Below are 131,119 nucleotides of genomic sequence, written 5' to 3' on the forward strand. Positions count from 1 at the left end.
TATAAGACGCACCAGCCAAAAATTGCCAAATGAAGAAAAAAACATCAGGCTGAATAGGCGCGTAACACATTGATGGTTAGCTACATGAGGCTTAAACAACAATCTAAACAGGTGTCTGGTACAGTGCCTCTCGAAAGTACTACTAATACACCTTGAACTTTTGCACATTTTGTCATGGTTACAACCATAAACATAAAGATTTTATTTTTTATTTTTTACTGAAAGTTCACACACAAGTAACAGACAGCTGTGAAGGGAAAGAAAAATGATACATGATTCTGTTATTTAAAAAAAACAAGAACAAAGTGGGGCGTGCATAAGTATTCATACAGCATGAATGAATACTTTGTGGAACCCCCTTTTGCTGTAATAACAGCACAAGTCTTTTGGGGTTTGACGCTACAAGATTTGCAAATGTAGAGACTGACATTTTAGCCCATTCATCTTTACAAAACAACTCAAGCTCTGTCAGATTAGAAGGAGAGGCAATTTAATGCACTCAGAAAAATGCTGTATGAATACTTATACACGCCCCACGTTTCACTTTTCTATATTTTGAAAAATAACAATCATGTATCATTTTTCTTTCACTTCAGTTGTCTGTTACTTGTGTGTGGACTTTGAGGAAAAAAATCTAAATAAAATCTTTATGTTTATGGTTGTAAACATGACAAAATGCGCAAAAGTTCAAGGTGTATTAGTACTTTCGAGAGGCACTGTATGTTAACGTCACATAAACAGTTCAGATAACTATAGAACATACCGAACTCTCGATCTCACTCCAAATCACGAAATCCATTGAAATCTTCACTTCTGAAAAATCGCCTTGGCAGCGACCTGGGCATGGAGGCGTTACTGCCCTGTTGACAAACCTCTCCCAACAGCATGTTTTTCAAGCTCTCATTTGCGAACTCGTTCCTCCAGCTGTGGCCATTGAGCTTTTCGCCCATGATAGGCTTTTTTTTTTTTTTTTAGCTCACAAGTCCGGAAAATACGGCAGTTTTCATACTTGGCAGATGCTTTAGTATGCATCATTATTGTTGTTCATATTGCTTGTGCAATGGCAAGGATTCTCTAAAACAGCCTGATCCGGCCCGCAAGATGATTTAATCCGGCCCCTGCCCTGTAGAGCATAAATTCCAGAGTATGTCAAAAAAAAAAGTAAGTCTCTAGCCCATTCCTTTGCGGACAGTCAAGTTGGGGCTTTGATCAAATCACAGCTTATTATTATTCATTTATTGGAAACATTTTCTCTATTATATGTGACCCGCGACCCGCCGTGGGAGCTGAATTTTGGCCCGCGACCCAAAATGAGTTTGACACCCCTGCTCTAAAAGGAAAAAAAAGTTCAAAATGTTTTAAAAGCTTTTAAAATTTTCGAAAATTAAAAAAAAAGGTTCATTAAAGTTTTTCAGAAAAATATTTTTTGTCATTTGTATAATTGTGTACAGTACATCTAATATGCAAGCTAACACTTGAAACTGATATTTCATTGAATATATAAATGTAGATGTGTGTAGATTTAGTAAAGAAAAAATATATATATCACAGTACTGTAGAGTCGGAATAGGAAAAGTCCAAACTGTTTCATAGCTACATATTAGAAATGGTTTTAATTTACATAATCTAAATACTTAACCATTACAATGAAATGATCATGTTGCTGATCAAATTACTTTTCAATAAGTGAAACGTTCATGTTGCGTCAAAGTGATCAAATTACGACACAATGAGATGTAGCAATTACTTTATTAAAACTGGAATAATTCACTTTGCTTTTACATGCGCAAACTGATTCAGAGGAAAAACAACGGAATCGTCTTCAGACTAGACAATATTGCATAATTTGCGACCACTGTACATTATCAAATCATGTAAATTGGACCAGTTTTTTTTTTCAGTGATATTGAACTCGTGCATGACGGCACCGAATGACCTTTTTGAGTGACAGTGCAGGATTTTAGAGGCAGTTGTGGTGAACAGGTCTCGGCTCATTCTACACATTAGGACATGGCTGGAACATGTAGGGGGAGGAAAATACTTAGTTTTAATATTTTTAAACTGTGTATAGTCCCTTTAAACCTAGTTTATTCAAGACCAGATAAGATGTATATGTTTGCGTAAGCTCTACGCTGTTTTTTTTAGAAAAAATGTGCACCAACAAATACCAAAGAAGTTTGCCTGACTATCTGATTGTGATGTTTATAGGGCCCTGAAGTTTGTCGCTTTTTGCTGCTGTCAGGAGAGCCGAGCAGAGCACCAATCACACACTCTGGTACAATGATTCATAAACTATCTCTTCATTGTGTAATGAGTCGTCAGTTTGTGATGTCGACAGAGGAGGAAATCACCCTGGCCTTTGAGGATCACCAGAACTGCACCAGCGGATTTGAAAAAGTCTTGAACTGGAAATCAGAAATGTGTGAACTGGCCAGAAAACACTGACAAACACTGACATTATTATATAGACTTTGATTATTACTTTTACTGGACACTGTTTCTTACATGAGTTGCTACAAATTGCCTTTTTTTCTTTTTTAAGGCTGTTCACTTTTAGTAAAATACATGAACCTAAAACCCCATATTCTCTGGGTCAGTATTTGAGTTATTATTCTTGCTGTTTGATCCAGCACACTGGCTCAGAACCTACAAACTGTTGGTATTTGAGTTAATCACTGGATCAATGCTTTAATTAAATAGTGGTATCAGTAACCAGGATGCTATTTTTTCCTGAATCCTGTGCATTATGTAACTGACCAGTGTTTCTCAACCAGGGTAAGGTGCCGCAAGAAATCATCAGGGGTGCCAAGGAGATTTCACCAGAAAAAAAAGCCTAGTGGTATTAAAAACTGTCCCCACCACACGATAAGACAATGAGTCGAGGCAATTGGCAGTTTATAATGCCACAGCCACTTCGGGTCTTGAGGGCTCTCCGCTGCGCGCTGCCACTGCCTCCCCTACACCCCCGCCCTCTCCGCCGGTGCCCGTCTCGGACTCCACGCAGCCTCAAACTACTACCTCACCGAGGCCCGCGACTACGCGTCTGCCAAAGTCACTATCGCCTCTGTCTACCGTGGTAATAGGTGACTCGATAATCAGAGATGTCAGGCTCCCCAATGCAACTACGCACTGTTTCCCTGGCGCCACAGTCTCGGACATTATAAATAAACTCCCGGACTTTCTACAGTCACTTGAAGAATCTATCTTCAGAGTCATCATCCATATAGGAATAAATGATACGTCACTAGAGAAATCGGAACTTACAAAAGAACATTTCAGGGAGCTTTTCAATATCCTCAGACCGTGGATCACCAATGGTATGTCTTTCTTCATTTCTGGCCCCATTCCCACTTTAAACAGAGGTGACTGCCGTTTTAGCCGCATCCTTGCCCAAAGCACCTGGCTCCAATCTGTATGCAGAAGTCTGGATTTAAATTATATTGACAATTTAACTTGTTTTGGAATCGTTCCTCCTTCTTTAAGCCGGATGGCCTCCACCCAAATAGTCTGGGTAGTCAGATCTTAGCAAGTAATATGCTGCACACATTTCACCACTTCGAAATACCAGCAAAATGACTATTTACCTCATGTAACCGAAGCACCAACTCTGTAACTGCTTCTCAGCCACAGTGTGTTTCTCACATAACAACTCAGATTACTCAGGTTAGAAAGCATCGTAGACCTAATGGTGGCAATTGTAAAAGGGTGACATGTTTAACTGACATTAGGCCTACTGTTGTGCCTGTAACAAATGGTATACAGTCTAATGTTGATAACTCTATTTTGGATTTTAATATGGCAAGTTTTAAATCACAAAAAGGCCTTGGCGTGATTCACATGAATGTCCGAAGTATTTTATCAAAAATGGATTTTATTCAATTATGGGCCAAACAAGCTACTCCTGATATATTTGTATGCTCAGAAACATGGTTGTCTTGTAAAGTCTCAGATGCTGATATCTCCTTAAGTGGATATAATGTATTTCGCTGTGATAGGCCTTCCAAAGGAGGAGGAATTGCAATTTTTGTGAAAAACTGTTTTTCGGTATCCGTCATTTCAAATGTCTCTAAGTCTAAATGTTTTGAATTCTTAGCTCTTGATGTGAGTCTGGGTTCAAATAATTCAGGAAAAATAACTGTTATAGGTTTTTACCGCACCCCTTCAGCACCTATTAGCGCTCTAGATGATTTTTTCAACCTAGTATCCACTTATAATAACACTGAACTCATTATACTAGGTGACATCAACATTGACTGGTTATCTAAAGCATCTGGCAGCTTAAAAAATTATTGTAGTAACTTAAACCTTACACAGCTTATTACAAATCCCACTCGCCCTGACCCCAAAGATCCACTTAAGGCAACACTTTTGGATATTATTTTAACCAACAAACCTCAGAACTATAAATGCAGTGGTGTTTTCCCCCTCGATTTTAGTGACCACTACCCGGTTGGGTGTGTTAGGAACACAACGTTACCCAAATCAAAACCAATAATAACACTTAAAAGATCTTTTAAGCATTTTAATGAGCAAGAATTTCTGAATGACTTGTACTATAGTGATATTGGTAGAACTACAGCTTTCCCTGAACCAAATTCAGCTTTGGAATTTTTTATAAAAACATTTAATAATGTCACTGATAAACATGCTCCTTTGAAGAGATTGCGTCTGAAGAATAGGTTTAATGCCTGGTTTACTCCAGAGATTGCTGGTTTACTCCATGATCGTGATGAGGCCTGGGTAAAAGCCAGAACCAACAATTTGCCAGCAGATTGGCAACAGTTTTGCCAAATACGTAATAGGTGCATTTCGGCAATTCGCAAAGCCAAATCCACTTATTATGTTTCTACTCTCACTGATACTAATCGTAATTCTGCACAATTCTGGAGAACGGTAAAGTCACTATCATTGAACACTGCATCTCTTTTACCAAATGAAATTATAAATGACTCTGTTTGCTATATTAGCAAAAAGGACATTTGTGATGTGTTCAATCAGCACTTTGTTTCTTCAAAAAATGTATCTGCTGCCACTTCTGTTGCTAGCTAATGGTCAGTCAGCTGAAACATTTTCCTTGACACCCTTCACTCAACATGATGTTTTACAAATGTTGCTCTCTATTGACCCTAAAAAGTCCACCAGTGCTGATACCCTTGAGCCACGGTTACTGCTGTTAGCTGCACCCTTCATTGTAAACAGTTTGACACATATTTTTAATCTTACAATCCAAACAGAAAGCATCCCTGTGGTGTGGAAAACTGCTTTTGTGCTCCCCCTACATAAAGGAGGACAGATGAATGACCTAAATAATTTTCGGCCCATTTCTAAGCTGTCTTGTCTTGCAAAAATACTGGAAAAACTGATTAGTACTCAAGTTGGCGCTTATCTCACTAAATATTCATTTTTAAGTCCCCATCAGTCTGGCTTCAGACCAGGGCATAGCACCATAACAGCAGCAACTAAGGTTATAAATGATATCGCTCTTGCTTTAGATAAGAATGAGGAATGTATTGCTCTTTTTATTGACTTGTCAAAGGCTTTTGATTCTGTAGATCACTGTATTTTGTTAGAATGTCTTGATCTCTTTGGTTTTGATTTAAATGCAAGAAATTGGTTTAGAAATTATCTCACAGATCGAACCCAGGCAGTTGTTGCTGAAGGCTACCGGTCTGAATTTTTATGTCTTAAGAAGGGTGTGCCTCAAGGGTCAGTTTTAGGACCACTTTTATTTACAATGTATATTAATGCTATTGGTGATAACCTAAAACAAAGCTCCATTCATTTATATGCAGATGACGCAATTCTGTACTCTATGTCGCCCTCTGCTGCACAAGCAATTCAAAATATACAAAAACATTCGGTTCTGTCACAGATCGTGTCAGTCTCTGCTTTAGACGGTTCCATTATTGAGAAAGTGCCATATTATAAATATCTTGGCATCTGGATCGATGAGAGGCTCTCATTTAGTAAACATGTCCAGGAGCTAACGAACAAACTTAAAGCAAAGCTGTCTTTTTTCTATAGAAACAAAAACTGTATCCCTCTTAATAAGAGACAACTGTTAATCCAGGCTACGTTACTTTCAATTTTAGATTACGGTGATGTCATATATATGCATTCCACTGCATCTGTGTTGAAGCCTCTGAATGCAGTTTTCCATTCAGCCATTAGATTCATCACTGGAGATGGTTACAGGACTCACCACTGTGATCTTTATGCTAAAGTGGGTTGGCAATCTCTAGAAGCAAGGAGGGAGCAGCACTGTCTGCTGTTCATTTATAAAGCTCTTCTTGGTGTCCTTCCTGATTATTTGTTTAGTCTTATAAATGTCAGGTCAAATGCTTACCAACTGAGGTCTCAGGACAGTTTGACTCTCGAGTCTCACCGTGTAAAGACAGAATGGGGGAAGAAGGCCTTTTGCTACTTCGCACCAAATGTCTGGAATGAGGCGCAGAAAACCTTTTATGTGGATAATCTCATGACCTTCCATCAGTTTAAATCCCTTGTAAAGGAGTATCCTCCATGTGTCTGCTCTTGTTTTTAAGTTTTACACATTTTCTTAGTATTGTGTTATAGTATAATTGTTCCACTGTTGTCTTATTGTTGACTGTTATTTACCTTGTATGTTTTAACAGGTCTCTCTTGCAAATGAGACATTGAGTCTCAAGAGACCACCTGTATAAATAAAGAATAATAATAATAATAATATAGCAATGGCACCATAATGGCAGGATCTGCAGGGCCCCACGTTTGTTGTGCTTAACTAAGCAGGCAGAGTGTGGGGCCACTAAGCTAGTTTCTCTTGTATAACTTGTGTCTTTTCAGTGAGGAAAAAACCTCTACAGGACTCCAATGTAAAAGGTACTAACTAAAGTATGTAACAGTTTGTTCAAATGTCGGCTTAAAACTCTCTGCTCTAGCACAGTGTGCACATTTGCATAAAACCACAATGTGGAGTTTTTGAACTACAAGCTCTAAAAATAAACTTATTCACACCATTAATTTGACAAACCCAAATGCAATACAGTCATTTTAGCTTAATTCTACATTATGAATTCAGCAGTTAAATCACTTATGAACAAATACTAATAGATACAATACTGCATATATACTATGAATTAAACTGAACTTGTCGCCCACACAGATTTCACACTAAGTTAACAGACTTTGATGAGATGTTCACTATATTTTAATAAATATACTTTTTATGACATTTTTTGTTTGTTGGGGTGCCTTGTGATGTTTCTATTGTAAACAGTGGCATAGACACATGTCATTATTGTAGCTGCACATTTTAGACCTATTTTCCATCTTTGGCAGAGGAAAGTGTTGAGGGAAATAACAACAAACATGCTGAACCATTTAAACTCTGGCATTATGTTTAGAAATCCATTTTATTGTCAGCTCAAACAATACATTCATGATTGCATTTGATCACTCACTGGACAAAATAATGCTTTGGAACATCCGGATAACAAAAAGTAAAAAGGATTGACAAATACAACTTCATGTATTGTCTGAAATGAAGAGGTGTTAAACCGTTACAGAAACAGAGTAAAAATGGCAGAGGAGAGCAGGAGCAGGACCAAAGCGGGGCCAGTCGTGACAGCGCTGTTGCACAGGGCCAAAGCGGGGCCAGCGGAGCCAGCGGGGCCAGTCGTGACAGCGCTGTTGCACAGGGCCAAAGCGGGGCCAGCGGGGCCAGTCGTGACAGCGCTGTTGCACAGGGCCAAAGCGGGGCCAGCGGAGCCAGCGGGGCCAGTCGTGACAGCGCTGTTGCACAGGGCCAAAGCGGGGCCAGCGGAGCCAGCGGGGCCAGTCGTGACAGCGCTGTTGCACAGGTCTGTAGAACAGCAGACTATGGGAGCAATACACAAAGCCTGAGTCATGCAGCTCTTTACTACAGTTCCTGAGAAATGTAAAAACACAAGTTATAATATTTCAATCTCAGGAGCAGAATGATCAGAGCAGATAAAATGACTTACCGCCTTGTTCAACAGTAACACATCGATCAAGAACTGGAGCGCCCGGTACATTTGGGCAAACCAAAGTGTCTTTGCAGTCTTTGCCTATGCAATTATAGCACTTCAATGTGTAGGCTGCGGAAAAACATTAACACAGTTGCAGTGAAAAGTTAGCTTTCAAAATACTCCATACAAATATAATCATTCAGTCAGTCACTTGATCAATTTCCAATGAAATAATAATAATAATAATAACTAGAAATGCAATGGCTGCGCCATTGCGATTGACTGCGGAATTGCGGGAAGCGAATGCAGAAATTGCATAAACCGTTCAAATTGCATAAATTGCTTAATTTGCATAATCAAATTTGCATAAAGTGGTAAAATGCATGAATGGGTTAATTTGCATAAATTATGTAAATTGCATAAGCTCTTTAAAATTCATAAATCCTAAATGGCATAAACTCTTAAGTTGCATAAACGCTTTAAAATGCATAAACTGGTTAAATCCCATAAAGTGGTTACTTTGCATAAATTATTAATATTGCATAAACTTTTATATTCCATAAACTGGTCAAACTGTTGAAATGGCCTAAGTGCTTGATTGGCAGAAAATGGCTGAAAGGCCTGGAGTCTCCCCATTGGCTGGATTCCCCCATACACACCAATGCAAAAATTTCAAACTCTCGTATAAAAAAACTGGAAAACTGCAGAAGGCCAATTTTTTCTCAAAACCCACCAGTTGCAGAAGCTGAACATGCACAGTGCAGAAATTGCAGAAAATGCAGAAAAAAGTGCAGAAAAGCATGGATTTGCGGCAGCCCCATTATAAGTCAATGGGAAAAATCTCCAACATTTTGGCCGATTGCGGAAAAACCGTAAGTTGCAGAAGTCCCAAAAGTAATAGCACCCTTCTCCTCAACATGCGGAACATTTTGATGCATAACTTGCATAAATTGCACAAAGCATGAAGGTGCTGAAAGCTCTAGAAAATCGGGAAAAAGATGGAAGAGGAATAATAACTAGAAATGCAATGGCTGCGCCATTGCGATTGACTGCGGAATTGCGGGAAGCGAATGCAGAAATTGCATAAACTCTTCAAATTGCATAATCAAATTTGCATAAACTGGTAAAATGCATAAAATGTCATGTTGCATAAACTGTATAAACTGCATAAAGTGGAAAAATGCATGAATGGGTTAATTTGCATAAATTATGTAAATTGCATAAACTCTTTAAAATTCATAAATCCTAAATGGCATAAACTCTTAAGTTGCATAAACGGTTTAAAATGCATAAACTGGTTAAATCCCATAAAGTGGTTACTTTGCATAAATTATTAATATTGCATAAACTTTTATATTCCATAAACTGGTCAAACTGTTGAAATGGCCTCAGTGCTTGATTGGCAGAAGCTGCACAAATGGCTGAAAGGCCTGGAGTCTCCCCATTGGCTGGATTCCCCCCATACACACCAATGCAAAAATTTCAAACTCTCGTATAAAAAAACTGGAAAACTGCAGAAGGCCATTTTTTTCTCAAAACCCACAAGTTGCATAAGCTGAACATGCACCAAGTGCAGAAATTGCATAAAATGCGGAAAAAAGTGCAGAAAAGCATGGATTTGCGGCAGCCCCATTATAAGTCAATGGGAAAAATCTCCGACATTTCGGCCGATTGCGGAAAAACCGTAAGTTGCAGAAGTCCCAAAAGTAATAGCACCCTTCTCCTCAACATGCGGAACGTTTTGATGCATAACTTGCATAAATTGCACAAAGCATGAAGGTGCTGAAAGCTCTAGAAAATCGGGAAAAAGATGGAAGAGGAATAATAATAAAGAACATGAAAACCAATAATTGACTGCGGAAGAATTCCGCAGTCAATCAATAAAGAACATGAAAACCAATAATTGACTGCGGAAGAATTCCGCAGTCAATCAACTAGAAAATTTTGCAATTGCTACGCAATTGCGATTGACTGCGGAATTGTAGGCTACTAATGCAGAAATTGCAAAAAATGCATAAAAGTTGTGAAAAAATTCATAATTGCATAAGAGTGCTTTTATTGCGAAAATCCCTATTAAGTTGCATTATACTGCTTTACAAGTGAAAATCCCTATTAAGTTGCAATATAGTGCTTTATATGTGAAAATCCCTTTTAAGTTGCATTATAGTGCTTTACATGTGAAAATCCCTATTAAGTTGCATTATACTGCTTTATATGTGAAAATCCCTATTAAGTTGCATTATACTGCTTTATATGCGAAAATCCCTATTAAGTTGCAATATAGTGCTTTATATGTGAAAATCCCTATTAAGTTGCATTATAGTGCTTTATATGCGAAAATCCCTATTAAGTTGCATTATACTGCTTTATATGCGAAAATCCCTATTAAGTTGCAATATAGTGCTTTATATGTGAAAATCCCTATTAAGTTGCATTATAGTGCTTTATATGTGAAAATCCCTATTAAGTTGCATTATACTGCTTTATATGTGAAAATCCCTATTAAGGCGAGACACTGCAGGTGAATAGGGAAAAAATGTATATTTACAGATATCAATTTGAAACTTTTGCTGTAGATTAGTGGCATAAATGTGAGAAAAACATACATTGCAAGTTTTCTGTCATTTTATCTTTTCATATAAGAACAAGGTGTTTTATGCCTAAAATGCCCCAAATGTCCCATCTTTTTGGCGACGAAATCTGAATAATGGATAGAGCTACATTCAAATTTATGGTTTCATTTTATTGATAAATGAGTTACCAAGACGTTTTCAGAGTGGATTTAGGATTTCTTGTTTAGTTTTAAAATAAGCAGTTTTTTAGTGGAAAAATTTGTAAAAAATAATAATTTTCGCCTTATTTTTTGACATTCAAAACTCAATAAATGGGGCTTAGGGATTAAATAATAAAAAATCCCTCTGAAAAAATCTTCCAAATATTGTTCAGTCCAAGCCTGGAAAATTCGAAGTCTTTAGGTCCGACTGACGTGGACATAGTGTCGCCACAATGACAGAAAAATGTGTTTTGAGAAAAAGGCCCTTGAAATTGTGTTCTCCCATATAAGTCTATGGGGGAACATTGAATCAGCGCAATATTTAAACATGTTGTTGTGAAGATTAGGCATATTTTCTGTTTCCGGGTGAAAGCTTATATGTTCAGAGACCAATTTGGCCCAAAACCTGAAAACTGAAAAAATTGAGTTTTGCCTGCAGCGTCTCCCCTTAAGTTGCAATATAGTGCCTTATATGCGAAAATCCCTATTAAGTTGCATTATAGTGCTTTATATGCAAAAATCCCTATTAAGTTGCATTATAGTGCTTTATATGCAAAAATCCCTATTAAGTTGCATTATAGTGCTTTATATGCGAAAATGCCTATTAAGTTGTATTATAATGCTTTATATGCGAAAATCCCTATTAAGTTGCATTATAGTGCCTATATGTGAAAATCCTTTTTAAGTTGCATTATAGTGCTTTATATGCGAAAATCCCTATTAAGTTGCATTATAGTGCTTTATATGTGAAAATCCCTATTAAGTTGCATTATAGTGCAATTATTGTGAAAATCCCTATTAAGTTGCAATATACTGCTTTATATGCGAAAATCCCTATTAAGTTGCATTATACTGCTTTACATGCAAAAATCCCTATTAAGTTGCATTATACTGCTTTATATGTGAAAATCCCTATTAAGTTGCATTATACTGCTTTATATGTGAAAATCCCTTTTAAGTTGCATTATACTGCTTTACATGCAAAAATCCCTATTAAGTTGCATTATAGTGCTTTATATGTGAAAATCCCTATTAAGTTGCATTATAGTGCTTTATATGTGAAAATCCCTTTTAAGTTGCATTATAGTGCTTTATATGCGAAAATCCCTATTAAGTTGCATTATACTGCTTTATATGTGAAAATCCCTATTTAGTTGCATTATACTGCTTTATATGTGAAAATCCCTATTTAGTTGCATAATTTTGTTGTAATTGCAAAAATCCCTATTTTGTTGCAGAATCTGTAAAAACTGTTGAAATTGCAGAAACTCTTGACATTGTATAAAGTCTTAACATTGTATAAACTGTTTAAATCACTGACAGACTTCAATGTATCAGAAATCCTATTAAAATCAATGGGGAGCCTTCCCCATACAAATCAATGGCAGAATTCCCAAGCCTGTAGAAAAAAACTGGAAAACTTTAGAACTCTAATTTTTTCTGAAAACTGACAAGCTGCGGAAGCTGAACAAGCACAAACTGTAGAAATTGCTGAAACTGTGGAAAAAACTGCAGAATCTGTGAATTTGCGGAAGCCCCATTATATGTAATGGGAAAAATCGGCCGAATTCCCAAAAGTAATAGCAGGATTCTCTCCAACATGCGGAGCGTTTTAATGTATAACTTGTGGAAATCGCTGAAATTGTGAAAGCTGTGAAAGCTGCAGAAAAACAGGAAAAAAACAGAAGTTTAATAATATTAAAGAACATGAAAACCAATTATTGACTGCGGAAGGATTCCGCAGTCAATCAATGAATAAATAGAAGACAATTAATCGATTTGATATTACTCTCATGGCTTGAAATTTAGACTGAAATTGGGAACAAAAAAGTGTAATCTCACCTGTGGACAAGCCCACGAGCAGAATGAACGCTTTGACAAACATCTTCAGCAGGTGGTGTGGTTTCAGTCTCGAGTGGACAAAGAAATGCCATCCAAGTGCATCCTCTTCTTTAAATACTCGCAAACTATCTGACCACGCCCACATCAGGCGGTGCTTTGTGGAAATTCCGTCCTTTGTTGAGATTTTCAGTTGATACTTCTGTAAAATACAATATATACAATATAATTCAACATCTGCAGCTAAATGTTTGATATTAAATTAATGTTATCATGTCGTCAAAGATTGTTTTTATGTTATAAATGTAGTCATATTTGATGTTTGATGATATTTGATATTTGTTGAAGTCCAAATGTTACTTTACATATACATTTCTACATGGTCTATGTATACTTTGTAATCATTTAGACTCTCATTTATTATGCGAATGTAGCAGAGAGAGGTTTTTAACCTTAGCTTTAAGACACACAGATAAGTTCCATTGAAAAAGGCACAAGTGTTCCATTAGTTTAACAGAATTTATGGTAACACTTTAGATTACAGACCTCTACATACAGTGTACATACAGTGTACATATAGTGTAATAAAGATATAAATCCAATGTAATTACGATGTAATTACGATGTAATTACATGTAAGAAACACTCGATTTTAATACAGTGTAATTACAGAATACTTACACAGTACTTACAGGGTAACTATATTGTAATTACAGAGTAAAATAATGTTAAAAAGATGTAATAAACATGTAAATGACATGTAATAAATCCTTCAAATACTGTAGATATAATGTAGTACATAGTACTAGCAACGTAATTACATTGTACTTACAGTTTAATTACATAGCATTAAGCCCGTCTGAATTGTAATAACGTATTTACACTGTATCTACATAGTAGGTACAGTATAATTATACTATATTTACCCAATATTAATACTGTAACTACACTGTACTTACATCTTTATTAAAATAATACATGTGTAAAAAAAGCTTTAAAGTGGTTTTGTTGTGATGTAGTTACAGAACATCAGCAATGTAATTCAGGTGAACACTGTCTGGAACCACAAAAGTTCATTAAATGTGTGGCTTTATCACTATCTGGTTCATATTGGAATGAAACAAAACACATTTTGAGCATTTTTTTATTCTTTAATTCATATCACACAATAACACACATTCTTGGTACATATATTTTGTATTTCTGTAAACACTGTTTTACATACACACAATGTTATATACACATTCAATTCAGATTGTGAAGAAACGACCCGTTCACAGTTACAAGGTATATACTTTGGCTATATTACCCTATAGTAACATGCAACTACACTGTAAGAAGACTGTAATTACACTGTAATTAGCATAGAAATGGGCTTTAAAATAAAGCAAGACAAAATACATTGTAATAACACTGTAATTACAGTGTAATTGACATAGAAATGTGCGTTAATTTAAAGCAGGACAATAGTGGGTAAATACACTTTAAGAACGACTAACGACACTGTAAGAAGACTGTAATTACAGTGTAATTTACATAGATAATTTGTCTTGCTTTATTTCAAATACGTTAAATACGTTATTACAATTCAGACGGGCTTAATGCTATGTAAATAAACTGTAAGTACAATGTAATTACGTTGCTAGTACTATGTACTACATTATATCTACAGTATTTGAAGGATTTATTACATGTCATTTACATGTTTATTACATCTTTTTAACATTATTTTACACTGTAATTACAATATAGTTACCCTGTAAGTACTGTGTAAGTATTCTGTAATTACACTGTATTAAAATCGAGTGTTTATTACATGTAATTACATCGTAATTACATCGGATTTATATCTTTATTACACTATATGTACACTGTATGTACACTGTATGTAGAGGTCTGTAATCTAAAGTGTTACCGAATTTATTTGTTACAAAATGTTTTTCGTTCAATGCCTTTCATAAGTATGCTTTATTCACAACCTTTAGCACAGATGTATGTTTAGTCCATGAGATACATATTTCAGATTTGGGGCAAGAGTCCTCCAACCAGGCCCCGCCGACCACTGAACAGACCCATATACATATATAGATCTACGATGACACCACATGTGCCTATTATTGCTTTGCAGGTCGCCTCCAAAGTTGGTTCAGTCCATGTTCACACAAGTACGTACCAAACATGGCCACCTAACAACAATCAGCTGTTCAACAAACTTATTCCCATGACAACGGGCGTCGACCTGTAAATGTGCCACAGTCACTCCTCCCCCCCTGGTTAAATGCAGTGAGGGTGAAAGAAAGATGTACCATGATGATTTAAAGTTGATTCAATTATCCCCGTAAGACCAGTAATTCAAACGCCCTCATGCAGCGCGGATTCATTCTGTCTTCGCGCAAAAAAGAGGCATCAGAGCAAGAGAAGTTTGGCCCGAGGTCGGCCGCATTCACACCACACCCGCTCCGACGCAGAGCGAGACGCGCCGCTCCGAGACCTCCTGTTTCAGCCACACTCGAGGCGGCTGTTTAGACCGACGTAAAGGACTGTACTTCTGTTTGTTAATTGCAAACAATGAAAGAGGAAGTCATTAAATTAAAATGTTAGTTTTTGTTCAAACTCATTCCTAATTTTCCTAACACAGTTTATAGACATTTCACAACTTTCAGGGTCACTTTCACAGAAACGCTAGAATGATATTTGTACAAATGCTTTATATTCAGATGCACAGTTTTCTAGCGACAAAAGTCTGAGTTTACAAAGGAGGGCAAAATGAATTTTGTTTCACTACTAGAAAAAACTAGAAATGCAATGGCTGCGCCATTGCGATTGACTGCGGAATTGCGGGAAGCGAATGCAGAAACTGCATAAACTGTTCAAATTCCATAAATTGCTTAATTTGCATAATCTAATTAGCATAAACTGGTAAAATGCATAAAATGTCATGTTGCATAAACTGTATAAACTGATAAACTGCATAAAGTGGTAAAATGCATGAATGGGTTAATTTGCATAAATCCTAAATGGCATAAACTCTTAAGTTGCATAAACGATTTAAAATGCATTAAGTGGTTAATTTGCATAAATTGTTAATATTGCATAAACGTTTTTATTCCATAAACTGGTCAAACTGTTGAAATGGCCTCAGTGCTTGATTGGCAGAAGCTGCACAAATGGCTGAAAGTCCTGGACTCTCCTGATTGGCTGGATTCCCCCATACACACCAATGCAAAAATTTCAAACTCACATATAAAAAAACTGGAAATCTGCAGAAGGCCAATTTTTTCTCAAAACCCACAAGTTGCAGAAGCTGAACATGCACAAAGTGCAGAAATTGCATAAAATGCAGAAAAAAGTGCAGAAAAGCATGGATTTGCGGCAGCCCCATTATAAGTCAATGGAAAAAATCTCCGACATTTTGGCCGATTGCGGAAAAAACGTAAATTGCAGAAGTCCCAAAAGTAATAGCACCCTTCTCCTCAACATGCGGAACGTTTTGATGCATAACTTGCATAAATTGCACAAAGCATGAAGGTGCTGAAAGCTCTAGAAAATCGGGAAAAAGATGGAAGAGGAATAATAACTAGAAATGCAATGGCTGCGCCATTGCGATTGACTGCGGAAATGCGGGAAGCAAATGCAGAAATTGCATAAACTCTTCAAATTGCATAATCAAATTTGCATAAACTGGTAAAATGCATAAAATGTCATGTTGCATAAACTGTATAAACTGCATAACGTGGTAAAATGCATGAATGGGTTAATTTGCAAAAATTGTGTAAATTGCATAAACTCTTTAAAATTCATAAATCCTAAATGGCATAAACTCGTCAGTTGCATAAACGCTTTAAAATGCATTAACTGGTTAAATCCCATAAAGTGGTTATTTTGCATAAATTATTAATATTGCATAAACTTTTTAAATTCCATAAACTGGTCAAACTGTTGAAATGGCCTCAGTGCTTGATTGGCAGAAGCTGCACAAATGGCTGAAAGTCCTGGACTCTCCCCATTGGCTGGATTCCCACATACACACCAATGCAAAAATTTCAAACTCTCGTATAAAAAAACTGGAAAACTGCAGAAGGCCAATTTTTTCTCAAAACTCACAAGTTGCAGAAGCTGAACATGCACAAAGTGCAGAAATTGCATAAAATGCAGAAAAAAGTGCAGAAAAGCATGGATTTGCGGCAGCCCCATTATAAGTCAATGGGAAAAATCTCCGACATTTTGGCCGATTGCGGAAAAACCGTAAATTGCAGAAGTCCCAAAAGTAATAGCACCCTTCTCCTCAACATGCGGAACATTTTGATGCATAACTTGCATAAATTGCACAAAGCATGAAGGTGCTGAAAGCTCTAGAAAATCGGGAAAAAGATGGAAGAGGAATAATAATAAAGAACATGAAAACCAATAATTGACTGCGGAAGAATTCCGCAGTCAATCAATAATAATAAAGAACATGAAAACCAATAATTGACTGCGGAAGAATTCCGCAGTCAATCAATAAAGAACATGAAAACCAATAATTGACTGCGGAAGAATTCCGCAGTCAATCAAATAAAGAAATCATGTACCAAAGGCACAGTGCAGTAACAAATGGCCCTCAGTAACCACTTCTCCTTCACCTCTATGTAGAACCTGATCAGGACTTGAATACTTCTCTTATTCTGTTCTGTCTTTTGTATGAATATGTTAGTTGTTTAAGTTAATTAATTGACTGCGGAATTTTTCCGCAGTCAATTATTGGTTTTCATGTTCTTTATTGATTGACTGCGGAATTTTTCCGCAGTCAATAAATGGTTTTCATGTTCTTTATCCATTATTATTATTGATTGACTGCGGAATCCTTCCGCAGTCAACCATTGGTTCTCATGTTCTTTATTGATTGTCTGCGGAATCCTTCCGCAGACAATAAATGGTTTTGGTGTTCTTTATTATTGATTGACTGCGGAATCCTTCCGCAGTCAACCATTGGTTTTCATGTTCTTTATTATTATATTTTTTTCCAGATTTTCGGGAGTTTTCACAGCTTGCACGGTTTCAGCAATTTCAGCAACTTATACCTCAAAACGTTCAGCATGTTGGAGAGAATCCTGCTATTACTTTTGGGAATTCAGCGATTTCCGGTTTTTCCGCAATCGGCCGATATTCGGCCGATTTTTCCCATTACTTATAATGGGGCTTCCTCAAATTCACAGATTCTGCAGTTTTTTCCGCAGTTTCAGCAATTTCTGCAGTTTGTGCTTGTTCAGCTTCCGCAGCTTGTCAGTTTTCAGAAAAAATCCGCCTTCTACAGTTTTCCAGTTTTTTTCTACGGGCTTGGGAATTCTGCCATTGATTTGTATGGGGAATTCTGCCCATTCATTTTAATAGGGCCATGCATTTTAATGGGACTTCAGGTACATTCAGGTCTTTCAGCCATTTCTGCAGTTCAAATACTTCTGCAGTTTCAAATACTTCTGCAGTTTCAAATACTTCTGCAGTTTAAATACTTCTGCAGTTTCAAATACTTCTGCAGTTTCAAATACTTCTGCAGTTTCAAATACTTCTGCAGTTCAAATACTTCTGCAGTTCAAATACTTCTGCAGTTTCAAATACTTCTGCAGTTTCAAATACTTCTGCAGTTTCAAATACTTCTGCTGTTTCAAATACTTCTGCAGTTCAAATACTTCTGCAGTTCTAATACTTCTGCAGTTCAAATACTTCTGCAGTTCAAATACTTCTGCAGTTTCAAATACTTCTGCAGTTTCAAATACTTCTGCAGTTCAAATACTTCTGCAGTTCAAATACTTCTGCAGTTTCAAATACTTCTGCAGTTTCAAATACTTCTGCAGTTTCAAATACTTCTGCAGTTCAAATACTTCTGCAGTTTCAAATACTTCTGCAGTTCAAATACTTCTGCAGTTCAAATACTTCTGCAGTTTCAAATACTTCTGCAGTTCAAATACTTCCGCAGTTCAAATACTTCTGCAGTTTCAAGGATTGGGACAAAGACCCAGACCCGAACCAAGACCTGAACCAAGACCCGAACCAAGACCTGAACCAAGACCCGAACCAAGACCTGAACCAAGACCCGAACAAAGACCCGAACCAAGACCCGAACCAAGACCTGAACCAAGACCTGAACCAAGACCCGAACCAAGACCCGAACCAAGACCCGAACCAAGACCCAGACCGAGACCCGAACCAAGACCCAGACCCAGACCAAGACCCGAACCAAGATCCGAACGAAAACCCAAACCAAGACCCGAACCAAGACCCGAACCAAGACCCGAACCAAGACCTGAACCAAGACCCGAACCAAGACCTGAACCAAGACCCGAATCAAGACCCGAACCAAGACACAGACCAAGACCCGAACCAAGACCCGAACCAAGACCCGAACCAAGACCCAGACCAATACCCGAACCAAGACCCGAACAAAGACCCGAACCAAGACCCGAACCAAGACCCAGACCAAGACCCGAACCAAGACCCAGACCAAGACCCGAACCAAGACCTGAACCAAGACCCAGACCAAGACCCGAACCAAGACCCGAACCAAGACCCAGACCGAGACCCAGACCGAGACCCGAACCAAGACCCAGACCCAGACCAAGACCCGAACCAAGATCCGAACGAAAACCCAAACCAAGACCCAGACCAAGACCAGAAACAAGACCCAGACTAAGATTCGAACCAAGACCAAGACCGGAGCCAAAAGCCAGACCCAGAACAAGACCCGAACCAAGACCCGGACCAAGACCCGAACCAAGACCCGAACCAAAACCCAGACCAAGACCCAGACCAAGATCCGACCCAAGACCTGGACCAAGACCAAGTCCAGACCAGGTTGCCATAGCTACCGGAATTAAAACCATAACCAGGTAAACCACAGGAACCAGGCCAAGTCCAGACCAAGTCCCCATAGTTACCAGAATTCAATCCATAACCAGGAAAACCACAGAAGCCAGGCAAAGTCCAGACCAAGTTACCATAGTAACCTGAATTCAATCCATAACCAGGTAAACCACAGAAGCAAGGCCAAGTCCAGACCAAGTTACCATAGTAACCTGAATTCAATCCATAACCAGGTAAACCACAGAAGCAAGGCCAAGTCCAGACCAAGTTACCATAGTTACCGGAATTAAAACCATAACCAGGAAAACCACAGGAACCAGGCCAAGTCCAGACCAAGTCCCCATAGCTACCGGAATTAAAACCATAACCAGGTAAACCACAGGAACCAGGCCAAGTCCAGACCAAGTCCCCATAGTTACCGGAATTAAAACCATAACCAGGAAAACCACAGAAGCCAGGCCAGGTCCAGACCAAGTTACCATAGTAACCTGAATTCAATCCATAACCAGGAAAACCACAGAAGCCAGGGCAAGTCCAGACCAAGTTACCATAGTTACCAGAATTCGATCCATAACCAGGAAAACCACAAAAGCCAGGCCAAGTCCAGACCAAGTTACCATAGTAACCTGAATTCAATCCATAACCAGGTAAACCACAGAAGCCAGGGCAAGTCCAGACCAAGTTACCATAGTAACCTGATTTAAAACCATAACCAGGTAAACCACAGAAGCAAGGCCAAGTCCAGACCAAGTTACCATAGTAACCTGATTTAAAACCATAACCAGGTAAACCACAGAAGCAAGGCCAAGTCCAGACCAAGTTACCATAGTTACCAGAATTACAACCATAACCAGGAAAACCACAGAAGCCAGGGCAAGTCCAGACCAGGTTGCCATAGTTACCAGAATTCAATCCATAACCAGTTAAACCACAGAAGCAAGGCCAAGTCCAGACCAAGTTACCATAGTTACCGGAATTACAACCATAACCAGGAAAACCACAGAAGCCAGGCCAAGTCCAGACCAAGTTACCATAGTTACCGGAATTACAACCATAACCAGGAAAACCACAGAAACCAGGCCAAGTCCAGACCAAGTTACCATAGTTACCGGAACCAAAACCAGATCCAGGAAAACTACAGAAGCCAGGCAAAGTCCAGACCACATTTCCATAGTTACCGGATAATTTCAGGAGTTTCAAGTATTTCAGTGTTCAGGAATTCAACAGTGTTAAGGATTATAGGAATTTCAAGGTTTTAACAGTTTCATGGTTTCAACAGTTTCAAGGTTTCAACAGTTTCAAAGTTTTAACAGTTTCAAGGTTTCAACAGTTTCAAAGTTTCAACAGTTTCAAGGTTTCAACAGTTTCCAGGATTTCAGGAGGTTCAATGTGTCAACAGTTTTGAAGATTTCAGGAGTTTCAATGTTTCAAATCTTTCAAGGACTTCAGGAGTTTCAAAGAAAGTATTTTAACAGTTTCAAGGCATTTTCAAGGATTTTTCAGGTGACTTCTGCATTAGATCTATTCCGCAGTCAATCGCAATTGCGCAGCAATTGCAAAAATTTCTAGTTATTATTATAGTATTTTTTTCCAAATTTTCTGCAGCTTTCACAACTTTCACAATTTCAGCGATTTCCACAAGTTATACATCAAAACGTTCAGCATGTTGGAGAGAATCCTGCTATTACTTTTGGGAATTCTGCAACTTCCGGTTTTTCCGCAATCGGCCGATATTCGGCCGATTTTTCCTATTAGTTATAATGGGGCTCCCGCAAATTCACAGATTCTGCAGTTTTTTCCACAGTTTCAGCAATTTCTGCAGTTTGTGCTTGTTCAGCTTCCACAACTTGTCAGTTTTCTGAAAAAATTAGAGTTCTACAGTTTTCCAGTTTTTTTCTACGGGCTTGGGAATTCTGCCATTGATTTGTATGGGGAATTCTGCCCATTCATTTTAATAGGATTTCTGATACAGTGAAGTCTGTGAGTGATTTAAACAGTTTATACAAAGTTAAGACTTTATACAATGTCAAGTTTCTGCAATTTCAACAGTTTTTACAGTTTCTGCAACAAAATAGGGATTTTTGCAATTACAACACAATTATGCAACTAAATAGGGATTTTCACAATAAAAGCACTATAATGCAACTTAATAGGGATTTTCACAATAAAAGCACTATAATGCAACTTAATTGGGATTTTCACTATAAAAGCACTATAATGCAACTTAATAGGGATTTTCACAATAAAAGCACTATAATGCAACTTAATTGGGATTTTCGCATATAAAGCACTATAATGCAACTTAATAGGGATTTTCACAATAAAAGCACTATAATGCAACTTAATTGGGATTTTCGCATATAAAGCACTATAATGCAACTTAATAGGGATTTTCACATGTAAAGCACTATAATGCAACTTAATAGGGATTTTCACAATAAAAGCACTACAATGCAACTAAATAGGGATTTTCACATATAAAGCACTATAATGCAACTAAATAGGGATTTTCACATACAAAGCACTATAATGCAACTTAATAGGGATTTTCACATATAAAGCACTATAATGCAACTTAATAGGGATTTTCGCATGTAAAGCAGTATAATGCAACTTAATAGGGATTTTCACATATAAAGCACTATAATGCAACTTAATAGGGATTTTCGCATGTAAAGCACTATAATGCAACTTAATAGGGATTTTCACATGTAAAGCACTATAATGCAACTTAATAGGGATTTTCGCATATAAAGCACTATAATGCAACTTAATAGGGATTTTCGCATATAAAGCACTATTATGCAACTTAATAGGGATTTTCGCATGTAAAGCACTATTATGCAACTTAATAGGGATTTTCGCATATAAAGCACTATTATGCAACTTGATAGGGATTTTCGCATATAAAGCACTATAATGCAACTTAATAGGGATTTTCACAAATAAAGCACTATAATGCAACTTAATAGGGATTTTCGCATGTAAAGCAGTATAATGCAACTTAATAGGGATTTTCACATATAAAGCACTATAATGCAACTTAATAGGGATTTTCGCATGTAAAGCAGTATAATGCAACTTAATAGGGATTTTCACATATAAAGCACTATAATGCAACTTAATAGGGATTTTCGCATATAAAGCACTATAATGCAACTTAATAGGGATTTTCGCATGTAAAGCACTATTATGCAACTTAATAGGGATTTTCGCATATAAAGCACTATTATGCAACTTGATAGGGATTTTCGCATATAAAGCACTATAATGCAACTTAATAGGGATTTTCACATATAAAGCACTATAATGCAACTAAATAGGGATTTTCACATATAAAGCACTATAATGCAACTTAATAGGGATTTTCGCATATAAAGCACTATAATGCAACTTAATAGGGATTTTCACATATAAAGCACTATAATGCAACTTAATAGGGATTTTCACATATAAAGCATTATAATGCAACTAAATGAGGATTTTCACGATAAAAGCACTCTTATGCAATTATGAATTTTTTCACATTTTTTATGCAATTTTTGCAATTTCTGCATTAGTAGCCTAGGATTCCGCAGTCAATCGCAATTGCGCAGCAATTGCAAAATTTTCTAGTTATTATTATTATTAAACTTCCGTTTTTTTCCCGTTTTTCTGCAGCTTTCACAGCTTTCACAATTTCAGCGATTTCCACAAGTTATACATCAAAACGTTCCGCATGTTGGAGAGAATCCTGCTATTACTTTTGGGAATTCTGCAACTTCCGTTTTTTCCGCAATCGGCCGATATTCGGCCGATTTTTCCCATTACTTATAATGGGGCTTCCGCAAATTCACAGATTCTGCAGTTTTTTCCACAGTTTCAGCAATTTCTGCAGTTTGTGCTTGTTCAGCTTCCACAACTTGTCAGTTTTCAGAAAAAAATAGAGTTCTGCAGTTTTCCAGTTTTTTTCTACGGGCTTGGGAATTCTGCCATTGATTTGTATGGGGAAGGCTCCCCATTCATTTTAATAGGATTTCTGATACAGTGAAGTCTGTGAGTGATTTAAACAGTTTATACAATGTTAAGACTTTATACAATGTTAAGAGTTTATGCAATTTCAACAGTTTTTACAGTTTCTGCAACAAAATAGGGATTTTCACAATAATTGCACTATAATGCAACTTAATAGGGATTTTCACAATAATTGCACTATAATGCAACTTAATAGGGATTTTCACATGTAAAGCAGTATAATGCAACTTAATAGGGATTTTCACATGTAAAGCAGTATAATGCAACTTAATAGGGATTTTCACATATAAAGCACTATAATGCAACTTAATAGGGATTTTCACATATAAAGCACTATAATGCAACTTAATAGGGATTTTCACATGTAAAGCAGTATAATGCAACTTAATAGGGATTTTCACATATAAAGCACTATAATGCAACTTAATAGGGATTTTCACATATAAAGCACTATAATGCAACTTAATAGGGATTTTCGCATATAAAGCACTATAATGCAACTTAATAGGGATTTTCACATGTAAAGCAGTATAATGCAACTTAATAGGGATTTTCACATGTAAAGCAGTATAATGCAACTTAATAGGGATTTTCACATATAAAGCACTATAATGCAACTTAATAGGGATTTTCACATATAAAGCACTATAATGCAACTTAATAGGGATTTTCACATGTAAAGCAGTATAATGCAATTTAATAGGGATTTTCACATATAAAGCACTATAATGCAACTTAATAGGGATTTTCACATATAAAGCACTATAATGCAACTTAATAGGGATTTTCGCATATAAAGCACTATAATGCAACTTAATAGGGATTTTCACATGTAAAGCAGTATAATGCAACTTAATAGGGATTTTCACATGTAAAGCAGTATAATGCAACTTAATAGGGATTTTCACATATAAAGCACTATAATGCAACTTAATAGGGATTTTCACATATAAAGCACTATAATGCAACTTAATAGGGATTTTCGCATATAAAGCACTATAATGCAACTTAATAGGGATTTTCACATGTAAAGCAGTATAATGCAACTTAATAGGGATTTTCACATGTAAAGCAGTATAATGCAACTTAATAGGGATTTTCACATATAAAGCACTATAATGCAACTTAATAGGGATTTTCACATATAAAGCACTATAATGCAACTTAATAGGGATTTTCACATGTAAAGCAGTATAATGCAATTTAATAGGGATTTTCACATATAAAGCTGTATAATGCAACTTATTAGGGATTTTCACATATAAAGCACTATAATGCAACTTAATAGGGATTTTCACATATAAAGCACTATAATGCAACTTAATAGGGATTTTCACATATAAAGCAGTATAATGCAACTTAATAGGGATTTTCACATATAAAGCAGTATAATGCAACTTAATAGGGATTTTCACATGTAAAGCAGTATTATGCAACTAAATGAGGATTTTCACGATAAAAGCACTCTTATGCAATTATGATTTTTTTCACAATTGTTATGCAATTGTTGCAATTTCTGCATTAGTAGCCTAGGATTCCGCAGTCAATCGCAATTGCGCAGCAATTGCAAAATTTTCTAGTTGATTGACTGCGGAATCCTTCCGCAGTCAATAAATGGTTTTCACGTTCTTTATTATTGATTGACTGCGGAATCCTTCCGCAGTCAATAAATGGTTTTCACGTTCTTTATTATTATTATTATTGATTGACTGCGGAATCCTTCCGCAGTCAATAAATGGTTTTCACGTTCTTTATTATTATTATTATAGTATTTTTTTCCAAATTTTCTGCAGCTTTCACAACTTTCACAATTTCAGCGATTTCCACAAGTTATACATCAAAACGTTCAGCATGTTGGAGAGAATCCTGCTATTACTTTTGGGAATTCTGCAACTTCCGGTTTTTCCGCAATCGGCCGATATTCGGCCGATTTTTCCTATTCGTTATAATGGGGCTCCCGCAAATTCACAGATTCTGCAGTTTTTTCCACAGTTTCAGCAATTTCTGCAGTTTGTGCTTGTTCAGCTTCCGCAGCTTGTCAGTTTTCTGAAAAAATTAGAGTTCTACAGTTTTCCAGTTTTTTTCTACGGGCTTGGGAATTCTGCCATTGATTTGTATGGGGAATTCTGCCCATTCATTTTAATAGGATTTCTGATACAGTGAAGTCTGTGAGTGATTTAAACAGTTTATACAATGTTAAGACTTTATACAATGTCAAGTTTCTGCAATTTCAACAGTTTTTACAGTTTCTGCAACAAAATAGGGATTTTTGCAATTACAACACAATTATGCAACTAAATAGGGATTTTCACAATAAAAGCACTATAATGCAACTTAATAGGGATTTTCACAATAAAAGCACTATAATGCAACTTAATTGGGATTTTCGCATATAAAGCACTATAATGCAACTTAATAGGGATTTTCACAATAAAAGCACTATAATGCAACTTAATAGGGATTTTCACAATAAAAGCACTATAATGCAACTTAATAGGGATTTTCACAATAAAAGCACTATAATGCAACTAAATAGGGATTTTCACATATAAAGCACTATAATGCAACTAAATAGGGATTTTCACATATAAAGCACTATAATGCAACTTAATAGGGATTTTCACATATAAAGCACTATAATGCAACTTAATAGGGATTTTCACAATAAAAGCACTATAATGCAACTAAATAGGGATTTTCACATATAAAGCACTATAATGCAACTTAATAGGGATTTTCACAATAAAAGCACTATAATGCAACTTAATAGGGATTTTCACATATAAAGCAGTATAATGCAACTTAATAGGGATTTTCACATATAAAGCAGTATAATGCAACTTAATAGGGATTTTCACAATAAAAGCACTATAATGCAACTTAATAGGGATTTTCACATGTAAAGCACTATAATGCAACTTAATAGGGATTTTCACATGTAAAGCACTATAATGCAACTTAATAGGGATTTTCACATGTAAAGCACTATAATGCAACTTAATAGGGATTTTCACAATAAAAGCACTATAATGCAACTTAATAGGGATTTTCACAATAAAAGCACTATAATGCAACTTAATAGGGATTTTCACATGTAAAGCACTATAATGCAACTTAATAGGGATTTTCACAATAAAAGCACTATAATGCAACTTAATAGGGATTTTCACAATAAAAGCACTATAATGCAACTTAATAGGGATTTTCACATGTAAAGCACTATAATGCAACTTAATAGGGATTTTCACAATAAAAGCACTATAATGCAACTAAATGAGGATTTTCACGATAAAAGCACTCTTATGCAATTATGAATTTTTTCACAATTTTTATGCATTTTTTGCCATTTCTGCATTAGTAGCCTAGGATTCCGCAGTCAATCGCAATTGCGCAGCAATTGCAAAATTTTCTAGTTATTGATTGACTGCGGAATCCTTCCGCAGTCAATAAATGGTTTTGGTGTTCTTTATCTATTATTATTATTATTCCGTCTTTTTCCCGTTTTTCTGCAGCTTTCACAACTTTCACAATTTCAGCGATTTCCACAAGTTATACATCAAAACGTTCCGCATGTTGGAGAGAATCCTGCTATTACTTTTGGGAATTCTACAACTTCCGGTTTTTCCGCAATCGGCCGATATTCGGCCGATTTTTCCCATTACTTATAATGGGGCTTCCGCAAATTGATGTTTTTCTGCAACTTTTTCCAATTTTTTTGCAATTTCTGCAGTTTGTGCTTGTTCAGGTTCCACAACTAGTCAGTTTTCAGAAAAAATTTGAGTTCTGCAGTTTTCCAGTTTTTTTCTACGGGCTTGGGAATTCTGCCATTGATTTGTATGGGGAATTCTGTCCATTCATTTTAATAGGATTTCTGATACAGTGAAGTCTGTGAGTGATTTAAACAGTTTATACAAAGTTAAGACTTTATACAATGTCAAGAGTTTCTGCAATTTCAACAGTTTTTACAGTTTAAGCAACAAAATAGGGATTTTTGCAATTACGACACAATTATGCAACTAAATAGGGATTTTCACAATAATAGCTCTATAATGCAACTTAATAGGGATTTTCGCATATAAAGCAGTATAATGCAACTTAATAGGGATTTTCGCATATAAAGCACTATAATGCAACTTAATAGGGATTTTCACATATAAAGCAGTATAATGCAATTTAATAGGGATTTTCGCATGTAAAGCACTATAATGCAACTTAATAGGGATTTTCGCATATAAAGCACTATAATGAAAATTAATAGGGATTTTCACATATAAAGCACTATAATGCAATTTAATAGGGATTTTCACATATAAAGCAGTATAATCAAACTTAATAGGGATTTTCGCATGTAAAGCCCTATAATGCAACTTAATAGGGATTTTCACATATAAAGCACTATAATGCAACTTAATAGGGATTTTCGCATGTAAAGCACTATAATGCAACTTAATAGGGATTTTCGCATGTAAAGCAGTATTTTGCAACTTAATAGGGATTTTCGCATGTAAAGCAATATAATGCAACTTAATAGGGATTTTCGCATGTAAAGCACTATAATGCAACTTAATAGGGATTTTTGCATATAAAGCAGTATAATGCAACTTAATAGGGATTTTCGCATGTAAAGCACTATAATGCAACTTAATAGGGATTTTCGCATATAAAGCACTATAATGCAACTTAATAGGGATTTTCGCATATAAAGCACTATAATGCAACTTAATAGGGATTTTCGCATATAAAGCACTATAATGCAACTTAATAGGGATTTTCGCATATAAAGCAGTATAATGCAACTTAATAGGGATTTTCGCATGTAAAGCAGTATAATGCAACTTAATAGGGATTTTCACATGTAAAGCAGTATAATGCAACTTAATAGGGATTTTCACATGTAAAGCAGTATAATGCAACTTAATAGGGATTTTCACATGTAAAGCAGTATAATGCAACTTAATAGGGATTTTCACATGTAAAGCAGTATAATGCAACTTAATAGGGATTTTCACATGTAAAGCAGTATACTGCAACTTAATAGGGATTTTCACATGTAAAGCAGTATTATGCAACTAAATGAGAATTTTTTTACGATAAAAGCACTCTTATGCAATTATGATTTTTTCACAATTTTTATGCATTTTTTGCAATTTCTGCATTAGTAGCCTAGGATTCCGCAGTCAATCGCAATTGCGCAGCAATTGCAAAATTTTCTAGTTATTATTATTATAGTATTTTTTTCCAAATTTTCTGCAGCTTTCACAACTTTCACAATTTCAGCGATTTCCACAAGTTATACATCAAAACGTTCCGCATGTTGGAGAGAATCCTGCTATTACTTTTGGGAATTCTGCAACTTCCGGTTTTTCCGCAATCGGCCGATATTCGGCCGATTTTTCCTATTAGTTATAATGGGGCTCCCGCAAATTCACAGATTCTGCAGTTTTTTCCACAGTTTCAGCAATTTCTGCAGTTTGTGCTTGTTCAGGTTCCACAACTTGTCAGTTTTCAGAAAAAATTAGAGTTCTGCAGTTTTCCAGTTTTTTTCTACGGGCTTGGGAATTCTTCCATTGATTTGTATGGGGAATTCTGCCCATTCATTTTAATAGGATTTCTGATACAGTGAAGTCTGTGAGTGATTTAAACAGTTTATACAATGTTAAGACTTTATACAATGTCAAGAGTTTCTGCAATTTCAACAGTTTTTACAGATTCTGCAACAAAATAGGGATTTTTGCAATTACAACACAATTATGCAACTAAATAGGGATTTTCACAATAAAAGCACTATAATGCAACTTAATAGGGATTTTCACATGTAAAGCACTATAATGCAACTTAATAGGGATTTTCACATGTAAAGCACTATAATGCAACTTAATAGGGATTTTCACAATAAAAGCACTATAATGCAACTTAATAGGGATTTTCGCATGTAAAGCACTATAATGCAACTTAATAGGGATTTTCACAATAAAAGCACTATAATGCAACTTAATAGGGATTTTCACATGTAAAGCACTATAATGCAACTTAATAGGGATTTTCACATATAAAGCAGTATAATGCAACTTAATAGGGATTTTCACATGTAAAGCACTATAATGCAACTTAATAGGGATTTTCGCATGTAAAGCAGTATAATGCAACTTAATAGGGATTTTCGCATGTACAGCAGTATAATGCAACTTAATAGGGATTTTCGCATGTAAAGCACTATAATGCAACTTAATAGGGATTTTCACATATAAAGCACTATAATGCAACTTAATAGGGATTTTCACATGTAAAGCACTATAATGCAACTTAATAGGGATTTTCACAATAAAAGCACTATAATGCAACTTAATAGGGATTTTCGCATATAAAGCACTATAATGCAACTTAATAGGGATTTTCACATATAAAGCACTATAATGCAACTTAATAGGGATTTTCACATGTAAAGCACTATAATGCAACTTAATAGGGATTTTCACATGTAAAGCACTATAATGCAACTTAATAGGGATTTTCACAATAAAAGCACTATAGTGCAACTTAATAGGGATTTTCGCATATAAAGCACTATAATGCAACTTAATAGGGATTTTCACATGTAAAGCAGTATAATGCAACTTAATAGGGATTTTCACATGTAAAGCACTATAATGCAACTTAATAGGGATTTTCACAATAAAAGCACTATAATGCAACTTAATTGGGATTTTCGCATGTAAAGCAATATAATGCAACTTAATCGGGATTTTCACATATAAAGCACTATAATGCAACTTAATAGGGATTTTCACATGTAAAGCACTATAGTGCAACTTAATAGGGATTTTCGCATATAAAGCACTATAATGCAACTTAATAGGGATTTTCACATGTAAAGCAGTATAATGCAACTTAATAGGGATTTTCACAATAAAAGCACTATAATGAAACTTAATAGGGATTTTCACATGTAAAGCACTATAATGCAACTTAATAGGGATTTTCACAATAAAAGCACTATAATGCAACTTAATAGGGATTTTCGCATATAAAGCACTATAATGCAACTTATTAGGGATTTTCACATGTAAAGCAGTATTATGCAACTTAATAGGGATTTTCACATGTAAAGCACTATAATGCAACTTAATAGGGATTTTCACAATAAAAGCACTATAATGCAGCTTAATAGGGATTTTCACATGTAAAGCACTATAATGCAACTTAATAGGGATTTTCACATGTAAAGCACTATATTGCAACTTAATAGGGATTTTCACAATAAAAGCACTATAATGCAACTTAATAGGGATTTTCGAATATAAAGCACTATAATGCAACTTATTAGGGATTTTCACATGTAAAGCACTATAATGCAACTTAATAGGGATTTTCACATGTAAAGCAGTATTATGCAACTTAATAGGGATTTTCACATGTAAAGCAGTATTATGCAACTAAATGAGGATTTTCATGATAAACACACTCTCTTAAACTCTTATGCAATTATGAATTTTTTCACAATTTTTATGCATTTTTTGCCATTTCTGCATTAGTAGCCTAGGATTCCGCAGTCAATCGCAATTGCGCAGCAATTGCAACATTTTCTAGTTATTATTATTATAGTATTTTTTTCCAAATTTTCTGCAGCTTTCACAACTTTCACAATTTCAGCGATTTCCACAAGTTATACATCAAAACGTTCCGCATGTTGGAGAGAATCCTGCTATTACTTTTGGGAATTCTGCAACTTCCGGTTTTTCCGCAATCGGCCGATATTCGGCCGATTTTTCCTATTAGTTATAATGGGGCTCCCGCAAATTCACAGATTCTGCAGTTTTTTCCACAGTTTCTGCAATTTCTGCAGTTTGTGCTTGTTCAGCTTCCACAACTTGTCAGTTTTCAGAAAAAATTAGAGTTCTGCAGTTTTCCAGTTTTTTTCTACGGGCTTGGGAATTCTGCCATTGATTTGTATGGGGAATTCTGCCCATGCATTTGAATAGGATTTCTGATACAGTGAAGTCTGTGAGTGATTTAAACAGTTTCTAAAATGTTAAGAGTTTATACAATGTCAAGAGTTTCTGCAATTTCAACAGTTTTTTACAGATTCTGCAACAAAATAGGGATTTTTGCAATTACAACACAATTATGCAACTAAATAGGGATTTTCACAATAAAAGCACTATAATGCAACTTAATAGGGATTTTCGCATGTAAAGCACTATAATGCAACTTAATAGGGATTTTCACATATAAAGCACTATAATACAACTTAATAGGGATTTTCACAATAAAAGCACTATAATGCAACTTAATAGGGATTTTCGCATATAAAGCACTATAATGCAACTTAATAGGGATTTTCACATGAAAAGCACTATAATGCAACTTAATAGGGATTTTCACATGTAAAGCACTATAATACAACTTAATAGGGATTTTCACATGTAAAGCAGTATAATGCAACTTAATAGGGATTTTCACATGTAAAGCACTATAATACAACTTAATAGGGATTTTCACAATAAAAGCACTATAATGCAACTTAATAGGGATTTTCGCATATAAAGCACTATAATGCAACTTAATAGGGATTTTCACATATAAAGCACTATAATGCAACTTAATAGGGATTTTCACATGTAAAGCAGTATAATGCAACTTAATAGGGATTTTCACATGTAAAGCACTATAATGCAACTTAATAGGGATTTTCACAATAAAAGCACTATAATGCAACTTAATAGGGATTTTCACATGTAAAGCACTATAATGCAACTTAATAGGGATTTTCACAATAAAAGCACTATAATGCAACTTAATAGGGATTTTCACAATAAAAGCACTATAATGCAACTTAATAGGGATTTTCACATATAAAGCAGTAGTATGCAACTTAATAGGGATTTTCACATGTAAAGCAGTATTATGCAACTAAATGAGGATTTTCACGAGAAACGCACTCTCTTACACTCTTATGCAATTAAGTAATTTTTTCACAATTTTTATGCATTTTTTGCCATTTCTGCATTAGTAGCCTAGGATTCCGCAGTCAATCGCAATTGCGCAGCAATTGCAACATTTTCTAGTTATTATTAAACTTCCGTTTTTTTCCCGTTTTTCTGCAGCTTTCACAGCTTTCACAATTTCAGCGATTTCCACAAGTTATACCTCAAAACGTTCCGCATGTTGGAGAGAATCCTGCTATTACTTTTGGGAATTCTGCAACTTCCGGTTTTTCCGTAATCGGCCGATATTCGGCCGATTTTTCCCATTACTTATAATGGGGCTTCCGCAAATTCACAGATTCTGCAGTTTTTTCCACAGTTTCAGCAATTTCTGCAGTTTGTGCTTGTTCAGCTTCCACAACTTGTCAGTTTTCAGAAAAAAATAGAGTTCTGCAGTTTTCCAGTTTTTTTCTACGGGCTTGGGAATTCTGCCATTGATTTGTATGGGGAAGGCTCCCCATTCATTTTAATAGGATTTCTGATACAGTGAAGTCTGTGAGTGATTTAAACAGTTTATACAATGTTAAGACTTTATACAATGTTAAGAGTTTATGCAATTTCAACAGTTTTTACAGTTTCTGCAACAAAATAGGGATTTTCACAATAATTGCACTATAATGCAACTTAATAGGGATTTTCACATATAAAGCACTATAATGCAACTTAATAGGGATTTTCACATATAAAGCACTATAATGCAGCTTAATAGGGATTTTCACAATAATTGCACTATAATGCAACTTAATAGGGATTTTCACATGTAAAGCACTATAATGCAACTTAATAGGGATTTTCACAATAAAAGCACTATAATACAACTTAATAGGGATTTTCACATGTAAAGCAGTATAATGCAACTTCATAGGGATTTTCACATGTAAAGCAGTATAATGCAACTTAATAGGGATTTTCACAATAAAAGCACTATAATGCAACTTAATAGGGATTTTCACAATAAAAGCACTATAATGCAACTTAATAGGGATTTTCACAATAAAAGCACTATAATGCAACTTAATAGGGATTTTCACAATAAAAGCACTATAATGCAACTTAATAGGGATTTTCACATGTAAAGCAGTATAATGCAACTTAATAGGGATTTTCACAATAAAAGCACTATAATGCAACTTAATAGGGATTTTCACATGTAAAGCACTATAATGCAACTTAATAGGGATTTTCACATGTAAAGCACTATAATGCAACTTAATAGGGATTTTCACATGTAAAGCACTATAATGCAACTTAATAGGGATTTTCACATGTAAAGCACTATAATGCAACTTAATAGGGATTTTCACAATAAAAGCACTATAATGCAACTTAATAGGGATTTTCACATATAAAGCAGTATAATGCAACTTAATAGGGATTTTCACATGTAAAGCACTATAATGCAACTTAATAGGGATTTTCACAATAAAAGCACTATAATGCAACTTAATAGGGATTTTCACATGTAAAGCACTATAATGCAACTTAATAGGGATTTTCACATGTAAAGCACTATAATACAACTTAATAGGGATTTTCACAATAAAAGCACTATAATGCAACTTAATAGGGATTTTCACAATAAAAGCACTATAATGCAACTTAATAGGGATTTTCACATGTAAAGCACTATAATGCAACTTAATAGGGATTTTCACATGTAAAGCACTATAATGCAACTTAATAGGGATTTTCACATATAAAGCAGTATAATGCAACTTAATAGGGATTTTCACATGTAAAGCAGTATTGTGCAACTTAATAGGGATTTTCGCATATAAAGCACTATAATACAACTTAATAGGGATTTTCACATATAAAGCACTATAATGCAACTTAATAGGGATTTTCACATGTAAAGCAGTATTATGCAACTTAATAGGGATTTTCACATGTAAAGCAGTATAATGCAACTTAATAGGGATTTTCACATGTAAAGCAGTATAATGCAACTTAATAGGGATTTTCGCATATAAAGCAGTATTATGCAACTAAATGAGGATTTTCACAATAAAAGCACTCTTGTGCAATTATGAATTTTTTCACAACTTTTATGCAATTTTTGCAATTTCTGCATTAGTAGCCTACGATTCCGCAGTCAATCGCAATTGCGCAGCAATTGCAAAATTTTCTAGTTATTATTATTATATTTTTTTCCAGATTTTCGGGAGCTTTCACAGCTTTCACAGCTTCAGCAATTTCAGCAAGTTATACATTTAAACGTTCGGCATGTTACACAGAATCCTGCTATTACTTTTGGGAATTCAGCGATTTCTGTTTTTTCCGCAATCGGACGATATTCGGCCGATTTTTCCCATTACTTATAATGGGGCTTCCTCAAATTCACAGATTCTGCAGTTTTTTCCACAGTTTCAGCAATTTCTGCAGTTTGTGCTTGTTCAGCTTCCGCAGCTTGTCAGTTTTCAGAAAAAATTAGAGTTCTGCAGTTTTCCAGTTTTTTTCTACGGGATCGGGAATTCTGCCATTGATTTGTATGGGGAATTCTGCCCATTCATTTTAATAGGCCCATTCATTTTAATGAGACTTCAGGAACATTCAGGTCTTTCAGCCATTTCTGCAGTTCAAATACTTCTGCAGTTCAAATACTTCTGCAGTTCAAATACCTCTGCAGTTTCAAATACTTCTGCAGTTCAAATACTTCTGCAGTTCAAATACTTCTGCAGTTCAAATACTTCTGCAGTTCAAATACTTCTGCAGTTTCAAATACTTCTGCAGTTCAAATACTTCTGCAGTTTCAAATACTTCTGCAGTTCAAATACTTCTGCAGTTTCAAATACTTCTGCAGTTTCACATACTTCTGCAGTTCAAATACTTCTGCAGTTCAAATACTTCTGCAGTTCAAATACTTCTGCAGTTTCAAATACTTCTGCAGTTCAAATACTTCTGCAGTTCAAATACTTCTGCAGTTCAAATACTTCTGCAGTTCAAATACTTCTGCAGTTTAAAGGATTGGAACCAAGACCCAGACCAAGACCCGAACCAAGACCCGAACCAAGACCCGAACCAAGACCCAGACCAAGACCCGAACCAAGACCCAGACCAAGACCCAGACCAAGACCCGAACCAAGACCCAGACCAAGACCCAGACCAAGACCCGAACCAAAACCCAGACCAAGACCCAGACCAAGACCCGGACCAAGACCCGAACCAAAACCCAGACCAAGACCCAGACCAAGACCAAGACTGGAGCCAAAAGCCAGACCCAGACCAAGACCCGAGCCAAGACCCAGACCAAGACCCGAACCAAGACCCAGACCAAGATTCAAACCAAGACCCAGAATAAGACCCGAACCAAGACCAAGACTGAACCAAGACCCAAACCAAGACCCAGACATAGATCCGACCCAAGAACTGGACCAAGACCAAGTCCAGACCAGGTTGCCATAGTAACCTGAATTCAATCCATAACCAGGTAAACCACAGAAGCCAGGCCAAGTCCAGACCAAGTTACCCTAGTAACCTGAATTCAATCCATAACCAGGTAAACCACAGAAGCCAGGCCAAGTCCAGACCAAGTTACCATAGTAACCTGAATTCAATCCATAACCAGGTAAACCACAGAAGCCAGGCCAAGTCCAGACCAAGTTACCCTAGTAACCTGAATTCAATCCATAACCAGGTAAACCACAGAAGCCAGGCCAAGTCCAGACCAAGTTACCATAGTAACCTGAATTCAATCCATAACCAGGTAAACCACAGAAGCCAGGCCAAGTCCAGACCAAGTTACCATAGTAACCTGAAATCAATCCATAACCAGGTAAACCACAGAAGCCAGGCCAAGTCCAGACCAAGTTACCATAGTAACCTGAATTCAGTCCATAACCAGGTAAACCACAGAAGCAAGGCCAAGTCCAGACCAAGTTACCATAGTAACCTGATTCAAAACCATAACCAGGTAAAACACAGGAACCAGGCCAAGTCCAGACCAAGTCCCCATAGCTACCGGAATTAAAACCATAACCAGGTAAACCACAGGAACCAGACCTAGTCCAGACCAAGTTACCATAGTTACCAAAATTCAATCCATAACCAGGAAAACCACAGAAGCCAGGCCAAGTCCAGACCAAGTTACCATAGTAACCTGAATTCAATTCATAACCAGGAAAACCACAGAAGCCAGGCCAGGTCCAGACCAAGTTACCATAGTAACCTGAATTCAATCCATAACCAGGAAAACCACAGAAGCCAGGGCAAGTCCAGACCAAGTTACCATAGTTACCAGAATTCAGTCCATAACCAGGTAAACCACAGAAGCCAGGCCAAGTCCAGACCAAGTTACCATAGTAACCTGAAATTAATCCATAACCAGGAAAACCACAGAAGCAAGGCCAAGTCCAGACCAAGTTACCATAGTTACCGGAATTCAATCCATAACCAGGTAAACCACAGAAGCCAGGCCAAGTCCAGACCAAGTTACCATAGTTACCAGAATTCAATCCATAACCAGGTAAACCACAGAAGCAAGGCCAAGTCCAGACCAAGTTACCATAGTAACCTGATTCAAAACCATAACCAGGTAAAACACAGGAACCAGGCCAAGTCCAGACCAAGTCCCCATAGTTACCGGAACTAAAACCATAACCAGGAAAACTGCAGAAGCCAGGCAAAGTCCAGACCACATTTCCATAGTTACCGGATAATTTCAGGAGTTTCAAGTATTTTAGGAGTGTTCAGGAATTCAACAGTGTTAAGGATTATAGGAATTTCAAGGTTTTAACAGTTTCATGGTTTCAACAGTTTCAAGGTTTCAACAGTTTCAACGTTTCAACAGTTTCAAAGTTTCAACAGTTTCAAGGTTTCAACAGTTTTGAAGATTTCAGGAGTTTCAATGTTTTAAAATCTTTCAAGGACTTCAGGAGTTTCAAAGAAAGTATTTTAACAGTTTCAAGGCATTTTCAAGGATTTTTCAGGTGACTTCTGCATTAGATCTATTCCGCAGTCAATCGCAATTGCGCAGCAATTGCAAACATTTCTAGTTATTGATTGTCTGCGGAATCCTTCCGCAGACAATATATGGTTTTGGTGTTCTTTATTGATTGTCTGCGGAATCCTTCCGCAGACAATAAATGGTTTTGGTGTTCTTTATTATTGATTGACTGCGGAATCCTTCCGCAGTCAATAAATGGTTTTCACGTTCTTTATTATTATTATTGATTGACTGCGGAATCCTTCCGCAGTCAACCATTGGTTCTCATGTTCTTTAATATTATTATTATTATTAATCTATGTTTTTCCTGTTTTTCGGGAGTTTTCACAGCTTCCACAGTTTCAGCAATTTCAGCAAGTTATACATTTAAACGTTCGGCATGTTACACAGAATCCTGCTATTACTTTTGGGAATTCTGCAACTTCCGGTTTTTCCGCAATCGGCCGATATTCGGCCGATTTTTCCCATTACTTATAATGGGGCTTCCGCAAATTCACAGATTCTGCAGTTTTTTCCACAGTTTCAGCAATTTCTGCAGTTTGTGCTTGTTCAGGTTCCACAACTTGTCAGTTTTCAGAAAAAAATAGAGTTCTGCAGTTTTCCAGTTTTTTTCTACGGGCTTGGGAATTCTGCCATTGATTTGTATGGGGAATTCTGCCCATTCATTTTAATGGGACTTCAGGAACATTCAGGTCTTTCAGCCATTTCTGCAGTTTGAAATACTTCTGCAGTTCAAATACTTCTGCAGTTCAAATACTTCTGCAGTTTGAAATACTTCTGCAGTTCAAATACTTCTGCAGTTTCAAATACTTCTGCAGTTTGAAATACTTCTGCAGTTCAAATACTTCTGCAGTTTCAAATACTTCTGCAGTTCAAATACTTCTGCAGTTTCAAATACTTCTGCAGTTCAAATACTTCTGCAGTTCAAATACTTCTGCAGTTTCAAATACTTCTGCAGTTCAAATACTTCTACAGTTCAAATACTTCTGCAGTTTCAAATACTTCTGCAGTTTCATATACTTCTGCAGTTTCAAATACTTCTGCAGTTCAAATACTTCTGCAGTTTCATATACTTCTGCAGTTTCATATACTTCTGCAGTTTCAAATACTTCTGCAGTTCAAATACTTCTGCAGTTCAAATACTTCTGCAGTTTCAAATACTTCTGCAGTTTCATATACTTCTGCAGTTTCAAATACTTCTGCAGTTCAAATACTTCTGCAGTTCAAATACTTCTGCAGTTCAAATACTTCTGCAGTTTCACATACTTCTGCAGTTCAAATACTTCTGCAGCTTCAAATACTTCTGCAGTTTCATATACTTCTGCAGTTCAAATACTTCTGCAGTTCAAACACTTCTGCAGTTTCAAATACTTCTGCAGTTTCATATACTTCTGCAGTTTCAAATACTTCTGCAGTTCAAATACTTCTGCAGTTTCATATACTTCTGCAGTTCAAATACTTCTGCAGTTCAAATACTTCTGCAGTTTCATATACTTCTGCAGTTCAAATACTTCTGCAGTTCAAACACTTCTGCAGTTTCATATACTTCTGCAGTTTCAAATACTTCTGCAGTTCAAATACTTCTGCAGTTTCATATACTTCTGCAGTTCAAATACTTCTGCAGTTCAAATACTTCTGCAGTTTCAAATACTTCTGCAGTTTCATATACTTCTGCAGTTTCATATACTTCTGCAGTTCAAATACTTCTGCAGTTCAAATACTTCTGCAGTTTCAAATACTTCTGCAGTTCAAATACTTCTGCAGTTCAAATACTTCTGCAGTTTCAAATACTTCTGCAGTTCATATACTTCTGCAGTTCAAATACTTCTGCAGTTTCATATACTTCTGCAGTTTCAAATACTTCTGCAGTTCAAATACTTCTGCAGTTTCATATACTTCTGCAGTTCAAATACTTCTGCAGTTCAAATACTTCTGCAGTTTCAAATACTTTTGCAGTTCAAATACTTCTGCAGTTCAAATACTTCTGCAGTTCAAATACTTCTGCAGTTTCAAATACTTCTGCAGTTCAAATACTTCTGCAGTTCAAATACTTCTGCAGTTTCAAATACTTCTGCAGTTCAAATACTTCTGCAGTTCAAATACTTCTGCAGTTTCAAATACTTCTGCAGTTCAAATACTTCTGCAGTTTCAAATACTTCTGCAGTTCAAATACTTCTGCAGTTTCAAATACTTCTGCAGTTCAAATACTTCTGCAGTTCAAATACTTCTGCAGTTCAAATACTTCTGCAGTTTCAAATACTGCTGCAGTTCAAATACTTCTGCAGTTTCATATACTTCTGCAGTTCAAATACTTCTGCAGTTTCATATACTTCTGCAGTTCAAATACTTCTGCAGTTCAAATACTTCTGCAGTTCAAATACTTCTGCAGTTTCAAATACTTCTGCAGTTTCATATAAAGCCTCGGGATTTTTTCAATGAAACAAATGTGCCTTGGCTCAAAAAAGGTTGAAAAACACTGATATAGGTGGCGGGTTCAAAAATTGAAGCGCAATATGGCGCCCCCTCCAGCAGGTGGCGCCCTAGACGGCTGCATCGGTCGCCTATACCTAGGGCCGGCCTAGGTATAGGCAGAGGAGAGAGGCTTTTTGTCATGCTGAGTCCATTAATGAGAATCCATTTAGGTCCTCTTGTTTATGCCTGTTCAAAAATACAGGAAAATTATTTCGGGGTTTTTTTTCATGATAAATGTTTTTATTCTTATCATATGAAAGAGACAGCCTCTTGTATTTGCTGAAGCCTCCTGCACTTTGGTATTAATTTCACGCTGACATGAAAAAAGTGTTTTGCTCCAGTCAGTGAGAGGTCCTGATTAGCACGCGCAGGCCACAGCTGTGCCTCGTTAGCGCACGCGCTGCCAGTTAACGTCACTCAGACTCTCGACGCCGAAAGGTAAGCAGCTGCCTCTTTCTCTGTGTTTAATACTGTCATTTTAAAGGCATTACTAAGGTTTAAACTCGGAGAATATTTGATAGTGTTATTCTTCCACTAATGGATGATAAAGTCAGTCCAGTTATAATCGTTTTGAGCACAATTTAGCATAAAAATGTCACAGTTTTCCTGGTCTGTTCACTGCAGTTAGAAAAACGTTAGCAATGTGTAAGTCTTAAAAAACGTCTTAAAGTGCTAATGTTTGAGTCTCATATACTAGAGGGTAAACTACATATTATTCAACTTAAATTTTGTTGGACAATACATCCTAGTTGCTAGGGTTAGTTTTAGCTATTTGGGAAAAATGTAGAGATTTACATCTGTTCAATTGACTAACCACTGCCTTTGTTCTTTTTTTTTTTTTTTTTTCATATGGACCTGCCGACCTGCTCTGGTTTGATTCTACTATGTCCTAATGGTGAGTTAAAAGCTACAGTTGTATGGTACTTGGGTTTAAGGGAGCAAAGTTCATTTTCTTCTTCTCCCATATTAGTTTGCTGTTAACATACAACTTTCCCCTCAAAATAAATATATATTCCGTATGTTTGTAACTTAAAGAGATTCATTTTGTCACATTATTGTGACAGTGCTTTCAAACACCAAATTTCCATGTACTTTTCCAATATTCAATTACTGCTCGATTTGAGTTTTGAGTAAAAGGTTAAAAAAAGGTAGATGTTTGAGCAGTAACTGGCTTATTCAATAACCTAAATTCCCTCTGGGCAAAATCTTTGCATCCAGCCTGTCACAATTAAAACCCATACATTTAAATCTGACCACCTATTATTCAGATATTTTTGAAAATATTGGCCATTTTTATACATAGACTGCCCTATTATTATTATCCATCCATCCATTTTCTTCCACTTGTCTGTTGCCTCGTTGTGCCAGTGACGTTAATGAAACTCAAAGTTTTGAGCTTTCAAATTAGGCTTGTACATGTTGTAGGTCCTCAATAGACACCTTAAAGCAACTGATTGTGTAACTAACTGTATTTTTTCCATTTGATTTGGTCACAAAATAATGCATATTGGGCAATTTTGACACTGAAAATTGGTCCTAAAATAAATGTGTTTAATCTGTGTTTTGAGCACATTTACTAGATGTTGGGCAAGAAACCGAATTCCACATGGCAACACTGGCCAAAAAACAAATACCACTTTATTTTTAAACTTCTATGTTGTAACAGATGGATGTAATGGGTTGTGTTCATATTGCTAATCAAACACTTTTTTGTGTGTTTTTTCCATGTACCTGTGGGGATGCCTGGCTGCATTGTCCTTCATCTGATTGTGGTGAGTCGTGGTATTGTGTTTGGTGAATACATGTTAAACAAGTGCACACGGGTTATCACATGCTGGGCTGGGCAATTAATTGAATTTTAATCTAATCGAGATTTTAATGAAAGCCTATCACGATAATAGCGTAGTGTTTTAATGGAGGAGAATTGGCCAGACCTGTTTGGAAAAAAATATGACATTCTTCAAACATTCACATTTTTTGCATGTCCTTTGCAGATGTTTGTGTGTTGTTGGCCAGTTGAATGGGGTGTCATGGGGATGCTGTACTGTGACACTAGAAGTGTGGAGTTTGTTTTTGCTGATGAGTTGGCTTAGCAGCATCTGTTTACATGCTCGTCCACCGCATTTATTTTTTTACTTTTAAACAAAAAAAATCGAACAAACAATATGGGGAATATATTTGTGATTTTTTTTTTTGTGGAAGTGTTTGATCACATAGATGCGCGTCATAATGTAGTGTGATCAGCTCTTTAGCAGATTGTCCGACCCGTGAGTGAAACTTATAAAATGACTTGGCATAAAATCATACATGCAAATCTGTCGCCTTTTGGCAAAATTTGCCGTTTTGACCTTGGAAAATGCCATTCATGTGAATCGTGTAGATCTGCAATAAAAAAAATTAAGGGTGAGGGGGGGGTAGGGGGTAGGTGGCGTGTAAAGTGTAAATAAACTATGCACTGGCTGAGGCATGTGTAATGTTCACTGGTGCTGTTACGCCAAATATGCCTATGGCTACAGCCATGAGCCTCCAGCTCCAGGCTGAGTGAGCCCCGCTGCCCGCGCACGCGCGCTCACTTTACCTGGTCAGCGCAACAGCTGGGCTGGGTTCTGTGCCCGTGGTTCTGTGCGCACTCTGCGCTCGTTTGATTTGCGGTCAGTGAGGAGAGGAGAGGAGAGGGCTGACCTCTCCAGGTGGACCGTGGGGGTCAGTGGGCGCTCACAGATATGAGCGGTTGTGACATGGTTTCTACTGATCAGAGACGTTATGACAAGTTTACTAAAACTGAACGTGTCCAAAGAGACTTGCAACTATTCAATAAAGCCAAACCATTTGAAAGCTTTTAGTAGCCCACTGACGCCAGAAAAAAAACGGATACCATTTTATTTAGCATGGTATAGGGTGGCATATTCTGCAGTGTATGCTATATTTCTATAAAGAGTCAAGAAAAGTTTAAAATCTATATTTAAAAATCCAAAATGTCACAATAGTTTGTCCTTTTTAAATATAATTCAAATAGAAAACAGTATCTTCTGATGTACAGAACCTGATTTGGAATTCCAAATTATGTACACATCCTTTACTCTGTTCACTCTGTGATGAAACTACCATTAGTAGAACTACAGTTCTAAAACAAAATGAAAGTTTAATGTTGAATTAATAGTTGTCCATCATATGCACTACAAACAAGTGGATTGTTTGAGTTCATTAATCATAGAATCTACGTGTTCTGTTAAACAGCCGCAAACCGCGCGTACCGCCGCGGCCCCGTGAACTGTCACCTTTTTCACTATATACGTGTTTGCATGTCTGTAAAATGACTTTGCATCAGACGCAGAAGTTAAAACTAGTTATACACATTTTACAACAAACCATCTTCATGACGCTTATTAGAGTTGAAGTGCAGGATTTGAGGGTTAGACATGGTATATACCATTTCATAGTGTAGCCCTCTATGAACCCCCCCTTTTTTTTAATTTTACTTTGTGTCCGGGTGGGAGCAGAGTTTCTTTTGGCCTCTCTTCCAAATAAATGGTGGTGATAAAGATGACATTTGAATGAACTCATGGACTCTTAATAACTTGTGCAGTTCTTCAAGCAGGATTGAAGAGCTTGCAGGAGTATCTCAGTCATCGTCCTGACAGTGTGTTGAGACAAGTTTGACATATCTTTTTTTTTAAAAAACAATCAAACTGCATAAACCCTTTCCAAGATTAAAATAATGTGTATTCAAATAATTGGCGTCATAAATAACTGCACTACTCATCCTTATCATTTATTTGTCTGACAGTATTTGTAGAACTCTTTAAATCATTATTTACTGCTTTCTGTCCTCCAATTTATCAGGGTGCCCATATTTTTAAGGGTATATGTGAAGGAGCTCATGTTTCTTCTCAGTGTCCAATATAAAAACACAGCTGACAGTTCTTTGTTTTCCAGGCTCCTGTTCACTGTTTTGGACAAAGGTTGCATGTGGCCTGACCATAAAAGTCTCTTGGTTGTTTCAAGTAAGTAAATGGGTTATAGTCTTCCATGGGTTTATTTCTGAATCTAAAATAAATACAAGTTTGTAATCTATTGAAACAAAACAAATTTGTTGGGATTTGTTTCAGTCTGTGTTCAGATGATGTTTTACAGACACATTATTTTTATGTGGATTGAAATGAAATTATTATCCTCACGTGATTTGTCATTGTTAAATCTGGCTTCAAATATTAAACATAAAAAATACAGTATTTTCCGGACTACAAGTCGCTCCAGAGTATAAGACGCACCGGCCATAAAACGTCTAATGGGATAAAAACAACAGGCTGGATAGGTGTACGGTTTGCTAACATGACACATTACACAACAAATTAAATAGGTGTCTGATATGTTAACGTCACATAAACAGTTCAGATAACTAAAGCATAAGGAACATACCACTGCACCGTTGACAAACCTCTCCCACCAGCAGGTTTTTCAAGCTCTCATTTGCAAAGGTGTTCCTCTAAATGTTGCCATCGAGCCATTAGCTTGTCATTAGCTTTGTTTTGTTTTGTTCTAAAAGTAACCTCCGCTTCTCGCTCACTCCTAACTTTCTTTCTGCTGCTCGATTGCAGTACCCTCTAGTGGCAAATTATTTAACTGAATTAAAAAAAAAAAAATTTAATCCACATATTAATCACTCCGGAGTATAAGACGCACCCCCTGCGAAACTATGAAAAAAGTGCGACTCACAGTCCGGAAAATACGGTGCATCCAACTGTATAACAATACATTATAAAATGTTCTCAATTAGAATAGTTTACATTAAGTTAAAATGAATGATGTATCTTAAATAGAATAAGGCTTAATTAACAAGTTTACTCATCACAATTTTTCTCTTTTGGCTCTTTGCAAATATCTCAATGTTGGCTCTCCCATCCTAATCCTCTGCTTAACAACACATGTTTATGCTTCTAATCAAGTCCTAATTAGTGCTAGTGCAGTGAGTTAAAACGCTCACAATCTGAAGTTTTCAAATTGGGGTTGTCCATATGTTTTTGGAAGAAGTGTTGAATATTAAACATTTTAAAGTCAAGGCTGTACTAAGAAGCTTTAAATGTTGTACATCCGTGTGAATGAAGACTGAGCAGAGAAATTATTTGAATCATTTTAATCCAAGTACTAGTTACATTATATTATAGTCTGAGGAAGAGGAGGAGGAGTCACAGCTGTAGGAGCAGCTATTTTGAATGTAATAAACATAGACAGCAAAATGATATATGGACTGTCACTTTCCAGCTTTCCATTTATTACAACTGCAGTACACATTGTTTTTTAGTTGTATCTGACTAATCACAAAATTTTTGTTACAAGAAATGATCTTTTAGCGAGTGAATGTGTACAAAATAAATACTGGGAAATTTTGAACTGAAATGTAGCTATAAGATGGCACATTGTATTCAGATGGAATGGGAGGATGTAGTGCATTGTCTTGTTTATTTCACATCACTAATCAAACTCTGATTCCTTTTTATGCACCACTCCTGGCTGTGCTCCTGCTGGGCTGTCCTCCTCCATCTGATCATGGTGAGTCATTATGTTTAGTTTAGTGAAGATATGTAAAAAAAAAAAAAAAAAAGTGCACAGCTCATCCCTCTGACTCTAACGTCAAAGCCATCTTTGAGGAGAGACTCAAGCCTCGATCCTAGAATGTCCTGTATCACTAAGATGGCTCACTTTCCAGTATGGTTTAATCACTATAGTATTAGTATTAGCACAGTAGAGGGAACCTGGTCTAGGGCATGTATAGCAATAGAAGAGTGTCATTGTTCAAACCAAATAACTGTCAAGCAAATAATCCGACCTATTGATTCTGACCCATCCTGCTCTTAAAGCGTGGTTATACAAAATGGAACTTCAAATGGCTGAACAAATCAAAGAGCATGAGTTAGATCCTGAAATTGAAGCACAATTCAAAGAATACCAAAAGAGCAACATTGCAGACATAGCCACTCAATTTTCTTTAGCTATGTTATGACATCATACGCATAAGCTCTATTACAGTGTTTTTCAACCTTTTTTGAGCCAAGGCACATTTGTTTCATTGAAAAAATCCCGAGGCACACCACCAGCAGAAAATATTTAAAAATGTAACCCTGTAGCCTATATTCAGTCGTTCACATCAAAGTGTCTTGAATAGGAACAGCGTATAGTCTCACTACCCACAATGCCCCAGTCACCGCCACCTGCCGCATCCATGCATCACTAATTCTCTTGTTTCAAAGAAATTAGCGACCTAATATGGAATATTTATTACATGGTTACTCTACTCTAGACAGCACAGACACTCAAACGGTACAATATTTGTGGATAATAATGAATTTGTTTAAAAAAAAAAAACAACTAGGTGAAATTGGATAATTTTCCAAGGCACACCAGACAATATCTCACGGCACACTAGTGTGCCACGGCACAGTGGTTGAAAAACACTGCTCTATTACACTGTGCTGAAGTTGCTCACAGTGGATGTCCTATCCTGAAGTTATTATAGAAAGTTATTCCTACAGCTGCCAGCAGGAGGAGCCCCAGTTCTTTTGTTTGTAATTCACTGTACTATTTAATTCTTAGATACATAATTTCAAATATATTAAATATAAAAAATGTCTATTTTTAAATCCCATATGCATGACATGAGGCTGCTGGTTTTCCTCCCTGTTGTGACACACGGCTCATGTTGTTCTCGTTTTTTCCAGGCCCTGTTCACTGTTACCTGTTCTGGATAAAGTTGCACAGTTGGCACTTCGTAGATTGAAGTAAGTAAATGAGTATTACTCTTCCATGGGTTAATTACTGCATATGCTGGTTAACATAAGCTGAAAAATAACTGAAGTTTGGCTTTACCCAAATCTTAAAGTGGCAAAAGAGTGACAAAAAAGCCATGAAAAAGTGACAAAGATGTGACACAAAAGCGCACTGGAAAAAATGCACTCTGTTGAGGCAGGGGTAAGAGGTTAAGCTTATATATAAAAAAGTGGTGGAGTTAAGGAATAGTTGTGAGGTAATTGTGGCCTTTTGGAATAGTTATGGGACAAAAGTAAGGCTGAAAAAAAAACAATGATATTTCAACAACATTAAGAAAAGCCTTGATTGTCCTCCTTTATTATTCCTGAAGTCTTTGTTTTGATAAGATTTCTATAAAGGTTTCCTCTGAGCTAAATGTAAACTGAAATTCGGTCAAGTTTCTGCTTTTTTGGGGGGTCAGATCCATTGGCCACTAAGCATCTTTTGACATGTTATTAATAAAGAAACCACAGAAAGGATGTAAATGCCATGAAAAGGCACAACAGTACCTCCCCAGTCGTTGATTATGGGCCCCTGGTTCCCTATTTATTTGTAAGAGGACGAAAAAACCCACATTTGTAGTAACAGGCTCAGAGCTTAAGGCATTTATGTGCCTTCTACGCCTCCTATATAGCTTTCTGTTTGTGTCCAATGAAGAGTCTGAATGCAGCTGATTGAGAGGCATGTGATGAGTGGAGCTAAACTTATCCACAGAAAATGAAGTCACCTCAACAGGACTTTTCCAAACTAACCCTAAAACTTGTCACTGAGAATCTTTTAAATAAATGTTGCAGATAAAAAAAAAGTGAAGGTTGTGTCGATTCCTCTGGAGCTCGGGCTTCCTGTGTACTGCTGGGGTTACACGCGCCAAAGTTTGGAAACCACTGAAATAATGTGCAAACTGGTAAAATTAAGATTAACACAGTTGTTTCTTTTTTCTGCCCTCAGGCTCATCAAAAAACAACTTGGATTTCTAGTAAGTATAATAGACATATAATCTATTGGCACATGTTTTGTATGCAAACAAATCAGTAGACTCTATGAGCATCCAACAGAGGATATATGTGGGCAAACAAACACAAGAGGTAAACACAAATTGTATGATACAAAGCAGTGCAGTAAGTCAGCTGAATACAGTATTTCTCTTATTGGCCAACAATTATTTATAATACATATGCCTTCCCCAGAGTTGATGGCAGTAGTGCAGGGTCATAGTGTCTGGGTCTGTGTAAGCAGTTCATTTACAGGGATGTTTAGTTCTTACCTCAGCCATAGGATCTGACCTGCCTCTATGTCACACTTTCACACACCTGCCAACTCCTGTTCATTTAGTGACAAATAGTCCATCCTTGCTGTTTCAGCAAAGAAGGGACGGTAGGACGTTTATTTGATTAGCGTTTTTCACATGGCACTGGTCACCCAAAGCACTAAATAAAATTAAAGAAGTTACTTATTTAAATTGTATTCAAACACTGGTTAAACGGTTCACTCAGATGGGGGACAGCACAGATACAGTTTTACTGGTCAGGTTGAGCTGTGAAAGTGGATTTGCTCAGTCCAGTATTTCCAGTAGTATTGCAGGTCTTTTATTAAAATGACAGGTTTTTATGTTTTTTGTTTGTTTGTTTTTTTTACAAATTGAAACATAGCGCAAGTACTAACAAGATTACTACTGCAAAAGAAATGGATGCCACAAACATATCCTGAGAGTTCCAGTAATATACTGTAGTATTGGATTATTCTGCACAAGCAGAGGGGGTTTCAGTAAGATAGGATGGAAGCCACTGTGCCAGAGTCAGAGCAGGATGTAGAGACTGATTTCAGGAATAAAATTGGACTGAAGTGTATAATTATGCTGAGACATTTTCTCTTTTCTCTGCAGCTTTGACTGAACTGAAGTCCTCATCCTGCTCCTTCAGGTAAACTTTCAGTTTATTTACATCAACCACATTTTACTTTTCAGCCAAGTAATGGATCTTAAGTAATTAAGTATTGTGAGCACATATTCTTCATGCACTAAAGCTATGTTTTCTTTTTGTCTTAGGCACTGAGGACCTGGCCCAGTCCTGGTGGACTCAAACCTCTTTGTCGCTGTCCCTCCTACTGTTTAACTTAACTATCTTCAAGACTTTCCAATTAGGTTAACTTAACCACTGATCTCATTCTCCTCTTTACACTCACCGCTGTCTTAGGATTCAATATCAATCTCTTTGATATCTGGCTGTCCACCTCTCCCCCCCCCCTCTGCTATTATTCTGCCTTTTTACAGAGTTTTCACAGTTTACTGGAGTTTTCAAAGTTTACTTGAGTTTAACCTGTTCAAAGAGATTAACCCATTCAGAGTTTTCCCCATTCAGAGTTTTTACAGGGTTTTTACTCGGTGTTTTTCATAGTTTTTTTTTTTTCAACTTTTGGAGTGTTTTTCATAGTTTGTTTTTTTTTTCAACTTTTGGAGTGTTTTTCATAGTGTTTTTCATAGTTTTTTAAGTGTTTTTCATAGTTTTTTGAGGAGTGTTTTCCATTATTTCTTTGAGAATTCAGGATAATTCTTGTGACATTTCTAAGGTTTTATTCACATTTAGACACAGCTCTTTATTACATTACATTGTTTTGTACAATTTTTTCTGAGTAATAGTTTACTTTTTTCCTTTAGAATACCTTTTGAAGCTATTTGAGATTTTTAGTATTTTCATATTTAAATTAAAGCTTAATTAAATGTAAATACATTGAGCAATACACTTGAGTGATTTAAACTACCCTTTTGCACACACTTTTTTCTAACTTTCTAGATTTTGAAACGTTTTTGGCATATTTAAACATTTAACCTTTTTGGAGCCCATTTCACAGGATCAAATCCAAGTCTGTATTCTTTCCAGAGTCTGGTGACTTCTACCTGCAGCTGATTTGGTGAAAAGGAAGTGTTTTCCAATTTTTTTGACTGACGACCACAGAAGAGCAAAAAGCACACATTCAGAGTGATTTCTTGGCTTATTATACTTAAAGGAAAATATAATTACTTTGTCCAGAGTATCACAGTAGCTGTACACTTGGCTAGTGCCTCAGTGAAAGGATTTTGTTTGCAAGTATTTATAGCTATACATCTTTGATTAAAGGGTTTAAATACAATATTAAAATCACTTGATTAGAAGAAGTATTAAAAAGAAATGTATACATTTTAATTGAGCTTTGACATTTCTCCAGAAACTTTAGTTGCTTGATATTTCTGTAAAGTAATACATCCGTTTGGTAAATTGGCCTCATCTGTTTGCCATTTTAATAAAAATAGATTTGAACTTTGATTTGCTCTGTTTAACCCATATATTTCAGCCTCATTTTAAAAGTGAATTGGTTGTATAAAGGTAGTATTGAAGTGTTTCTTGGACGCCATCTTGACTGACTGAAAGGCATCACTACCTCAGAAAACAAGCCCACGCCATTGTTTTTTGTCCATAAAAAGTTTACAATTTCTAGCAAGATTGACCTCTGCTGCAGAAGCAAGAAAGCAAAGATAAAGACATTGTAGTGAATTTTGAGGGCTTTAAACTGTACTCTTTCATTAAGATTTTGTTGCACTCTATTTGACGCAATAATATTTATTTTAAGAACAATTCACAAGGCATTAATTTCTGAAAGTGATATAGGTGGTAAAGGTATAGTTTTGGTGGACTATTCACAAGGTGTGACATTTCTGTAGGTGTGAAACCCTACACAAAAATAGGTCTACCAAAAACATTTTGGAGGAAAGAATTGCATATATTAAGGGGCTTATTATTCAGAACTTTCATATAAGCCAGCTCATTTTTTGTTAGATATTTTAGATCTTCCACACATTATTTTTGAAACAAAATATTATCTACAAAGGTATAGAACTGCTAAGTCTTTCTAAACAATAAATGCATATTGTGTGAATAAAAATGCCACGAAAGTCCAAACGCTCATTGTCTGCATCTGAGAGGTGGAAAACTGCTAAAGATGGTGAACCTACAGCCAAGATAAAGGTAACGTCAGGCGAGCCCAGTGCAGTTCCATTACAGTCAGCTGTTCCGTGTCAAACAGAGGTGATTCAAACTGCCGTGAACCAAGGACCTGCTCCACTTAAAGTGACGGTGAATGTAAATACAAGCAAAGGTGATGCCAACTCTCCAGTACAGGCTACAACACAGTCTAAACCAGATCAACCTCCTGTTGTACCTTCAGAGTCTCGAGTCTCAACAGAGAGTGCTCATACGACACAGGCAGATCAATGTGGTAAAGCTTTGTCACAAGACAAACATGTAGTTGATATAAAGATTAAGAACCAACCTACTAATGCAAAAGTGAATGTTGAGATATCTAATGTGACTGAACCCAGGTCTTGCATGAATCAAACAGAGCGACATTTTCCAGAGGAGGAGTCAGTCCAAGCGTCTTATTCTCAGAACAATGAAAAATACAGCACACCAAACACACAATGTACTGCTAATTCTGCTGTTTTCCTCGCTTTTCTTCACGAAAATGAAAACCTAACCAGAGGAGATTTGAATTTGATTTTGGACAGCGGAGATGCACTTTATCAAACCAACAAGTACAAATTACAAGGTAAATTCAGTTGCATGGCAGCAGATGATGTAAATGGAGAGTTTGTGCAAGGAAAAACACACAGACATGAACTCATCATGAGGACATCAGTGAGTGGGTGTTTCAAACATGTTCCAAATCCTGCTTCCCCTGCGCTCAAAGAAAGACTGAACTGTCTACGTAATGAAGTACAGTACGCTTTGTTGATAATGCATGGTTTAACAATAGCCGTCTTCAGAGATAACAGTGGTAGATACGGTTTCTTCGACTGTCATGCAAGAGACAAAAGAGGCTTCTGTCGCGGTGGCCTTGCAGGCACGGCAGTGATGATCAAATTCAGACAATTGAACAAAATGATTGACAGAATTGTAAGCATTCACAACATTCTTCAAACAGAAGGCAGTTGTCCCTATGAGCTCATTGAATTCATTTTCCAGAGCGAACCTTTGATAAAAACTGCTCCACCAGCACAACCTGTTTCCATGATCAAACAGATGCCTGATCCTTCACAAAATACATCTGAATCACAACCGACTGCCAGCTGCAGTAAATCTATGTCGTCATGCAAACCACCAGTTAATGTCAAAGTGAACGCTGGAGTGTCCTCGAGTGTGACTGAGCCCAGGTCTTGCAAAATGAATCCAACACATTTTCCAGAGGAGGTATATGTCCAAGCGTCTCATTCTCAGAACAATCGAAAATACAGGTTACCAAACAGACAGTGTACTGCTAATTCTGCTGCTTTTCTCGCTTTTCTTCATGAAAATGAAAACCTGACCAGAGCAGATTTGGATTTAATTTTGGACAGAGGAGATCAACTGTATCACAAAATCAACAACAGATTACCTGAAAAAAGGCGTAATGGTTTTTTGTCAGCTGAAGATGTAGATCAAGAAATCGTGCATGGGAAAACACACAAGCATCAGCTCCACATGTGCTCAGCATTGTGCGGACATTTCAAACGTGTTCGAAATCGTTCTTATCCTGCGCTCAGAGAAAGACTGAACATTCTACGTAATGAATACCAGTATGCTTTGTTGATAATGCGTAATTTAACAATAGCTGTGTTCAGAGATAACAGTGATCGCTTCGGCATATATGATCCACATGCGAGAACCTCCAAGGGCTTTCCTCATGGTAAAAAGGCAGTGATGATCAAGTTTAGACAACTGAGAAAAATGATTGACAGAATTATAGACTTTCACAACAGTATTGGAACAAAAGATGGAGATCAATATGATCTGGTTCCTCTCATTTTCGTGAGTGAACCTTTGACACCTTTGATAAAAACTGCTCATCCAGTACAACCTGTTTCCATGATCAAACAGATGCCAGATCCTTCACAAAACATATCTGAATCACAACCAGCTGCCAGCTGCAGTAAGTCTTTGTCATCATGCAAACCAGCAGAAAATGAAAGAGTCATTGCTCATGTAGACCTGACAGTGTGTGAGCCCAGCTCCTCTACAGATAATGAAACCCAGTCACATGTTACAAATGTTGAATCAAATGTTGCTGTCCAAGATCAGCCTGTTTTCAAAGACTCTCCTGAACAACAGAAACCCCACATTGGTTCTTTAAATACTGATGAAACTACTGGCCCATGTTTTTCTAAACCAGTAGAAACAAGTGTTTTAACTGGTGTGAGTAAAAGGTCAAAACATGAAAGGCGGAAATATATGAAGAGATCGTTGGAGAAAGACAAAGCAACAAAATCTACTGTTGATAAAAGAAAAAAGTACAGACAAAAGGTTGAAAACATTATTAAACGTTACCATAGTGACACAGCTTTTAGAGAGAATGTGAAGAGTTACAGAAGACTGAAGTACTCAAGTGATCAAAGTATCAAACAAAGAAACTACATTAAAAAAAGATATAAAGAAGATGCAGACTTCAAAAAAAGAAAAAGGCAGTACTTTCAAGAGAAATATCAAGATGATGCAGACTTCAAACTTAGGCAAAGGAAGTATGTACAGAATAAATATCTAGATAATGCAGACTTCAAACTGAGACAAAAAAAGTATATTCAGAATAGATATAGAGATGATGCAGACTTCAAACTTAAGCAAAAAAAGTATATTCAGAATAGATATAGAGATGATGCAGACTTCAAACTTAGGCAAAAAAAGTATATTCAGAATAGATATAGAGATGATGCAGACTTCAAACTTAGACAGAGGAACTACATCTGTAATAAATACAAAATGAGTCCTATTTTTAAACAGAAACATAAAGCACACATGAGACAGCGATATGCAGAGAATGAAGCTTTTAGACTGAGACACAAGTCTGTAATGAGGGAAATGATGCGCTTGAAGTATGTAGACAATTACGAATCACAAATACTTGGCAAAATGAGGTGTGCAACTAACATAAAGAGGAAATACAGAGAGATGAACAGACAACGTATTGAACCATTTAAAGTAACACAAAGTGAGAAAAAGGAAACAAAGAAAGACCGTCTCTGGGCCAAGTCTTTAAATGCTTTCAGAGCACATTGTAAAAGTTATCCAACTTTTGTTTGCACAGTCTGTTTTAAAGCTTCATTTGAAAACCAAGTAAAGCGATGCAAGAGATCACTTTACAAACTAAATCCTCACGTGGTTGAAAGGTGCTTAACAGGTCGATATGTTCACATTTGTGACGATGAGTGCCTTAAACAATCATGTAACGTACCTGAGGAGAGGAAATCTGAGTGGATTTGCCACACTTGCCATACATACCTAAAGAGAGGATCCATGCCTGCTCTCGCTGCAGCTAATAACCTGGAACTAGTGGATATTCCCCCAGAGTTGTCTGTTTTAAACACAGCCGAAAGACACATGGTGAAAAAGGTCATTTCATTTCAAAGAGTGGTGATTCTCCCTAAAGGAAAACAGAAATCAATTTTTGGAAATGTTGTTCTTGTTCCTTCTGAGGTTGAGGAGGTTGTTAACACTTTGCCCCGAGTTATAGGACAATCTCAGACCATACGGATCAAAATAAAGAGAAAGCAGTCTTATAAAGGACATTACATAATGCAAACTGTAAACTGGCCACGAGTCGTCAGAGCTTTGGAGGTACTGAAGGAGACAAGTCCATGTTACCGGGATATTAAAATCAATCATGATCAAGAATTATGTGACCCCACACTCCAACCGGACAGTGACAGTGACAGTGATGACAGCATGAAAGATGGTGATTTTGATGACGCAGATTTAATGGAGATTGATGCCTTTGAGAAAGATGCACTGTGTGATGAGAAACCAGCTTCAAATGATATGGACATTGAACCAGATAATCAAGTTGAAATGGACAGTGAATTAGATGACAATGAGATGGAAGCTGAGCCAGAAAATGACATGGACAATGAATCAAACAATCCTGTTGAGAGTTACAGTGATTTGGATGAGAATGAGATGGAAACAGAGTCACATGATGACATGAATGAGATGGACAGTGAACACGATAACCATGAAATGGACAGAGAGTCAAATAACAATGACAATGGTGAAAATGAAACACTGCAGGGAGATGATGAAGCAGATAAGCCATGTGGTGGAGTTGCTTTTGAATCATGTCTTCAGCCGCTTGACATTTCAGACGAGGTTCTGTGTCACAATGACTCTGCATACTGCATTGCACCTGCCGAGAAAAACAGCCCAGTTAGTTTCTTCAAAACACCAAATCTTGAATCCCAAGCCTTTCCAGTACAGTTTCCAACCGGTGTGAACACGTTTGATGCAAAGAGATGTTTTAAACTGACTCCCAGCAGATATTTCAAATCCAGGCTGTTCAATGTTGATAACAGATTTGCCAGTGACACTGAGTACTTGTTCATGGCACAATATGTAATTGAAATACATATGGCACGGTCAAATATGAGCATACAGCTACGCAAAGCCAAACCATTCACAAGAGCTGGACACAAAATAACTGCTGCAATGTTGAGAGACCAGAAAGAGGTTGAAAAGCTCATCAGCCACAGGGATGTTTTAAGATTTATGATAACACTCAGAGGAACTCCACCTTATCATCACAAAACTAAACTGGACTTATATGGGATCGTTCGAACAATCGGCAAGCCCACATTCTTTGTGTCCTTCTCAGCAGCTGAACTAAGCCACTGGCCTGAGTTTGTTGAAGCAATAAAAGCACAACAAGGTGAAATAGTAAAATTTGAGGACCTTGACTGGGAAACAAAGACTGAAATTCTCAAAAGCAACCCAGTAACGACAATGAGGATGTTTGACAAACGTGTTGAAGGTTTATTCAAATATTTGCTCAAGTCTCCTGCCGAACCACTTGGCAAAGTGACTGATTACTTTTACAGAATCGAGTTTCAAGCTCGCGGAACTCCGCACGTACACGCCTTAATATGGACTCAAGACAAAATTGACCTTGAGGATGAGCAGAAATTCTGTGAGATTGTTGACAAATATATTTCAGCTAAACTTCCCGATCCGGACAAAGATCCTGAACTGTACAAACTGGTGTCTGAAGTTCAAATGCACAGCAAAAATCACACGAGAACATGTCATATCACCAAAAGTAAAGGCTGCAGGTTTGGTTTTCCACAGTGTCCAGTCGAAGAGACCATGGTCACAAGACCTGAAAATTGTGAAAAAGTGTCCAAAGAATCCATGAAAAAACTCAAGTCATTCAAGACTTTACTCCATAAACCAGAAAGCTCTTGTGAGAAAACAGAGGAGGTTTTGAGCAAATGTGACATGAATATGGAGGAATATGAACAATGTTTGCATGGCACGTCAAAGTCCCCTAAGGTTTTGTACAAGCGTGAACCGAAAGATGTTTGGGTGAACAATCACAATATCCCTCTATTGGAAGCATGGAGAGCAAACATTGATGTGCAACCAGTTACCGGAGTTTATCCCTGTATACAGTACATCTGTGGCTATATTTCAAAGTCAGAGGCTGGACTAAGTGAACATCTGAATTCTGTCGTGAAGAATATAGGCAAAGAAAAACTGAATGAAAGTGATGAAATGAAGGAGGTTATGCAGGCTTATTCCAAAAGCAGAGAAGTGAGCGCTCAGGAATGTGTGGCCAGAGCTTGTGGATTACGTTTAAAAGGGTGCACTCGAAAAGTTGTTTACATGCCAACAGACACAAGTGTTAAGATGAGCAGACCCATGTCACAGCTGGAAGAGTGTGATGATGATGACATCTGGATGACAAGTCCTTTGGAGAAATATAGAGCACGACCTGAAACACAAGAGTTTGAAGAGATGTGCTTTGGTGACTTTTTGTCCATGTACACATTTGTTTATGGCAAGAATATAAACGGCAAAGATGTGAAACCACTGCTCAACGGTTTGGGATATGTCAAAAAGCTGAAGAAAAATCATATATTCAGACCTAAGCGCTGGTCACCATTAAAGAACCCTGAAGAGTTTTATCGCACTCTCCTGACTGCATATTTACCCCACCGTGGACAATTTCAGCTAAAACCTCCAGGATTTCCAACTTTCAAATCATTCTATGAAGGTGGTTGTGTGAGGTTACCCTATGCAGATGAAGTTGTTGCTGTGAAAGAGATCGTGGATGAAAACTTGCAAAAGTATGAGAAATGTGGTCGAGCTGTAGATGATGCTGTAGCAGATCTGGAGAAGAATGGTGAAATAGTTGATGCATGGTGCGATCTTGCTCCTGAAGCTGAAAGAGAGAGACTTGAATGTTTAGCAGAGAGACAAGCCAGAGATGATGATGATGATGATGACGTCCAAGAGAATGACCCAGATCTTATGCGTCGGTCAAACGTCAGAAATGCCACATTCATAGTGGAACCTCCAAAACTGGATCATGCTTACAGACAGCAGTTGTATCAGAGTCTCAATCAGATGCAGGCTTCTGTGTTTTACTATGTAAGAGACTGGTGCATTGAACGAGTAGAGAAACAAAACCCAGATCCGTTCTTTTTGTACATAAATGGTGGAGCTGGAACTGGAAAATCACATCTTATCAAAAGCATCCATGCTGAGGCTTCAGAAATACTGAGCAAAGTTGAAAGACATGCGTTTGAGTCAGACCCGTCAAGGCCAACTGTCCTGCTGTCATCATTCACTGGAACTGCAGCTTTCAATATTTCTGGCACAACGCTTCATACACTGTTTAAAATACCCAGAGACTACCAAAAAAAGGGAAAAGAAGGACTTGGAAACAAGTTGGATGAACTGCGAGCTGAGCTTATGGATGCTGAGATTCTTATCATTGATGAAATATCCATGGTGTCTTTAGAAATCTTTAATTGTGTGGATCATCGGCTCAGGCAAATCAAAGACGGGAGAAAACCATTTGGAGGAATGTCAGTTCTTGCAGTTGGTGATTTTTATCAGCTACCACCCGTGAGAGGACAGCCTTTGTGCATCTATGCAAATCTCAGGCTATGGAAAGACAATTTCAAGATGGTAACTCTCACTGAGATCATGAGACAGAAAGATGATGTAGCGTTTGCTGAGATGTTGAATCGCATCAGAGTGAAACAAAAAACACAGGAGTTATCAGAGGTTGACAGAGCATTACTCTCACAGACTGTCACAGAACCTGAAGATTGTCCTAATAATGTGCTGCACCTTTTTGCTACGAATAGATTTGTGAAGGCACACAACTCTCAGACTTTGGCTCAGTTGCACGATGACATCACCACTGTCAAAGCAGATGATTACAGAAAAGAGGCTCAAACTGGCAGAATGGAGCTACAGTCCAAACCTTGTAAAGGAGATTTTAGTGGATTGGATGCCAAACTGGAGCTTGCAATAGGTGCCCCTGTTATGCTGACCAGAAACATTGATCTCTCTGAGGGTCTGGTGAACGGAGCTTTTGCTAAACTAGCCGCATTTGTTTATTCTGCTACAAATCCAACTCATGTTGAGAAGTTGGGACTTGATCTCGATAAGAAAAGCTCAAGCAGCAAATCTGGTTTGGTGTACGTGGAGAGGTGTGAAGAGACTGAACAGAATAGCTGTGTGCGCAGACAGTTTCCAATTAAGTTGGCTTATGCTTGTACAATACACAAGGTCCAAGGTCTGACAACATCATCAGCTGTGGTGTCTTTGAAGCGAATATTTGGAGCTGGAATGGGCTATGTCGCTCTGAGCAGAGTCACTTCTCTCAGTGGTTTACGCATTATTCACTTGGATGAGTCCAAACTTTATGCTGATCCACATGTTTCAGATGCTCTTGATGACATGCAGACAGCAAACCTGGATCACATCATGCCGTTTTACCATGTGTCACAAACACTGGACAGAGACACCACATTCTCAGTGATCCATCACAACACTCAAGGCTTACCTTCTCATATACAAGACATCCAGAGTCATCATGAGCTGTGTCTTTCAGATGTTTTATGTTTTACAGAGACCAGACTGCAGTGCTTTGTTGCCCCTGCTCTTCATCTAAACGGCTATACAATGTACGAACGCAGCAGACATGTGTCGTATACACACATCAGTGAAATGGCCAACAAAGAGGGTGGTGGAGTTGCGATTTACGTCAAGAATCACATTGTTGCTCATGAAGTTCGTTATGTGCATAATGTTACTGATCTGGAGTTTGTGGTTGTGCAGGTTGAGGCTCCGTTCTGTGCATTGATTGTGACTGTTTACAGGCCCCCCACCTACAGTGTCACTTCTTTCCTGAGAAACCTCACAGCCCTTTTGGACAGTCTGGAGATGTTGGACGTTCAGCCGATCATAGTCTGTGGTGATTTCAATGAGAATCTTCTTTTCTATGGACCAAAGCCAATCATGGAGATGTTTGAGTCAAGAGGATATGGACAACTGATCACTGCTGCTACCACGGACAGACATACCCTCCTGGATGCCATTTACATCTCACGACCACAGCTGTGTACCCATTCAGGTGTGTTGTGCACTTATTATAGCTATCACAACCCTGTGTTCTGTGTTATTACCATTCCATAAATGATCTGTTTTAGCACTTGGTATGTTTTTAATGCAATCGTATTTTTCACAAGTAGTCTGTATTCCAGGAAGAGCTTCAGGTGATGCATGTTATAAAGATTTAAAGGAGTAACTGCAGTAAGAATATATATATTTTACAGGTTTATAGACAATGCATGGACACAGGTCCACAGCTGGTGGACCCCTACAGACATCTGCAGGTGGTGTGCGGGAGGGTCATGTCTGTAGGGGTCCACACGGCGGCTGTAGCCCTCTGCATTCAATTGGGTGGGATTGGGATTAGGCCAGTTTCACACAATATAGTTCATCTCTAATTTGACATGGTGTGTGTTTTAAATCACATATAAAATAATGACAAATAGATTCTTTATCTCATCGAGTTTTATCCTGGTTAAAGAAAGGTAAGACAAAGTTTCATTCTCTTATTATAATGATACAATCATATTCTTTAACTTACTTTGAATTTGGTACTGAGATAAATGGCTTAATAAAGTTTTAATAATTATGTGCTTTTTGTTTGTAGAATGTGAATAGAAACTGATTAATGTAATCCTGTAAAACTGTGTGAAACTGGCCTATGGGTTATTGTATGCAGAGGGCAGCTTGTGTTTCCATGCAAGAAATAGTTTCCAGGTGTTATTGATCTTCAATTTATACTCTGAACAGTTGGTTAATCTTTGTATATAGATTTTTATTGTTTTAGTGACTCACAGTATACAGTATAGTTAATATAGAGAAAAAGGTTCATATAGTTGATACTGACAAACAGGTTCATATAGATTGTAATGAGATTTTATGAGAATTTACATCATTTCTATTGATACATTTGTCCATATGATTCATACTGACACATATAGTCTCAGTGTGAATCATATGTAATGGTAATTTTCCCAGATGTTTTTAAGCCCCTGCATGCATTGGGGGAATGCATGTAAGGGCTATAAAAAAACTTATGGGAAAGTCCATTGGCCCCTGTATCTGGGTGGGATGAGGTCATACCTGTTTCACACAGGACGCCTCATCCTCACCCATTTACTTATTTTTTAATTCAAAAGCTAAAAAATATCATTATCACCAATAATTAAAATGGTTTAATTATTAGTGATAATTTTTCCATATGTTTTTAAGCCCCTGCAGGCATTAGGGGCATGCATGTGGGGGCTTTTGAAAAAACATATGGGAAAGTTCTTTGGCCTCTGCATGCATCTGGGTGGAATGAGGGGCCTGTTTCACACAGGACGCCTCATCCCACCCATCTGCAGTGTGACAGTGCACTTTTTTAATTAAAACTTACAACCTATTTTCATGCTTTCCCAATTCATAAGCATCCCTATTAATTAAAATTACTTTAAATAAAAACTTATAAAATTATAAAACTAGAAATGATAGTGCCTAATCACTTGTATTTTATGTTTAGCAGACACTGTCCCACTGCAGCAGTAAACTGTAGACTTTTACAATAGTAAATATCTAACCTGCGTGAACATATACTCAGTGACTTCAGCGTTAAGTTATTTAAGTTTCTATGACAGTACTGTGTGAAACAGGCCTACGGGGTGATGCATGCAGAGGCCAAAGTGTCCATACCAGACACAAATCTTTATTTATTTTAACATGTTGTGTACCAGCTGACACCCACATCACTGATGTCACTTTTTGGGACATGGCAAAGAAAATGTTTTATGTTTTTCCTGTTTTTATTTTGTTTTGTTTTTTATTTTTTTATTTTTTCTTGTGTTCAATGATATTAACATTTAAGAAACATTGTAAGAATCCTACACATTATGGACTCTCCAACCACTACCATCTACTCCACAACTCCACCTGTTTACCAGCTCCACCTGCTCCACAGCGCCATCTACTCCACCTGTTCACTAGCTCCACCTGCTCCACACTGCCATCAGCTCTATCAAACCTTATGCTGATCATCAAGATCGTGCAGCAATCCACAGACAGCATCAAAAGGTAGACTGAGTAAAAATATAATTTATTACAATCATCTTTTATCCATATAACTAATATTTTGTCTTTTCTGCAGGTAGTTGCTTGTTTTGCTTTCCCTGAAAGACGACAAACAGAGGTGAACCCTGGGCTTCTGCTTCACCAGCTCAAGCTGCTTCAAAGCTCCACCTGCACTACAGCAACAGAACTCCCCCTGATCCACAACTACTTCTGCTCCACCTGCTCCGCCTACTCCATCTCTAAATACTTCTATCAAACCTGATGCTGACCATCAACAACTGCACAGAGAAGGTAGGCTGTTACATATTTTATTCTTATTACAATTACTATGTCTTCATGATATAACCAGTATTGGTTTCTTGAATAATTGAAATGTGAAAAACAGATGTGAACCCTGGATTGTTCCAGATGCTGTCCGTGCTTCACCTGCTCTAAAGGCTAGTTCTGTCCCACCTCGAGTGAAGGAAAGTACTGCCATGAAACGTGATGCTATCCATCAACATCCATGTTCAGAGAGAGCATGAGAAGGTAATGTGACTGATTTTTTTCCTAATAACAGTTATGTATTGTTGTATTGTCATCATATATTTGATATGTTCTCTTTTCTGCTGGTAGTCTATCTGTTATAGCTTCACTGGAGGAAGAAAAACAAGTGAACCCTGTGTGTGAACCGTTATATGGAAGTGATGCTGTCTTGAGAGTCTACAAAGGCCTCATAAACAGCTGTGCATGAGCATTATTAACAACAGGTAAAGGTAGATCAACATTAAAATAAGTTACAATTTCACTTCAAAGTCACTAAAACACATTCATACTTTTTTTTAAAGGTAGTTCAGATGTTCTGCACCATGAAGCTGAGCACAGATGGTCAGTTAGACAGCAGTGATTACGGTAAAGGACTATACTTCATAATCATTTTTTCTGTGGTACATGTGAGGCTTTGATAGAGCCAATGCCAATTTACATTCTTTTACAGAGTCGCTGGATCAGCAAAAACTCCAGGAAGATGGTTTTCAGCTCGGAAGGTTTGCCTTCTCCCAAACCAAACTGAGACAACAGTCAGTCAGCTCTTCTATGTCCGGGAGCTGGCCCAGTCACAGTAACTTTGTCTTAAAGCTGCATTTCTGACGAGAAGAGGTGGATTCTGGAGCATCAACTTGCGAGCAGGGGCCGTCAAGTTAGTAGTGGTTTATATATATGAGAAAGTCCTTTAGCTCCTCGTGCATTTGGATGAGATATTATTCCTGCCTCCTCCTCATCCAACTGCAGTATGACAGTATACTGCTTTTTATTTACAAACTCAAATTATGCTTTGACAGAATATTATCTTTATGAACAATAATAATATTGTAATTTGAAATAACATTTCTAGAATTTGGTAATTAATTGTATTTCATATTTCTTTGCAGACAGTGTTCCACTGCAGTAGCTGACTCTGGATTGGTTCAGTTAATTGCTACTTTTAAAGGCCCTATATCTGATTTGTACTATTTTTTTTTTTTGTCAAAATGTGACAAAATGAGTATTGTTGCCATATTATTATAATTTTTTTTTTGGCACAAATTACTACGTTTACAACATACTCTAATGGGGTAAAGAAGAACCCTGCAAAAAAGATCCAGGTATAGGGCCTTTTATATTGTAGTGGACAGTTGGTACTAAATCCCTCCCCCAGGGGATTTTGTACCCATTTTCTTTCACACTGTCTGAACAGAAAAAGGTGAAACTGTCACATTTGACTCCATTCTTTGTGCCATTGTTTGATAAGCTTCTTAAGTGTTAAATGATCCAGTGCTGCATTCATATATCACAAAGATCTTGTACAGAGGATGGGACAGTGTGACCATTGAGCTTCTCCAGAACATCCCAAAGATTCTAAATAAGGATAAGATCTGGACTCTGTGGCCGATCCATTTGTGAAAATAATGTCTCAGGGCCGTCAGGGAAAAATAAATCTAATCTCATACTTTGGGCTCAAAGCATTGCTGAGTTTCGGAAATGTGTACATTTAATCTATTTTGGTATTTTTGTTCCTACACTTAAATGAAATTCTTAATTGTGCAAATGCGTATTGATGTTATATAAGTACAAATGTAGAGTTTTGTTTTTATTATTACTCTTTTTTACTTTTTCATAATGTGACTATCATCTGATACAGTTTCTCTGTTTTTTTTCTTTTGTTTTTTGTTTTGCTAGGGTCTAAACTCAAACACTAGTGTTTAGCTATGAATGGAAAAATAATGCTATATACCAATACATTTACTGTTATATGCTCCATTATGCCTGTTTTCTTTCATTGCTTGTCATCAATACAAATACATGATTCTTCCACATTTACTTCTAATTGATTGACTTCTTGGTTTTGGTGTTGTTACCATAGTAACCGGAATGAAAACCATAACCAGGAAATCCACAGAAACCAGGCCAAGTCCAGACCAGGTTCCCATAGTTACCGGAAATAAAACCATAACCAGGAAATCCACAGAAACCAGGCCAAGTCCAGACCAAGTTACCATAGTTACCGAAACCAAAGCCAGATCCAGGAAAACTACAGAAGCCAGGCAAAGTCCAGACCACATTTCCATAGTTCCCAGATAATTTCAGGAGTTTCAAGTATTTCAGGAGTGTTGAGGAATTCAACAGTGTTAAGGATTATAGGAATTTCAAGGTTTTAACAGTTTCAAGGTTTTAACAGTTTCAAAGTTTCAACAGTTTCAAGGTTTCAACAGTTTCAAAGTTTCAACAGTTTCAAGGTTTCAACAGTTTCAAGGATTTCAGGAGGTTCAAGGTGTCAACAGTTTTGAAGATTTCAGGAGTTTCAATGTTTCAAATCTTTCAAGGACTTCAGGAGTTTCAAAGAAAGTATTTTAACAGTTTCAAGGCATTTTCAAGGATTGTTCAGGTGACTTCTGCATTAGATCTATTCCGCAGTCAATCGCAATTGCGCAGCAATTGCAAACATTTCTAGTTATTATTATTATTATAGTATTTTTTTCCAAATTTTCTGCAGCTTTCACAACTTTCACAATTTCAGCGATTTCCACAAGTTATACATCAAAACGTTCAGCATGTTGGAGAGAATCCTGCTATTACTTTTGGGAATTCTGCAACTTCCGGTTTTTCCGCAATCGGCCGATATTCGGCCGATTTTTCCTATTAGTTATAATGGGGCTCCCGCAAATTCACAGATTCTGCAGTTTTTTCCACAGTTTCAGCAATTTCTGCAGTTTGTGCTTGTTCAGCTTCCACAACTTGTCAGTTTTCTGAAAAAAATAGAGTTCTACAGTTTCCCAGTTTTTTTCTACGGGCTTGGGAATTCTGCCATTGATTTGTATGGGGAATTCTGCCCATTCATTTTAATAGGATTTCTGATACAGTGGAGTCTGTGAGTGATTTAAACAGTTTATACAATGTTAAGACTTTATACAATGTCAAGTTTCTGCAATTTCAACAGTTTTTACAGTTTCTGCAACAAAATAGGGATTTTTGCAATTACAACACAATTATGCAACTTAATAGGGATTTTCACAATAATAGCACTATAATGCAACTTAATAGGGATTTTCGCATATAAAGCACTTTAATGCAACTTAATAGGGATTTTCACATATAAAGCACTATAATGCAACTTAATAGGGATTTTCGCATATAAAGCAGTATAATGCAACTTAATAGGGATTTTCGCATGTAAAGCACTATAATGCAACTTATTAGGGATTTTCACATATAAAGCACTATAATGCAACTTAATAGGGATTTTCGCATATAAAGCACTATAATGCAACTTAATAGGGATTTTCGCATATAAAGCAGTATAATGCAACTTAATAGAGATTTTCACATATAATGCACTATAATGCAACTTAATAGGGATTTTCGCATATAAAGCACTATAATGCAACTTAATAGGGAGTTTTGCATGTAAAGCAGTAATATGCAACTTAATAGGGATTTTTGCATATAAAGCAGTATAATACAACTTAATAGGGATTTTCACATGTAAAGCACTATAATGCAACTTAATAGGGATTTTCACATGTAAAGCACTATAATGCAACTTAATAGGGAGTTTCACATATAAAGCACTATAATGTAACTTAATAGGGATTTTCACAATAAAAGCACTATAATGCAGCTTAATAGGGATTTTCACATATAAAGCACTATAATGCAACTTAATAGGGATTTTCACATGTAAAGCACTATAATGCAACTTAATAGGGATTTTCACATGTAAAGCACTATAATGCAACTTAATAGGGATTTTCACATGTAAAGCACTATAATGCAACTTAATAGGGATTTTCACATGTAAAGCACTATAATGCAACTTAATAGGGATTTTCGCATATAAAGCACTATAATGCAACTTAATAGGGATTTTCACAATAAAAGCACTATAATGCAACTTAATAGGGATTTTCGCATATAAAGCACTATAATGCAACTTAATAGGGATTTTCACAATAAAAGCACTATAATGCAACTTAATAGGGATTTTCACATGTAAAGCACTATAATGCAACTTAATAGGGATTTTCACATGTAAAGCACTATAATGCAACTTAATAGGGATTTTCACATATAAAGCACTATAATGCAACTTAATAGGGATTTTCACATGTAAAGCAATATAATGCAACTTAATAGGGATTTTCACAATAAAAGCACTATAATGCAACTTAATAGGGATTTTCACATGTAAAGCACTATAATGCAACTTAATAGGGATTTTCACATGTAAAGCACTATAATGCAACTTAATAGGGATTTTCACATATAAAGCACTATAACGGACGTACACCAATCAAGGACCGAGACGTCGCCCGGCATGGCGCAGCCGGGGCCCCACCCTGGAGCCAGACCTGGGGTTGGGGCCCGAACGCGAGCGTCTGGTGGCCGGGTCTCTGCCCACGGGGCCCGGCCGGGCACAGCCCGAAGGGACGACGTGGGCCCGCCCTCCTGTGGACCCACCACCCGCAGAGGGATCCGTAGGGGTCGGGTGCTAAGAGGACTGGGTGGCAGTCGAGGCCGGGTGCCTCGACGACCTGGTCCACATGCACAGCTTCTGGCGTTCGGGACATGGAACGTCACCTCGCTGGGGGGGAAGGAGCCTGAGCTTGTGCGGGAGGTTGAGAGATACCGACTAGATATAGTCGGGCTCACCTCCACGCACAGCTTGGGTTCCGGATCCCAACTCCTGGAGAGAGGCTGGACTCTCCATTTTTCTGGAGTTGCCCGCGGGGAGAGACGGCGGGCTGGGGTGGGTTTGCTCATATCCCCCCAGCTCAGCCGTCACGTGTTGGAGTTCACCCCGGTGGACGAGAGGGTCGCGTCCCTACGCCTTCGGGTCGGGGACAGGTCTCTCACCGTTGTCTCGGCCTACGGGCCCAACATCGGTACAGAGTACCCGGCCTTCTTGGAGTCCCTGGGAGGGGTACTAGATAGTGCTCCGACTGGGGACTCCATTGTTCTACTGGGGGACTTCAACGCCCACGTGGGTAACGACAGTGAGACCTGGGAGGGAGTGATTGGGAGGAACGGCCTCCCCGATCTGAACCCGAGTGGTGTTCTGTTATTGGACTTCTGTGCTAGTCACGGTTTGTCCATAACGAACACCATGTTCGAGCACAAGGGTGTCCATAAGTGCACGTGGCACCAGGACACCCTAGGCAGGAGGTCGATGATCGACTTTGTAGTTGTGTCATCTGACCTCCGGCCGCGTGTCTCGGACACTCGGGTGAAGAGAGGGGCTGAGCTGTCAACCGATCACCACCTGGTGGTGAGCTGGATCCGCTGGCAGGGGAGGAAGCCGGTCAGACCTGGCAGGCCCAAGCGTGTTGTGAGGGTCTGCTGGGAACGACTGGCGGATCCCTCTGTCAGTGGGGTCTTCAACTCCCACCTCCGGAAGAGCTTCACCCAGATTCCGGGGGAGGCGGGGGACATGGAGTCCGAGTGGACTCTGTTCTCCTCCTCCATTGTTGATGCGGCTGCTCGTAGTTGTGGCCGTAAGGTCTCTGGTGCCTGTCGCGGCGGCAATCCCCGAACCCGGTGGTGGCGCCCGGAAGTAAGGGATGCCGTCAAGCTGAAGAAGGAGTCCTACCTAGCCTTGTTGGCTTGTGGGACTCCTGGGGCAGCTGAGAGGTACCGGCAGGCCAAGCGTGCTGCAGCTCGTGCGGTCGCAGAGGCAAAAACTCGTGTCTGGGAGGAGTTCGGGGAGGCCATGGAGGAAGACTATCGGTCGGCCTCGAAGAAATTCTGGCAAACCATCCGGCGCCTCAGGAGGGGGAAGCAGTGCTTCACCAACACTGTGTACAGTGCGGGTGGGGGGCTGCTGACCTCGACTGGGGATGTCGTCGGACGGTGGAAGGAGTACTTCGAGGACCTCCTCAACCCCGCCGTCACGTCTTCCGATGAGGAAGCAGAGGCTGGGGACTTGGAGGTGGGCTCGCCCATCACCGGGGCTGAAGTCACCGAGGTGGTGAGAAAGCTCCTCGGTGGCAAGGCTCCGGGGGTGGATGAGATTCGCCCTGAGTACCTTAAGTCTCTGGATGTTGTAGGACTGTCTTGGCTGACACGTCTCTGCAACATCGCGTGGCGGTCGGGGACAGTGCCCCTGGATTGGCAGACCGGGGTGGTGGTCCCTCTCTTTAAGAAGGGGGATCGGAGGGTGTGTTCCAATTACAGAGGAATCACCCTCCTTAGCCTCCCCGGTAAGGTCTACTCCAGGGTGCTGGAGAGGAGGATCCGGCCGATAGTTGAACCTCGGATTCAGGAGGAACAATGCGGTTTTCGTCCTGGTCGTGGCACACTGGACCAACTCTATACCCTCCGTCGGGTGCTCGAGGGTTCGTGGGAGTTCGCCCAACCAGTCCACATGTGTTTTGTGGACTTGGAGAAAGCGTTCGACCGCGTCCCTCGTGGTGCCCTGTGGGGGGTGCTCCGGGAGTATGGGGTCCGGGGCCCTCTGCTAAGGGCTGTCCGTTCCCTGTATGACCGCAGCAGGAGCTTGGTTCGCATTGCCGGCAGTAAGTCAGACCTGTTCCCGGTGCGTGTTGGTCTCCGCCAGGGCTGCCCTTTGTCACCGGTTCTGTTCATTACTTTTATGGACAGAATTTCTCGGCGCAGCCAGGGGCCGGAGGGTGTCCGGTTTGGGAGCCTCAGAGTCTCATCTCTGCTGTTTGCAGATGATGTTGTTCTGTTGGCTTCAACAAACCGGGACCTTCAGCACGCACTGGGGCGGTTTGCAGCCGAGTGTGTAGCGGCCGGGATGAGGATCAGCACCTCCAAATCCGAGGCCATGGTCCTCCACCGGAAAAAGGTGGTTTCCCCTCTCCAGGTCGGTGGGGAGTCCTTACCTCAAGTGGAGGAGTTCAAGTATCTCGGGGTCTTGTTCACGAGTGAGGGACGGATGGAGCGTGAGATCGACAGACGGATCGGTGCAGCGTCAGCAGTGATGCGGTCGCTGTATCGGTCTGTCGTGGTGAAGAGGGAGCTGAGTCGGAGGGCAAAGCTCTCGATTTACCGATCGATCTACGTTCCCACCCTCACCTATGGTCATGAGATTTGGGTAATGACCGAAAGGACAAGATTGCGAATACAAGCGGCCGAAATGAGTTTCCTTCGCAGGGTGGCTGGGCGCACCCTCCGAGATCGGGTGAGGAGCTCAGCTACCCGGGAGGAGCTCGGAGTAGAGTCGCTGCTCCTCCACGTCGAAAGGAGCCAGCTGAGGTGGCTCGGGCATCTGTTTCGGATGCCTCCTGGTCGCCTCCCGCGGGAGGTGTTCCAGGCATGTCCTAGTGGGACAAGGCCTCGTGGAAGACCCAGGACACGGTGGTGGGACTATGTCTCCGAGCTGGCCTGGTGTCGCCTCGGGGTCCCCCCAGAACAGCTGGAGGAAGTGTGTGTGGATCGGGAAGTTTGGGCATCTCTGCTGAGACTGCTGCCCCCGCGACCCGGCCCCGGATAAAGCGGAAGAAAATGGATGGATGGATGGAAGCACTATAATGCAACTTAATAGGGATTTTCACATGTAAAGCACTATAATGCAACTTAATAGGGATTTTCACAATAAAAGCACTATAATGCAACTTAATAGGGATTTTCACATGTAAAGCACTATAATGCAACTTAATAGGGATTTTCACATGTAAAGCACTATAATGCAACTTAATAGGGATTTTCACATGTAAAGCACTATAATGCAACTTAATGAGGATTTTCACGATAAAAGCACTCTTATGCAATTATGAATTTTTTCACAATTTTTATGCATTTTTTGCCATTTCTGCATTAGTAGCCTAGGATTCTGCAGTCAATCGCAATTGCGCAGCAATTGCAACATTTTCTAGTTGATTGTCTGCGGAAAACTTCCGCAGACAATATATGGTTTTCATGTTCTTTATTATTATTGATTGACTGCGGAAAACTTCCGCAGTCAATAATTGGTTTTCATGTTCTTTATTATTATTATTATTATTATTAATCTATGTTTTTCCCGTTTTTCAACAGCTTTCACAGCTTTCACAGTTTCAGCAATTTCAGCAAGTTATACATTTAAACGTTCCGCATGTTTGGGAGAATCCTGCGATTACTTTTGGGAATTCAGCGATTTCCGGTTTTTCCGCAATCGGCCGATATTTGGACGATTTTTCCCATTACTTATAATGGGGCTTCCTCAAATTCACAGATTTTGCAGTTTTTTCCACAGTTTCAGCAATTTCTGCAGTTTGTGCTTGTTCAGCTTCCGCAGCTTGTCAGTTTTCTGAAAAAATTTGAGTTCTACAGTTTTCCAGTTTTTTTCTACGGGCTTGGGAATTCTGCCATTGATTTGTATGGGGAATTCTGCCCATTCATTTTAATGGGACTTCAGGTACATTCAGCCATTTCTGCAGTTTCAAATACTTCTGCAGTTCAAAAACTTCTGCAGTTCAAATACTTCTGCAGTTCAAATACTTCTGCAGTTCAAATACTTCTGCAGTTCAAATACTTCTGCAGTTCAAATACTTCTGCAGTTTCAAATACTTCTGCGGTTCAAATACTTCTGCAGTTCAAATACTTATGCAGTTCAAATACTTCTGCAGTTCAAATACTTCTGCAGTTTCAAATACTTCTGCAGTTCAAATACTTCTGCAGTTCAAATACTTCTGCAGTTCAAATACTTCTGCAGTTCAAATACTTCTGCAGTTCAAATACTTCTGCAGTTTCAAATACTTCTGCAGTTCAAATACTTCTGCAGTTCAAATACTTCTGCAGTTTCAAGGATTGGGACCAAGACCCGAACCAAGACCCGAACCAAGACCCGAACCAAGACCCGAACCAAGACCCGAACCAAGACCCAGACCAAGACCCAGACCAAGACCCGAACCAAGACCCGAACCAAGACCCGAACCAAGACCCGAACCAAGACCCGAACCAAGACCCAGACCAAGACCCAGACCAAGACCCGAACCAAGACCCGAACCAAGACCCAGACCAAGACCCGAACCAAGACCCGAACCAAGACCCGAACCAAGACCCAGACCAAGACCCAGACCAAGACCCGAACCAAGACCCGAACCAAGACCCAGACCAAGACCCGAACCAAGACCCGAACCAAGACCCGAACCAAGACCCGAACCAAGACCCGAACCAAGACCCAGACCAAGACCCGAACCAAGACCCAGACCAAGACCCGAACCAAGACCCGAACCAAGACCCAGACCAAGACCCAGACCAAGACCCGAACCAAGACCCGAACCAAGACCCAGACTAAGACCCGAACCAAGACCCGAACCAAGACCCGAACCAAGACCCAGACCAAGACCCGAACCAAGACCCAGACCAAGACCCGAACCAAGACCTGAACCAAGACCCAAACCAAGACCCAGACCAAGACCCGAACCAAGACCCAAACAAAGACCCAAACCAAGACCCAGACCAAGACCCGAACCAAGACCCGAACCAAGACCCGAACCAAGACCCAGACCAAGACCCGAACCAAGACCTGAACCAAGACCCAGACCAAGACCCGAACCAAGACCCAGACCAAGACCCGAACCAAGACCCGAACCAAGACCCGAACCAAAACCCAGACTAAGACCTGAACCAAGACCCGAACCAAGACCCGAACCAAGACCCAGACCAAGACCCGAACCAAGACCTGAACCAAGACCCAAACCAAGACCCAGACCAAGACCAAAAACCACAGAAGCCAGGCCAAGTCCAGACTAAGTTGCCATAGTTACCCGAATTAAAACCATAACCAGGAAATCCATAGAAACCAGGTCAAGTCCAGACCAAGTTACCATAGTAACCTGAATTAAAACCATAACCAGGTAAACCACAGAAACCAGGCCAAGTCCAGACCAAGTCCCCATAGTTACCGGAACTAAAACCATAACCAGGAAAACCACAGAAACCAGGCCAAGTCCAGACCACATTTCCATAGTTACCGGATAATTTCAGGAGTTTCAAGTATTTCAGGAGTGGTGAGGAATTCAACAGTGTTAAGGATTATAGGAATTTCAAGGTTTTAACAGTTTCAAAGAATTCAGGAGTTTCAAGGTTTCAACAGTTTCAAGGTTTCAACAGTTTCAAGGTTTCAACAGTTTCAAAGTTTCAACAGTTTCAAGGATTTCAGGAGGTTCAAGGTGTCAACAGTCTTGAAGATTTCAGGAGTTTCAATGTTTCAAATCTTTCAAGGACTTCAGGCGTTTCAAAGAAAGTATTTTAACAGTTTCAAGGCATTTTCAAGGATTTTTCAGGTGACTTCTGCATTAGATCTATTCCGCAGTCAATCGCAATTGCGCAGCAATTGCAAAATTTTCTAGTTATTATTATATTTTTTTCCAGATTTTCGGGAGCTTTCACAGCTTTCACAGTTTCAGCAATTTCAGCAAGTCATACATTTAAACGTTGAGCATGTTACACAGAATCCTGCCATTACTTTTGGGAATTCAGCGATTGCCGGTTTTTCCGCAATCGGCCGATATTCGGCCGATTTTTCCCATTACTTATAATGGGGCTTCCTCAAATTCACAGATTCTGCAGTTTTTTCCACAGTTTCAGCAATTTCTGCAGTTTGTGCTTGTTCAGCTTCCACAGCTTGTCAGTTTTCAGAAAAAATTAGAGTTCTGCAATTTTCCAGTTTTTTTCTACGGGCTTGGGAATTCTGCCATTGATTTGTATGGGGAATTCTGCCCATTCATTTTAATGGGACTTCAGGTACATTCAGGTCTTTCAGCCATTTCTGCAGTTTCAAATACTTCTGCAGTTTCAAATACTTCTGCAGTTCAAATACTTCTGCAGTTTCAAATACTTCTGCAGTTCAAATACTTCTGCAGTTTCAAATACTTCTGCAGTTCAAATACTTCTGCAGTTTCAAATACTTCTGCAGTTCAAATACTTCTGCAGTTCAAATACTTCTGCAGTTCAAATACTTCTGCAGTTTCAAATACTTCTGCAGTTCAAATACTTCTGCAGTTTCAAATACTTCTGCAGTTTCAAATACTTCTGCAGTTCAAATACTTCTGCGTTTCAAATACTTCTGCAGTTTCAAATACTTCTGCATTTCAAATACTTCTGCATTTCAAATACTTCTACAGTTCAAATACTTCTGCAGTTCAAATACTTCTGCAGTTTCAAATACTTCTGCAGTTCAAATACTTCTGCAGTTCAAATACTTCTGCAGTTTCAAATACTTCTGCAGTCCAAATACTTCTGCAGTTCAAATACTTCTGCAGTTCAAATACTTCCGCAGTTCAAATACTTTTGCAGTTTCAAGGATTGGGACAAAGACCCAGACAAAGACCCGAACCAAGACCCGAACCAAGACCCGAACCAAGACCCGAACCAAGACCCAGACCAAGACCCGAACCAAGACCCGAACCAAGACCCGAACCAAGGCCCGAACCAAGACCCGAACCAAGACCCGAACCAAGACCCAGACCAAGACCCGAACCAAGACCCGAACCAAGACCCGAACCAAGGCCCGAACCAAGACCCGAACCAAGACCCGAACCAAGACCCGAACCAAGACCCGAACCAAGACCTGAACCAAGACCCAGACCGAGACCCAGACCGAGACCCAAACCAAGACCCGAACCAAGACCCGAACCAAGACCTGAACCAAGACCCAGACCGAGACCCAGACCGAGACCCGAACCAAGACCCAGACCCGAACCAAGATCAGAACGAAACCCAGACCGAGACCCGAACCCAAACCAAGACCCAGACCAAGACCAGAAACAAGACCCAGACTAAGATCCGAACCAAGACCCGAACCAAGACCCGAACCAAGACCCGAACCAAGACCCGAACCAAGACCCGAACCAAGACCCAGACCAAGACCCGAACCAAGACCCGAACCAAGACCCGAACCAAGACCCGAACCAAGACCCGAACCAAGACCCGAACCAAGACCCGAACCAAGACCTGAACCAAGACCCAGACCGAGACCCAGACCGAGACCCGAACCAAGACCCGAACCAAGACCCGAACCAAGACCCGAACCAAGACCCGAACCAAGACCCGAACCAAGACCCGAACCAAGACCTGAACCAAGACCCAGACCGAGACCCAGACCGAGACCCGAACCAAGACCCGAACCAAGACCCGAACCAAGACCCGAACCAAGACCCGAACCAAGACCCAGACCCAGACCCAGACCGAGACCCGAACCAAGACCCAGACCAAGACCCGAACCAAGATCAGAACGAAACCCAGACCGAGACCCGAACCCAAACCAAGACCGGAGCGAAAAGCCAGACCCAGAACAAGACCCGAACCAAGACCCGAACCAAGACCCGAACCAAGACCCGAACCAAAACCCAGACCAAGACCCAGACCAAGATCCGACCCAAGACCTGGACCAAGACCAAGTCCAGACCAGGTTGCTATAGCTACCGGAATTTAAACCATAACCAGGTAAACCACAGAAGCCAGGCAAAGTCCAGACCAAGTTACCATAGTAACCTGAATTCAATCCATAACCAGGTAAACCACAGAAGCAAGGCCAAGTCCAGACCAAGTTACCATAGTAACCTGGTTTAAAACCATAACCAGGTAAACCACAGGAACCAGGCCAAGTCCAGACCAAGTCCCCATAGCTACCGGAATTCCATCCATAACCAGGAAAACCACAGAAGCCAGGGCAAGTCCAGACCAAGTTACCATAGTTACCAGAATTCAATCCATAACCAGGTAAACTACAGAAGCCAGGCCAAGTCCAGACCAAGTTACCATAGTAACCTGAATTCAATCCATAACCAGGAAAACCACAGAAGCCAGGGCAAGTCCAGACCAAGTTACCATAGTAACCTGAATTCAATCCATAACCAGGTAAACCACAGAAGCCAGGCCAAGTCCAGACCAAGTTACCATAGTAACCTGAATTCAATCCATAACCAGGTAAACCACAGAAGCCAGGCCAGGTCCAGACCAAGTTACCATAGTAACCTGAATTCAATCCATAACCAGGAAAACCACAGAAGCCAGGGCAAGTCCAGACCAAGTTACCATAGTTACCAGAATTCAGTCCATAACCAGGTAAACCACAGAAGCCAGGCCAAGTCCAGACCAAGTTACCATAGTAACCTGAATTCAATCCATAACCAGGAAAACCACAGAAGCAAGGCCAAGTCCAGACCAAGTTACCATAGTTACCGGAATTACAACCATAACCAGGAAAACCACAGAAGCCAGGCCAAGTCCAGACCAAGTTACCATAGTTACCATAATTCAGTCCATAACCAGGTAAACCACAGAAGCCAGGCCAAGTCCAGACCAAGTTACCATAGAAACCTGAATTCAATCCATAACCAGGAAAACCACAGAAACCAGGCCAAGTCCAGACCAAGTTACCATAGTTACCAGAATTCAGTCCATAACCAGGTAAACCACAGAAGCCAGGCCAAGTCCAGACCAAGTTACCATAGAAACCTGAATTCAATCCATAACCAGGAAAACCACAGAAACCAGGCCAAGTCCAGACCAGGTTCCCATAGTTACCGGAACTAAAACCAGATCCAGGAAAACTACAGAAGCCAGGCAAAGTCCAGACCACATTTCCATAGTTACCGGATAATTTCAGGAGTTTCAAGTATTTCAGTGTTCAGGAATTCAACAGTGTAAAGGATTTTAGGAATTTCAAGGTTTTAACAGTTTCATGGTTTCAACAGTTTCAAGGTTTTAACAGTTTCAAGGTGTCAACAGTTTTGAAGATTTCAAAAGTTTCAATGTTTCAAATCTTTCAAGGCCTTCAGGAGTTTCAAAGAAAGTATTTTAACAGCTTCAAGGCATTTTCAAGGATTGTTCAGGTGACTTCTGCATTAGATCTATTCCGCAGTCAATCGCAATTGCGCAGCAATTGCAAAATTTTCTAGTTATTATTATAGTATTTTTTTCCAAATTTTCTGCAGCTTTCACAACTTTCACAATTTCAGCGATTTCCACAAGTTATACATCAAAACGTTCAGCATGTTGGAGAGAATCCTGCTATTACTTTTGGGAATTCTGCAACTTCCGGTTTTTCCGCAATCGGCCGATATTCGGCCGATTTTTCCTATTAGTTATAATGGGGCTCCCGCAAATTCACAGATTCTGCAGTTTTTTCCACAGTTTCAGCAATTTCTGCAGTTTGTGCTTGTTCAGCTTCCACAACTTGTCAGTTTTCTGAAAAAATTAGAGTTCTACAGTTTTCCAGTTTTTTTCTACGGGCTTGGGAATTCTGCCATTGATTTGTATGGGGAATTCTGCCCATTAATTTTAATAGGATTTCTGATACAGTGAAGTCTGTGAGTGATTTAAACAGTTTATACAAAGTTAAGACTTTATACAATGTTAAGAGTTTCTGCAATTTCAACAGTTTTTACAGTTTCTGCAACAAAATAGGGATTTTTGCAATTACAACACAATTATGCAACTAAATAGGGATTTTCACAATAAAAGCACTATAATGCAACTTAATAGGGATTTTCACAATAAAAGCACTATAATGCAACTTAATAGGGATTTTCACATATAAAGCACTATAATGCAACTTAATAGGGATTTTCACAATAAAAGCACTATAATGCAACTTAATAGGGATTTTCACAATAAAAGCACTATAATGCAACTTAATAGGGATTTTCACATGTAAAGCACTATAATGCAACTTAATAGGGATTTTCACATGTAAAGCACTATAATGCAACTTAATAGGGATTTTCACAATAAAAGCACTATAATGCAACTTAATAGGGATTTTCACATATAAAGCACTATAATGCAACTTAATAGGGATTTTCACAATAAAAGCACTATAATGCAACTTAATAGGGATTTTCACAATAAAAGCACTATAATGCAACTTAATAGGGATTTTCACATGTAAAGCACTATAATGCAACTTAATAGGGATTTTCACATGTAAAGCACTATAATGCAACTTAATAGGGATTTTCACAATAAAAGCACTATAATGCAACTTAATAGGGATTTTCACATATAAAGCACTATAATGCAACTTAATAGGGATTTTCACAATAAAAGCACTATAATGCAACTTAATAGGGATTTTCACAATAAAAGCACTATAATGCAACTTAATAGGGATTTTCACATGTAAAGCACTATAATGCAACTTAATAGGGATTTTCACATGTAAAGCACTATAATGCAACTTAATAGGGATTTTCACAATAAAAGCACTATAATGCAACTTAATAGGGATTTTCACAATAAAAGCACTATAATGCAACTAAATGAGGATTTTCACGATAAAAGCACTCTTATGCAATTATGAATTTTTTCACAATTTTTATGCATTTTTTGCCATTTCTGCATTAGTAGCCTAGGATTCCGCAGTCAATCGCAATTGCGCAGCAATTGCAACATTTTCTAGTTGATTGACTGCGGAAAACTTCCGCAGTCAATAATTGGTTTTCATGTTCTTTATTATTATTATTATTATTATTGATTGACTGCGGAATCCTTCCGCAGTCAACCATTGGTTTTCATGTTCTTTATTATTATATTTTTTTCCAGATTTTCGGGAGTTTTCACAGCTTGCACGGTTTCAGCAATTTCAGCAACTTATACCTCAAAACGTTCAGCATGTTGGAGAGAATCCTGCTATTACTTTTGGGAATTCAGCGATTTCCGGTTTTTCCGCAAATCGGCCGGACTTCGGCCGATTTTTCCTATTACTTATAATGGGGCTTCCTCAAATTCACAGATTCTGCAGTTTTTTCCGCAGTTTCAGCGATTTCTGCAGTTTGTGCTTGTTCAGCTTCCGCAGCTTGTCAGTTTTCAGAAAAATTCCGCCTTCTGCAGTTTTCCAGTTTTTTTCTACGGGATCGGGAATTCTGCCATTGATTTGTATGGGGAATTCTGCCCATTCATTTTAATAGGCCCATTCATTTTAATGAGACTTCAGGAACATTCAGGTCTTTCAGCCATTTCTGCAGTTCAAATACTTCTGCAGTTCAAATACTTCTGCAGTTCAAATACTTCTGCAGTTCAAATACTTCTGCAGTTTCAAATACTTCTGCAGTTCAAATACTTCTGCAGTTCAAATACTTCTGCAGTTCAAATACTTCTGCAGTTTCAAATACTTCTGCAGTTCAAATACTTCTGCAGTTCAAATACTTCTGCAGTTCAAATACTTCTGCAGTTCAAATACTTCTGCAGTTTCAAATACTTCTGCAGTTTCAAATACTTCTGCAGTTCAAATACTTCTGCAGTTTCAAATACTTCTGCAGTTCAAATACTTCTGCAGTTCCAAATACTTCTGCAGTTTCAAATACTTCTGCAGTTCAAATACTTCTGCAGTTTCAAATACTTCTGCAGTTCAAATACTTCTGCAGTTTCAAATACTTCTGCAGTTTCAAATACTTCTGCAGTTCAAATACTTCTGCAGTTCCAAATACTTCTGCAGTTTCAAATACTTCTGCAGTTCAAATACTTCTGCAGTTTCAAATACTTCTGCAGTTCAAATACTTCTGCAGTTCCAAATACTTCTGCAGTTTCAAATACTTCTGCAGTTCAAATACTTCTGCAGTTTCAAATACTTCTGCAGTTCAAATACTTCTGCAGTTCCAAATACTTCTGCAGTTCAAATACTTCTGCAGTTTCAAATACTTCTGCAGCTTCAAATACTTCTGCAGTTCAAATACTTCTGCAGTTCAAATACTTCTGCAGTTCAAATACTTCTGCAGTTTCATATACTTCTGCAGTTCAAATACTTCTGCAGTTTCAAATACTTCTGCAGTTCAAATACTTCTGCAGTTTCAAATACTTCTGCAGTTTCAAATACTTCTGCAGTTTCAAATACTTCTGCAGTTCAAATACTTCTGCAGTTTCAAATACTTCTGCAGTTCAAATACTTCTGCAGTTCCAAATACTTCTGCAGTTCAAATACTTCTGCAGTTCAAATACTTCTGCAGTTCAAATACTTCTGCAGTTTCAAATACTTCTGCAGTTCAAATACTTCTGCAGTTCAAATACTTCTGCAGTTCAAATACTTCTGCAGTTCAAATACTTCTGCAGTTCAAATACTTCTGCAGTTTCAAGGATTGGGACAAAGACCCAGAGCAAGACCCGAACCAAGACCAAGACCGGAGCCAAAAGCCAGACCCAGACCAAGACCAAACCAGGCCAAGCCAGACCAAGTCCAGACCAAGACCCGAACCAAGACCCGAACCAAGACCCGAACCAAGACCCGAACTAAGACCCGAACCAAGACCCGAACCAAGACCCGAACCAAGACCCAGAATAAGACCCAAACCAAGACCCAAACCAAGACCCAGACCAAGATCCGACCCAAGACCTGGACCAAGACCAAGTCCAGACCAGGTTACCATAGCTACCGGAATTAAAACCATAACCAGGAAAACCACAGAAGCCAGGGTAAGTCCAGACCAGGTTGTCATAGTTACCAGAATTCAATCCATAACCAGGAAATCCACAGAAGCCAGGCCAAGTCCAGACCAAGACCCGAACCAAGACCCGAACCAAGACCCAGAACAAGACCCGAACCAAGACCCGAACCAAGACCTGAACCAATACCCAGACCAAGACCCGAACCAAGACCCGAACCAGGACCCAGACCAAGACCCGAACCAAGACCCGAACCAAGACCCAGACGAAGACCCGAACCAAGACCCAGACCAAGACCCAGACCAAAGACTCGAATCAAGACCAAGACCCGAACCAAGACCCGAACCAAGACCCAGACCAAGACCCGAACCAAGACCCGAACCAAGACCCGAGCCAAGACCCAGACCAAGACCCGAACCAAGACCCGAACCAAGACCCAGACCAAGACCCGAACCAAGACCGGAACCAAGACCCAAACCAAGACCCAGAACAAGACCTGAACCAAGACCCGAACCAAGACCCGAACCAAGAACCGAACCAAGACCCAGACTAAGACCCGAACCAAGACCCGAACCAAGACCCAGACCAAGACCCGAACCAAGACCAAGATCCAGACCCGAACCAAGACCCAGACAAAGACCCGAACCAAGACCAAGACCCAGACCCAGACCAAGACCAGAACAAAGACTCGAATCAAGACCAAGACCTGAACCAAGACCCGAACCAAGACCCGAACCAAGACCCAGACCAAGACCCGAACCAAGACCCGAACCAAGACCCAGACCAAGACCCAGACCAAGACCCAGACCAAGACCCGAACCAAGACCCAGAGCAAGACCCGAACCAAGACCAGAACAAAGACTTGAATCAAGACCAAGACCCGAACCAAGACCCAGAGCAAGACCCGAACCAAGACCGGAGCCAAAAGCCAGACCCAGACCAAGACCCGAACCAAGACCCGAACCAAGAACCGAACCAAGACCAGAACAAAGACCCAGAGCAAGACCCGAACCAAGACCCGAACCAAGACCCGAACCAAGACCGGAGCCAAAAGCCAGACCCAGACCAAGACCTGAACCAAGACCCGAACCAAGACCAAGATCCAGACCCAGACCAAGACCAGAACAAAGACTCGAATCAAGACCAAGACCTGAACCAAGACCCGAACCAAGACCCAGACCAAGACCCGAACCAAGACCCGAACCAAGACCCGAACCAAGACCCAGACCAAGACCTGAACCAAGACCCGAACCAAGACCCAGACCAAGACCCAGACCAAGACCAGAACCAAGACCCAGACCAAGACCCAGACCAAGACCAAGACCAGAACAAAGACTCGAATCAAGACCAGAACAAAGACTCGAATCAAGACCAAGACCTGAACCAAGACCCGAACCAAGACCCGAACCAAGACCCAGACCAAGACCCAGACCAAGACCTGAACCAAGACCAAGACCCGAACCAAGACCCGAACCAAGACCCGGACAAAGACCCGAACCAAGACCCGAACCAAGACCCGAACCAAGACCCAGACCAAGACCCGAACCAAGACCCGGACAAAGACCCGAACCAAGACCCAGACCAAGACCCAGACCAAGACCCGAACCAAGACCCGAACCAAGACCCGAACCAAGACCCGAACCAAGACCCGAACCAAGACCCAGACCAAGATTCGAACCAAGACCCGAATCAAGACCCGAACCAAGACCCGAACCAAGACCCAGACCAAGACCAAGACTAGAACCAAGACCCGAACCAAGACCCAGACAAGACCCGAACCCAGACCCGAACCAAGACCCAGACATAGATCCGATCCAAGACCTGGACCAAGACCAAGTCCAGACCAGGTTACCATAATTACTGGAATTTAAACCATAACCAGGAAAACCACAGAAGCCAGGCCAAGTCCAGACTAAGTTGCCATAGTTGCCCGAATTAAAACCATAACCAGGAAATCCATAGAAACCAGGTCAAGTCCAGATCAAGTTACCATAGTAACCTGAATTAAAACCATAACCAGGTAAACCACAGAAGCCAGGCCAAGTCCAGACCAAGTTACCATAGTAACCTGAATTAAAACCATAACCAGGAAATCCATAGAAACCAGGTCAAGTCCAGACCAAGTTACCATAGTAACCTGAATTCAATCCATAACCAGGTAAATCACAGAAGCAAGGCCAAGTCCAGACCAAGTTACCATAGTAACCTGAATTAAAACCATAACCAGGTAAACCACAGAAGCCAGGCCAAGTCCAGACCAAGTTACCATAGTAACCTGAATTAAAACCATAACCAGGTAAACCACAGAAACCAGGCCAAGTCCAGACTAAGTTACCATAGTTACCGGAACCAAAACCAGATCCAGGAAAACTACAGAAGCCAGGCAAAGTCCAGACCACATTTCCATAGTTACCGGATAATTTCAGGAGTTTCAAGTATTTCAGGAGTGGTGAGGTATTCAACAGTGTTAAGGATTATAGGAATTTCAAGGTTTTAACAGTTTCAAAGAATTCAGGAGTTTCAAGGTTTCAACAATTTCAAGGTTTCAACAGTTTCAAGGATTTCAGGAGGTTCAAGGTGTCAACAGTTTTGAAGATTTCAGGAGTTTCAATGTTTCAAATCTTTCAAGGACTTCAGGAGTTTCAAAGAAGGTATTTTAACAGTTTCAAGGCATTTTCAAGGATTTTTCAGGTGACTTCTGCATTAGATCTATTCCGCAGTCAATCGCAATTGCGCAGCAATTGCAAACATTTCTAGTTAATCTATGTTTTTCCCGTTTTTCAACAGCTTTCACAGCTTTCACAGTTTCAGCAATTTCAGCAAGTTATACATTTAAACGTTCCGCATGTTTGGGAGAATCCTGCGATTACTTTTGGGAATTCAGCGATTTCCGGTTTTTCCGCAATCGGCCGATATTTGGACGATTTTTCCCATTACTTATAATGGGGCTTCCTCAAATTCACAGATTTTGCAGTTTTTTCCACAGTTTCAGCAATTTCTGCAGTTTGTGCTTGTTCAGCTTCCGCAGCTTGTCAGTTTTCTGAAAAAATTTGAGTTCTACAGTTTTCCAGTTTTTTTCTACGGGCTTGGGAATTCTGCCATTGATTTGTATGGGGAATTCTGCCCATTCATTTTAATGGGACTTCAGGTACATTCAGCCATTTCTGCAGTTTCAAATACTTCTGCAGTTCAAATACTTCTGCAGTTCAAAAACTTCTGCAGTTCAAATACTTCTGCAGTTCAAATACTTCTGCAGTTCAAATACTTCTGCAGTTCAAATACTTCTGCAGTTCAAATACTTCTGCAGTTTCAAATACTTCTGCGGTTCAAATACTTCTGCAGTTCAAATACTTATGCAGTTCAAATACTTCTGCAGTTCAAATACTTCTGCAGTTTCAAATACTTCTGCAGTTCAAATACTTCTGCAGTTCAAATACTTCTGCAGTTTCAAATACTTCTGCAGTTCAAATACTTCTGCAGTTCAAATACTTCTGCAGTTCAAATACTTCTGCAGTTTCAAGGATTGGGACCAAGACCCGAACCAAGACCCGAACCAAGACCTGAACCAAGACCCGAACCAAGACCCGAACCAAGACCCGAACCAAGACCCGAACCAAGACCCGAACCAAGACCCGAACCAAGACCCGAACCAAGACCCAGACCAAGACCCGAACCAAGACCCGAACCAAGACCCAGACCAAGACCCGAACCAAGACCCGAACCAAGACCCGAACCAAGACCCGAACCAAGACCCGAACCAAGACCCAGACCAAGACCCGAACCAAGACCCAGACCAAGACCCGAACCAAGACCCAGACCAAGACCCGAACCAAGACCCGAACCAAGACCCGAACCAAGACCCAGACCAAGACCCAGACCAAGACCCGAACCAAGACCCGAACCAAGACCCAGACCAAGACCCAGACCAAGACCCGAACCAAGACCCGAACCAAGACCCAGACCAAGACCCGAACCAAGACCCGAACCAAGACCCGAACCAAGACCCGAACCAAGACCCAGACCAAGACCCAGACCAAGACCCGAACCAAGACCTGAACCAAGACCCAGACCAAGACCCGAACCAAGACCCGAACCAAGACCCGAACCAAGACCCGAACCAAGACCCGAACCAAGACCCGAACCAAGACCCAGACCAAGACCCGAACCAAGACCCAGACCAAGACCCGAACCAAGACCCGAACCAAGACCCAGACCAAGACCCGAACCAAGACCCGAACCAAGACCCGAACCAAGACCCGAACCAAGACCCGAACCAAGACCCAGACCAAGACCCGAACCAAGACCCAGACCAAGACCCGAACCAAGACCCGAACCAAGACCCGAACCAAGACCCGAACCAAGACCCAGACTAAGACCCGAACCAAGACCCGAACCAAGACCCAGACCAAGACCCGAACCAAGACCCAGACCAAGACCCGAACCAAGACCTGAACCAAGACCCAAACCAAGACCCAGACCAAGACCCGAACCAAGACCCAAACAAAGACCCAAACCAAGACCCGAACCAAGACCCGAACCAAGACCCAAACAAAGACCCAAACCAAGACCCAGACCAAGACCCGAACCAAGACCCGAACCAAGACCCGAACCAAGACCCAGACCAAGACCCGAACCAAGACCCGAACCAAGACCCGAACCAAGACCTGAACCAAGACCCGAACCAAGACCCGAACCAAGACCCAGACCAAGACCCGAACCAAGACCCGAACCAAGACCCGAACCAAAACCCAGACTAAGACCTGAACCAAGACCCGAACCAAGACCCGAACCAAGACCCAGACCAAGACCCGAACCAAGACCTGAACCAAGACCCAAACCAAGACCCAGACCAAGACCCGAACCAAGACCCACACCAAGACCCAGACCAAGACCAAAAACCACAGAAGCCAGGCCAAGTCCAGACTAAGTTGCCATAGTTACCCGAATTAAAACCATAACCAGGAAATCCATAGAAACCAGGTCAAGTCCAGACCAAGTTACCATAGTAACCTGAATTAAAACCATAACCAGGTAAACCACAGAAACCAGGCCAAGTCCAGACCAAGTCCCCATAGTTACCGGAACTAAAACCATAACCAGGAAAACCACAGAAACCAGGCCAAGTCCAGACCACATTTCCATAGTTACCGGATAATTTCAGGAGTTTCAAGTATTTCAGGAGTGGTGAGGAATTCAACAGTGTTAAGGATTATAGGAATTTCAAGGTTTTAACAGTTTCAAAGAATTCAGGAGTTTCAAGGTTTCAACAGTTTCAAGGTTTCAACAGTTTCAAGGTTTCAACAGTTTCAAAGTTTCAACAGTTTCAAGGATTTCAGGAGGTTCAAGGTGTCAACAGTTTAAGATTTCAGGAGTTTCACTGTTTCAAATCTTTCAAGGACTTCAGGCGTTTCAAAGAAAGTATTTTAACAGTTTCAAGGCATTTTCAAGGATTTTTCAGGTGACTTCTGCATTAGATCTATTCCGCAGTCAATCGCAATTGCGCAGCAATTGCAAAATTTTCTAGTTATTATTATTATTAAACTTCCGTTTTTTTCCCGTTTTTCTGCAGCTTTCACAGCTTTCACAATTTCAGCGATTTCCACAAGTTATACATCAAAACGTTCCGCATGTTGGAGAGAATCCTGCTATTACTTTTGGGAATTCTGCAACTTCCGGTTTTTCCGCAATCGGCCGATATTCGGCCGATTTTTCCTATTAGTTATAATGGGGCTCCCGCAAATTCACAGATTCTGCAGTTTTTTCCACAGTTTCTGCAATTTCTGCAGTTTGTGCTTGTTCAGCTTCCACAACTTGTCAGTTTTCAGAAAAAATTAGAGTTCTGCAGTTTTCCAGTTTTTTTCTACGGGCTTGGGAATTCTGCCATTGATTTGTATGGGGAATTCTGCCCATGCATTTGAATAGGATTTCTGATACAGTGATGTCTGTGAGTGATTTAAACAGTTTATACAATGTTAAGAGTTTATACAATGTCAAGAGTTTCTGCAATTTCAACAGTTTTTTTACAGATTCTGCAACAAAATAGGGATTTTTGCAATTACAACACAATTATGCAACTAAATAGGGATTTTCACAATAAAGCACTATAATGCAACTTAATAGGGATTTTCGCATGTAAAGCAGTATAATGCAACTTAAAAGGGATTTTCGCATATAAAGCAGTATAATGCAACTTAATAGGGATTTTCACATATAAAGCAGTATAATGCAACTTAATAGGGATTTTCGCATATAAAGCAGTATAATGCAACTTAAAAGGGATTTTCACATGTAAAGCACTATAATACAACTTAATAGGGATTTTCACAATAAAAGCACTATAATGCAACTTAAAAGGGATTTTCGCATATAAAGTACTATAATGCAACTTAATAGGGATTTTCACATGTAAAGCACTATAATGCAACTTAATAGGGATTTTCACATGTAAAGCAGTATAATGCAACTTAATAGGGATTTTCACATATAAAGCAGTATAATGCAACTTAATAGGGATTTTCACATATAAAGCACTATAATGCAACTTAATAGGGATTTTCACATGTAAAGCAGTATAATGCAACTTAATAGGGATTTTCACATGTAAAGCACTATAATGCAACTTAATAGGGATTTTCACATATAAAGCAGTATAATGCAACTTAATAGGGATTTTCACATATAAAGCACTATAATGCAACTTAATAGGGATTTTCACATGTAAAGCACTATAATGCAACTTAATAGGGATTTTCACATGTAAAGCACTATAATACAACTTAATAGGGATTTTCACAATAAAAGCACTATAATGCAACTTAATAGGGATTTTCGCATATAAAGCACTATAATGCAACTTAATAGGGATTTTCACATATAAAGCACTATAATGCAACTTAATAGGGATTTTCACATGTAAAGCACTATAATGCAACTTAATAGGGATTTTCACATGTAAAGCACTATAATGCAACTTAATAGGGATTTTCACAATAAAAGCACTATAATGCAACTTAATAGGGATTTTCGCATATAAAGCACTATAATGCAACTTAATAGGGATTTTCACATGTAAAGCAGTATAATGCAACTTAATAGGGATTTTCACATGTAAAGCACTATAATGCAACTTAATAGGGATTTTCACAATAAAAGCACTATAATGCAACTTAATAGGGATTTTCACATGTAAAGCACTATAATGCAACTTAATAGGGATTTTCACAATAAAAGCACTATAATGCAACTTAATAGGGATTTTCGCATATAAAGCACTATAATGCAACTTATTAGGGATTTTCACATATAAAGCAGTATTATGCAACTTAATAGGGATTTTCACATGTAAAGCAGTATTATGCAACTAAATGAGGATTTTCACGATAAACGCACTCTCTTACACTCTTATGCAATTAAGTAATTTTTTCACAATTTTTATGCAATTTTTGCAATTTCTGCATTAGTAGCCTAGGATTCCGCAGTCAATCGCAATTGCACAGCAATTGCAAAATTTTCTAGTTGATTGACTGCGGAATCCTTCCGCAGTCAATAAATGGTTTTCACGTTCTTTATTATTATTATTATTATTGATTGACTGCGGAATCCTTCCGCAGTCAACCATTGGTTTTCATGTTCTTTATTATTATATTTTTTTCCAGATTTTCGGGAGTTTTCACAGCTTGCACGGTTTCAGCAATTTCAGCAACTTATACCTCAAAACGTTCAGCATGTTGGAGAGAATCCTGCTATTACTTTTGGGAATTCAGCGATTTCCGTTTTTTCCGCAATCGGCCGATATTTGGACGATTTTTCCCATTACTTATAATGGGGCTTCCTCAAATTCACAGATTCTGCAGTTTTTTCCGCAGTTTCAGCGATTTCTGCAGTTTGTGCTTGTTCAGCTTCCGCAGCTTGTCAGTTTTCAGAAAAATTCCGCCTTCCGCAGTTTTCCGTTTTTTTTTCTACGGGATCGGGAATTCTGCCATTGATTTGTATGGGGAATTCTGCCCATTCATTTTAATAGGCCCATTCATTTTAATGGGACTTCAGGTACTTTCAGCCATTTCCGCAGTTTCAAATACTTCTGCAGTTCAAATACTTCTGCAGTTCAAATACTTCTGCAGTTTCAAATACTTCTGCAGTTTCAAATACTTCTGCATTTCAAATACTTCTGCAGTTTCAAATACTTCTGCAGTTTCATATACTTCTGCAGTTTCATATACTTCTGCAGTTCAAATACTTCTGCAGCTTCAAATACTTCTGCAGTTTCAAATACTTCTGCAGTTTCAAATACTTCTGCAGTTCAAATACTTCTGCAGTTTAAAATACTTCTGCAGCTTCAAATACTTCTGCAGTTTCAAATACTTCTGCAGTTTCAAATACTTCTGCAGTTTCAAATACTTCTGCAGTTCAAATACTTCTGCAGTTTCAAATACTTCTGCAGTTCAAATACTTCTGCAGTTCAAATACTTCTGCAGTTTCAAATACTTCTGCAGTTTCAAATACTTCTGCAGTTCAAATACTTCTGCAGTTCAAATACTTCTGCAGTTTCAAGGATTGGAACAAAGACCCAGACCAAGACCCGAACCAAGACCCGAACCAAGACCCGAACCAAGACCCGAACCAAGACCCGAACCAAGACCCGAACCAAGACCCAAACCAAGACCTGAACCAAGACCCAGACCAAGACCCGAACCAAGACCCGAACCAAGACCCAGACCAAGACCCGAACCAAGACCCAGACCAAGACCCGAACCAAGACCCGAACCAAGACCCGAACCAAGACCCAAACCAAGACCTGAACCAAGACCCAGACCAAGACCTGAACCAAGACCCAGACCAAGACCCGAACCAAGACCCGAACCAAGACCCAGACCAAGACCCGAACCAAGACCCGAACCAAGACCCGAACCAAGACCCAAACCAAGACCCGAACCAAGACCCAGACTAAGACCCGAACCAAGACCCAGACCAAGACCTGAACCAAGACCCGAACCAAGACCCGAACCAAGACCCAAACCAAGACCTGAACCAAGACCCAGACCAAGACCCGAACCAAGACCCGAACCAAGACCCAGACCAAGACCCGAACCAAGACCCGAACCAAGACCCAGACCAAGACCCGAACCAAGACCCAGACCAAGACCCGAACCAAGACCCGAACCAAGACTCGAACCAAGACCCGAACCAAGACTCGAACCAAGACCCAGACCAAGACCCAGACCAAGACCCAGACCAAGACCCGAACCAAGACCCAGACCAAGACTCGAACCAAGACCCGAACCAAGACCTGAACCAAGACTCGAACCAAGACCCGAACCAAGACCCGAACCAAGACCCAGACCAAGACCCAGACCAAGACCCAGACCAAGACCCGAACCAAGACCCAGACCAAGACTCGAACCAAGACCCGAACCAAGACCCGAACCAAGACCCGAACCAAGACTCGAACCAAGACCTGAACCAAGACCTGAACCAAGACCCGAACCAAGACCTGAACCAAGACCTAAACCAAGACCCAGACCAAGACCCGAACCAAGACCCGAACCAAGACCTGAACAAAGACCCAGACCAAGACCTGAACCAAGACCCAGACCAAGACCCGAACCAAGACCTGAACCAAGACCCAGACCAAGACCCGAACCAAGACCCGAACCAAGACCTGAACCAAGACCCGAACCAAGACCCGAACCAAGACCTGAACCAAGACCCGAACCAAGACCCGAACCAAGACCTGAACCAAGACCTGAACCAAGACCCAGACCAAGACCCAGACCAAGACCTGAACCAAGACCCGAACCAAGACCCGAACCAAGACCTGAACCAAGACCCGAACCAAGACCCGAACCAAGACCTGAACCAAGACCCGAACCAAGACCCGAACCAAGACCTGAACCAAGACCCGAACAAAGACCCGAACCAAGACCTGAACCAAGACCCGAACCAAGACCCGAACCAAGACCCGAACCAAGACCTGAACCAAGACCCGAACCAAGACCCGAACCAAGACCCGAACCAAGACCTGAACAAAGACCCAGACCAAGACTCGAACCAAGACCTGAACCAAGACCCGAACCAAGACCCGAACCAAGACCCAGACCAAGACCCGAACCAAGACCTGAACCAAGACCCGAACCAAGACTCGAACCAAGACCTGAACCAAGACCCGAACCAAGACCCGAACCAAGACCCAGACCAAGACCCGAACCAAGACCTGAACCAAGACCCGAACCAAGACCCGAACCAAGACCCAGACCAAGACCCGAACCAAGACCTGAACCAAGACCCGAACCAAGACTCGAACCAAGACCTGAACCAAGACCCGAACCAAGACCCGAACCAAGACCCAGACCAAGACCCGAACCAAGACCTGAACCAAGACCCGAACCAAGACTCGAACCAAGACCTGAACCAAGACCTGAACCAAGACCCGAACCAAGACCCAGACCAAGACCCGAACCAAGACCTGAACCAAGACCCGAACCAAGACCCGAACCAAGACCTGAACCAAGACCCGAACCAAGACTCGAACCAAGACCTGAACCAAGACCCGAACCAAGACCCGAACCAAGACCCAGACCAAGACCCGAACCAAGACCTGAACCAAGACCCGAACCAAGACCCGAACCAAGACCTGAACCAAGACCCGAACCAAGACTCGAACCAAGACCTGAACCAAGACCCGAACCAAGACCCGAACCAAGACCTGAACCAAGACCCGAACCAAGACTCGAACCAAGACCTGAACCAAGACCCGAACCAAGACCCGAACCAAGACCCAGACCAAGACCCGAACCAAGACCTGAACCAAGACCCGAACCAAGACTCGAACCAAGACCTGAACCAAGACCTGAACCAAGACCCGAACCAAGACCCAGACCAAGACCTGAACCAAGACCCGAACCAAGACTCGAACCAAGACCCGAACCAAGACCCGAACCAAGACCTGAACCAAGACCCGAACCAAGACCCAGACCAAGACCTGAACCAAGACCCGAACCAAGACTCGAACCAAGACCTGAACCAAGACCCGAACCAAGACCCAGACCAAGACCTGAACCAAGACCCGAACCAAGACTCGAACCAAGACCCGAACCAAGACCCGAACCAAGACCTGAACCAAGACCCGAACCAAGACCCAGACCAAGACCCGAACCAAGACCCGAACCAAGACCCAGACCAAGACCTGAACCAAGACCCGAAACAAGACTCGAACCAAGACCCGAACCAAGACCCGAACCAAGACCTGAACCAAGACCCGAACCAAGACCCGAACCAAGACCCAGACCAAGACCCGAACCAAGACCCAGACCAAGACCCGAACCAAGACCTGAACCAAGACCCGAACCAAGACTCGAACCAAGACCTGAACCAAGACCTGAACCAAGACCTGAACCAAGACCCGAACCAAGACCTGAACCAAGACCCAGACCAAGACCCAGACCAAGACCTGAACCAAGACCCGAACCAAGACTCGAACCAAGACCCGAACCAAGACCCGAACCAAGACCCGAACCAAGACCTGAACCAAGACCCGAACCAAGACTCGAACCAAGACTCGAACCAAGACCCAGACCAAGACCCAGACCAAGACTCGAACCAAGACCCGAACCAAGATCAGAACGAAACCCAGACCAAGACCCGAACCAAGACTCGAACCAAGACCTGAACCAAGACCCGAACCAAGACCCGAACCAAGACCCGAACCAAGACTCGAACCAAGACCCGAACCAAGATCAGAACGAAACCCAGACCAAGACCCGAACCAAGACCTGAACCAAGACCTGAACCAAGACTCGAACCAAGACCCGAACTAAGACCCGAACCAAGACCTGAACCAAGACCCGAACCAAGACTCGAACCAAGACCTGAACCAAGACCTGAACCAAGACCCGAACCAAGACCCAGACCAAGACCTGAACCAAGACCCGAACCAAGACTCGAACCAAGACCCGAACCAAGACCCGATCCAAGACCTGAACCAAGACCCGAACCAAGACTCGAACCAAGACCTGAACCAAGACCTGAACCAAGACCCGAACCAAGACCCAGACCAAGACCTGAACCAAGACCCGAACCAAGACTCGAACCAAGACCCGAACCAAGACCTGAACCAAGACCTGAACCAAGACCTGAACCAAGACCCGAACCAAGACTCGAACCAAGACTCGAACCAAGACCCGAACCAAGACCCGAACCAAGACCCGAACCAAGACCCGAACCAAGACCTGAACCAAGACCCGAACCAAGACCCGAACCAAGACCCGAACCAAGATCAGAACGAAACCCAGACCGAGACCCGAACCCAAACCAAGACCGGAGCTAAAAGCCAGACCCAGAACAAGACCCGAACCAAGACCCGAACCAAGACCCGAACCAAGATCCGAACCAAAACCCAGACCAAGACCCAGACCAAGATCCAGACCAAGATCCGACCCAAGACCTGGACCAAGACCAAGTCCAGACCAGGTTGCCATAGCTACCGGAATTAAAACCATAACCAGGTAAACCACAGAAGCAAGGCCAAGTCCAGACCAAGTTACCATAGTAACCTGATTTAAAACCATAACCAGGTAAATCACAGGAACCAGGCCAAGTCCAGACCAAGTTACCATAGTAACCGGAATTAAAACCATAACCAGGTAAACCACAGGAACCAGGCCAAGTCCAGACCAAGTTACCATAGTTACCAGAATTCAATCCATAACCAGGAAAACCACAGAAGCCAGGGCAAGTCTAGACCAAGTTACCATAGTTACCAGAATTCAATCCATAACCAGGTAAACCACAGAAGCCAGGCCAAGTCCAGACCAAGTTACCATAGTAACCTGAATTCAATCCATAACCAGGTAAACCACAGAAGCCAGGCCAGGTCCAGACCAAGTTACCATAGTAACCTGAATTAAAACCATAACCAGGTAAACCACAAAAGCCAGGCCAGGTCCAGACCAAGTTACCATAGTAACCTGAATTCAATCCATAACCAGGAAAACCACAGAAGCCAGGCCAAGTCCAGACCAAGTTACCATAGTAACCTGAATTAAAACCATAACCAGGTAAACCACAGAAGCCAGGCCAGGTCCAGACCAAGTTACCATAGTAACCTGAATTCAATCCATAACCAGGAAAACCACAGAAGCCAGGGCAAGTCCAGACCAAGTTACCATAGTTACCAGAATTCAGTCCATAACCAGGTAAACCACAGAAGCCAGGCCAAGTCCAGACCAAGTTACCATAGTAACCTGAATTCAATCCATAACCAGGAAAACAACAGAAGCCAGGCCAAGTCCAGACCAAGTTACCATAGTTACCTGAATTCAGTCCATAACCAGGTAAACCACAGAAGCCAGGCCAAGTCCAGACCAGGTTGCCATAGTTACCAGAATTCAATCCATAACCAGGTAAACCACAGAAGCAAGGCCAAGTCCAGACCAAGTTACCATAGTTACCGGAACTAAAACCAGATCCAGGAAAACTGCAGAAGCCAGGCAAAGTCCAGACCACATTTCCATAGTTACCGGATAATTTCAGGAGTTTCAAGTATTTCAGGAGTGTTCAGGATTTCAACAGTGTTAAGGATTATAGGAATTTCAAGGTTTTAACAGTTTCAAAGTTTCAACAGTTTCAAGGTTTCAACAGTTTCAAAGTTTCAACAGTTTCAAGGTTTCAACAGTTTTGAAGATTTCAGGAGTTTCAATGTTTCAAATCTTTCAAGGACTTCAGGAGTTTCAAAGAAAGTATTTTAACAGTTTCAAGGCATTTTCAAGGATTTTTCAGGTGACTTCTGCATTAGATCTATTCCGCAGTCAATCGCAATTGCGCAGCAATTGCAAAAATTTCTAGTTATTATTATAGTATTTTTTTCCAAATTTTCTGCAGCTTTCACAACTTTCACAATTTCAGCGATTTCCACAAGTTATACATCAAAACGTTCAGCATGTTGGAGAGAATCCTGCTATTACTTTTGGGAATTCTGCAACTTCCGGTTTTTCCGCAATCGGCCGATATTCGGCCGATTTTTCCTATTAGTTATAATGGGGCTCCCGCAAATTCACAGATTCTGCAGTTTTTTCCACAGTTTCAGCAATTTCTGCAGTTTGTGCTTGTTCAGCTTCCACAACTTGTCAGTTTTCTGAAAAAATTAGAGTTCTACAGTTTTCCAGTTTTTTTCTACGGGCTTGGGAATTCTGCCATTGATTTGTATGGGGAATTCTGCCCATTCATTTGAATAGGATTTCTGACACAGTGAAGTCTGTGAGTGATTTAAACAGTTTATACAATGTTAAGACTTTATACAATGTCAAGAGTTTTATAATGTCAAGAATTTCTGCAATTTCAACAGTTTTTACAGTTTCTGCAACAAAATAGGGATTTTTGCAATTACAACACAATTATGCAACTAAATAGGGATTTTCACAATAAAAGCACTATAATGCAACTTAATAGGGATTTTCACAATAAAAGCACTATAATGCAACTAAATAGGGATTTTCACATATAAAGCACTATAATGCAACTAAATAGGGATTTTCACATATAAAGCACTATAATGCAACTTAATAGGGATTTTCACATATAAAGCACTATAATGCAACTTAATAGGGATTTTCACAATAAAAGCACTATAATGCAACTAAATAGGGATTTTCACATATAAAGCACTATAATGCAACTAAATAGGGATTTTCACATATAAAGCACTATAATGCAACTTAATAGGGATTTTCACATATAAAGCACTATAATGCAACTTAATAGGGATTTTCACAATAAAAGCACTATAATGCAACTTAATAGGGATTTTCACATATAAAGCACTATAATGCAACTTAATAGGGATTTTCACAATAAAAGCACTATAATGCAACTTAATAGGGATTTTCACAATAAAAGCACTATAATGCAACTTAATAGGGATTTTCACATATAAAGCACTATAATGCAACTTAATAGGGATTTTCACAATAAAAGCACTATAATGCAACTAAATAGGGATTTTCACATATAAAGCACTATAATGCAACTTAATAGGGATTTTCACAATAAAAGCACTATAATGCAACTTAATAGGGATTTTCACAATAAAAGCACTATAATGCAACTTAATAGGGATTTTCACATGTAAAGCACTATAATGCAACTTAATAGGGATTTTCACAATAAAAGCACTATAATGCAACTTAATAGGGATTTTCACATATAAAGCACTATAATGCAACTTAATAGGGATTTTCACATATAAAGCACTATAATGCAACTTAATAGGGATTTTCGCATATAAAGCAGTATTATGCAACTAAATGAGGATTTTCACATGTAAAGCAGTATTATGCAACTAAATGAGGATTTTCACAATAAAAGCACTCTTATGCAATTATGAATCTTTTCACAATTTTTATGCAATTTTTGAAATTTCTGCATTAGTAGCCTAGGATTCCGCAGTCAATCGCAATTGCGCAGCAATTGCAAAATTTTCTAGTTATTATTGATTGTCTGCGGAATCCTTCCGCAGACAATAAATGGTTTTGGTGTTCTTTATTATTGATTGACTGCGGAAAACTTCCGCAGTCAATAATTGGTTTTCATGTTCTTTATTATTATTATTATTATTATTAATCTATGTTTTTCCCGTTTTTCAACAGCTTTCACAGCTTTCACAGTTTCAGCAATTTCAGCAAGTTATACATTTAAACGTTCCGCATGTTTGGGAGAATCCTGCGATTACTTTTGGGAATTCAGCGATTTCCGGTTTTTCCGCAATCGGCCGATATTTGGACGATTTTTCCCATTACTTATAATGGGGCTTCCTCAAATTCACAGATTTTGCAGTTTTTTCCACAGTTTCAGCAATTTCTGCAGTTTGTGCTTGTTCAGCTTCCACAGCTTGTCAGTTTTCTGAAAAAATTTGAGTTCTGCAGTTTTCCAGTTTTTTTCTACGGGATCGGGAATTCTGCCATTGATTTGTATGGGGAATTCTGCCCATTCATTTTAATGGGACTTCAGGTACTTTCAGCCATTTCTGCAGTTCAAAAACTTCTGCAGTTCAAATACTTCTGCAGTTCAAATACTTCTGCAGTTCAAATACTTCTGCAGTTCAAATACTTCTGCAGTTCAAATACTTCTGCAGTTTCAAATACTTCTGCGGTTCAAATACTTCTGCAGTTCAAATACTTATGCAGTTCAAATACTTCTGCAGTTCAAATACTTCTGCAGTTTCAAATACTTATGCAGTTCAAATACTTCTGCAGTTCAAATACTTCTGCAGTTCAAATACTTCTGCAGTTTCAAATACTTCTGCAGTTCAAATACTTCTGCAGTTCAAATACTTCTGCAGTTTCAAGGATTGGGACCAAGACCCGAACCAAGACCCGAACCAAGACCCGAACCAAGACCCGAACCAAGACCCGAACCAAGACCCAGACCAAGACCCGAACCAAGACCCGAACCAAGACCCGAACCAAGACCCAGACCAAGACCCAGACCAAGACCCGAACCAAGACCCAGACCAAGACCCGAACCAAGACCCGAACCAAGACCCGAACCAAGACCCGAACCAAGACCCGAACCAAGACCCGAACCAAGACCCGAACCAAGACCCAGACCAAGACCCGAACCAAGACCCAGACCAAGACCCAGACCAAGACCCAGACCAAGACCCGAACCAAGACCCGAACCAAGACCCAGACTAAGACCTGAACCAAGACCCGAACCAAGACCCAGACCAAGACCCGAACCAAGACCCAGACCAAGACCTGAACCAAGACCCGAACCAAGACCCGAACCAAGACCCGAACCAAAACCCAGACTAAGACCTGAACCAAGACCCGAACCAAGACCCGAACCAAGACCCGAACCAAGACCCAGACCAAGACCCGAACCAAGACCTGAACCAAGACCCAAACCAAGACCCAGACCAAGACCCAAACAAAGACCCAAACCAAGACCCGAACCAAGACCCAAACCAAGACCCAAACAAAGACCCAAACCAAGACCCAGACCAAGACCCGAACCAAGACCTAGACCAAGATCTGACCCAAGACCTGGACCAAGATTCAAATCAAGACCCGAACCAAGACCCGAACCAAGACCCGAACCAAGACCCGAACCAAGACCCAGACCCGAACCAAGACCCAGACCAAGACCCAGACCAAGACCCAGACCAAGACCCAGACCAAGACCCAGACTAAGACCTGAACCAAGACCCAAACCAAGACCCAGACCAAGACCTGAACCAAGACCCGAACCAAGACCCAGACCAAGACCTGAACCAAGACCCGAACCAAGACCCGAACCAAGACCCGAACCAAGACCCGAACCAAGACCCGAACCAAGACCCAGACCAAGACCCGAACCAAGACCTGAACCAAGACCCAAACCAAGACCCAGACCAAGACCCGAACCAAGACCCAAACAAAGACCCAAACCAAGACCCAGACCAAGACTCGAACCAAGACCTAGACCAAGATCTGACCCAAGACCTGGACCAAGATTCAAATCAAAACCCGAACCAAGACCCGAACCAAGACCCAGACCAAGACCCGAACCAAGACCCAGACCAAGACCCGAACCAAGACCTGAACCAAGACCCAGACCAAGACCCGAACCAAGACCCGAACCAAAACCCAGACTAAGACCTGAACCAAGACCCGAACCAAGACCCGAACCAAGACCCAGACCAAGACCCGAACCAAGACCTGAACCAAGACCCAAACCAAGACCCAGACCAAGACCCAGACCAAGACCCGAACCAAGACCCAGACCAAGACCCGAACCAAGACCCAGACCAAGACCCAGACCAAGACCCGAACCAAGACCAACACCAAGACCCAGACCAAGACCAAAAACCACAGAAGCCAGGCCAAGTCCAGACTAAGTTGCCATAGTTACCCGAATTAAAACCATAACCAGGAAATCCATAGAAACCAGGTCAAGTCCAGACCAAGTTACCATAGTAACCTGAATTAAAACCATAACCAGGTAAACCACAGAAGCCAGGCCAAGTCCAGACCAAGTAACCATAGTAACCTGAATTCAATCCATAACCAGGTAAATCACAGAAGCCAGGCCAAGTCCAGACCAGGTTACCATAGTAACCTGAATTAAAACCATAACCAGGTAAACCACAGAAGCAAGGCCAAGTCCAGACCAAGTTACCATAGTAACCTGAATTAAAACCATAACCAGGTAAACCACAGAAACCAGGCCAAGTCCAGACCAAGTCCCCATAGTTACCGGAATTAAAACCATAACCAGGAAAACCACAGAAACCAGGCCAAGTCCAGACCACATTTCCATAGTTACCGGATAATTTCAGGAGTTTCAAGTATTTCAGGAGTGGTGAGGAATTCAACAGTGTTAAGGATTATAGGAATTTCAAGGTTTTAACAGTTTCAAAGAATTCAGGAGTTTCAAGGTTTCAACAGTTTCAAGGTTTCAACAGTTTCAAGGTTTCAACAGTTTCAAAGTTTCAACAGTTTCAAGGATTTCAGGAGGTTCAAGGTTTCAACAGTTTTGAAGATTTCAGGAGTTTCAATGTTTCAAATCTTTCAAGGACTTCAGGCGTTTCAAAGAAAGTATTTTAACAGTTTCAAGGCATTTTCAAGGATTTTTCAGGTGACTTCTGCATTAGATCTATTCCGCAGTCAATCGCAATTGCGCAGCAATTGCAAAATTTTCTAGTTGATTGACTGCGGAATCCTTCCGCAGTCAACCATTGGTTTTCATGTTCTTTATTATTATATTTTTTTCCAGATTTTCGGGAGTTTTCACAGCTTGCACGGTTTCAGCAATTTCAGCAACTTATACCTCAAAACGTTCAGCATGTTGGAGAGAATCCTGCTATTACTTTTGGGAATTCAGCGATTTCCGGTTTTTCCGCAATCGGCCGATATTCGGCCGATTTTTCCCATTACTTATAATGGGGCTTCCTCAAATTCACAGATTCTGCAGTTTTTTCCGCAGTTTCAGCAATTTCTGCAGTTTGTGCTTGTTCAGCTTCCGCAGCTTGTCAGTTTTCAGAAAAAATACGCCTTCTACAGTTTTCCAGTTTTTTTCTACGGGCTTGGGAATTCTGCCATTGATTTGTATGGGGAATTCTGCCCATTCATTTTAATAGGGCCATGCATTTTAATGGGACTTCAGGTACATTCAGGTCTTTCAGCCATTTCTGCAGTTCAAATACTTCTGCAGTTTCAAATACTTCTGCAGTTTCAAATACTTCTGCAGTTTCAAATACTTCTGCAGTTTCAAATACTTCTGCAGTTCAAATACTTCTGCAGTTTCAAATACTTCTGCAGTTTCAAATACTTCTGCAGTTTAAATACTTCTGCAGTTTCAAATACTTCTGCAGTTTCAAATACTTCTGCAGTTCAAATACTTCTGCAGTTCAAATACTTCTGCAGTTTCAAATACTTCTGCAGTTTCAAATACTTCTGCAGTTTCAAATACTTCTGCTGTTTCAAATACTTCTGCAGTTCAAATACTTCTGCAGTTCTAATACTTCTGCAGTTCAAATACTTCTGCAGTTCAAATACTTCTGCAGTTTCAAATACTTCTGCAGTTTCAAATACTTCTGCAGTTCAAATACTTCTGCAGTTCAAATACTTCTGCAGTTCAAATACTTCTGCAGTTCAAATACTTCTGCAGTTTCAAATACTTCTGCAGTTCAAATACTTCTGCAGTTTCAAATACTTCTGCAGTTCAAATACTTCTGCAGTTCAAATACTTCTGCAGTTTCAAATACTTCTGCAGTTCAAATACTTCTGCAGTTCAAATACTTCTGCAGTTTCAAATACTTCTGCAGTTCAAATACTTCTGCAGTTTCAAGGATTGGGACAAAGACCCAGACCCGAACCAAGACCTGAACCAAGACCCGAACCAAGACCTGAACCAAGACCCGAACCAAGACCTGAACCAAGACCCGAACAAAGACCCGAACCAAGACCCGAACCAAGACCTGAACCAAGACCTGAACCAAGACCCGAACCAAGACCCGAACCAAGACCTGAACCAAGACCCAGACCGAGACCCGAACCAAGACCCGAACCAAGACCCGAACCAAGACCCGAACCAAGACCCGAACCAAGACCCGAACCAAGACCCGAACCAAGACCCGAACCAAGACCCAGACCGAGACCCGAACCAAGACCCGAACCAAGACCCGAACCAAGACCTGAACCAAGACCTGAACCAAGACCCGAACCAAGACCCGAACCAAGACCCGAACCGAGACCCAGACCGAGACCCGAACCAAGACCCGAACCAAGACCCGAACCAAGACCCGAACCAAGACCTGAACCAAGACCCGAACCAAGACCCGAACCAAGCCCCGAACCAAGACCCAGACCGAGACCCGAACCAAGACCCGAACCAAAACCCGAACCAAGACCCGAACCAAGACCCGAACCAAGACCCAGACCAAGACCCGAACCAAGATCCGAACGAAAACCCAAACCAAGACCCGAACCAAGACCCGAACCAAGACCCGAACCAAGACCTGAACCAAGACCCGAACCAAGACCTGAACCAAGACCCGAATCAAGACCCGAACCAAGACCCAGACCAAGACCCGAACCAAGACCCGAACCAAGACCCGAACCAAGACCCAGACCAATACCCGAACCAAGACCCGAACAAAGACCCGAACCAAGACCCGAACCAAGACCCAGACCAAGACCCGAACCAAGACCCGAACCAAGACCCAGACCGAGACCCAGACCGAGACCCGAACCAAGACCCAGACCCAGACCAAGACCCGAACCAAGATCCGAACGAAAACCCAAACCAAGACCCAGACCAAGACCAGAAACAAGACCCAGACTAAGATCCGAACCAAGACCAAGACCGGAGCCAAAAGCCAGACCCAGAACAAGACCCGAACCAAGACCCGGACCAAGACCCGAACCAAAACCCAGACCAAGACCCAGACCAAGATCCGACCCAAGACCTGGACCAAGACCAAGTCCAGACCAGGTTGCCATAGCTACCGGAATTAAAACCATAACCAGGTAAACCACAGGAACCAGGCCAAGTCCAGACCAAGTCCCCATAGTTACCAGAATTCAATCCATAACCAGGAAAACCACAGAAGCCAGGCAAAGTCCAGACCAAGTTACCATAGTAACCTGAATTCAATCCATAACCAGGTAAACCACAGAAGCAAGGCCAAGTCCAGACCAAGTTACCATAGTAACCTGAATTCAATCCATAACCAGGTAAACCACAGAAGCAAGGCCAAGTCCAGACCAAGTTACCATAGTAACCTGATTTAAAACCATAACCAGGTAAACCACAGGAACCAGGCCAAGTCCAGACCAAGTCCCCATAGCTACCGGAATTAAAACCATAACCAGGTAAACCACAGGAACCAGGCCAAGTCCAGACCAAGTCCCCATAGTTACCGGAATTAAAACCATAACCAGGAAAACCACAGAAGCCAGGCCAGGTCCAGACCAAGTTACCATAGTAACCTGAATTCAATCCATAACCAGGAAAACCACAGAAGCCAGGGCAAGTCCAGACCAAGTTACCATAGTTACCAGAATTCAATCCATAACCAGGAAAACCACAGAAGCCAGGGCAAGTCCAGATCAAGTTACCATAGTTACCAGAATTCGATCCATAACCAGGTAAACCACAAAAGCCAGGCCAAGTCCAGACCAAGTTACCATAGTAACCTGAATTCAATCCATAACCAGGTAAACCACAGAAGCCAGGGCAAGTCCAGACCAAGTTACCATAGTAACCTGATTTAAAACCATAACCAGGTAAACCACAGAAGCAAGGCCAAGTCCAGACCAAGTTACCATAGTAACCTGATTTAAAACCATAACCAGGTAAACCACAGAAGCAAGGCCAAGTCCAGACCAAGTTACCATAGTTACCAGAATTACAACCATAACCAGGAAAACCACAGAAGCCAGGGCAAGTCCAGACCAGGTTGCCATAGTTACCAGAATTCAATCCATAACCAGTTAAACCACAGAAGCAAGGCCAAGTCCAGACCAAGTTACCATAGTTACCGGAATTACAACCATAACCAGGAAAACCACAGAAGCCAGGCCAAGTCCAGACCAAGTTACCATAGTTACCGGAATTACAACCATAACCAGGAAAACCACAGAAACCAGGCCAAGTCCAGACCAAGTTACCATAGTTACCGGAACCAAAACCAGATCCAGGAAAACTACAGAAGCCAGGCAAAGTCCAGACCACATTTCCATAGTTACCGGATAATTTCAGGAGTTTCAAGTATTTCAGTGTTCAGGAATTCAACAGTGTTAAGGATTATAGGAATTTCAAGGTTTTAACAGTTTCATGGTTTCAACAGTTTCAAGGTTTCAACAGTTTCAAAGTTTCAACAGTTTCAAGGTTTCAACAGTTTCAAAGTTTCAACAGTTTCAAGGTTTCAACAGTTTCCAGGATTTCAGGAGGTTCAATGTGTCAACAGTTTTGAAGATTTCAGGAGTTTCAATGTTTCAAATCTTTCAAGGACTTCAGGAGTTTCAAAGAAAGTATTTTAACAGTTTCAAGGCATTTTCAAGGATTTTTCAGGTGACTTCTGCATTAGATCTATTCCGCAGTCAATCGCAATTGCGCAGCAATTGCAAAAATTTCTAGTTATTATTATTATTAAACTTCCGTTTTTTTCCCGTTTTTCTGCAGCTTTCACAGCTTTCACAATTTCAGCGATTTCCACAAGTTATACATCAAAACGTTCCGCATGTTGGAGAGAATCCTGCTATTACTTTTGGGAATTCTGCAACTTCCGGTTTTTCCGCAATCGGCCGATATTCGGCCGATTTTTCCCATTACTTATAATGGGGCTTCCGCAAATTCACAGATTCTGCAGTTTTTTCCACAGTTTCAGCAATTTCTGCAGTTTGTGCTTGTTCAGCTTCCACAACTTGTCAGTTTTCAGAAAAAAATAGAGTTCTGCAGTTTTCCAGTTTTTTTCTACGGGCTTGGGAATTCTGCCATTGATTTGTATGGGGAAGGCTCCCCATTCATTTTAATAGGATTTCTGATACAGTGAAGTCTGTGAGTGATTTAAACAGTTTATACAATGTTAAGACTTTATACAATGTTAAGAGTTTATGCAATTTCAACAGTTTTTACAGTTTCTGCAACAAAATAGGGATTTTCACAATAATTGCACTATAATGCAACTTAATAGGGATTTTCGCATATAAAGCACTATAATGCAACTTAATAGGGATTTTCGCATATAAAGCACTATAATGCAACTTAATAGGGATTTTCGCATATAAAGCACTATAATGCAACTTAATAGGGATTTTCACATGTAAAGCAGTATAATGCAACTTAATAGGGATTTTCACATGTAAAGCAATATAATGCAACTTAATAGGGATTTTCACATGTAAAGCAGTATAATGCAACTTAATAGGGATTTTCACATGTAAAGCAGTATAATGCAACTTAATAGGGATTTTCACATGTAAAGCAATATAATGCAACTTAATAGGGATTTTCACATGTAAAGCAGTATAATGCAACTTAATAGGGATTTTCACATGTAAAGCAGTATAATGCAACTTAATAGGGATTTTCGCATGTAAAGCACTATAATGCAACTTAATAGGGATTTTCACATGTAAAGCAGTATAATGCAACTTAATAGGGATTTTCACATATAAAGCACTATAATGCAACTTAATAGGGATTTTCACATATAAAGCACTATAATGCAACTTAATAGGGATTTTCGCATATAAAGCACTATAATGCAACTTAATAGGGATTTTCACATATAAAGCACTATAATGCAACTTAATAGGGATTTTCACATGTAAAGCAGTATAATGCAACTTAATAGGGATTTTCACATATAAAGCACTATAATGCAACCTAATAGGGATTTTCACAATAAAAGCACTATAATGCAACTTAATAGGGATTTTCACATATAAAGCACTATAATGCAACTAAATAGGGATTTTCACATATAAAGCACTATAATGCAACTTAATAGGGATTTTCACAATAAAAGCACTATAATGCAACTTAATAGGGATTTTCACAATAAAAGCACTATAATGCAACTTAATAGGGATTTTCACATGTAAAGCACTATAATGCAACTTAATAGGGATTTTCACAATAAAAGCACTATAATGCAACTTAATAGGGATTTTCACAATAAAAGCACTATAATGCAACTTAATAGGGATTTTCACAATAAAAGCACTATAATGCAACTTAATAGGGATTTTCACATGTAAAGCACTATAATGCAACTTAATAGGGATTTTCACATGTAAAGCACTATAATGCAACTTAATAGGGATTTTCACATATAAAGCACTATAATGCAACTTATTAGGGATTTTCACATATAAAGCACTATAATACAACTTAATAGGGATTTTCACATGTAAAGCACTATAATGCAACTTAATAGGGATTTTCACATATAAAGCAGTATTATGCAACTTAATAGGGATTTTCACATATAAAGCACTATAATGCAACTTAATAGGGATTTTCACATATAAAGCACTATAATACAACTTAATAGGGATTTTCACATGTAAAGCACTATAATGCAACTTAATAGGGATTTTCACATGTAAAGCAGTATTATGCAACTAAATGAGGATTTTCACATGTAACGCAGTACTATGCAACTAAATGAGGATTTTCACAATAAAAGCACTCTTATGCAATTATGAATCTTTTCACAATTTTTATGCAATTTTTGAAATTTCTGCATTAGTAGCCTAGGATTCCGCAGTCAATCGCAATTGCGCAGCAATTGCAAAATTTTCTAGTTATTATTAAACTTCCGTTTTTTTCCCGTTTTTCTGCAGCTTTCACAGCTTTCACAATTTCAGCGATTTCCACAAGTTATACATCAAAACGTTCCGCATGTTGGAGAAAATCCTGCTATTACTTTTGGGAATTCTGCAACTTCCGGTTTTTCCGCAATCGGCCGATATTCGGCCGATTTTTCCCATTACTTATAATGGGGCTTCCGCAAATTCACAGATTCTGCAGTTTTTTCCACAGTTTCAGCAATTTCTGCAGTTTGTGCTTGTTCAGCTTCCACAACTTGTCAGTTTTCAGAAAAAAATAGAGTTCTGCAGTTTTCCAGTTTTTTTCTACGGGCTTGGGAATTCTGCCATTGATTTGTATGGGGAAGGCTCCCCATTCATTTTAATAGGATTTCTGATACAGTGAAGTCTGTGAGTGATTTAAACAGTTTATACAATGTTCAGACTTTATACAATGTTAAGAGTTTATGCAATTTCAACAGTTGTTACAGTTTCTGCAACAAAATAGGGATTTTCACAATAATTGCACTATAATGCAACTTAATAGGGATTTTCGCATATAAAGCACTATAATGCAACTTAATAGGGATTTCCACATATAAAGCACTATAATGCAACTTAATAGGGATTTTCACATGTAAAGCAGTATAATGCAACTTAATAGGGATTTTCACATGTAAAGCAATATAATGCAACTTAATAGGGATTTTCACATGTAAAGCACTATAATGCAACTTAATAGGGATTTTCACATATAAAGCACTATAATGCAACTTAATAGGGATTTTCACAATAAAAGCACTATAATGCAACTTAATAGGGATTTTCACATATAAAGTAATATAATGCAGCTTAATAGGGATTTTCACAATAATTGCACTATAATGCAACTTAATAGGGATTTTCACATGTAAAGCAGTATAATGCAACTTAATAGGGATTTTCACATGTAAAGCAGTATAATGCAACTTAATAGGGATTTTCACATATAAAGCACTATAATGCAACTTAATAGGGATTTTCACATGTAAAGCAGTATAATGCAACTTAATAGGGATTTTCACATGTAAAGCAGTATAATGCAACTTAATAGGGATTTTCACATATAAAGCACTATAATGCAACTTAATAGGGATTTTCACATATAAAGCAGTATAATGCAACTTAATAGGGATTTTCGCATATAAAGCACTATAATGCAACTTAATAGGGATTTTCACATGTAAAGCAGTATAATGCAACTTAATAGGGATTTTCACATGTAAAGCAGTATAATGCAACTTAATAGGGATTTTCACATGTAAAGCAGTATAATGCAACTTAATAGGGATTTTCACATATAAAGCACTATAATGCAACTTAATAGGGATTTTCACATATAAAGCACTATAATGCAACTTAATAGGGATTTTCGCATATAAAGCACTATAATGCAACTTAATAGGGATTTTCACATATAAAGCACTATAATGCAACTTAATAGGGATTTTCGCATGTAAAGCACTATAATGCAACTTAATAGGGATTTTCACATATAAAGCACTATAATGCAACTTAATAGGGATTTTCACATATAAAGCACTATAATGCAACTTAATAGGGATTTTCACATATAAAGCACTATAATGCAACTTAATAGGGATTTTCGCATGTAAAGCAGTGTAATGCAACTTAATAGGGATTTTCACATATAAAGCACTATAATGCAACTTAATAGGGATTTTCACATATAAAGCACTATAATGCAACTTAATAGGGATTTTCACATATAAAGCACTATAATGCAACTTAATAGGGATTTTCGCATATAAAGCAGTATAATGCAACTTAATAGGGATTTTCGCATATAAAGCAGTATAATGCAACTTAATAGGGATTTTCACATGTAAAGCAGTATAATGCAACTTAATAGGGATTTTCACATATAAAGCACTATAATGCAACTTAATAGGGATTTTCACATATAAAGCACTATAATGCAACTTAATAGGGATTTTCACATGTAAAGCAGTATAATGCAACTTAATAGGGATTTTCACATATAAAGCACTATAATGCAACTTAATAGGGATTTTCACATGTAAAGCACTATAATGCAACTTAATAGGGATTTTCGCATATAAAGCAGTATAATGCAACTTATTAGGGATTTTCACATATAAAGCACTATAATGCAACTTCATAGGGATTTTCACATGTAAAGCACTATAATGCAACTTAAAAGGGATTTTCACATGTAAAGCAGTATAATGCAACTTCATAGGGATTTTCACATGTAAAGCACTATAATGCAACTTAATAGGGATTTGCACATGTAAAGCAGTATAATGCAACTTAATAGGGATTTTCACATATAAAGCACTATAAAGCAACTTCATAGGGATTTTCGCATATAAAGCACTATAATGCAACTTAATAGGGATTTTTACATATAAAGCACTATAATGCAACTTAATAGGGATTTTCGCATATAAAGCAGTATAATGCAACTTAATAGGGATTTTCACATATAAAGCAGTATTTTGCAACTAAATAGGGATTTTCACATGTAAAGCACTATAATGCAACTTAATAGGGATTTTCGCATATAAAGCACTATAATGCAACTTAATAGGGATTTTCACATGTAAAGCAGTATAATGCAACTTGATAGGGATTTTCGCATATAAAGCAGTATAATGCAACTTAATAGGGATTTTCGCATATAAAGCACTATGATGCAACTTAATAGGGATTTTCACATATAAAGCACTATGATGCAACTTAATAGGGATTTTCGTATATAAAGCAGTATAATGCAACTTAATAGGGATTTTCACATATAAAGCACTATTATGCAACTTAATAGGGATTTTCGTATATAAAGCACTATTATGCAAGTAAATGAGGATTTTCACATGTAAAGCAGTATTATGCAACTAAATGAGGATTTTCACAATAAAAGCACTCTTATGCAATTCTGAATTTTTTCACAACTTTTATGCAATTTCTGCATTAGTAGCCAAAATTTTCTAGTTATTATTATTATTATATTTTTTTCCAAATTTTCTACAGCTTTCAAAACTTTCACAATTTCAGCGATTTCCACAAGTTATACATCAAAACGTTCCGCATGTTGGAGAGAATCCTGCTATTACTTTTGGGAATTCTGCAACTTCCGGTTTTTCCGCAATCGGCCAAAAATCGGCCGATTTTTCCCATTGACTTATAATGGGGCTTCCGCAAATTGATGTTTTTCTGCAACTTTTCCCATTTTTTTGGCAATTTCTGCAGTTTGTGCTTGTTCAGGTTCCACAACTTGTCAGTTTTCAGAAAAAATTTGAGTTCTACAGTTTTCCAGTTTTTTTCTACGGGCTTGGGAATTCTGCCATTGATTTGTATGGGGAAGGCTCCTCATTCATTTTAATAGGAATTCTGATACAGTGAAGTCTGTGAGTGATTTAAACAGTTTATACAATGTTAAGACTTTATACAATGTCAAGAGTTTCTGCAATTTCAACCGTTTTTACAGTTTCTGCAACAAAATAGGGATTTTTGCAATTACAACACAATTATGCAACTAAATAGGGATTTTCACAATAAAAGCACTATAATGTAACTTAATAGGGATTTTCACATGTAAAGCACTATAATGCAACTTAATAGGGATTTTCACAATAAACGCAGTATATTGCAACTTAATAGGGATTTTCACATATAATGTACTGTAATGCAACTTAATTGGGATTTTCACAATAAAAGCAGTATAATGCAACTTAATAGGGATTTTCGCATGTAAAGCACTATAATGCAACTTAATAGGGATTTTCACAATAAAAGCACTATAATGCAACTTAATAGGGATTTTCACAATAAAAGCACTATAATGCAACTTAATAGGGATTTTCACAATAAAAGCACTATAATGCAACTTAATTGGGATTTTCACAATAAAAGCAGTATAATGCAACTTAATAGGGATTTTCGCATGTAAAGCACTATAATGCAACTTAATAGGGATTTTCACAATAAAAGCAGTATATTGCAACTTAATAGGGATTTTCGCATGTAAAGCACTATAATGCAACTTAATAGGGATTTTCACAATAAAAGCACTATAATGTAACTTAATAGGGATTTTCACATATAAAGCAGTATAATGCAACTTAATAGGGATTTTCACAATAAAAGCAGTATATTGCAACTTAATAGGGATTTTCGCATGTAAAGCACTATAAAGCAACTTAATAGGGATTTTCACAATAAAAGCACTATAATGCAACTTAATAGGGATTTTCACAATAAAAGCAGTATATTGCAACTTAATAGGGATTTTCACAATAAAAGCACTATAATGCAACTTAATAGGGATTTTCACATGTAAAGCAGTATAATGCAACTAAATGGGGATTTTCACGATGAAAGCACTCTCATACAATAATGAATTTTTTCACAATTTTTATGCAATTTTTGCAATTTCTGCATTAGTAGCCTACGATTCCGCAGTCAATCGCAATTGCGCAGCAATTGCAAAATTTTCTAGTTATTATTATTATTATTATATTTTTTTCCAAATTTTCTACAGCTTTCACAACTTTCACAATTTTAGCGATTTCCACAAGTTATACATCAAAACGTTCCGCATGTTGGAGAGAATCCTGCGATTACTTTTGGGAATTCTGCAACTTCCGGTTTTTCCGCAATCGGCCAAAAATCGGCCGATTTTTCCCATTGACTTATAATGGGGCTTCCGCAAATTGATGTTTTTCTGCAACTTTTTCCATTTTTTTGGCAATTTCTGCAGTTTGTGATTGTTCAGGTCCACAACTTGTCAGTTTTCAGAAAAAAATTGAGTTCTACAGTTTTCCAGTTTTTTTCTACGGGCTTGGGAATTCTGCCATTGATTTGTATGGGGAAGGCTCCCCATTCATTTTAATAGGATTTCTGATACAGTGAAGTCTGTGAGTGATTTAAACAGTTTATACAAAGTTAAGACTTTATACAATGTCAAGTTTCTGCAATTTCAACAGTTTTTACAGTTTCTGCAACAAAATAGGGATTTTTGCAATTACAACACAATTATGCAACTAAATAGGGATTTTCACAATAAAAGCACTATAATGTAACTTAATAGGGATTTTCACATGTAAAGCAGTATAATGCAACTTAATAGGGATTTTCACATGTAAAGCACTATAATGCAACTTAATAGGGATTTTCACATGTAAAGCAATATAATGCAACTTAATAGGGATTTTCACAATAAAAGCACTATAATGCAACTTAATAGGGATTTTTGCATATAAAGCACTATAATGCAACTTAATAGGGATTTTTGCATATAAAGCACTATAATGCAACTTAATAGGGATTTTCACATGTAAAGCACTATAATGCAACTTAATAGGGATTTTCACATGTAAAGCAGTATAATGCAACTTAATAGGGATTTTCACAATAAACGCAGTATATTGCAACTTAATAGGGATTTTCACATGTAAAGCACTATATTGCAACTTAATAGGGATTTTCACATATAATGTACTGTAATGCAACTTAATTGGGATTTTCACAATAAAAGCAGTATAATGCAACTTAATAGGGGTTTTCGCATGTAAAGCACTATAATGCAACTTAATAGGGATTTTCACAATAAAAGCAGTATATTGCAACTTAATAGGGATTTTCGCATGTAAAGCACTATAATGCAACTTAATAGGGATTTTCACAATAAAAGCACTATAATGTAACTTAATAGGGATTTTCACATATAAAAGCAGTATAATGTAACTTAATAGGGATTTTCACATATAAAGCAGTATAATGCAACTTAATAGGGATTTTCACAATAAAAGCAGTATATTGCAACTTAATAGGGATTTTCACAATAAAAGCACTATAATGCAACTTAATAGGGATTTTCACAATAAAAACAGTATATTGCAACTTAATAGGGATTTTCACAATAAAAGCACTATAATGCAACTTAATAGGGATTTTCACATGTAAAGCAGTATAATGCAACTAAATGGGGATTTTCACGATGAAAGCACTCTCATACGATTATGAATTTTTTCACAATTTTTATGCAATTTTTGCAATTTCTGCATTAGTAGCCTACGATTCCGCAGTCAATCGCAATTGCGCAGCAATTGCAAAATTTTCTAGTTATTATTCCTCTTCCATCTTTTTCCCGATTTTCTAGAGCTTTCAGCACCTTCATGCTTTGTGCAATTTATGCAAGTTATGCATCAAAACGTTCCGCATGTTGAGGAGAAGGGTGCTATTACTTTTGGGACTTCTGCAACTTACGTTTTTTCCGCAATCGGCCAAAATGTCGGAGATTTTTCCCATTGACTTATAATGGGGCTGCCGCAAATCCATGCTTTTCTGCACTTTTATCTGCATTTTCTGCAATTTCTGCACTTTGTGCATGTTCAGCTTATGCAACTTGTGGGTTTTGAGAAAAAATTGGCCTTCTGCAGTTTTCTAGTTTTTTTATACGGGAGTTTGAAATTTTTGCATTGGTGTGTATGGGGGAATCCAGCCAATGGGGAGACTCCAGGCCTTTCAGCCATTTGTGCAGCTTCTGCCAATCAAGGACTTTCAACAGTTTGACCAGTTTATGGAATTTAAAAAGTTTATGCAATATTAATAATTTATGCAAAGTAACCACTTTATGGGATTTAACCAGTTAATGCATTTTAAAGCGTTTATGCAACTGACGAGTTTATGCCATTTAGGATTTATGAATTTTAAAGAGTTTATGCAATTTACATAATTTATGCAAATTAACCCATTCATGCATTTTACCACTTTATGCAAATTTGATTATGCAATTTGAAGAGTTTATGCAATTTCTGCATTCGCTTCCCGCATTTCCGCAGTCAATCGCAATGGCGCAGCCATTGCATTTCTAGTTATTATTCCTCTTCCATCTTTTTCCCGATTTTCTAGAGCTTTCAGCACCTTCATGCTTTGTGCAATTTATGCAAGTTATGCATCAAAACGTTCCGCATGTTGAGGAGAAGGGTGCTATTACTTTTGGGACTTCTGCAACTTACGTTTTTTCCGCAATCGGCCAAAATGTCGGAGATTTTTCCCATTGACTGATAATGGGGCTGCCGCAAATCCATGCTTTTCTGCACTTTTTTCAGAAATTTCTGCAATTTCTGCACTTTGTGCATGTTCAGCTTCTGCAACTTGTGGGTTTTGAGAAAAAATTGGCCTTCTGCAGATTTCCAGTTTTTTTATATGAGAGTTTGAAATTTTTGCATTGGTGTGTATGGGGGGAATCCAGCCAATGGGGAGACTCCAGGCCTTTCAGCCATTTGTGCAGCTTCTGCCAATCAAGCACTGAGGCCATTTCAACAGTTTGACCAGTTTATGCAATATAAAAGTTTATGCAACATTAATAATTTATGCAAATTAACCACTTTATGGGATTTAACCAGTTTATGCATTTAAAGCATTTATGCAACTTAAGAGTTTATGCCATTTAGGATTTATGAATTTTAAAGCGTTTATGCAATTTACATAATTTATGCGAATTATCCCATTCATGCATTTTACCACTTTATGCAGTTTATGCAACATGACATTTTATGCATTTTACCACTTTATGCAAATTTGATTATGCAATTTGAAGAGTTTCTAGTTGTCATTGCTTTTTTAATAGCTGTTAGCTCTAGGTTAAAAAATAATAACAATTCTTAAATGAACACAGACATTTGCTCCAATTAAGAACATCCAACGTGATGTTTAATAATTTTTGTCTTAGAGCTTGGATCTTGGCATTTGGTCACATTTGAGCCCAGCCCACTCTGAGTCACTGTGATTTGATTGGCTTCAGAGTCACACTGTGGGTCAGACACCGTGAGTGACAGAAACATGACGTTAAATAGTGAGCCCTTTATTTTCAGAAAAAAGGCTGAGGCCTCTTTGCTCTTAAATGATTGTATTTTAATGCATTTTAGTATACACATTTTTCTAATGTAATTTTATCAAATCAACTTATTGATTTTGATCATGTTTTTAATGCTTTTTATTGTATTTTTTATTGTGTTTGATGTTGCTGTGAGGCACATTGAGTTGTCATGTGCATCTGTGTTTGTCTTTGTTTCTTTTAATTGTAATAATAATTTCTTCTATATTTTTTGTTTTTACCATATTTTTGAGTGTCAGAATATGATATAACCCTTATAACCAGCAGAAGTCTGAAGTTCTGTTTTAAGCAAAGTCTCCAGGACTTCCTTTTTCACCTGTCACTCTGTGACTGAAGAGCAAGGAGGGCTTTTACAGGAAACAAAGAGCACATTGAATTTAGCGCCATGTTACCGTCACTCATGGTGTCTGGCCTAAAGTCAAACTCTGAAGAAAGTCAATTCACATTTACACTGAGAAGGTTGGAAGGGCGCCCCCTTGTCACAAAGTGCCTCCAAAAGGCCGGACCAAATATTTTTTTTTTTTTTTTTTGGACCATCGGGTTGAAGGGGTTAAATTCAGTGGCTGAAGAAGGAATGTTTTTGTAGTCCAAGGCAAGGCAAGGCAACTTTATTTATACCGACATTTCGTACACAAGGCAACTCAATGTGCCTCACAAAAGAAGATATGCGAAATTACAATCAGGTCAAGTGAAGGCAAAGCACTTATAGAAACATCAAGACATGGGAAATACACATTATACCTGGGCAGGCGCTGGAATTTTTTGTTGGGGAGGGGCGCCCGCCTGTCGACTGGAGGGTGGGGAGTTGGGAAAAAAAAAGTTTGTGAACGCAGACGGATTTGGGGCGTGGTTAGAGAGGAGATGTGTGTGCAGTTATTTGCATAGTCCTTGAAATGAATGTTCTGAAATAATGTTTGTAAATATAGTCGCAGAAGCCTCAGTCTGTATCTGGTTTAGCTCCGTGACTTGACCTTGAGTGGGGAATGTTGACGAAATAGGAGAGATAAGAGGTCCAGCTGCTTCAATCTCCTCTCAGGACGAAAATATTTACTCCAGTATTAGTTCATCAATTTATAGTAAATTTACTTTTTCTTGGTCTCAGCAGTTCTCCAGAGCAGGTAGTTCCTTCACAGTTCATCCCGAGATATAGTCCTCCTATTGTCCGTCTCCACAGCGAGCTGCCAGGTCGAATACAACAGTCCATCGTTGTGCTTTACTTTCTGGTGTAATTCCATCACTCGGTCACTCCCCGCTCCAAAGTCCTCGTTCATTTCAAGCCACAGCAGCGTCGTGCAAGCTGTCAACTTTACGACTTTATGATAAATCAGGGCATAGCCCAGTCCATACCCAGCTATCAAGAGACCAAATAACCGACAGGACCGCTCGGCAAATGATCCACATACTCCAACATCCTGTCAAAATCCAGTCAGGGAAGACAACCTCCTCTGTGGCCTCACTTTGTGAAAAAACTGTATCAATTTAGCTGAGATTCCAGTTAATCAATTCCATAGTTTAGTGGTCCGGGAGGACAGAGAGCAGGTGATCCAAGAGAAACAAGAGTCAAACAAAGACACTTGCAGAGGCAGGAAAAAGCATGAAAGCCAGGAGCAGTCAGAAAGCACATCTACACTCGACAGAGACAGGAAGAGTCCAATACGATGCAAGCAGTTTTTCATGAACCAGCTGTTGTTGATGTTGTTTCCGCCCTGGGTGAGGACGGTCGGATTGGGCAAATGCTGCTGAAGCTCTAGGTCTTGCATATGGATCAACAGTTGACCTGATCACGTGAGCTAGAATCAGGACATAGGAGCTACGTATTTGATGAACTGAGATGCAACCATGAAAAAACACACCCAAAATTAAAGAGGCAGGACAGGAGGATACAGTTCTTCCATGTTACAGCTATTCTTTTTAATTGTGTTTAAAAACAGGCTGTTTTTTGTTGACATCACTGTGACAGTGACACTGAAAAGTGGCCCTAAAACGTCCTTATAAACTTATCCCTGTGACTTATCGGGATGTTAGAAATGTGTTAAGAAAGTTTGAAATTAGTTTGGACAGCAATTAATTACAAATAATGAAAGCAAACAAAGTGAATTAAAAAAAATCAGGTATAGGGCCTATGTTTTGAAGAATGTTTTTAAAGATCTCATTTCTAACCTGATTTGTTGAGCTTTGAGTCTCTAAAATCAAGGCGTAATTTTAAATACTTCCTTACTTAAAGAGGCTGGATGCAAGTTAGTCATTTTATGCTCACTACTGCCACTTCAGGTCTTATGCGGAACTGCAGCTTCTATATTAAGTTAAGAATTAACACCTTGTTGAGTGATAGTGAAGGATTTTAGAGGCAGTTGTGGTGAACAGGTCTGAGCTCATTCTACACACTAGGACAGGGGTGTCCAAACTTTTTTATGGGGGGCCGCATATTGAAGCGTACACGGGGTGAAGGGCCGTAGATCAGTAGTTAGTGCCGCAAAACCTTCGACTAGCAGAGGTTTAAATTGTGCCCCATACCTCTATTTAAGCTTAAAACCTTCATGCCAGCTCTGTCTCACAATAAAATGTTAGTTGTTCGGTTAGAATTGTATAGAATTATTACATTTCAAATAAAAAGGTCCATCTCTGGTGATGTGCACCGATACAGCAAGAGGCCGAGGGCCACTGTGAAAGGGGGGCTTTCACCCCACCTTTCACTGTATGTGGGAGTGGTCTGTTATTTTGCTTTTTGTATTGTTTGGTCTAATTTAGTTTGTTCTGATTGGTTTAGTGCTGTCAGCTCAGCTGGGTGATCAGTGGGGACACCTGGGGATGTTGGGCTGCAGCACTGGGATTGATTTAAAGGGGGGGATGTCATGTTTCATTTGTTATGTATGGTTTCGTTAAGGTTCCTGTCGTCAAGTATATTGCTTTAATATGATTTGATTATTGTTTGTATAAGTTATGATTGTTTATTGCTTATCTTTGTTTTGGTTTGGTTACGTTAAAGACCACTTGCCCACCTCCCTTCCCTGTGGAGTGGTTGCTACCATACCAGGTGGGGCACTACTAATCTTGGTAGGTTGTGATTGTCAAGGAAAGAGCAGCTTGCCGTGAGGCTGGACCCAGTTTTTTGTGTTTGTCTCCTTTGTTTCTTTAAGTCCTACGCTTTTTTGTTTCGCTTTATTTTGCATGTTTTTTGTAAATAAATCATTTTTTGAGCACGAGTTTGATGCCTCCTCGCCTGCCTTCACGGGACATCCAGTAACATCCCTACAGCCACCATAAATTGGTCTGAGGGCCGCATTTGGCCCCCGGGCCGCACTTTGGACACCCCTGCACTAGGACATGGCTGGAACATGTAGGGGGAGGAAAATACTTAGTTTTAACATTTTTAAACTGTGTATAGTCTCTTTAAACCTAGTTTATTCAAGACCAGATAAGATGTATATGTTTGCGTAAGCTCTACGTTGTGCAGGAGTTTTCCAGTGTACAAAAAAGGTTCTTGGGCCGACGTCTGTGTTGGAAATGTTTAGAAAAAATGTGCACAAACAAATGCCAAAGAAGTTTGCCCGACTATCTGATTGTGATGTTTTTAGAGCCCAGAAGTTTGTCGCTTTTTGCTGCTGTCAGGAGAGCCGAGCGGAGAACCAATCACACACTGTTCAAATGATTCATGAAATATCTCTTCATTGTGTAATGAGTCGTCAGTTTGTGATGTCGACAGAGGAGGAAATCACCCTGGCCTTTGAGGATCACCAGAACTGCACCAGCGGATTTGAAAAAGTCTTGAACTGGAAATCAGAAATGTGTGAACTGGCCAGAAAACACTGACACACACTGACATTATTATATAGACTTTGATCATTACTTTTACTGGACACTGTTTCTTACATGAGTTGCTACAAATGGGCTTTTTTTCTTTTTTAAGGCTGTTCACTTTTAGTAAAGTACATGAACCTAAAACCCCATATTCTCCGGGTCAGTATTTGAGTTATTATTCTTGCGGTTTGATCCAGCACACTGGCTCAGAACCTACAAACTGTTGGTATTTGAGTCAATCACTGGATCAATGCTTTAATTAAATAGTGGTATCAATAACCAGGATGCTATTTTTTCCTGAATCCTGTGCATTATGTAACTGACCAGTGTTTCTCAACCAGGGTAAGGTGCCGCAAGAAATCATCAGGGGTGCCAAGGAGATTTCACCAGAAAAAAAGCCTAGTGGTATTAAAAACTGTCCCCACCACACGATAAGACAATGAGTCGAGGCAATTGGCAGTTTATAGCAATGGCACCATAATGGCAGGATCTGCAGGGCCCCACGTTTGTTGTGCTTAACTGAGCAGGCAGAGTGTGGGGCCACTAAGCTAGTTTCTCTTGTATAACTTGTGTCTTTTCAGTGAGGAAAAAACCTCTACAGGACTCCAATGTAAAAGGTACTAACTAAAGTATGTAACAGTTTGTTCAAATGTCGGCTTAAAACTCTCTGCTCTAGCACAGTGTGCACATTTGCATAAAACCACAATGTGGAGTTTTTGAACTACAAGCTCTAAAAATAAACTTATTCACACCATTAATTTGACAAACCCAAATGCAATACAGTCATTTTAGCTTAATTCTACATTATGAATTCAGCAGTTAAATCACTTATGAACAAATACTAATAGATAAAATACTGCATATATACTATGAATTAAACTGAACTTGTCGCCCACACAGATTTCACACTAAGTGAACAGACTTTGATGAGATGTTCACTATATTTTAATAAATATACTTTTTGTGACATTTTTTGTTTGTTGGGGTGCCTTGTGACGTTTCTATTGTAAACACTGGCATAGACACATGTCATTATTGTAGCTGCACATTTTAGACCTTTATTCCATCTTTGGCAGAGGAAAGTGTTGAGGGAAATAACAACAAACATGGTGAACCATTTAAACTCTGGCATTATGTTTAGAAATCCATTTTATTTTCTGCTCAAACAATACCTTCATGATTGCGTTTGATCACTCACTGGACAAAATAATGCTTTGGAACATCCGGATAACAAAAAGTAAAAAGAATTGACAAATACAACTTCATGTATTGTCTGAAATGAAAAGGTGTTAAACCGTTACAGAAACAGAGTAAAAATGGCAGAGGAGAGCAGGAGCAGGGCCAAAGCGGGGCCAGTCGTGACAGCGCCGTTGCACAGGTCTGTAGAACAGCAGACTATGGGGTCAATACACAAAGCCTGAGTCATGCAGCTCTTTACGACATTTCCTGAGAAATGTAAAAACACAAGTTATAATCATTTCAATCTCAGGAGCAGAATGATCAGAGCAGATAAAATGCCTCACCGCCCTGTTCAACAGTAGCACATCGATCAAGAACTGGAACGCCCGGTACATTTGGGCAAACCAAAGTGTCTTTGCAGCCTTTGCCTGCGCAATTATAGCACTTCAATGTGTAGGCTGCGGAAAAACATTAACACAGTTGCAGTGGAAAGTTTGCTTTCAAAATACTCCATACTAATATAATCAGTCAGTCAGTCACTTGATCAATTTCCAATGAAATAATAATAATAATAATAATAATAATAAAGACCTGGGCTCTTCTCTTAGCGGGAGAAAAATATTATCACTAATTCTGAGCTGAACAAAAGCTGTTTTTTCATTTCTTAAATTCCAAAAATGGTTTGTGTAATACTTCTGGCACTGAAACCATAAGAGCCACTTTGAGAAAAACACTTTTGACTGACCATACTTTCTTCTTTATGGTAACTAACCATGAATATCAAATTCATAAAGTCTGTAAAGACGAGGAAAATAATAATAATAATAATAATAATAATAATAATAATAATAATAATAATAATAATAATAATAATAATAATGAATAAATAGAAGACAATTAATCGATTTGATATTACTCTAATGGCTTGAAATTTAGACTGAAAACAAAAAAGTGTAATCTCACCTGTGGACAAGCCCACGAGCAGAATGAACGCTTTGACAAACATCTTCAGCAGGTGGTGTGGCTTCAGTCTCGAGTGGACAAAGAAATGCCATCCAAGCGCAACATCTTCTTTAAATACTCGCAAACTATCTGACCACGCCCACATCAGGCGGTGCTTTGTGGTTTGGAAATTCCACCCTTTCTTGAGATTTTCAGTTGATACTTCTGTAAAATACAATATATACAATATAATTCAACATCTGCAGCTAAATGTTTGATATTAAATTAATGTTATCATGTCGTCAAAGATTGTTTTTATGTTATAAATGTAGTCATATTTGATGTTTGATGATATTTGATATTTGTTGAAGTCCAAATGTTACTTTACATATACATTTCTACATGGTCTATGTATACTTTGTAATCATTTAGACTCTCATTTATTATGCGAATGTAGCAGAGAGAGGTTTTTAACCTTAGCTTTAAGACACACAGATAAGTTCCATTGAAAAAGGGCACAAGTTCCATTAGTTTAACAGAATTTATGGTAACACTTTAGATTACAGACCTCTACATACAGTGTACATACAGTGTACATATAGTGTAATAAAGATATAAATCCAATGTAATTACGATGTAATTACATGTAATAAACACTCGATTTTAATACAGTGTAATTACAGAATACTTACACAGTACTTACAGGGTAACTATATTGTAATTACAGTGTAAAATAATGTTAAAAAGATGTAATAAACATGTAAATGACATGTAATAAATCCTTCAAATACTGTAGATATAATGTAGTACATAGTACTAGCAACGTAATTACATTGTACTTACAGTTTAATTACATAGCATTAAGCCCGTCTGAATTGTAATAACGTATTTACACTGTATCTACATAGTAGGTACAGTATAATTATACTATATTTACCCAATATTAATACTGTAACTACACTGTACTTACATCGTTATTAAAATAATACATGTGTAAATAAAGCTTTAAAGTGGTTTTGTTGTGATGTAGTTACAGAACATCAGCAATGTAATTCAGGTGAACACTGTCTGGAACCACAAAAGTTCATTAAATGTGTGGCTTTATCACTATCTGGTTCATATTGGAATGAAGCAAAACACATTTTGCGCGGGAGGCGACCAGGGAGGCGACCAGGAGGCATCCGGAACAGATGCCCGAGCCACCTCAGCTGGCTCCTTTCGACGTGAAGGAGCAGCGACTCTACTCCGAGCTCCTCCCGGGTAACTGAGCTCCTCACCCGATCTCGGAGGGTGCGCCCAGCCACCCTGCGAAGGAAAATCATTTCGGCCGCCTGTATTCGCGATCTTGTCCTTTCGGTCATGACCCAAATCTCATGACCATAGGTGAGGGTGGGAACGTAGATCGATCGATAAATCGAGAGCTTTGCCCCGACTCAGCTCCCTCTTCACCACAACAGACCGATACAGCGACCGCATCACTGCTGACGCCGCACCGATCCGTCTGTCGATCTCACGCTCCATCCTATTACAATTCAGACGGGCTTAATGCTGTGTAAATAAACTGTAAGTACAATGTAATTACGTTGCTAGTACTATGTACTACATTATATCTACAGTATTTGAAGGATTTATTACATGTCATTTACATGTTTATTACATCTTTTTAACATTATTTTACACTGTAATTACAATATAGTTACCCTGTAAGTACTGTGTAAGTATTCTGTAATTACACTGTATTAAAATCAAGTGTTTATTACATGTAATTACATCGTAATTACATCGGATTTATATCTTTATTACACTATATGTACACTGTATGTACACTGTATGTAGAGGTCTGTAATCTAAAGTGTTACCGAATTTATTTGTTACAAAATGTTTTTCGTTCAATGCCTTTCATAAGTATGCTTTATTCACAACCTTTAGCACAGATGTATGTTTAGTCCATGAGATACATATTTCAGATTTGGGGCAAGAGTCCTCCAACCAGGCCCCGCCGACCACTGAACAGACCCATATACATATATAGATCTACGATGACACCACATGTGCCTATTATTGCTTTGCAGGTCGCCTCCAAAGTTGGTTCAGTCCATGTTCACACAAGTACGTACCAAACATGGCCACCTAACAACAATCAGCTGTTCAACAAACTTATTCCCATGACAACGGGCGTCGACCTGTAAATGTGCCACAGTCACTCCTCCCCCCCTGGTTAAATGCAGTGAGGGTGAAAGAAAGATGTACCATGATGATTTAAAGTTGATTCAATTATCCCCGTAAGACCAGTAATTCAAACGCCCTCATGCAGCGCGGATTCATTCTGTCTTCGCGCAAAAAAGAGGCATCAGAGCAAGAGAAGTTTGGCCCGAGGTCGGCCGCATTCACACCACACCCGCTCCGACGCAGAGCGAGACGCGCCGCTCCGAGACCTCCTGTTTCAGCCACACTCGAGGCGGCTGTTTAGACCGACGTAAAGGACTGTACTTCTGTTTGTTAATTGCAAACAATGAAAGAGGAAGTCATTAAATTAAAATGTTAGTTTTTGTTCAAACTCATTCCTAATTTTCCTAACACAGTTTATAGACACTTTCACAGAAACGCTAGAATGATATTTGTACAAATGCTTTATATTCAGATGCACAGTTTTCTAGCGACAAAAGTCTGAGTTTACAAAGGAGGGCAAAATGAATTTTGTTTCACTACTAGAAAAAAATAAAGAAATCATGTACCAAAGGCACAGTGCACTAACAAACGGCCCTCAGTAACCACTTCTCCTTCACCTCTATGTAGAACCTGATCAGGACTTGAATACTTCTCTTATTCTGTTCTGTCTTTTGTATGAATATGTTAGTTGTTTAAGTTAATTGTCATTGCTTTTTTAATAGCTGTTAGCTCTAGGTTAAAAAATAATAACAATTCTTAAATGAACACAGACATTTGCTCCAATTAAGAACATCCAACGTGATGTTTAATAATTTTTGTCTTAGAGCTTGGATCTTGGCATTTGGTCACATTTGAGCCCAGCCCACTCTGAGTCACTGTGATTTGATTGGCTTCAGAGTCACACTGTGGGTCAGACACCGTGAGTGACAGAAACATGACGTTAAATAGTGAGCCCTTTATTTTCAGAAAAAAGGCTGAGGCCTCTTTGCTCTTAAATGGTTGTATTTTAATGCATTTTAGTATACACATTTTTCTAATGTAATTTTATCAAATCAACTTATTGATTTTGATCATGTTTTTAATGCTTTTTATTGTATTTTTTATTGTGTTTGATGTTGCTGTGAGGCACATTGAGTTGTCATGTGCATGAAATGTGCCATACAAATAAATTTGCCTTGCCTCGCCTATCACAGACTGAGAAGTAAAGAAGGAAGTCATGGTAGATACTGCTTTAGAACATTATACTTCTCCTGAATGTGAGAATAAACGATTAAAATTCAAGTATTTCTTAGTATTATGTGTGAAAATTACTCTCTCATTTGTATCTGCTGTAGAGTCATGTTTGTCCCAGCTCCTCTGAGTCGTGGTGCAGCAGGACTGATGTGGACAGATGTTACAGAAGAAGCTCATGAGGTTCATTTCTTCAACAGTTACTATAGCAACTATTTACTCCAAAGTAAAAGTACCATGACTCAGGGGAACTGGGACAAATATGACCTATAGCAGATATTCTTCAACCTTCATATGCATCTGTGTTTGTCTTTGTTTCTTTTAATTGTAATAATAATTTCTTCTATATTTTTTGTTTTTACCATATTTTTGAGTGTCAGAATATGATATAACCCTTATAACCAGCAGAAGTCTGAACTTCTGTTTTAAGCAAAGTCTCCAGGACTTCCTTCTTCACTTGTCACTCTGTGACTGAAGAGCAAGGAGGGCTTTTACAGGAAACAAAGAGCACATTGAATTTAGCGCCATGTTACCGTCACTCATGGTGTCTGGCCTAAAGTCAAACTCTGAAGAAAGTCAATTCACATTTACACTGAGAAGGTTGGAAGGGCGCCCACTTGTCACAAAGTGCCTCCAAAAGGCCGGACCAAATTTTTTTTTTTTTTTTTTTTTTGGACCATCGGGTTGAAGGGGTTAAATTCAGTGGCTGAAGAAGGAATGTTTTTGTAGTCCAAGGCAAGGCAAGGCAACTTTATTTATACCGACATTTCGTACACAAGGCAACTCAATGTACCTCACAAAAGAAGATATGCGAAATTACAATCAGGTCAAGTGAAGGCAAAGCACTTATAGAAACATCAAGACATGGGAAATACACATTATACCTGGGCAGGCGCTGGAATTTTTTGTTGGGGAGGGGCGCCCGCCTGTCGACTGGAGGGTGGGGAGTTGGGAAAAAAAAAGTTTGTGAACGCAGACGGATTTGGGGCGTGGTTAGAGAGGGGATGTGTGTGCAGTTATTTGCATAGTCCTTGAAATGAATGTTCTGAAATAATGTTTGTAAATATAGTCGCAGAAGCCTCAATCTGTATCTGGTTTAGCTCCGTGACTTGACCTTGAGTGGGGAATGTTGACGAAATAGGAGAGATAAGAGGTCCAGCTGCTTCAATCTCCTCTCAGGAGGAAAATATTTACTCCAGTATTAGTTTATCAATTTATAGTAAATTTACTTTCTCAGCAGTTCTCCAGAGCAGGTAGTTCCTTCACAGTTCATCCCGAGATATAGTCCTCCTATTGTCCGTCTCCACAGCGAGCTGCCAGGTCGAATACAACAGTCCATCGTTGTGCTTTACTTTCTGGTGTAATTCCATCACTCGGTCACTCCCCGCTCCAAAGTCCTCGTTCATTTCAAGCCACAGCAGCGTCGTGCAAGCTGTCAACTTTACGACTTTATGATAAATCAGGGCATAGCCCAGTCCATACCCAGCTATCAAGAGACCAAATAACCGACAGGACCGCTCGGCAAATGATCCACATACTCCAACATCCTGTCAAAATCCAGTCAGGGAAGACAACCTCCTCTGTGGCCTCACTTTGTGAAAAAACAGTATCAATTTAGCTGAGATTCCAGTTAATCAATTCCATAGTTTAGTGGTCCGGGAGGACAGAGAGCAGGTGATCCAAGAGAAACAAGAGTCAAACAAAGACACTTGCAGAGGCAGGAAAAAGCATGAAAGCCAGGAGCAGTCAGAAAGCACATCTGCACTCGACAGAGACAGGAAGAGTCCAATACGATGCAAGCAGTTTTTCATGAACCAGCTGTTGTTGATGTTGTTTCCGCCCTGGGTGAGGACGGTCGGATTGGGCAAATGCTGCTGAAGCTCTAGGTCTTGCATATGGATCAACAGTTGACCTGATCACGTGAGCTAGAATCAGGACATAGGAGCTACGTATTTGATGAACTGAGATGCAACCATGAAAAAACACACCCAAAATTAAAGAGGCAGGACAGGAGGATACAGTTCTTTCATGTTACAGCTATTCTTTTTAATTGTGTTTAAAAACAGGCTGTTTTTTGTTGACATCACTGTGACAGTGACACTGAAAAGTGGCCCTAAAACGTCCTTATAAACTTATCCCTGTGACTTATCGGGATGTTAGAAATGTGTTAAGAAAGTTTGAAATTAGTTTGGACAGCAATTAATTACAAATAATGAAAGCAAACAAAGTGAATTAAAAAAAATCAGGTATAGGGCCTATGTTTTGAAGAATGTTTTTAAAGATCTAATTTCTAACCTGAGTTGTTGAGCTTTGAGTCTCTAAAATCAAGGCGTAATTTTAAATACTTTCTTACTTAAAGAGGCTGGATGCAAGTTAGTCATTTTATGCTCACTACTGTCACCTCAGGTCTTATGCGGAACTGCAGCTTCTATATTAAGCTCGTGCATGACGGCACTTCAGACCCGAATTAACACCTTGTTGAGTGACAGTGCAGGTCTGAGCTCATTCTACACACTAGGACGGGGTGTCCAAACTTTTTCATTGGGGGGCCGCATATTGAAGTGTACACGGGGTGAAGGGCCGTAGATCAGTAGTTAGTGCCGCAAAACCTTCGACTAGCAGAGGTTTAAATTGTGCCCCATACCTCTATTTAAGCTTAAAACCTTCATGCCAGCTCTGTCGCACAATAAAATGTTAGTTGTTCGGTTAGAATTGTATAGAATTATTACATTTCAAATAAAAAGGTCCATCTCTGGTGATGTGTACCAATACAGCAAGAGGCCGAGGGCCACCATAAATTGGTCTGAGGGCCGCATTTGACCCCCGGGCCGCACTTTGGACACCCCTGCACTAGGACATGGCTGGAACATGTAGGGGGAGGAAAATACTTAGCTTTAATATTTTTAAACTGCGTATAGTCCCTTTAAACCTAGTTTATTCAAGACCAGATAAGATGTATATGTTTGTGTAAGCTCTACGTTGTGCAGGAGTTTTCCATTGTACACAAAAGTTGTGATGTTTTTAGGGCCCTGAAGTTTGTCGCTTTTTGCTGCTGTCAGGAGAGCCGAGCGGAGAACCAATCACACACTGTTCAAATGATTCATAAACTATCTCTTCATTGTGTAATGAGTCGTCAGTTTGTGATGTCGACAGAGGAGGAAAGCACCCTGGCCTTTGAGGATCACCAGAACTGCACCAACGGATTTGAAAAAGTCTTGAACTGGAAATCAGAAATGTGTGAACTGGCCAGAAAACACTGACAAACACTGACATTATTATATAGACTTTGATCATTACTTTTACTGGACACTGTTTCTTACATGAGTTGCTACAAATGGGCTTTTTTTCTTTTTCATGGCTGTTCACTTTTAGTAAAAACATGATACATGAACCCAATAACACCATAATGGCAGGATCTGCAGGGCCCCACGTTTGTTGTGCTTAACTAAGCAGGCAGAGTGTGGGGCCACTAAGCTAGTTTCTCTTGTATAACTTGTGTCTGTTCAATGAGAAAAAACCGCTACAGGACTCCAATGTAAAAGGTACTAACTAAAGTATGTAACAGTTTGTTCAAATGTCGGCTTAAAACTCCTTCCTGTTTCTCTGCTCTAGCACAGTGTGCACGGCATAAAACCACAATGTGGAGTTTTTGAACTACAAGCTCTAAAAATAAACTTATTCACACCATTAATTTGACAAACACAAATGCAATACAGTCATTTTAGCTTAATTTTACATCATGAATTCAGCAGTTAAATCACTACTACACACAATACTAATAGATACAATACTGCATACATACTTTATTTATTTATTCAAGCTTTGGCAGAGGATCAGCCATATGGAAACGACAAACAAGGTTGACCATTTAAAATGTGGTATTATCTTTAGAAATCCATTTTATTATCTGCTCAAACAATACATTTATGATTGCACTTGATCACTCAATGGACAAAATAATGCTTTGGAACATCTGGATAACAAAAAGTATACACAAATACAACTCCATGTATTGTCTGAAATGAAGAGGTGTTGAACCGTTACAGAAACAGAGTAAAAATGGCGGAGGAGAGCAGGAGCAGGGCCAAAGCGGGGCCAGTCGTGACAGCGCTGTTGCACAGGTCTGTAGAACAGCAGACTATGGGGTCAATACACAAAGCCTGGATCATGCAACACTTTACGACATTTCCTGAGAAATGAAAAAAAAAAACACACATTATAATCATTTCAATCTCAGGGGCAGAATGATCAGGGCAGAGAAAATGCCTTACCGCCCTGTTCAACAATGGCGCATCGATCAAAAACTCCAAAGATCGGTACCTTTTTGCAAACCACAGTGTTTGTGCAGTTTTGGCCTTGGCAATCATAGCACTTCAATGTGTAGGCTGTGGAAAAACAAGAACACAGTTGCTGTGAAAAGTGTTCATGTTTAGCTTTCAAAACACTCCATACAAATATAATCAGTAAGTCAGGCACTATTGGATCAATTTCCAATTTCTTAAATTCCAAAAATGGTTTGTGTAATACTTCTGGCATTTCAACCACAGTTTAAGAGCCACTTTGAGAAAACTGTCCAGACTTTTGACTGACCCTTTACTGTCTTCTTTGTACGGTAACTAACCCTGAATGTCATACACATAAAGTCTGTAAAGACGAAAAAATAATAATAAGAGACGAAAATTCATAAATGAGACACAGTATGGCTAGATCATGGCTTGAAATTTAGACTGAAATTGGGACAAAAAAAAGTATTCTCACCTCGACAAGCCCACGAGCAGAATGAACGCTTTCACAAACATCTTCAGCAGGTGGTGTGGCTTCAGTCTCGAGTGGACAAAGAAATGAAATCCAAGTGCAACCTCTTCTTTGTTCGGGAGACTCCAAAGGCACAAGCAGCTTCAAATACCTGTTTGATGCTTTGTAGCAGCTGCTCTATTCATCTGATGTATTTGTCTGGCTGAAACTGTCCTCATTGTGCTTTTATCATGCAAAGGCTGCATTTATGCTCTTTATGCTCTTTGTTTATGTTTGTTATTGATCTGCAATAAGAAACAAAGACACTTTGCTATCGGATAATCAACTTGAAATCACCAGTTACAGTGAGCGCTTACGGTCCAAAATTAATGAGTTCACAATTATGGTTAAACATAAAAGTTAAAAGTCTTCCCTCCCATGGGTCAATGACATAAAGCCATTTGGTCACAAATCAATTAACGACTGGTAAAGTAACCTTTTCTCATAAAACAATACAGCTAAATAATAATAGTAAGCTATTGGATGTAGCTCAGATTTTCAATGACTACTTTATTGACTCGGTCATGACAACAGCTAAATGTTTTCTCATTCATTGCGTTTTAGAAAAGAAAAGTGTCCATGTCTCTGTCATCACCAAGCTAGACGAACCTGTGCTTGCCTTTTAGTGGAATAAAAATCTGTGTCAATCATAGGCAACCATTGATTACCATAAGTTTAACATTGCTCAAACTGCTCAAAAACATGTATAAAGCAGTACTGTAGATTTACGGTGACACCACATGTGCCTATTATTTCCCTGAAAGGCAACACATAACTTTTGATTCACTTAATGACTTCCTTTTTTATTGTTTGCAAAAAAAAACAGGAAGAGAGCCTTAAAAGAGCATAAACATTTTATTTGTGGGCCAAACTAATTCCTAACTTTCCTAAAATATATGTTAGGATATTAGTAAGTATATGTCAGGATATCCCCAATTCTTCACAGGGACGAGTTTATAGGCACATTTCACAACTGGCAGGGTCACTTTCACAGAAATGTTAGAAACCTGCTGTGACGCGATCCCTATGTAACCACTTCTCCTTAACGTCTATATAGCCTGGTTCACACGGGAAGATTTTAACATTTGTCAGATTTTCCAAACCTGAGAGACGCCACACATGGTGTTAAAAATCATGTGCAGCCAGGTGGCAAAATCACACACGAACCGATCTCACTCACGAACATTCCCAGACAGGAAATCTCGCGAAACTTCTCAAGATCAAACGTGAGTAAACAAACATGGAGGACGGAGAAGGGGTGGTGGCGATAGTCTGTAGTATGTTTTTAACTAAAAAAAAAAGGCCCCGACCTCTGGTGCACCATGACAGCTGCTTCGATTTTGGATTCCTCTCGGTGCTTCCCGGTGCTTCCTCGCTGCCTCATCACCTCATCTCCTCGCTTTCTAATTGTTACAGTCAACAGGCTGCTGCTCTTTTGTCCTCGGGGCTCACCACACACGACGAGAAATTAGGCCAAAACAATCCAACATGTTGAATTGCCCCGATATGAGAAATCGGCGTGATCCCAACGTCCTTCTGAGCAGACAAGAGCAGAGTCTTCACACGTCGTCACAGCCAATCGTATCAATAGTATCCGATGACGTATGAAGTACCCGCTGTAAACTTTCGAGCTGGATCCGTAAATAAACGTTTTATTTTATTTTGTCCGTAAACAAACTACAAGCTTCTCGTTCAGTGATTGGTCCCCAAATCCAGGCAAAGATTTCGGCCATGGTCCCCAGGCTGCTGTGAAGTTCGAAATGATTTGAGTGCACACAGCCACATGGGGATTCCCAGGCAAGATAGTAGCAACTCTTACCTTCAAGCCGCACATCGGAGGCACCATGGAAGACAAGTACTCGAGAGGCATACCAGGAGGCACACCGGGAGGCACACCGTGAGGCACACCGGGAGGCACACCGGGAGGCACACCGTGAGGCACACCGGGAGGCACACCGGGAGGCACACCGGGAGGCACAGGCATGCCAACGCTAAATTGCACAAGATCACTACATTAATATTAATTTTAAAGGATTAAAAGGCAGGGATTTACAGACTTAAAAACGCTTACCTGCACCGCCATAATGCAGCGCGCACCCAAACTAGTAAGGGGGGCAGACACCGGGAGGACGGAGTGAAAGAGTCAGAGGGAGAGGGGAAGGTAAAGGGGCTTTGTATGGGGCAACGCTGTCTGCATAGAACAAGAGCATTTACGTGGGGTGTTTCAGGGCACGCAGTGTCACACAGTAGGCTTGTTCCAGATGAGCCAGACAGACGCAGTTTTGACAGCCGTACATGCTGGTTAGACTTCTGTCCTACCTCCTCCAGACTTGCTCTGACGTCACGGGCACATGGGGCATCGTGAGACCCCAAAGAGACCAGCCGTCTTCATCAGCCGCTGCATGAAACTATTAAAGTTAAAATAGACCTCAGGTTTAATGCTTTTCAGAACAAACTCATCATTTTTTCTCACTAACTTGAACAAACGAACAAATGACAACGTTTTGTCAGGGGGTAAATTCAGGAGTTTCATTTAGGATAAACTTGAAATGAACGCGATATCTGAACGAGACGCTGTGTGATCTGAGGCGCTCTCGCTACTCTTGCCGATCATCCAGAAGAGCCGCAGCCGCATCTGTTTTCTTGAGGTTTTTATTGATTTGTGCAAAACACCGCAAATCCCAAATAGGGAAATAATAAGAAAGGAAAAGCAGCTGCCTCAGGTTCCATACTGCCTCAGAAGTCACATCAGGCCATATACTTCTTATATACTACTTATATTACTTCTATATTATTACTTTTTCTATATTCAAAAGCGGTTTACGGTCTTCCATTTATTCAGTTTAATTTGACGTTTAATGAAGCAAGAATAAAGCATGTGCAGATTTTAATAACAAGTCTGGGGTATTCCCGGACACTGGCAAATGTAATAAAGTGAGATTTAACAAGGGGTGTGCAGCGCTGTTAAGAGCATATTTTACATTAAAGTTATGTCACGCAAAGCAGAGAGGGCTCAGCTCCTCAGTGTGTGTCCGGCCACATGAAACAATTGGACGAGAACCAGGCAAAGTGTTGGGGAAAGCTCAGCACATCACACTCCCCGGAAAGAAGCTCAGAAAGCATGTTTTAGGCAGATGTTGGGGACAAGGCATTTAAGGTTTATACTGCATCAGGCGCATACTGGGGGGGAAAAAACTCCTGGACTAGTCATAACATTTGTATGTAGATGTTGAGGATGTAATGTAAATCTCCAAATTAAGCAGCAGTGTGGGGGATTCTGAATACAAAATGTCTCCCACCTTACCTTCCATGTGTAACAGGTGAGTTACAATACAAGATGTCCAATATAAATAGCACTTTTCTTACACTGCGAGAGATGGCCTTGAGGTCAGAGGAAAGACTCAGGAGGAGTTTGTTCCATTTAGTTCATGGACCAAACTACAAAATCTGGCACATCGGCACCATCCAAGGCGATCATTGATTTTTAAGTAGGTCCATGTCATTGTGCAGATGTTTGACGTGCATGTGTTTTGGAGCAGTGGCTGATGTGGTGCGGTGTAGCTGCTCGGCTGTCTGCGTTGCGCACTGGACACGTAGTTTCGGATATGATCAGAAGAACTACAGGTGGACCGGGGCCTGTGGACAGGGGACGTCAGTGTTGACCCTCGACTTCACCGGGAAACACACATAACCTTTCTTCAGGACTGCCTAAGCTGAAGCATGGATCTGACAACGTCTGGGTGAGCTCCTTGGGGCATGTCACCTAAAAACCCTGAAAGAATTAGGTGGGGTTTTGTGACACCTGAAGAATTGTGTGGTTTGGGTACGTGTGCGCCTATGTGCCACGACTTGACTGTTTGTATAAGCTAATTTATGCATCTTGTTATTGGTATTAGACCTTTTTTAAATAAAAAATAAATAAACAATCCTTCACTGAGGCCGTGCTTTAAAAATGTACCTTTCGATTTAAGCATCAGATTGAAAACTACATTTAAGCCAGAGTGATTTGGTTTCATTACATAAAATGAAAAACGCTCATAGCAGACGTTAATTTTGTTTTTGTTTTCAATATGAATGTTGACTGAACGGATGATGCACGGATTCTTCTCAAACCTGAGGAAATGTTCTCACCATTTCCGCCAAAACAGTTTTACTACGTTTAACGCTGTTTCTTTCAGGAACATCACAGACACAAATGTTTGATGCTCGGTAACTCTCTAGACTCTGCGGATTCAGGAAATGTATCAGTACTTAGCGTAAGGCCTCACTGTGAGCCACAAAGTAAAAGAATGTCCACTTCATATGGAAGTGTGAAATAAGCCTCGACTTAACTTATCAGACACGTCAATACTTATATAGTATCATGTAAATAGTGCATTAACTTCATGTGTTTGAAAGTAGCAGTAGCTATGCAGCCAGTTTATTGGTTTACAGTTAAAATTAAGTTTACTTTTTGTTTATTAGTTACACATCTTGAGTTGTGTATTTTCTAGAAAAGTTTACATTATTTTTGGTTTCTTAAGCATGTTTTCTTTTTATAATATATTCTTCTATATGCTTAGTTAATTCAAATTAATTTCCTTCTAGTTTTTTTTGTTTAGTTATTCTATCATTGCACACCGAGTGGATATAGGGGAGTAACGCACACAGTCCAGCAGGCACCAGGGTGGGCTGATGGTTTTTTACCAGTAGAGTAGGAGAGGCAGCAAGTAGGCCTTGCATACGATACTTTGCTGTTTGCCATTAAATCTGGAAAATAAACCCTTTTTTGAAACTTGAAGTAGTGTTTGGACATTGCACTCTTTTGAATGCTCTTTTCTCTCTTCTCTCTTATTAAATAAACAGAACTTACTTATATATCCAGCCATGATCAATCATCACTTGTTTGCGGAAGTAATTGTTCTCAGTTCTTCTCAACTGATTTAAAGTTGTCATTTCCTTTTTTCCCCTACTTCTGCATATCATAGGACAAATCCTCACACAACCCCTGCAACAAGTACAGAATGCTGCTGCGCACTGACCGACAGGAACAAGGAGGAGGGAGCATATCACCCCTGTGCTGGCCTCACCACATTGGCTCCCTGTCAGCTATGACATGAATATCTTGATGCTTGTTACTAGTGCTTTGGGCTGCTTTGTAACTATGCTGTGTAGAAATAAAGTTGTCATTGGCATCAGCATATTACTGCAACTATATGTCTAGGGCTAATCAAATAGTCCATAACTAATCGATTATTGAAATAGGAGACTGTCGGCACCCCTGGTGTTTGTTGTAATCCCTGAATTGCGGCCATATTTGCTGAAACAGCGCCCCCCAGCTCCCAATGAATGTATGTACGTTTATTTAACCCAATTCAGAAATGACTTTA

At 39.3% G+C, this 131,119-nt stretch overlaps 1 long non-coding RNA gene across 1 annotated transcript; it reads right to left on the bottom strand.

Annotated features, from left to right (window-relative positions):
• Window positions 1-7,850: 7,850 nt before the first annotated feature.
• LOC306962185 lies at window positions 7,851-117,654 on the bottom strand. Its single transcript, XR_013792810.1, has 3 exons — window positions 117,579-117,654; window positions 116,960-117,073; window positions 7,851-7,909 (listed from the first exon to the last, which is right to left on the bottom strand). It is a non-coding gene; the product is annotated as an uncharacterized lncRNA (long non-coding RNA).
• Between the last annotated feature and the right edge of the window lie 13,465 nt (window positions 117,655-131,119).

Source organism: Gobius niger, assembly GCF_951799975.1.
Source record: "Gobius niger genome assembly, chromosome: 4".
In the NCBI taxonomy this organism is placed as follows: domain Eukaryota; kingdom Metazoa; phylum Chordata; class Actinopteri; order Gobiiformes; family Gobiidae; genus Gobius; species Gobius niger.